Source organism: Delphinus delphis, chromosome 1, assembly GCF_949987515.2.
Source record: "Delphinus delphis chromosome 1, mDelDel1.2, whole genome shotgun sequence".
Taxonomy (NCBI): domain Eukaryota; kingdom Metazoa; phylum Chordata; class Mammalia; order Artiodactyla; family Delphinidae; genus Delphinus; species Delphinus delphis.
Genome location: NC_082683.1, coordinates 14162603 through 14302779, shown reverse-complemented (window position 1 = coordinate 14302779; position 140177 = coordinate 14162603). Strand labels below are relative to the sequence as shown.

Below are 140177 nucleotides of genomic sequence, written 5' to 3'. Positions count from 1 at the left end.
GTGAGCCTATTTTCAGAAGGGAGCAAGGAACTGGGGGGTTGAGGGAAGGAAACTGGGGAGGGTTTGCTCCTGTGACTAAACAGCCGACTAACGTCACAGCCACGACCTCACCCCAGAGTATGCCTGTGTCTCCTTTGTGTCTCTTCTGTCACTGAGAACCTCAAGCCATTGTCCCTGTGAGAAAGGGTACCTGCCCGCAAGCTTACACACAAAGAAATGGAACAAACACAAAAATTAATAACAAGACAAAAATTAAATTGCAATTCAAAAAATGCAGCCTGAAGAATGTGGAACATGCCACATATCTGGTTATGTGCACACAGTGCAAGCCGCAGGAGTTCAAAGGTACGGGTTACCTCCCCTCTGAGGTTTTTTTTTTTTAGACATCTTTATTGGAGTATAATGGCTTTACAATGGTGTGTTAGTTTCTGCTTTATAACAAAGTGAATCAGTTATACATATACATATGTTCCCATATCTCTTCCCTCTTGCATCTCCCTCACTCCCACCCTCCCTATCCCACCCCTCCAGGCGGTCACAAAGCACGGAGCTGAGCTCCCTGTGCTATGCGGCTGCTTCCCGCTAGCTATCTATTTTACATTTGGTAGTGTATGTATGTCCATGCCACTCTCTCATTTTGTCACAGTTTACCCTTCCTCCTCCCCACATCCTCAAGTCCATGCTCTAGTAGGTCTGTGTCTTTATTCCCATCTTACCCCTAGTTTCTTCATGACTTTTTTTTCCCCTTAGATTCCATATATATGTGTTAGCATACGGTATTTGTTTTTCTCTTTCTGACTTACTTCACGCTGTATGACTGACTCTAGGTCCATCTACTTCACTACAAATAGCTCAATTTCGTTTCTTTTTATGGCTGAGTAATATTCCATTGTATATATGTGCCACATCTTCTTTATCCATTCATCCGATGATGGACACTTAGGTTGCTTCCATGTCCTGGCTATTGTAAACAGAGCTGCAATGAACATTTTGGTACATGACTCTTTTTGAATTATGGTTTTCTCAGGGTATGTGCCCAGTAGTGGGATTGCTGGGTCATATGGTAGCTCTATTTTTAGTTTTTTAAGGAACCTCCATACTGTTCTCCATAGTGGCTGTACCAATTTACATTCCCACCAGCAGTGCAAGAGTGTTCCCCTTTCTCCACACCCTCTCCAGCATTTATTGTTTCTAGATTTTTTTGATGATGGCCCTCTGAGGTTTGTGGTGAGGATCCAACTGGGAAATGGACACGAGGCCAGCAGCATCGGTAGGCGGGTTAGAGCATGTGTTTGGGGATGGATCGCTCTTCCTCTGGTCTCAGCTGTAAAATCGGGATAACAACTATGGCACCTGACATATACTTAGCACTCAATAATGGGAACTACTATTAGCGTTCAAAAAATTACCATAGATGTTTGCAAACTGGTTTAAGAGACACCAGGACACTGGAGAACTTCGTCTTTACGGTGGTAAATATGAAAACAGATTTGAATGAATGAGTGAATGAATGAATGAATGCGTCCTCTGGTGGGCTCCGCCCTCTATACCTGTTCTGCCCTCAAGCTGCCCCCCAAGCAGTTCGATGGCCCGCTCTGGGGTCAGCTGCATCTCAGCATATGAGTGTGCCGTGGTGGGGAGGTGGTCATTCAGGGCGGGGGCGCGGCAGCAGCCCAGGCTGAGCTTGCGGGTGTCACATTCCGGGAGGGTCTTCGCTCAGTCTCCCCACTCCTGTCCCCACCATCCGTGCGGCACATCTTTGGACCCGAGGACCAGCGGGCTCGGCATTGCCCAGGCCAGTCTCGGGACGACGAGGCCCGCAGTTAGAGGCGGGGGCAAGCGGTAGAGGAGCGCTCCCGGGTCCACCGCGTGGGGGACCTGCCGCTGGAAACGCTGCCTTATCTTGGGAAGGTCGAACTAGGCCGCCCCAGGCTGGAGTGGGGGTGGGGTGCGGATACACCTTCGGAGGCTCTGGTCCCCCGGCTCTTCCAGGCCGAGGTCTCCCTCACCTCGTGGTAATCTGGGGCCGGGGAGTTGGGGTGGGGTGGAAGAGAAGCGGGGTCTCCTTGACAGAGGACGTGGGGGAGGGGACTTCCTAAAGGGGGAAACGAGCGCTGCCGTGGCTGCTTGTCCCTTTAAGAGGCCGGGCTGGCTCTGCGGCGGTTCCACCTAACCGCGTGCCTGGTGCAGCTCTGCGGTCTGTGTCCCCGGGCAAAGAATCCGAGCCCGGCTGGAGGGCTGGACCCGGCGCAGGGGAGGGAGTGGTCCAGCCCGGAGCTGGGCGGAGCCAAAGCTGCAGACAGCAAGTCCACCGAGCCGAGAAAACGGTGGAGCCCGGGAATGGGAGGAGCCACGGGGCCGTAGGCGGGGCCCGGCGCTGCGGGCCTCGGGGACCCTGCCTCCAGCTTTGGGAGCGCCGCAGAGGAGGGCGGGGTGGGCGGGGCGAGCTTGGGAGCGGGGCCTGTGTCTGCAGTGGGCGGGGCCCGCCGCAGAGGGGCAGTGCAGGCTGAGAGTCTTCTGCGCGCTAATACCGCGGAGCCTCCACAGCGTCTCTGACAGCCCCGGCGCCGGTACCAGCGATCCTCGATACCTCGCGCAAGCCGCCGCGGCCTCCACCACGACCGAAGTCCAGTCCCTCGCCTCGGCGCCCACATCCGGGGGCGGTCCGGCTCGCTGTCTCTGCGGAGGCCGCATCTGGCGCGCATCTGGAACCGACCGGCAGGTCGCGCTGGATCCTGCGCCCTCCCTGGCCCGGCCGCGCCGGGATCCCTGCCCGGAGCTGGAGCCGCACTTGGAGCCGCGGGCTCGGGTCCCTGAGCCGCGTAGCCGGCGCATGGTGAACTCGCTGATATTCGGGGAGATGGCCTTGGCCTCCGGCTGCCCGCCGAGCGGCTCCGGGGGGACCTGCCCTGGCGCGGGTGGCGGCGGCGGGGCCGGGCCAGGGCCATCGCCGGTGACGGCGGCGCTGCGGGACGACCTGGGCTCCAACATCCACCTACTGAAGGGGCTCAACGTGCGCTTCCGCTGCTTCCTGGCCAAAGTGCACGAGCTGGAGCGGCGCAACCGGCTGCTGGAGAAGCAGCTGGAGCAGCAGCAGAGCGAGCGCGAGCGGAGGCTGCGCTACAAGACCTTCTCCCGCGAGCAGGCCGTGCAGACCGGGCCCGAACTGCTGCAGCCACCCGCGCCCGGCGGCGGGCACGGCAGCGGCGCGGCGGCCGGAGCCAACGCCAACGCCGCGGCTCTGGGCGGCCTGCCCCCCGGCGGTGGCTCGCAGCCGCAGCACTACGGCCGCCTGCCCGGGACCATCTGGAGCTACACGCAGGTGCGGCGCACGGGCGGCGGCGGCGTGGAGACCGTGCAGGGCCCTGGCGTGTCGTGGGTGCACCCCGACGGCGTGGGCGTGCAGATCGACACCATCACGCCCGAGATCCGCGCGCTCTACAACGTGCTGGCCAAGGTGAAGCGCGAGCGCGACGAGTACAAGCGGAGGTGAGTGGGGCCCCGCTCCTGCCCCCGCACTCCCGGCCGGGGGGGGGGTCTTCCCTGTCTCCGCGGCCAAGGAATGTGTGCGTTCGGGAGGGGCCGGGGGCGGCAGCTGGTCCTGGCAGGTGGGCTGGAAGCTGTATTTGCAGAACGCCCTACACACGCTTGGAAAACTCAGTTATCTAGTTCCAAGAATGGGAGCGGGTGCTAACTATGGTGGGGGACACCTCCGCTCCGTCACTGGACCAGGCACATTGTTTTCTAGGTGACATAGTGACCATTGGTGTTTTCCGTGATCTCATCTAATCCTCATGGCAACGCAAAGTGTGGGGCATTCTTATCCTCATTTTGTAGATGAGAGAACCGAGGCACAGAGATGCAAGTGACTTGCCTAAGATGGCTTGGCTAATAGGTGGTGAAGCCAGGATGTGAACTACTACCTGGCTAGTCTGTCTTCCAGCTTAGGTATTTTCCCAAGGATGTAGGAGGTGGGCTCTCCTCTGTCAATGGATGAAAAGAAATAACTCTTAAGTAATCCACTGGCTTCTTGTTCCTTGAATTAAAAAGTCATGTGTTTAAGAATGGTCGGATCTGTCCACTGAGGCCAGGGTCTGCTGTCTTGCTCCAGCTCTGTAAGGTCCAGCTGGCTGGGCTGGATAACCAGACCTACATCAGACTGGCCACGAGCTTTTAGAAACAGCTACCTTCACCTCTCTTCTCCCCACCCCCAATTCTCATGGTTTTTTGGACCCCAACAAACTCAGCCCTAAAGGCCCACAGAAGGAGATAACCTTAGGCTGGAAGACTGGGCACCGAATGGACCCAGACCACTATCTCTGCTGGACTATGGCACAGACTGCCTGCTGAACTGGCTGGCACCTTCCTGCCCAGCCCAGATTCCCTAGCTGGGAAACTGACATTGCTTCCTGCCTGCAGCCTGGCTGACAGTATTGTCAAATCGGCCTTCTGATAAGAGTAGAGGGGTCTGTCTGGAGCATCTCAGGCCTGGATAGGGGCAGGGCCCTCTGCCATCCCAGGCATGGGCAGCTCTGCCTTGGGAGCTGTGGCTCTGAACTTCAGGGCTTGGAGGATGCACTGAGAAGCTTCTTTCCTCCATTCCTCGAGTCCTAGTGCTCACATGAGCACAGAGAGCTGGGCATGGGTCTCCTTCCTTTTCCTCTACTGGCAGGCTGGCCACTGGGCGGGATTCAAGTTCCAGCTCCATTAGCTGCCTGTGAGAACCACTGGCTGAACCACGTGGTCACGGAACCACTCGGAAGCCTGTTTACTTATCAGAGAAATGGGAATAATAAAATCCATCCACAGTTGCCCAAGGGGTAGGTAGGCTGGTGGTGCTTTTTGGAAGGTATACAGTAATCAACTTGACATTATTCAAGATGATTGGCTCTGTCAAGCTGTCAGGGAGCAGTTGCCTGGAGTCTCAGGTCTCTCATGCAGGGCCTGGCTTCCTGGAGGTAGGTCTTGGACCCTGCGGGGAGCAAGCTACTCTTCTGGGCTGGTTGTTTCTCCTGAGGACTTGAGAATGGCCTGGCGCCTCGCCATGCAGAGGCCACCTCTCTGCCCCTGGTGGGCAGCTTCCTCGGGGTGGGGCAGAGAAACAGGCGCTTGGTCTTGATGGTGAAACTTGGAGGGATGGGCCCTTCTGTCTGCCACTGTTGATTGTGTCGTCATGCCCCAGGCTTGCGCTGTGTTTGTTTTATTGTGTGTGTGCTTTGGGGATCTGGCTACTAAGGAGATGAAAAAACTGTGCCCAGTCTTAGAGGGAGATGGGTCGGCATTGAGCAATGCCCTGTTCAAGTTGCACCCAGGGTGTGGGGTGTGATGTCAGCTTCTGGCACTGGCCTGGAGTGACATGGGCGCTGCTGAGACAGGTGGAGTGTGGGTGTCTCTCTTCCCGCCCTTCTGGGGTGAGTGTGTACCTTCTCTTTCCCCATTTTTTTTCTTTTTTTTGTGAACTGGGGAGACGCATCTTTTCTGAAGTTGATTCAGGGCTCAAGTTGGATTTTTTCAAAGCAAGTTTACTCCCGTCTTTGAGCCTCAGTTTCCCTATCTGTAAAAGCGAGAGGAGGGTGGTCTAGAACTGTCCCTGAAGCCCCTGGCTGCCTCAGAGATACCTTAGGCAGTTCCTTGAATATTAAATAAAAGTTAGTATTTTAAAAATGTTAAAATGGTCATAAAAGTGTGCTCGGTCACTTTTAAGTTCTTACTGTTAACTCATGGAAGTCTACTTAACATTGATTTGTTAGTACTTGGCCTCAAGTTAGAGCCTTCCCCTGCCTTCTCTTTGTCAGAAGAGTACTCTGAGATTACAAAGCAAACTGCTTAAAGCTGGTCCCGTTTGTAGCTACTAATCTGTGTGAGTCAGGATTTTCTTAATACTCTGTAGCCAAAACCAGAGATAGAATTAAAGCGAAGGTGGACCTGTCATCCATAATCCCAGTTCTAAATGTTAATGGATCAAAATAGCCTCATCAACCTCATGGATTGAATTTAGAGTAGGTAACTGTTATATCATTGAGCCTACAATATAAATTTATACAAGTAACATTCTGTTTTTACTTGTTTCTGTATTTGGGTTTATCATAAGAATTTTCTTTTGGGAAGAGGGCAGGCGTATGATCAGCCTTTTGAAAAGCTTAAGAACCACTGGGTTAGATGATCTCAAAGGGTCTTCCCAGCCTTGACAATATGTAAATCTGAGTTTGAACTCCCTGCGCACTTCTGATCTCCTGTTCATAAGAGAATGAGACCAAGGTGTTTACCTGGGCTCTTGGCCACTGAAGGCTTCAGATCGTTCCAGGATGTCTAGCATGGAGCCCCAAGCAGTGGCCAACAGAAGGAGCCTGTGCCGGGAAAGGAAAGGTTCCAGGCTTTCCTCTGGTCCACCTGGAGGAACTCGCAGCCTTGGAGATGTTCATTCTGCGTCTCCAAAGGGCAACCTGGGTTGTGTAGCTCAGTGTTCTCCAAGCTGGGGACTTTTGGGGTTCCACCTCCATGAACTGTGGCCATATTCATGTACCACCATCCATATTATTTCTTACGTAAAATATTTTATATAGCCTTATGGGGTATAATTTACATATCATAAAATTCTCCCATTTTACGTGTACAATTCAATGATTTTTAGCCAGTCCACTGAGTTGTGCAACTGTCAGCACGATCCAGTTCTAGAACCCTTGCAACACTTCTGCCCTTTTGCAGTGAATCCCTGTTCCCACCCCAGACCAGGCACCACTGATATGCTTCCTATTTCTATAGATTTGCCTTTCCTGGGCATTTCGTATACATGGAGTCATACGGTATGTAGTCTTTTGTGTCTGGCTTCTTTCACTTAGATGATGCTTGTGCAGTCCATCCATGCTATAGCTTATATCAGCCGTACATTCCTTTATAATGCTGAATGATATTCCACTGTATGGGTAGACTACATTTTGTATATCCATTCACATACATAGTCAATAAAATGTAAATTTAACAAGTCACCTGTGTGCTACGTCACATCATCTTGTGTGCTGTCAGTGCTACAGGATCCGTGCTTTGGAAATACCAACCCAAACCAGAGCCCCTGGCCTGGGGGTGACTGGGCCCTGGCCCCGATCACTCCTGCTTTGGTTTCCTTTTGGTCCAATCAGCTCTGAGCTCTTTACCATGAGGGAAATGTGGTCACTGAAACTGTAGCCGACAAGGTTGTCAAGCATTGATTTGAAAACCAAAACAAACATCTCTACCCTGTCACCATGCAGTGCCACCAAAATACCCTGCTCTGAGTTTGCAAGCTGGGGGGCCTTTCCCTGGGAGATTCCTGCTGAAACTAGATAAACTTTAGACAGGCAGAGAGTTTTCTAAATGGGCATCCTAGAGACCCAGACTCCAGGTCTGGCTCTACCATTAGGCGCTGTGTGACTTCAGGCCAATTCCTGCCCTCTCTGAGCCTTAGGTCCCCTACCTATACACAACAGGTTTCCTTTAGGTGATCCCTGCCAGCTCGCTCTACATTTCGGTCTGTGATTTGGAGGGGCCCAGTTCAGGGCTGCTCTTTCTGCCTCCTGAGATGACAGTGTGGCCTTTCTCTGTTCCGGGCCTCCCCCTCTCCTGCCTCAGGCCCCGTGTGGTTTGGAACCAGCTGGTTTTGTGCCTCCCCTTGCGAGTTGCTGAGTGTCTGTGCCCCTGACTCCAGTCAGCCTGAAAGTCTTGGTTTAGTTTTCCCTGGAGATTTGTTTGAGAGCCAGGATGACCACAGTGATCATTTAGCCTAGTGGTTTGCAAGTGGACTCTTTGGAGCCCTGGAGTCTAGAAGAGGGTGATTCTGGGGACAGTCGGGGGGGCTGACCACCTAGGATTCGGCCAACAGCGAACACAGCAGCTCCACTTTCATGATTCTCAGATTAGTATTCTGAGGGAGATTCGATTGGAAACCAGGGTTTTACAGTTTAGAAGAAAAGAAAGCAAGAAATCGCTGATCCAGCTAAATACTTTCATTTTAGAGTTGGGGAAACTGAGGCCCAGAGGGAGCTGACCCACAAAGCCGAGCCAGGCAGAACTTCTGTCTGCCGTTGAGAGCTTTCTTCCCTGCCCTGAGGGGATGCCCGCATCATTTGCCTTCCACTGGGGCTTGGCAGAATTCTCTCCACCTTTTTATGTGTCTGCCTTTAAGCATTTTTTAAAAGCCACTTTCAGGGATAGGCGGGACTTTTGTCACAGCTATTTCTGATCATGAGCCGGAAGCGGCTGGGCCCGAATGGAGGGCTCCAAAAAGGGCTGGTGGGTGAGCCAGCTGGAGCGTCCCTTGCCTTTTCCCGTCATGTGCTGGGAGGCCCTTGAGCAGGTGGGTGCTGGCCCCTAAGTGCCCCAAAGCCACAAGACTGCCCCGGAAAGCTGGTCAGAGGGCTCCGTTCCCTGCCACTTCCATTGTTTCCGAAGCTGCTGATACGGATTCTTTATTTCCGATTTTCCTGGGAGGCAGGCTGGGATGGTGGAAAAAGGGATTGAATCCCGGTTCTGCCACTCTCTGTGGGACTATGGGCAATTGCTTGGCCTCTCTGAGCTGCCTGAGACACTGCTTTCTGTAAAAGAGGGAGAATAACTCCCCTAGGGATCGGAAAGGAGTAAATAAGCTCATGTGTTAAGGCACATGAAGCTCCCGGGACGTCCCCCATCCCAGAGCCCTCCCCCCGCCCCTGCAATATCTGTTCCCTTCATTTACAAGGATTTCTCAGCACAGCGCTGGACTGACACATCCATTTCAGGACCCGTCGTCGCTCTCTGTCCTGTGGAAGGCGCCAGAGATGGTGCCGGGGGCAGAGGGAGAAAGGGCTACTTCTTTGTCCAGCATCTAAGGAGGCTGTTCTTCCTACTCTTAGTGGTTGATTGGTGCCTCCGGGAATCTCTGGCCACCCTCTGCCCTTTCTCCCAACCTCCTTTAAAAGAAACACGCCCCCCCCCCCCCCCCCCGCCCCCAACCCCAACCCCGCCTTCATTTAGCTCCTCAGTATTCCAAGTCTCTTGGGTTAGGCTGGCAGACTCTTTGGGAACAAATTTGGGAGGGCTTTTCAGAGCCTCATGCTAGAAGGAGGGGAATGAGGTCCCAGAAAAGAAAAGGAAACAGGAAGCAGGAAACAGGGATACAGCTGACACTGAAGATTCCTTCTCCCAGGAATTTGAGGCGGGGCTTTTGCCTTGGCCACCGGATACAGGCCCCTGGGCCCCACCAGCTTACATACACACACACACACAGACACACACGCATACGCACACACGCACGCACGCACGCACAAGCGCGCTCTCAGGCTCTCTCTCCAAGCCCGTGGCTGCATCCCCACACGTGTCGGTATTTGAAAGACATAGAAGGGTAGACCCAGAACTTGCACACATCCTTTGCTGCTAGGAGATGCATGGACTTCCAACGGAGTTGATTTGAACCATGCCATGTGTCAGTGATACCGGAGGCTGCGGACTTTGCATGTGGAGTCCTGGCTTTCGATCACGTTGATGAGATTCAACCGGGTTGGTGCTCCGTTTATTTCCCAGGTCCTAGATGGCAGGAGGCCCACGGCAGGGAAGGAGGCAGTCCTATTGTAACCTCAGGGTCAGGATATGTTGCTCTCCCCTGACTTTCTTGCATCGGGCATTCCTGAGCACCCACTGCCTCCCCATCACAGGACCGTACACCCTGAATTGTAATTGCCTGGGATGTATCTGCCCCCTCCACTGACTGTAAGCTCTGTGGGGGCCGGCTCCGGGTCTGTCTTCTTCGCCGTGTACACAGAGAACCCATCCAGGGCCTGGGCAGAGTCCATGCTGAGCAAGTATTTGTGCAGTGAGGGGCGCTCTGTGCCCGGCTGCTGCGTGCCGGTAGGCCCCAGTGAGGCTGGGTTGACACAATAACTGACACGCATGGACTCTACATCCGGCGGACTCACAGCTTGTGGAGGGCAGGGTCTGGACCTGGAGTCAGGAGACACGCGCTCCAGTCCTGACTCATCAGTTCAGCAAGTTTGAATGAGTACCTGTCTCCTGGTGCCACATGCTGGGCCGCCGGTGCAGGAGTTAGAAGCCGAATGAGCCTGGGCTATCACTTTGCCTCTCTGAGCCTCAGTTTCCTCATCTGGAAAAGGGGGATGCTGAGCTCTGTGTCCCAACATTGTGAGAGCAGTAAATGGGCTCACAGAGCTACAGTACGTTGTAGGTGGTGAAGTTCCAAGAGTTACGCAGCCAGATTTCACAGGGCAGAAGGGGGGAGCCGTGCTGGCTTTGTGAGTTGGGCAGAAGTCAAGAACGGGGCTTGAACCTGGGGAGAGGGTAGTCCATGACCTTGCTGGCAGCATCTGGGGGTTGTGAAGCCTCTTGGCAGGACTGGTGCTTAGAAGATTCCAGGCCAGGTGGGAGGCTGGTGAATATTTCTGATGCTGCCGCCTGCCTGCCAGAGCAGTGCCCTCCCAACCCCAGTGGGCACCCATGCTTGGCTTCCTGGGCAGGATGTAGTTTCTTGCTCTAGTTCTTGGTACAAGAGTAGTTGTCACCCAATACTAAATCTGGCAAATGCCTCAGGTTCCCTTGAGGGCCTGTGGCCTGGCTGAGCCCCCTGGGGTGTAGCAGGGGCCAGTTAGAGCCCTGTGGAGTCCAGGTCGTGGTCCTGGCTTGCCTAGGGTGTTGCCCACCTGGGCGTGAGGACACTGGGAAGATGGGCTCGCCCAGTGCCCTAGGAACAGTGTTGTCTCTATAACTCTATTGGAGTGATCTGCATTCTGTGCATGCCGTTTAATCTCTTGCACCTTGATGTGTTGCTCTGTAAAGTGGGGATAAGTTTTCTTATGTGTTCTGCTCCCCAGTGTTGTTATAAGAATCAGTTGAGGGGCTTCCCTGGTGATGGAGTGGTTGAGAATCTGCCTGCCAGTGCAGGGGACACGGGTTCGATCCCTGGTCCGGGAAGATCCCACATGCCGCGGAGCAACTAAGCCCGTGCGCCACAACTACTGAGCCTGTGCTCTAGAGCCTGTGAGCCACAACTACTGAGCCCGTGTGCCTCAGCTACTGAAGCCCTGCGAGCCTAGAGCCCGTGCTCCACAACAAGAGAAGCCACCGTGATAACAAGCCTGCGCACCGTAATTAGGGAAAGCCCGTGCACAGCAACAAAGAAAGACCCAACACAGTCAAAAATAAATAATAAAATAAAATAAATTAATTAAAAAAATAATAAAATAAATCATAGTGAGTTCATAGCCACCATTAATTGAGTACCTACTACGTGCTAAGCTCTGTGATGAATTCTTTAAATAAGTGAGATTTAATTATTAGAGCAATTCCAAGAGGTAGGATTGATTCTGTTCATTTTACAGATGAGAGTTTCCGAAGGGTGAAGAACTCTGCCCCAGATCTCCCAGCGAGTCCAGCCTGGGTCTCCAGACCCCAAGTTCAGTGCCCTGCCTGGCAGAGGCGCAGGCTGGCTTCGTCTCATGCGGCCTGGAGGCTGGTGATGCTGGCACAGGGTGGAGGAAGCAGACGAGAGGCAGGCTGAGGTGTGGGTCTCCCCGGCACCTGTCACAATATTGCTGGGGCGGGTGGCGGAACAGGAGGCGGCCACCATGCAGGGAAGACTTCCTGCTGTGACTTTAGAGTACTTCTGGTGAAGCCAATGAATCACTGGCAACGCAGGCAGATGAGCCTCCTGGGCCGCCACAGAGGGCAGGCCAGCCCCCCTGATCTCTGAGGATTGAGCTCTGGGGAGGGGGAGTTCCTGGGTTGGCAAATCTAGGCTGGGAGACCTGGGGGTGAGGGTGGGGGAAGGGATGGCGAGCTAGGAACACTAATCGTTACCTGTCAGGCACTTTCCATGTGATCTGATTTAAACCTTGTGAAAACCCTGCACGATGGAAACCGAGGCTCAGAGAGGAAAATTAACTTGCCCCAAGTCACACAGCAAAGCCAGGACTGGATGTGGGTCTCAGACTCTAAGTTTCAATGCTCCTTTTCACGCCCAGCGCCTGAGCACTCCCAGGGCAGTGGTCAGGGGCTCACTGCCTGATGACGAGCAGGAGAGAGCAGTGGACATTCTGGTGGCCAGAGGGAAGCTGGGCTCCACCCTGGGCTCAGGTCTGACTTTTGCTTTCGGTTGGTGCTGTGAACTTTGCCAGGGTATAGGGAACTTGTTACAGTCATTCTGTGCCTCTTGTTGGGGAAGATGAGGTTGCTGGGTGTGGGTGTCTGAGAAACCAAGGTTCTGTTCTCTGGACAGTGGCTGGGCACCCACCGTGTGCCAGGCCCCATGCTGGGCACCGGGGTGAAGCAGACACAGCCCCTGCTCTCAGGAGCTCGGTGTCTGGGGACACAGACAAATGGGACAATGTCACGTGACAAGTACCTGCCCAAATAGTGCATATGCATACCAGAGGCACAATAAATAGTAATTAATTTTAAAAATATTTATATACCATGTACCCTTTGCCAGGCTCCATTCAAAGCAGTTTACAAATATTTAATTTATATGACCTCATAACAACTCTATGAGTTGGATACTATCATTAGCCCATTTTAGAGATGCTGAAACTGAGCCATAGAGACATTGAGGGAAGCCAGGCCGAGACAGGAAGTGGCGAGCCAAGATTCGAACCCAGGAAGTCAGGCTCCAGATCCAACCTTTTATCCTGTGTGGTACCCGGGAAGGGGCATGTGCATTGCAAGCAGCTTTCCTGCTCTGAGCCTCAGTTTTCCCTTCTGTGTAATGGGGGTAATAAATCTGGCCTCATGAGGCCGTTTGGAAAATTAAACGAAGTGATGCCTGTGGAAGCATCTTATAAACTGTTGAGTGCTGTGCCCATGGTGACTAAGTGATCGGAAGCCCTGGGCCACACCCACACTGCTGTTTCTTCTCCAACTTCTCATGCAACCTGGGGCTACTTGAAGTTCCATGAAAGGTCTTGTCCTCCCCTTGCCTTTATATCACATCTCCCCTAGATCCCAAGTCAAAGGACAAAAACCTTTGGAACTAAACAGCTCGGAGCAGAGCGTTTGTGTGGAACTTGGAAGCTGGGAAGAGAGGAGTCCAAGAGTGTTTCCACTGCTTATCAGCTCCGTGACCTTGAGAGAGTCGTTGCTTCCTTACCTGCAACATGGGGATGGATAGGCATGTTGCATGGGTGGCATGAGAAAGGGACTGAGGTGACGGCCCTCAGACACTGGCAGCTGCTGTGATGATTTTTAAATTAATTTTTATTGGAGTATAGTGGCTTTACAATGTTGTGTTAGTTGCTACTGTACAGCAGAGTGAATCAGCTATATGTACACATATATATCCCCTCTTTTTTGGATTTCCTTCCCATTTAGGTCACCACGGAGCCTTGAGTAGAGTCCCCTGAGCTATGCAGTAGGTTCTCATTAGTTATCTGTTTTATACGTAGTAGTGTGTATATGTGCCATGATGATTCCTCAGTGAGGCTGGGGGTCCTGGGGAGAGAAGCAAGGGGGCACTCCGGTGGCACTGGGGCCCTGGCCTGGGCTGTGCTGGGTCGGGGCCGTCTCCAGGGCGGCTCTGAGATGCTTGCTCAGCGCTCTCTGGCCTGCGTGCTCTGACTGCAAGATGTGCAGGCGCACACAGCCCCCTGCTCATCTGCTGCGCGACGGAGAGACGCCCCCACGGTGGAGACACTGCCTTCCACCCTCTTAATTGGCATTTTTATTACTTGGGTTATTTAAGGAGTTTCTTGGCTCGCTGCCACCTGTTTGCCGTCTAGGGGGAGGGGAAGAGCTGGGTCTAAGTGGACCTTGTGAAATTCCCCAGCAGACAGGCCTCTCTCTGGGCAGAGTCGGTACATCTTCCCGGGGCCCACTGGCGCCCCCGTTTTGTCCCCGCCTGCTGTGGTTAATGGGCAGAAGGCCATCCGGGGGCAGGGTGTGGGTGGAGACTGAGACGGGAATAGATGTGGGGAAAGCTTGTTGCAAAGTCAGAACACTGGACCAGAGAGAGAGCCTTGGAGCACTAGGCGGGACCCTGGTGGGACCCTGTAGTGCCTGAAATCCAGGGATTCTGGAAGACAGCTGAGCCAGCTTAGGGCCAGTCAAGGAAGGCTTCCTGGAGGAGATATCAGCTGAGTTGTGTTTTGAAGGTCCAGTAAGAGTGGAAGAGAAGGGGGAAGGGTGCTGCCGGTAGAGAGAACAGCTTGTGCAAAGACCTGTAGCTGAGATTGCCATGCTGGTGCACAGCCCAGGCCCGGGCTGGAGTCAGGACACAGCCAGAACCTGGCCTGCCTGCTCTTTCTTCTCCACCGTTCTGGCCTGCCTCCCTCCTCATGGCCTTCTTGGCTCTCTTTGCTCTGTTTTGCTGTCTCTCCTCCTCTCTCCTTTCCCTCTTTCCCTTCTTTCTTGTTTTGGTCTCTGTTCCCTATGGCTGGAGGCAGGGGAGGGCTGTGAGGGGTCTCTGTCCTCCACCCCCGCCCAATGCCAGGCCTTGGTGGGGGGCTTTTTGTTTGCTGCTGGGCGTTGTGAGCCCATGCGTGAGCCCATGGGTGTGCGCGTGTGTCTGTGAGTATGGGGCCGAGAGCCTCTTTCTACCCGCTGTGGACTTGGAGGACCTGGGGTCAGGACCCCACCTCTGTCCAAGGCAGACCCCTTGTACTATGGGCCTGGGGTCTTGACATCAGTTTGGGTGACAGGGGAGGTTGCCTGGTGAAAGGGATAGCTGCCAGGTTAGAGGTCAAAGCCGTCATGGGGGCCTCAGCCTCCCCCGCCCCTATCAAGGTCTAGGCCTGTGATTAGACACCGGTTGGGGAGTGAGCTGGGGAGGCTAGGCTGCTCACCTTACCTCTCCCGCCTGACTGCCCCACCTGCCCCTTCTCCCTCACACCTGTGCCTTCTTCATACCCTCTGGTGGGCCCAGAGGGTTTGAGGCTCTCTCTGAGGTCATTTAATCTATCCCCCTGCTTCTAGGAGACGTCGTTCCCCTGTCATCCCAGATGACTAAATGTGCCTGGTGTCTTTTGAAGAAGACCTTCTGAGAGTCCGTCCCTCAGTGTTTTATCTTTTTCTCTCTACCCCCACCCACATACCCATGACCATTTTACAGATGAGAAAACTGAGGCCCAGAGAAGGAGAGCAGCTCCCTTGAGGTCACACAGCACAGTAGGGGCTAGAACCCAGGTCCCCTAAACAGGGTTCCTTTGAAACCCTTGGGCTAAGGGATCCTTCTGGAGGCTGCTGGTCCTTTAAGGAGGGCTTTGGAAAACTTGCAGAGGCCAGAGAACGTAGAGTGAAGAGGCCTCAGAGCCTGTCAAAGTGGAGCCCACACAGACCGATCCGTGCCCCTTGACCAGACATCCGGGTCCTCAGTGCTGCAGATGAGGCTCCCTTGGCCTACAAAAGAGACACCTGAGGTCACCTTGGGTTTGTCTCCTCGTAACCAGAGGCAGTTTCCTGAGATAGGCCTGGCGTTGGCATCTTGGGGTGTTGACTGAGTGGCCGACTGACCTACTGTCCCTGTCTGCCAGCCGTGTGCTCAGCTGTGCATTTCTCTGTGCCTTGGTTTCCTCTTGTATAAAATGGGATGACGAGACCCACAGGGTTGTTGATGAGCCCGGCCCACTGAGGGCCATTCCCATCCCCTTTTCTCTGGGGTGAGCCCTGGAGTTGGAGGTCTGAGAACTTTGCCCACAGTGAGGAGTTGGGTGAACCACAAAGGCTGATCCCCCAGTCTTTACAAAGACCATGTTTCTTGAGTCCCCAGCCTGGGGCTGGGCCCTAACAAATAGTATGTTTGGATCTGTACACAGTTTTCTATGGAAAGTCTTGATATTACATTGCAACTGGTTTGACACTTGCCTTTAAAGAAAGTGTTGATGTTTAAAACATCAGGACTTACTCAAGTTGGGAAAACTGGGGTCAGAGCTCACCAGGCTACTGACAGAGCCACGATTAACCTGATGCTGAGTTCAGGGAAGCCCCAACGTGTAGGTTGTTCCTTTCTGGGCCTTAAGGCATAATACATCCATGGGGAATTAAAAAGAAATTATTTGTTCACTCTTCCTCGGCTGCATTGTCAGCCTGCGATCGGGGCCTTCACTTGGGTGGGAGCTCTGATCCTGGAGTGAGATCGCCTGGGTTCCCATCACCACCCCGGGGATGGGTGTAAAATGGGGATGACATCTGTAAAATGTCTGTAAAATGGGGATGACAGCCTTAGCTCACGGGTAGTAAAGAGGGTTCAGTGCGATGGTGCACGCTGAGGGCTAAGTGGGGTGCCGGCCCCTGAGTTGTTATTGCTCTGTCCCTTCTGTCCCAGCCTGGCCCTCACCAGCCCCCAAGGCCCCACACAGTGAGAACTGCCTCTTCCCTCCCCGTTCCAGCTGCAGAGTGGCCTTTGTGTTCAGAGCACTTCCTTTCCCCAGCAGAGCTGCCTGCTTGGCTGGCAACGAGGAGGTCACATCCCCTGTCCTCCCCAGCAGACTTGTCAGCGCAGGATCACCGGTAGGGCAAGACCTAGCATTCGAGGCTGTGGCCAGCACAGTGTGTCACCTGCAGCCTGTGGCTTCCAGTGGCCTTGCTGGAGAGCGGTCTTGAATGGGGAGTCTGTCTGTGTCCCTGCCTCCCTGGGGAGGGGCCCCCTGAGTCCCAGCATCCTTGTGCGGATACGGAGGCAGCCTTGGGACCCATCCCTGGCCTGAGGTCTCACTGTGAGGCCGGGGCAGAGCTGGGATTTGAACCTGAATCTGGTGGACTCTTGCAGAATAATTCCGGCCACACTCCCAGGCTCAGTCTTTCAGGTTGAGGAATGGGCTGCACGTTCCTGGCCCTGGCCCTTGGGCTGAGATACAGGAGTTCAAGTCCTATCTTACACCTCAGGGATCACCGGGGCAGCTCTTATTCCTGAAGGCCATGGGAATATGGCTCCCGGGTTCTTGTCCAGCCCACTGACTATCGCTGCAAGGCTTTGTGGGTGAAGCACCCGCTCCCAGACCTTGGCAGAGAGGTGATGGACGTTGAAGGCTGTCCTGGCATTGTTTTTCCAGAGTTGATGTCAAGGCAGCTGGTTTAGGGTTTCGCCTCTGAGACAAAGGCTGTTTTGTAGCTTCTGTTGGGTTTTAAGTCCAGGCATGTCACCCTCCCAAGGTGGGAAATGAGGTGGAAGGGATTGCAGAGAAACTCTGGGAGGCTTCACTCACCCTCACCTCCTCCAGGAAGGAAGCCAGGATCTCATAACCCCATTATACTCCTCTAGCCGTTCCCCGAGCACATCCCATGTGCCTGTTGCTGTTCAAAACTTCACGGATGTTTTGAACTGCACAAGACTCTTGAACCTCGCAAGACTCTTGAAGGGTAGCTGTGGTTAATGCCCACTGTACAGATGAGGACACAGTCTCGGCAGGTGAAATGACTTGTTACTTGTCATGGCCAGAAAGTGGCAGAGCTGGCATGTGAACTTGGGTCTTAAAAGATCGTCACTGGGGTTCCATTACTGTCCAGTCTCATTTCAAACCCAGCTTTGGGAGGGTGCTTCAGGAGGTTGAGGCGCCCCAGGGAAAGGCTGGAGCAGATAGCTGATGGGATCCATAGCTTCCCTTCTCAGGATGTTGGGTCACGGTGCTTGGAGCATGTGTTGCATATTTAAGAATGTGTGTGTGGATGTGAGCACAAGTTAGAGAAGGGGGCTGGACGCTGGAAGGTCTATAGTCATGGAAAGGTGATTCCAGGGAGCCCTTGAGGGCAAGTGTAAGGAATCATCCCAGGGGACACCTAGGACCTTCTGCTCTTCTTTTTCAGGAATTACTCCGCTTGATCATTCATTCATCCATCCATCCATCCATCCATCTATTCACTCATTCACCCATCCATCCACCCATCCATCCCTCATTTTTAGGGTGCTTGTGCTTGGCCCTATGCTTGGACCCTGGGGATAATGCTGCGTGGACTGGAAAGGCAGACTCCTATCCCTAGGCAGCTTGCCAAATGACTGTGAAATCAGACTTGCAAGAGTCCTTAGAGATGTTTGATTTCTCCCCCAGCACACACTTTTCAGAGGAGTAGTGACTTGCTAAAGGTTACACAGCAAGTTGGTGGAAAACCTAGGACTCACAGCCAGGTCTGTGGATCCCAGCCCCGTGTTCTTGCATCTCTGCTGTGCTGACAGACGGCTCCACTCCTGGCTGGCAGCCCTCTCACCTGGCCCTTCCTTCCTTGGCTATTTTGATGTGTTCTCGGGCTTTTCTGGAGTCCTCTGCAGCCTCTCTCCTGAGAGACATCCAGAGATCCTGGTTGGACCAGCGTACAGGCCCCAGGCTGGAGCTGGGCCTGGCTGTGCTGTACCCTGAGATGACACCGTTGTCCACTTGGAATGTCAGGTTGGCTGGGCACCCGAGTGCAGAGACTCTGAGGCCCTGCTTTGCTTGTGGACTCCAGCTTGCTGTCCCCAGAGGGTCTCCAGGGGTCATCTGTTCCTCCCTTGCCTTGAGGGTAGGACCTCTGCAAATCCCACTTAAAGGTTTTACTGCCTGGGAAGGACGTTCCAGGGCCTTCTAGCATCCTTGTAGGCTTTCCCATTGGGAAATGCTTCCTGGTCTCTAGCCATAATCCCATATGCTGCATTTCCCCTTGCTTAGCCTTCCATTGAGTAGGGAAATGGGTGGGCACTGGCTGGTGAAGACCCTTCCTGAGTTCTCCAGGCAGCATCCGTCCCCCACTGAATCTCAGAAGCTTACCTTCTTCCTGCCTGAAGTTCCTCTTGACTCATGCATGCTCTCGTTGGGACATGCTTTTTGTGTAGAAAGGATCTGGCTGGTCCCTCTAGGATTCCACAAGTTCCTGGGGGAGCTGGGGGCGGGGCACGGGGAGGAGGTACATGTCTTCTCCTGGAGTCATGGAGCCCTCTGAGCCGGAAGTGGCCCTGGAGCCCAGGGATCGCCCTGGCCCCACCTTTCCTGATGGGGAGACTGAGGCCCAGAGAGGTTGAGCAAGCATGTCTGCGGCCATTCAGACAGCCTTCACAGGGCAGTGCTGTTTCTGGGGTTTGGATCGGGGAGTGGGTTTTCCAGCCTGCTAAAGGTAGCTGGTGGCCTTCAGACCTGGCAGTCCCTGCCCCAGATGGGTGTCCTGGAAGCGAGGCAGCTGGCTTCACTGTGCTCCGCGGCCAGGAACCAGTACCCACCCCGCTCACTCTCTGGGTTGGCAGATTCCTGGCGGGCCAGGCCTCCCCTCAGAGCCGGGCAGTGGCACCTCCTCCACTCCCACATGCTCCGTGGTTCCCTCTCACCCCACTGCCTCGCTGACTCCCTTTTGGCCCCTGGGAGGCCTCTTACCTCCAAGGGTGGAGGGCAGGAGGCCTGAGTGTTACGACAGTAAGTAAGTTGCCAGGGGGATGCTAGCTCCCGTGCTGGGGCAGGAAGGGGTTAAGCAGCTCTGTGTGCTGGGGCAGGAGTCCCAGCTGGTGTCCTGGCCCCTCAGGCCAACCAGGCCATCTGGCTTGGCAGACGTCACACCGAGTTTCATCTCTCCCAAGGCAAAGTCACCAGGAGGAAGCCGCCTGCTCCCTTTGTGGGCCTGCTGGGGTGGGCGTGGACCAGCCGTCTGTCCCTAGGAGGCCAGGCAGGTTGGGAAAGGGCCCACCACTGGCAGGCTGCCCAGGGGGGTGGCTGGTGGAGGGAGAGTCTGAGCTCCCAGGGATGGTCAGAGCTTCCTTGTGCAGATGGGTCCCGGGACGGGCTGGAACGCAGGCAGAGCGGGACTTGCACCCGGGCCCTGCTAGCTGCTCCTCCCTGGGGCTTCAGCCCCCAAGCTCATCCGTTCGTCCAGTGCATAAATACCAGCTGAGGGCCTGCATGTGCTGGGTACTCGGTATCCAAGTCTACCAGACAGCGCCCCAGTCCCAGTGTGGGGGAGAGGGACGCAGAGAATGAAGCCTCTGAGGGGCAAAGCGGCATATCTCAGCCAAGCCCAGGACCCAGGACCCTGGACCCTGGACCCACCCCCTAGCCCCAGCAGCTGGAAGTGGGATCTGCTCACTAAGGTGAGCAAAGTACCATGAGATGCTCGGTACTCATGATCTTGTATAATCTTCACAACTCAGTGAGGTAGGTACTGTTATCCCATTTTACAGATGAGGAAGCTGAGACTCAGAGAGGTAAAGTCGCTTTTGCCAGGTCACCAGCTGGGGCATGGCCATGGCTGAGTCTCTCTCTCTGACTTACAAATCTTTTGAGATAAAGAGGCAGCAGTGGGGCCGTGGGAGTGGCCTCACCCCTTCCCCCAGGCTTCTCCTTCTCATCCCTCTGTCTTGGACCATCTCGTTTTTGGCTCTTGCTGAGTCCAGGCCAGGGGTTGTGTGGCTGGAGGACCAAGTCTCAGGGGGAGAGAGGCCCCGATTGGCTTTGAGTTGAGAAGGGAATCTGTGCTGGTCCCTTGGCGGGGCTGGGATTGGTGATCGTCTGCCTCCTCCCCCTGGGCTGGGCACCTGGCAGGATCCAGGCAGCCTGGGGACCTTTAGTGTCTGCAGGAAGCCCTGCCCATCCGAGGGTCCTCGGGGCTGGGCCAGGCCTAGGAGAACCTCACTTCGGCAACCCCTCTGTCGGGGCCTAGTGGGGCCCAGGGTAGGGCCTCTGGGCTTCGCTCTTACAGTTTGGAGGTGATGCCACTTGGGGTCTATTCTGACCCCCAGGAGACTGAGGTACATGCTCCCTGACCTTCTCCATCATGACGCCACCTGGCACAGAGAAAAGGAGCCTAGGCTTTGGGGTCAGAGAGACCCGTGTTCTACTGCAGCATCTGCTGCTGCATATGGAGAGCAGAGGCAGGCGAGTCTGGTGGTTATGAGTTTGGGCTCTGGAGCCAGACTGCCTGGCTTTAAGTCCTGGCTCCACCACTTCTGAGCTCTGTGACCTTGCGCACGTTGCTTCACTTCCCTGGGCCTCAGTTTCCTCATCTGTAAAATGGGCATAATAATAGCACCTGCCTCATAAGGCTGTTGTGAGGATTAAATGAGTTGATGGGGCCTATCACATCCTAACATTTCATATTGTTAACTGTTATGATTAGGGAACCTGGACAAGTTGCCTTACCTCTGTGAGCCTCAGTTTCCCCATTGGCAGAATGGGGGTGAGGAAACTAGAGGCTCCAATAAGGTGCTCTGCCAGGGGTGTTACTGTCGCAGAAGGTTCTCTGAGAGTCTGCTATTTTTGACCTCTCTCTCCTCTAGAGGTGTACCCCAGCCCTGTGGATGGATGGGAGGAGCGCTGTGTGTGTGTGTGTGTGTGTGTGTGTGTGTGTGTGTGAAGTGCCCTTCCCACTGGTTCACATCATGTTGAATGTCAGGGCTGCATGGTGGCAGGAGGCTGGTATTAAGTCATGAGTCCATCCCCTTGAGCTGTGTGTAGTCACTAATCCCGCTTGGTGCGGTGACCGCATTCTAATTACCTGTCCGGGCTGTGCCTGCAGCCTTCCCAGCCAGTGATGACACTGATGGCGCTCCACATGCAGGTGGTGGCGCCATGACCCATCCCTTGTTGCACCAGCTGCACATGTAATTGGTTCCTGGGGTCCTTGTCACTCTTCCCTCCTTCCTTCCTGGTGACTGCTCAGGGCTGTCCTCCTCCCTCAGCAGCAGCATGGCAGGACACATACAGGCTCTGGGTTGCAGTCCCTGCTCTGCCGCTGCCTGGCTGTGTGACCTTGGGCACGTCACTTCACCCCTCTGCGCTTCGGGCTTCTCATTTACAAATGGCCTGGGCTTCTGAGCATCCCCTTCTGAGGTCCTGAGGGCTCATGTTCTGTGATTTTTTTTCCCCCCATTACGCCTGGAGCCTGATGTACTTGCCAATCCTCATTTAATCCAAGAGGGGGGTCATTCTCCCCCATTTCACAGGTGAGGAGACTGAGGCACAGACAGGTGACCTGGGGAGGTTTAAACCCAGGATGAGGTGTGTGCCAACCCTTGCCTGGTGGGGTCTGCTTGGTTGCCGACCCCTCATTGGTCCAGGCGTGCTTAGCTCGGAGTGAGTGACAATGGCTGTGATGGGGAGATGGCGTCGAGCTGCAGACCCGCAGTGTCGTGCATTTACCTGCAGGACGGCACGGTCACTTGAAATAAACAACAGAGAGATCCAAAGTGCACATTAGGTTTCCAAAATAGCCTTGGGAGTTGCTGTTTTTCCTCAAAGCTATAAACATATCCTTGGGTGGGGCTCCCCCAGCCTCCTGGGCACAGAGCCCCTGGGCCTCCAGCTTCTTGGCCTGGTGTCCAGACCCCCTCCTGGCTTCTGGATTTGAACAAGAGATGGAGTCCCAGAGGCTGAGAGCTGCTGACACCAGGGATGGGGGTTGGGTGGAGGGTCCCTGGGGGCTCGGCCAGGCCTGGGCAGAGAGGCTGAGTCCTGGGGACGGAGAGCCGTGAGCACTAACCTGCCCATCGGGGGCCCCATGGGAGGCAGGCGCGGGTGTCAAGGTGAGGGAAGGAGATTGTTGGAGCAGATTAGAAGAGCTGGCAGGGACTGTGGAGGTTGTCTGGGAAACTGAGGCTGACAGGGAGGGGCGGGGTGGGCAGGGAGGTCATGTTCAAGGCCACACAGTGAGTTGGTGCTACACTGACTCCAGATAGGGTCTCCTAAGGAAGGCCCTGGAGGGGATATTCCATGAGCCCTTTATCCAGCGAACATTTATTTAGTTTCTACTGTGTACCAGGATCTATACTGCACTCTGGAGTTGCAGCTGGGAGCCAGAGATGGGTCTCATCTTACAAGGGCTGAGTTAAGTAGAGGAAACGAACAGGTGAACAGATAACCTCAGTAGCAAATGACCAGTGCCTTTGGAGTACAGAAGAGGGGCGTTTGACCCTGACTGAGGAGCCAGGGAAGGCTTCCTGGAGGAGGGGGTATACAAACTGAGGCCTGAAGTTGGCATAAGCTTCAGAAAAAGCTTCAGAGAAAGAAATGACAAAGTGGCATGTAGAGGGAGCCTTCCAGGCAGAGTATACAGCACAGGCAAAGGCTTGGAGGTGTGATGCAGCTTGTCCGGCCGGGCTGGAGGTGCCCTAGGGGACGCTGTTTTATCTTGCCCCACCCTAGCACGTGGCCACTTGCTCCGGGGCTCATCACACACCAGGTGGGAATGTCTGCCCTTTTGGAAGAGAGGTGACGGGGCCCATTTCTCATATAAGCCTGATCGCACAGCCCTTGCTCCTTGGAGAAGGCAGAGTGCCACCCAATGAGGAAGGACAGTATTTATGGTGGGGTCTTCCTCCACCCATGGGAGAGGCAGCCTTTTGACTAATGGGGAAACTGAGGCACAAAACAATGTTGCTGCTGAGCTGGAGTCAGGACCCAGGGACCCTGCTTTTCCTTGGCTCGCTGGGCGGCTGCTGAGCCCCACGAGAGTACAGCTTTGTCACATCCAGAGCTTTTGAGGTTCACAGAAGCCTCTTCCATGTCCATACCCTTGAGACAGCAACCCACTCCATGGAGGTAACTAGACAAATATGCAGATATGTGTGTACTAAGATCCTCTTACAGTGTTGATTAGATTGCCAGGACTTGGGAATGACACTGCAGGACCCGTTAGATCAGTGGTGCCACGGCCACCCGCTGTATCACCTGCTGGGAAGGGTGCTTGCTGTGTGTTGTTAAGTGGGAAAAGCACACTTGAAAATCGCACATGGTCTGATCCCACTTTCACTCTTAAAAGATCTCACACGAGAACAAAAAAATCTCATAAGAAAGCATTGGGAAGGATGTGCAGCCAGTGTTAATGGCGATTCTCTCAGGGATGGAGGACTGGGTGGGTTTTTCCATTCTTTTTTTGTTTGTTTGGCTTACCTGATTTTTTTTTTTTCTGTTTCTTGTGTAATCGTAAAATACTCAGGCAATTTAAAATAAGGGGAAAACGAATGGGTATTTTTGTCTTAATGGCTTTGGTTTTTTTGACTAGGAGATACATTACATGATTCGAAATTTAAATGATACGGAAGAAATTTGGATGCCTGCTACATACAACAGGGATGAACCTTGGGGACATTATGCTAAGTGCGATAAGCCGGTCACAAAAAGACGAGTACTGTATGATTTCACTTATAGGAGGAGCCCAGAGCAGTCAGATTTCTGGAGACAGAAAGTATATAGAATGGTGGTTTCCAGGGGCTGGCGGGGAGGGGGAATGGGAAGTTACTGTTTAACGGGGACAGAGTTTCAGCTTTGCAAGATGAAGAGTTCTGGAGTTGGGTGGGGTTTCCATAACAGTGTAAACGTACTTAATGCCACTGAATTGTACACTTAAAAATGGTTAAAATGACACATTTTATATTATGAGAATTTTACTACAATTTAGAAAATGGTACAGAAGGGGACAGAGTAACGAGTCTCCCTCCCACCCTGTCCTCAGCCACAAGGCTCTCCCTCTGGAGGCAACCACTGTTTTCAGTGTCCTGGTGGAGACTGCTTGCTTTCCTCCCTCCTGCCCTGGGTACCTTGGGCAGGGGCAACTCGGATGAGGCCCCTTCACTGATGAGCAGAGCAAAGATGCCTTCCACTCCAAGAGCCTGGGATGAGCACCCCCTCCCATCCCCACTTCCAGGGCACGAGGCAGCGGTGCCCAGAGCTTCTAGCCCTGTTGGGTTGGGGGATTGAGGACCGGAGGCTGGGAGGTGGGGCAGAGGTCCTGCCTGGGGAAAGCCCCGGCACTCGCTGTCCCTCTCGCAGTGGGAGGAGAGTGTTCTTAATTCAGTCCTGTGCTTCTAAGTGGGCACTTGGGAAATGTTTGTTGAATCTGTCGTGGGAGAAAGAAGATAGAATCTAAGCCCACAGCCAGAGGGGTTGGGCTGCGGTGGACGCTGAGGCTGCTGGGCTGGGCATCCCAGAAACACCCCACACTCACTTCCTGGGGCGTCCTCGGTGCTGGGTCTCATGCCAGCGCTGGAATGTGGCGCTGGATTGGACACGATGGGGGAGAGACATCCTCCTGAGGTGAGACAAGCCTCCAAAGACTTGTTTGACGGCCCCATGTGTCACCAGGCGTTGAGAGCAGGGAGTCTGGTTTGGTACCCGGGGATGCTGCCTGGTGCCTGGGGCCCTGACCGTCCACTCAGCAGAGCTGCCCCCCCAAGCTGAGCTGCCCATCCTCCATGGCAGGAGAGACAACATAAAGACCACGTTCCGTGGCTAACCGGTGTCCATCTACTGAGCGTTCCTAGGAGCTGAGCTCTGTGCTAAGCGCATAGCGGATGCTGACTCATTTAATACACCAGCCCCACAAGGCAGGTGCTTCCACTGGCCCCCACCTTAAAGATGGGAATCAGGAGCACAGGAGGTTCAGTGCTTTGCCGCAGCCACGTAGGGGTGGGACGGGTGGCAGGGCTGTGGGCAGGTGTGTCTTGGCCAGTGGAGGTGGAACGCTAGGGCGTTTCTCCACCTGGGTTCTGGGGCCCAGGAAGTGAGTAAACAGGCAAAGCAAATGCCTGGCTAAGCGGCTCTCTTCCAAGTCAGTGACTGTGATCCAGGGGTACACATCGGTGCTGACCCTGGCAGGGTAATTTGGGGGTGTTTCCTGAGCAGCGTACTGGGAGGCATGGTAGGCAGTGGGGTTTATGGAACCGATGAGATGCTCTGACTACTGCGAGGCTGCTCAGACATGGGAGTCAGATGGACCTGGGCCTGGAGCAAGTCATTTCGCCTGGGCCTCAGTTTTCTCACCCGTAAAGAGGGAAGGATAACGCCTGGTTCACAGAGCTATGGTCGGAGTAAAGTGACTAGACTAGCACAAAATAAGCAGTTTACAGTGAAAACAAGTCCTCCCTTTCTCCAGGAGAGCAGAGTGATGAGAGAGGCAGAGAAGTGAATATTTAACAGCACCTGAATGCCATGAGGAAGGCATGTGCTGGGGCTGGAAATACTAGGATGGGTGTAGTGACTCGTCCTGGGGAAGTCCTGAAGGGCTTCCTGGAGGAGGTGATGAAGGTGTCGCAAGCCTAGAAGAGGTTGGAAATGGTGCCCCAGAAACTTCACGGTGGCCTGCACTTTGGGACACAGATTCCTCCTCACCATGAGATACTCATTGAGCCACTTTCCTTCTCGGAGCGGCCTGCTTGGTGGGGGACAGTGCCCACTTGGGTGTGGTTTCTAGACAGACGCACTGGAAGGACAGCAACCTAACCCTCCCCCCTCCCCACCCAGAGTTCTGGGTTACCGGCATCCACGGAGCTGCTGGGTCTCCAAAGGGGCTTTCAATAAATGACCCCAAGGTGGGAGTGATGCTATGCACCTGGGCAGGTATGGACACTGGGTAACTGGAACGGAAGACTGGTGTAAACAGCTGGAACCTCGGATTGGCATTGGGACAGGCGACCAGGGGCACCTGTCGGCCAGGAGAATGGCCTTCAATGCCTTGTGCCTGCTGGGGTGGCCCCATGAGAACAGCTGGGCTCTGGCTGGAGGGACCCCTCCTGCCTCAGTCTCATCTGCTGTCATGGCAGCCCTTGTCAGGACAGACTTCAAAGCCTGAGCACGTGCCCATTCATTCTTGGGGCACGTGTGGGGCATGGCGGGCGGAAGCAGGACACTTGCTGGGTTTTGCTGGCAGTGGAATCGGGGGTGTCAGCATCTGGCTTCCTTGGCCACCCCCAGCCCCCTGTGCCCCTGGTCCCCCAGCCAGGTGATGGTGGCATCTAGATCTTTCCCCTCATCATCATCAACATGATGGTTTTGGCAGCATAGAGGCTGTGGGGTCAGCCAGTCCTGGGTTCAGGTCTGGCCCTGTCACTTGCAGTGTGGTCCAGGACCATCTGCCGTTGGGAGGTCACGGGGGTGAGAATGATGTCACTGACTGCACCTGTCATACACGAGTCCACTGACTCTTTGCAAAAACCCCTGTGAGATGGGTGGTCTTACCGAGGCTCAGAGAGGGTTGGCAGCTTGCACCAGGTCACAGAGCTGCAAGATGTACAGCTGGGGTTTGACCCCAGGACCTTGAGGCTCCAGAGCCCCTGCCCATCCCTCCACTACACACACTGGTTGGAACCCAAAGGCTGACGTCCCAGCTGGCTTTGGCACTCTGTGGTTTATCAGATAGCTTTGCCGTCAGCGTGGGGTGTTAATCAAACTGCTTATCCAGTTTGACACCATTGCATTAAGAATGGGAAAGTGATGCTAGAGGAGGGGAAGGGACTTGCCCGAGGTCGCACAGCAAGTTAGGGGCAGAGACAGGACCAGATACAGGGCTGCCTGCCCAGCGCAGGCTGCCTCGTTGCCTGAGGGGGTGTGGGTCTGGGGAATGCGGTCCAGGGACAGGCTTGCCGGTCTCTCCCTCCCTCCTCTCTCAAGGCCTGGTGGCTCCCCGCAGAGAGCCCCAGAGGCCAGCCAGCTGCCCTGTAAGGGGTACCCGTGGTCACTGAAACAGGTAGGGAGCGTGAGGATTACTCCACGCAGCTCAGCACCGCTGTCCATTGGCCAGACTTGCAATCGCCAGCTTGCTGGGAAAATTCATTTGCCACCTCTCTCAGTTGCTTCTAGATCCCCAGAGGGTCAGGGCAGGATGGAGAAGTGTCCCTGCTTAGGTGGTCCAGGCCTGACGCACCCACCTGTCCCTGCCTCCCCCAGACAGGCGTAGGCAGGGCAATGCCAGTGATGAGAATGGCCATCCAGCAAGGGCACCTGTGTACCTTTGCTCGAGCTCGTTTAATGTCCGTGAGCCCTACAGGGTAGGATTGCTACCCCCGTTTCACAGAGGAGGAAATTGAGGTTTCTAGCTAGTGGTAAGCAGGCCTTCCAGGGACCACACAGTGGCAGACGGCTTTCTCAGTTTCCTGCCCTTCTCAGTGGGGCTGGTAGAGACTCCCGTAGCCTTTGATTCTATCAGGCCCGAGCAGCTCGTGGCAAGTGCTGCAGAACCAATCATGGAATGAGTGAGTGGACAAACGTTGAATCAGTGCATGCTGCCATCCCACCCCCTGCTTGCTGGTCACTGGTGATGAGGGCAGGGGCCAGCGGCCTGATGCTGTTACCCAGGGTATCTCTGGATGGCGGTGACGTCCCTGAGGCTGTCTCCTCTTTCGGGCTCCAAGGAAGGGCCACATCCAGGGTCTGCACATCATATCCAGAGGGACTCTTAGAGATCATATTACAGATGGGGAGACTGAGGCCCACGTGGAGAAGGGTCTTGCTGGGGTCGTGCAGTGAATTAGCAACAGAGCCAGGACTTGAACCAGGATCTCCTGCCCCCTCGCCCAGAACCCTCTTCCCCACTGGGTACTTCCCCATGGACCCTAGACCCCCACCCACCCCGAGTATCCTTGCACAGACCTCTCCGCTGGGATCCCTGGAGGCGCCTGGTGTTTCAGGCTGAGAGCAAGTCCGTGTGCGCGCGCGCGTGTGTGTGTGTGTGTGTGTGTGTGTGTGTGCGCGCGGTGGCAGCATGCTGGGAGAGGTGCCCACCTGATATGGTGGCTGCTCAGCCCGGCCCATCACCAGCTCCCAGCCTGTGCTCTGGCCTGCCCGGGCTGTTACTGCCCGCCTGTAATTGAATCAGCTGGCCTGGTTAAGTGTTCACATTAAATTAATACCTCCTCTGCAGAGACAATCAGCTGACATTTAATTTGTGTTTCCTTCCGAGCAGCAGAGTACAGCTGGGCAGCTGGGCCTCGGATAGGCACGTCTGGGAGGAGTCCCTTCCCCGGATGAGGGGCTGGGTGCTTGTGGGAGCACCAGAGTCCACAGGGAGGGGGCCGGGAGGTACCCGTGAGGGCGGGGCTTGGGGGGATGGAGGGCCTCTCGGCTCACAGGCTGGGCGGCCCGGCCCTCTTTTTACTGGAGAGAGAAGATACAGCAAAGCAGATGAGAGGAGGCAGTCAGGAGATGAGGCTCCACGTGTTTCAGCATTGGGCTGCCCGGAAGGAGGATCTCCCTCAGAGAAAAGTGGGTTCTCACCGTGTATGCCTGGCTCCACCCCACTCCCACTGCCCTTTTGCTCATCTGTATTTTTTTTTTCTGCCACAGACATGAATTGTTTGTGATTTTCAACAAGGGTGGTGGCGTGGCATGAGGAAGTTGACCCAGTTGTGATTTTGAAGCTCTCTATGGGGGCTCAGCAGAAGCTAAGGGGTGGGGGCCCACCACGTGCCCACTCTGATCTGTTACCCATCGGCTTCTGCAAAGGGTCCCCCTGGTCTGCCTCATCCTCCAGCTCGGATGTAAGTCTAGAGAAGGACCTGCCAGTCAGGACCCCAGCTCAGCCCCAGCTCTGCAGCGAGGGTGGCTCAAGGCACATCCACGCGGGGAGGGGAAAGGCACCTCTGCACCTGGGTGGGCTCACACAAAAGCCAGGGGCAGCGCAGAGCCCTGGGGACAGGTGCGCGGAGTGGCTCCAGCACGCCCCCGGCAGCCTGCAGCCAGCTGTGCTGCTGTGGGGTGAGCGCCCCGTGCCCGGGTGAAAATTACCCTCTGCCCATCTGCCCTCCGCCAGAGGCAAGGCCCGTGCTTGGCCCAGAATGAAGTTTTCCACTGACAGCTCTGGCCTAGCCTCACCTGAGTTTGCTTTCCATCACCTGAGTGGGTCGGCCTGGGCGTGCCGGCGGCTGCCCTTCCTTGGAAGTGTGCGGGCCATCCCTGTGAGGGCCTCCCAGCTCTCTGTGGTCTGGCCACTGGAGCCAGCTGTGGGAGCATCAGTTGTCTGCTAGGTGCCAGAGGTGGGACTGGGTGTTTTCACCCACACCACCCCACTTCATGTAGTTCTCACAACCCACCCTCGAAAGGGGTGGTGTGCTTCCCATCTCACAGATGAGGCAACTGAGGCCCAGAGAGGGTAATTAATTGACTTTCTCAAAGTCACATAGCTGGGAAGCGGCAGGGACAGTATTCGAACCCAGTCTCTTGCTGCCCAGGAGTCTCTAGGACTTTCTTTTCAGAAGCCCCAGGGCTATCCCAGGAGCCTAAGTTGTTTTCCTGGGGCTGCACCCACTTTCCTCTGGAGCTAGAGCCCCGGAGCCTCTTTCTGTGAGTGCACAGGAAGTGCAAAATCTGTGAGTCAGTCCCGCTGCCAGTGACTTCAGCTTGGCTTTCCGCCCCTCAGTAGGCCAGGCTTTGTGGCCCCTTTCCGGTGGGTCTGTGTGTCATCCTGAGCTGATGGGGGAGGGGAGACACTGGCCCTGAGTGTCAGCTGGGGGTGGGGACTGGCATTGAAGCTGCCAATCCCCTCCCCCCAGTGGCTTGCTGAGACTTCCCGTCCATCACGTGGTCCAGCGGTGGTTCCTCAGGAATGCGGGGAGACCACATCTGGCTGAGGCGGGGCAGCTACCTCCCCCTCCTGGCCACCTCTCACACATGTGCTCCTTCTGCTAAGATGGTGGCTGAGCCCCGCCGAGATCTCAGCAGCGGTGTAGGGCTGGGGAGTCATTTCCTCTCCCCGCTCGTTGCCCTGACATCCCTGCTTTCCCATCCCGGGCCTGGAGCTGTGGGAAGTGGGAGAGGGAAGCTTTCTCCTTCTCTCTGCCCACTTCCTGCCCTGGCCCACCCTCCTGCTGGCCTGGCCTCTCCCAGGGGAAGCTCAGGAGCCAGTGGACGGAGCAGCCGAGTCCCCAAGCTGGGGCTGTGCAGATTGAGGATGTCCAAGGGGCCCTGGCTGGGGAGGGGCAAGCAGTGGGGCTGAGGAGTGATTGCGGCTGGGATCATTCATTCATTCAACAAATCCATTCAATAACTCTTTGACTCCTTACCAAGTGTGGGTGGGTTTAGGTGCAGGGAGAACAGCAGTGAGCACAGTTCTCCGGCTGGGGGAGTGGGCAGCCCCCCAGCTTTAGACCCGACTCCTCCGATGACTTGTATAGTGGCAGCCCTCCTGTGCCCCTTTTCCCACCTAGAACAGGTGTCTCCCCCATGATTCCTCTGTGCTCCAACAGGCCAGGGCACCTGGCCTGGGCACCAGGGTGCTACCTGTACCCACATTCACATTCCCGATTTGTGGGCTCCCCAGTCTGAGCCCCGGCCAGTCCTTTGCATTGGCACAGAGGCCCCCCAGGACTAACCCTCATCCAGCACTGCCGTGTTGTGGGTCACACCCAGTGGGTTTGGACACTGGTAAGCAGGGGGATTGGAGTGACTGAGTCCAGGGGCAGGAGGCTGGGCTGGGGCTGGGAGATGGGCCCTGGGGTCCAGTCCAGCCAGAACCAGCCCGTGACTGGGGGCCAGTCACATGACCGTCAGAGAGTGTGGGAACAGAGTGGCTTTTCTGGAGCGAGCCTGGGGTATGCTGGGCTCACACTGTGTCTCACTGACAGATGGAGAGATGGAGGCTCTGAGTGGGGGAGGCAGAGCTGGGGTCCAGACTCGTGTCCTTCCACCTCGCTCCTCATGAGCGCCGCTTGGGCTGGGGGAGGGGAGGGCACTCTGCTGTCCACTCCTTGGGCGACCTGCACCTCAGTGTCCTTATCTGTACACTCAGAGGCGTGGCCTAGGGGAACCCTGGTCCCCTTTCAGCCTCGGCTTCTGGAGCTTCTCTGAGTCTCTCGTTTCTGTAAAATAGAAACAACCCCCCCTTGCTGGCTGTGTGATTTGGGGGGAGGTGCTTCGTGCTTTTGGACTTTAGCTTCTTCATCAACGACACGGAGAAAATAATAACCCGACTTAGAGGTTACTGTGAAACGAAAATGAGGCTCTGCCTGTGAAGCCCCTGAGGACGGTGCCAGGCACATCGTAAGCACTCAGTCTGTGTGAGCTGCCCCATCACATCATCATCATCCTGAGCGTCAAGCAGCGTCAGTATCACCACCGCCATCATCCATCCCACCTGCTTCAGAGGCTGGCGTGAGCGTCCACAGCCTGAGAGCGTTTTGAGGAGCTGGCATGCCTACAAGGCTGTTGTTGAAGGGTGTCTGCAGATGGGGGGAGAGTGAGAGGATGCTGGGGGCGAGAGAAGGTCCCTGTGATGTGGTCGGGGCAGGAGCTAGATCTGGGGCCTGAGCACTCTCTGGAGGTGGAGAAGATGGAGGGTGGTCCATCGCGGTCCCTGGCATCGTGGGCCGGCTCTGGGTGAGAGCCATGCTTGATGACACGCCACAGCCAAGCCGCCTGGGAAAGATGGCCTCCTGAGGTCTGCTGCCTCAAGCCTGAGCTCAAGGAGGGAGAACAATGGAGGTGGCTGCGGAGGCTCCGGGAAGAGATGACATTTGAGACAAGCCTGGGAGAATGGATAGATTTCAGAAGGCTGAAGAGGAGGGAGGGAAAGGGGAATCGAGTTACCTCTGATTCTCTGTTTCCTCATCTGCAAAATGGGGACCATCCTTAGGGGAGGATTAAGTGATATTTTATCTTTTTTTATTATTAATTAATTAATTTATTTTTGGCTGCGTTGGGTCTTCGTTGCTGCGCATGGGCTTTCTCTAGTTGCGGCGAGCAGGGGCTACTCTTCGTTGTGGTGCGTGGGCTTCTCAATGCAGTGGCTTCCGTTTGTTGCGGAGCACCGGCTCTAGGTGCGTGGACTGCAGTAGTTGTGGCACACGGGTTCAGTAGTTGTGGTGCACGGGCTTTAGAGAGCAGCCTCAGTAGTTGTGGCACGTGGGCTCAGTATTTGTGGCTCGCGGGCTCTAGAGCGCAGGCTCAGTAGTTGTGGCGCATGGGCTTAGTTGCTCCGCGACATGTGGGATCTTCCCGGACCAGCAAACGAACCCATGTCCCCTGCATTGGCAGGCAGATTCTTAACCACTGCACCACCAGGGAAGTCCCTTATCTTTTATTATGTATATGAAGGCCCAACATGGTGTACACCACCAAGAAGGTGACCAATAAATGTCCCTCTCTCCACTCCCTTCGAGAGAAAAGAATCTGGGGACTTCCCTGGTGGCGCCCACCACCAGGGAAGCCCTCACACCACAATGAGGAGTAGCCCCCGCTTGCCACAACTAGAGAAAGCCCATGCACAGCAGCAAAGACCTAATGCAGCCAAAGATTAAAAAATAATAAAAATAAATTTAAAAAGAAAGAGAAAAGAATTTGGAAGTTTTATGAGCTGGTGGGTCAGGGCGGGCAGGGGTGGATCTAAGTGATTCAGGCTGTCTTGGCCTTGGCTAGAGTTTTCTGTGTGCACTGGGCCTTCATTTTCCCACCTGTAAAATGGGGAGGAGGTTTCTCTGCAGCTTCACAGCTCACTGTGTGAGCTCCTGTGCTCAGCCGTGGGCCACACATGAAAGTCAGGAGGGCAAAGGCTTAAATGACATGACGCCCACCAGCCCCTGACCCATAGTAGGTGTGTCCCCTCTTGGTGGCAGCTGGCTACTCCCTGGCCTTCCTGCTGGCCCGTCTTTGCTTATGTTGGTCCTGCTGCCTGAAACTTCCATCCTGCTGAAACCTTACTCCTGTGGGCAGATCCAGGTCAGGAGAGGGGGCTGTGCCTGGGAAGCAGGTTTTGGGATGTCAGAGCCCACAACTTGGTTGACCAGTTTTTGGTTAAGCTGCATGCTCCCTCTCTCTGGGCTGAGTTGCAGTAAATGCAGGGCATCTGGGGTGCCTTAAGAAATATCACTCAACCATCCTTTCACCCCAGTCAGCCAGAGCAGCTGAAGGGCAAAGCTTTTCTGCACTGTCAACATTGAGGCCGGCAAAGCCAAGCTTTCCCGCTGCGACCGGGAGGGGAGGTCAGCGTAGGCAGCAGGTTTGGTCTGTCAAGCCAGCTGCTGTCAGCACACAGGGGTCCTTCTTGCGTCTGCTGGGGGCAGGTGCACCGGCTGCCCACCTATCCAGCTCTGGTAATAAAAGGCCCATGAAGTCATTTGTGCAAGCTCAACTGGGGTGCAGCTTAGGCGAGGGGGCCACCGAAGTGCCTTCTGCAGGGGAGCTCATTAGAAATGAGCCCCACACCAGACCTGCTGGATCCGGGTCTGCACGTGAACAAGCTCCCTGGGTGATTCCCATGCATATCACAGTTGGAAACTGGATGCTTTAGAGCATGAGCTTGGCTTGAGTCCCATCCTTGCTTACTAGCTGTGTGACCCTGGACAAGTTACCTCACCTCTCTGAACCTCAGCTCTCTCATCTACAAAATGGGTTTGGGGAAAATTTCTTTACCCGAGAGTGTTAATAATTCTCATGAAAGCCGATGAGATGTGTACAAGGCACTGAGCCCAGTGCGTGGGACTCGGACTGTGCTTGCCAATCAGCGGCTGCTGCTACTACAGCTAATGTGTCTGGAGATCCAAAGACGTGGCTTAAGTTCTCGCTCTGAGTTGACTTGAGACAAGTTGCTTTCCTCTGCTGGGCCTCATTTTTCCCGTCTGTTCAATGGGTCTGTTGACCCCTGCCCCACCTTCCTCACAAGAAGTTTGCTTAAAGGAAAAGGGAGGAGGGGCTGGGCCTTATCCCCAAAAGCCTGTCTTGGAAATGAGTGTGTGTGGAGGAGAGATGTCCCCGGGTGCCCACATCTTCAACCCTCACTGCCCACTCCTCTGCTGCCCCTGGTGTTGCTGCAAGATGCAGTAGTGAGGCTGGCCTCAGGAGCCAGGCTGCAGCCAGTGCCACACCGGGCTCTCCCTTGTCCCTGCTCTGCTCAGCGGCTTTGGAATTGAGCCCCCTGCCCCCCTCAGGGCAGCGTGGCCAGTAGAGATGATTCAGCTTGGGACCTGTGGTCTGGGCCTTGGCCTCCCTCCCTTGAGGGGAGCCCCAGATGCCCCATGCTGCTGGGCGAGGTGAGGGCAGCCTTGAACTTCTCCCCACCTGGGATTCCTGTTCCCCACACTGGGCCTGGGGCTGGACTCAGTTTTCTGATTTGTACAACGAGGGTGTTCAGTGAGATGATCCCACCTGGGTTAGACCCTTAGATTCTCTTGCTGCCCCTCCTTAGCTTCCTCTGTGTTCCTCATCCCTGCCAGGACCCCTATCCCAGCCCCACTGCCCACTGGGTTCTGAACTCTGCAGCCCACAGAAGATCTAGGCCTGGCCACCACCACTGGGGGCTGGTAAAGACCGAGGGGAACGGGGGATGGGGGGTGAGTGGCGAGTGTGTCCTCTGGGAGCCCTGGCCGGGGCCGTTGTGTCTCATGTGGGAAAGAGGAGGAATTTTCCTCTGTGTGTGCAAACAGTATCCGTTTTCTCTTGTTTCCAAAAGCTGGTGACGTAACCCACTCTTCAGCCATCCCTCCCCTCTGGCCTATTTTTAGCTGGCCCCGACAGCATCCTAAAAGGCTTCCAGACCTGCCTGCTCTGAGGCCATGTAGGGAGGCAGCCGTAGGGTGAAAAAAGAGAGAAACTCCTGGTCGGTCTGTCCCAGGATGGGGGTGGGGGGAGAAGGACCTGTCCCTCTGGGGAAGGAGGGGCATCTGGGTGGGGAGTGGGTTAGGGCTCTGATGGGTCCTGGGTCTACAGGAAGCCTGGCAGGGTTACAAGCACTCAATCTGGAGTCTCCAGCCTGGGTTTGAGTCCTGGCCCCACCTGTCCTCACCCTGACCTTGGGTACCTGACTCTTCCTTGCATGCTTCCCCCGTAACGTGGGGATCATGGTGGCACCTAGGCTAGAGGGTTGTTTTGAGGATTGAATTACATCACGCAGAATGGTGCCTGGTACAAAGTAGGCACTCAGTTAAGGTGGGCTGGTATTGTTGTGGTAACTCTATTATCATCCTGTCCTGCCTCCGGTTAATGCTGGGGGTACACTCAGAGCCCCCATGTGCCTTCTCCCCTTTGTCCTTTCCTGTTCAACTTCAGCCCACATAGATACAAACGAGATGACGTATGTAACACCCCTGGAATAGAGCCTGGCACTTAATAAGCATTAAATAAGGGAGAGTTATATTTATTTTTTGTTTTAATGTAATGAAACAGACCTGGGTTTGAAGTCCAGCCCCACCCCCTAACTAGCTGTGTGTCTTTGGGCAAGGTATTTAACCTCTCTGAGCCTCAGTTTCCTCATCTGTAAGATAGGGATGATAACAGCTAGGTAGGAGATGTCTTTGTTGGTTAGGGTAGGTTGTAGGACAAATTGACTCCGAGATTGCGATGGTTGGCACAATCAGATTTGTTTCTTGTGGTTGCAAAGGAGAGCCTGAAGGTGGTGCTGGCTGCAGCCTTGACCCTGAGCGCAGCTTCAGTACCATGTCTTACAGGAATGGAAGGAGCAGTAGCATTTGTACAGTGCTTTACAGTTTGTGTGGGGGGCTGGCGGTCCCTCCTGCCGTCATCTCCCAGTGGTGCTGTGCTCATGCCCGGAGCCTGGCACCCGTCACCACCACCTGGTATCATGGGTCACCTGGCTGTCCCACACATCTAGCTCCCTAGACTGGGAGCTCCCGAGGGGCAGGCAAGGATAGAGTCGCTGCTGCACCTTCCTTGCCCAGCCCGGGGACGGGCCCAGGGTGGGTGCTGGCATTGTGTCTGAGGCTGGACTGGCCTGGGGAGGCCGCCCTCTGACCACCTGTCCCTCTTGTCTCTTGCAGATGGGAGGAGGAGCTCGCCAAGCGCATGAACCTGCAGACCATGGTGGACACGCTGCAGGAGGTGAGAGGTCCCGACCAGGAGAGGCTCACAGGAGAACCACGTGGCCAAGGGGCAAAGCCGGGGGCAGTTCCCAGCACAGCCTCTGTGCTCTGCTACCTCCTGCTGCCTCAGTCTCTCCTCGATGGAGCCGGAGGCCTCTCCCGCCTCCCCTCCTTGGGGCTGGGAAGGCACCAGCACAAGAGCTGCAGAAAAGCTTGGGCACGGGAATCCTGGTGCTGCCCCTGGCGTGCAGGAACAGACTCGGGGCTGAGTGCCCTGCAGAGGGCGGGTGGCCACATCATCAGGTGGGCTCCCAGCCCTGGCAGGTGCTCAGCAGCGGGCATGAGGACATTCTTCTGCTCTTCTGGCTCGGTGGCTCTGTGTTCTGGGTGGGCCTGCTTCTCACTCGCCTGCTGTGTACGCTGGGCAACAAACTTTACCTTCTCGGCCTCTGTTTTCCTCTCGGCCAAATGGGCACAAGAATGGCAACCCCATGAGAAGGCATGGAGAGCTCTTTAATTGCCTTCTGATATCTAAAGTGTTGATCCTCTGAATAAATAAATAATAACCAAAAAAAAAAGAAAGAAGAAAGAAAATAAACACTGACCTTCTAAGGAAGTTAGAGACAGACTAAAATAATGTCAATACGCGGAAGGAAAAGGATGAACGTCCCCCCACCCCGCTTTCTTTTATAAGAAAAGTACTTTTTGCTTTATACACATAACATGCTCATGGTCAAATACCTGGAAAATTCAGAAAAGCACAGAGAAGAAAATAAAACTCACCTCCAGTTCTCCCTGCTCCACTGTGGATAGATTGGTGTGTGACCTTCTGGTCTTTTCTGTGCGGACACACACAAGCCCGAGGGGCACATGCTCGGTTAGGGTGGCACGTGTGACGTTGCCATTCTGGAGATCGGAGATGGTCAGATGTTTTGGCATTTTCACATGAATTGACCTACTACTGGGATCCCTTTTACATCCACTTTTTCTCTTAACGTCTGCCATGGATTTTTCCATACAATAAATAATCCTTGGAGAAGTGTTTTAGGCTGAGCGATGCCCTGTGCTGAGTGAGGGCTGAGCGGGGACCCAGGCTGGGATGAGGTCCTTGGCACCCCTTCCTTCCCTGGCACAAAGGCACCCGGCTTGGTTGGATGTCAGGTGTCCGGGGCTCTGGACCCAGGTGTCCATCCCCTCCCCTCCAACAGGGAGACCAGCCCCCCTAAAACCTCCCCCATCTTCATCCCCCGTAGGCAGCGCAGGAAGCAGAAGCCATCCAGGAGGAGATGAATGAGAAGATTGAGCGTCTCAAGGCCGAGCTGGTGGTGTTTAAGGGGCTCATGAGTGACGTAAGTGCCACCGACCACCACCCCCAGGCATCATGACTTCCCCCCACAGCCATCATGCAAAACGCTTCATTCACTCCGAGGCTCCAGAGCTCGGCTTCTAGTTAGAATCCTGGCTGGCTGCGTTTGACCCGTGAGGATGACGGATGCATCGGAGACCAGGCCCCCCTCCCTGTCCCCTCCCCACTTCTGCTTCCCTTGGTCTGAGTAGAGATGCATTAATCCGCTGCTTTAACCCATCCCGCCCTCCCTGGGGCTCTTCTGATGGTCTGTGTGTGTTTGCTTCATCTCCTGCCAGCTCACCACGGTGAGGGCGGGTGGTGGCCATGGGCCTCTGTGTCTGGGCACAGTGGCGGCCAATGGCAGGTTGAAGGAGACCCCGGGTCTGATCTGCGCCGGCCTGAGAGGCTCCCCGGGCCAGCGGCCTTCAGCAGGGTTTGCTTTGTAAAGTCGGGACAGGCCAGTGTGCACATCCTTGGGACGATCGGAGCCCCTCTGAGTAACCGTGGGCAGGGGCAGCTGGTGGCAGCAAGGACCTTCTTCCTACTGGGGACCTGGTTTCCTGCCACCTTCAAGCAGTGGCTAGTATGTAGAGAGAGTCTCCACAAAGGAGAAGGAGCCCAGTCCAGGTGACTCAGCCTGGAGCAGTTCTGGTCCCGAGAGGCGTGGAGCTGGGGTGGCTGGAAGAGGCCATGTGGCTTCCCCTCACCGGGGTCCAGTGGACCCCCCATCCTAGGCAGCCCCAACCATCAGCCATGGGAGGAATCTCTTTTGTGGGGTACAGCAGGCCCGGTGGGAAAGTTGGGGGGTCTTTCAGCAGTGGGACTTGTCTTTCTTTTTTCTCTGCTCTGACAAAATAAACACTGACGCTGTATCTGCTGAGAGGATGCCTTCCAGCCCTTAGGGTGACCAGCAAACACACTGTCCACTCGGCGCCGAAGCCCTAGGCTCCCACAGTCCCTCCGCCCCCTGCCCTGAACCCGAGCAGCTGGCCCGACCCTTCAAGTCCAGAAAAGGCTCAAGGACCCCCTCGGACCGCGGGGCCTCCCGCCCGACACCTGGGGGTCTCCCCACCCCTCTGTCCAGTCGGAGCCTGGGAGTGCCTCCCCACCCCCATGCTTGCTCCATCCCTCGCTCACGTAACCCCCTGCTGTCCTCCCTGCAGCCCATGACAGACCTGGACACAAAGATCCAAGAAAAGGCCATGAAGGTGGACATGGACATCTGCCGCCGAATCGATATCACGGCCAAGCTGTGCGATGTCGCGCAGCAGCGGAACTCGGAAGACGTGTCCAAGATCTTCCAGGTGACTAGGGCTGCCCTGCTCACCAGCTGCCACTTCCAGCCGCCCACCGCCCTCCGCCCCTGCCTGGCCGCCCAACCCCCGTTTTCCTCGCACCCTGCCCACGCCCCTTCCCCCCGAGGTAGCGTTTGCCCAGCCCTCTGGCCTCCCCAGGAAGACGTAGAATCAGGGACGCATAGACTCATAGGCACGTCTGACTCCATCATCAAGGCTGACCGCTTCATCCTATGGCTGAGGACGCCGCTCCCCCGGGCGGGTGGTGGGCGTGACAGGCTCCAGGACGGACATGGCAGAGCTGGGAGTAGGACTCAGGTCTCTGGACCCTCCAGGGCTCAGTCCATCCGTCCACCCTGTGTCCACTGTCCTGCTTCCTGCCTCTTCCTCTGGGAGCCGGAGCTGGCTACAAATGCCATGGTCGGGGAGCCCTGGCCAGGCTATGGGAGCACTGGGTGAGCTGGCCTGAGCCCTGGTCCACGAGCCTCAGAATTCAGAAGAGGAGCTGTTGACTGTTGACTCTTTCAGTCCCACATTGAGACTCACTCCGTACCGTCCCCCCCACCCCACCTCCAACCGGCAAGGGACTGGGTGTGTCCCAAGCGAAGGCGATGGGTTAGCACTGGCAAATGTCCTCCAGGGAGGGCTTGGGGGCCGGTCCAGCTGCCCAAAGGGCGTGCGTCATTCTCTGAAGGCTGCTGCTTGAGTTTTGGGTTGTGGTTTGGCTTTTGCTTGAGCCCAGGGCAGTATGGCGTGTTGTCGCTTTAAGTATGTGACTTTGGATGTAGTGGGGTGAGGTCTGGGCTTCCCTGGGGCCCGTTGTCCACCTCGTGCCTTCTTGCCGCCCCTTTGTGGGGAAGCAAGGGACCATTTCAGCCTTCGTCTGGTTTGTCGTGTCTTGTCTGCTTGGAGTGGAGGGAGCTTGTTGAACCTGGGGCTGCCTGCCTGTCAACTTTGCATGTGAACAGGAGGGCTCTGGGAAGCGCAGAGCCATCTGCGCCTCTGTAAGGGCTTCTCCGTCTCTCTGGCTGCCTCTGAGACATACCAGGCGACTCAGTGCCCCAGTCTGGCCTGCTTTTCACCCCAAATGATGGGGCTGCCTCTCTGGTGAAGGGGTGAGCTGAGCTAGCCCAACCGCCAGGCCTCCCAGGGCAGGGAAGGGTCCAGGCCATCTGCCCCTCCATCCTGCATGTCTCCCCACCTCACGCTTCCTGCGAACGCCGCCCGCTTCTTAGAGGACCCGGCATCAAGCAGTGGCCGCACCAGCCATGCTCCATCCATCCTATGGGACGCCGGTTCCCTTCCCAGTCCACCCCGCCCTCCATCCCAGCAGAGCCTCCCAGTGACCTTGATCTTTTCCTTTCCGGGTCAGGTGGTCCCCAAAAAGAAAGAGCGTAAGGTGGCTTCGGATGATGACATCTCTGAGCAGGACGGGGAGGTGAACCGTTTCTCAGATGACGAGGTCGGCTCCATGAACATCACAGACGAGATGAAACGCATGTTTAACCAGCTGTGAGTATCCCTGCTGCCTGGGGCCTCCTCTCCGTTTCCCCAGGTTGGGCAGGGCAGGGGTGGCAAACCGGAAGTAGCCTGCAGATGTTTTCTTTGGCCAGCACGTGCTCTGAAAGAATTTGGATTCGGAGTTTCACGTTTTCAGAAAGGGTCAGATTGGCAATGGTGGTCCTATTTGTGGGCAGTTCTTTTCTTTTTTTTTGTATTGAGATAATATGACGGACGTGTAACATTCTGTTAGTTTCAGATATGCAACATCATGTTTTGGTATTTGTATATGTTGTAAAATGCTCACCACAATAAGTCTAGTTAACATCCATCACCATACAGAGTTACAATTTTGTTTTCCCTTGGGATGAGCTGCTGCCTGGGTTAGTGGCAGAGTTGGGCTGGGTATGGTCAGTGTGGGCTGGAGCTGGCTTGTGCCAGCTTGTAAAAGCTGATTGTGTGCATGTCTGCCCACTCCAGGTTTAGCGATTGCATATTAGTAGCTTAACATTTGCCACGATGGGAAATGGTCAGGGGCTACCAGTCTGGGCAGCCCTCTCCCACCCCTGTGGACAGCTGACTTACTAGAACCTGGCTGCGTACGGTCATCCGGGGCAGGGATGCATTGTAGCCTTGGTGTCCCCAGTGCTATACTTGCAATCGTGATCCATCTTTGGCTCTAATCCGTAGAGGATCCCGGTGTGGGCTTGGGGAGGGTAGGGGTGCAGCTGTGGGCATTGGCTGACTCACCTAAGGGCCTTGAGTCAGAGAGCAGGCTGGGACTGGGTCTCTGGAGTCCACCTTTCCCCCTGCCCCACTGGCCTGCTCTTGCCTGCTCTCTCCCCTGAGCCCTGGGAACTCAGCTTTTGCCCAGGACTGGAGTCCTCCCTCCCCACCCCTACCTCCCCCACCCCTTGCGTCTGAGTCTCAGGGCCCAGCACACTTTCTGGCCTGATGTCCGTTCTCTGGAGTCCTGAGCTTCCAGCCGCGGGGCTGGCTGGATTCGAGTGCTTGCCTCTGATGGCCATCACCGACCTTCCAGGCCCCTCCAGGAGGGCCCCTCCTCTCAGCAGGCGCTCCTGCCATCGTACTTATTTCCAAAGCCAGGGGCACAGGCCTCTCCTAATGCTTCCTGCAATGCTGGGGGCTGGCCTAGCATGGTAGAGTCCCAAGATCACTCTGCCCAGCCCCTTCATTGCACAGATGAGGCTCAGAGAGGGCCGGGCAAGTCAGGACAGAGCCGGGCCCCTGACTCCCGGTCCAGCACTGTCTTCGTGCTCGGAAGAGATTTCCTCTTCTGTTTCCTTGCCACACCTTCCCCACCCTGGTGACTTGTCAGGAAGACGGGAATCGGACCTGGGTGGGATGGGTTTGCCCAGCACTTACCTATACTTGCTGTTCCCTTGAAACAACATGGAGATGGGGCTGTGTTTGGGGCTTTGCTGTTTTGAGGGTGACAAGGAGATTCCTAGACCCTCGATTCATCTTTCACCATCTCCCCCCACACCCAGTTCTCATAGTCTCATCTTTCGCTGATGAGAGGGGCTTTGGAAGAGAACCCTTGGTCGGGTCTAGGTTTTCTGAACGTTGCTGTGGGCATTTCTGAGTGTAGGGCAGGGCTGTATGCCCCAGAGACCCAGGCTGGGTTCATTTGGTTGAATTAAAGGGCTGCTTTGAAGAAAGTGTTGTCCCTGGTTTTCATAAAGTCACCAGGAATCCATAGACTGCCCAGGAAGTGGCGTGAGCTAAAAAGCGGTGCTCCCAGGTGTATGAAAGAGCTTTCTTTCCAATGCTGCTAAAATGGGCACCTGAGCGTTGACAGGTCTGAACTGGGTTCAGTATCCAATTAGGTTGATCTGGTTGTAAAGTTGCCTAGTTCAAAAAAAAAAAAAAAAAAACGGCCAACCTCTGATCACCCCTCCACCCTTGTAGTTCTAGCCAATGCCACGCAGAAGGCACCAGGGCAGGGCCCTGGCCCCCTCCCGCTGACATCTCCACGGGCTGCGGGCTGAGACCCAAGCTAGAGCCCCCACTGCCCCGGGCCGGCTCCTCTGAGCTCCTTGAATAATGAATGCACCCGTGTCAGGGCTGTTTTGTTTTGATCAAAATCAGTTGCTTGGGCTTCAGGCCCAGGAGAAGGGGAGAAATTTGCTACTTTCTCTGCACTGTGGCCGGCCTTCCTGCTCAGCCCCGCCCTCCAGATCTGGGGGGAGGGGGGCGCCTCTTCCCAGCCCTCTCTCTTGTGCAGGCAGCTTCCTATCCTTTCTAGTTCCCCATTACTCAGCTGGGGTTTCCTTCTTGTCCCAGCTGCTGGGAAGGAAGTGAGGTCAGCAGTCTAGTATGTGAGGTGGCGATGGGTCGACGACGCTCGACCCAGGGGCTCGCCCCAAGCTGTCTTGCTGTGGGGGGCGGGGTGTGGGCAGCGCCTCACCCTGCAGCCCTGCCCCAGCTCTGGTCCTTGGCTGCAGGGAGCCACCTGCAGGCTCCCGCAGGAACCGCTTCTTGGTGGGGAACCTGGCTCCCGGGGGTGCTCTTGGGCTCTGCCCGGTGGCTCCAGCCTGGTCCATTGTCAGCAGGTTGGGAGCAGTGCCCTGTAGGATCCAGAAAGTAGTTGAAGGAGTGAGCGTAGGCAGTGGGGAGAGCCCTGGGATGGGAATCAGGACTTGGGACCCACATCTTCCTCTGCAGCTGATTCACCAGGTCGAGCAATTTAACTCCTGCAGGCCTCAGCCTTCCCATCTGGATAATGGGCATATTGGGCTGAATGATTTTTACAGTCCCCTCCAGTTGGGGTAACCAGTACACCTCCAGAACCCCTTCAGTCCCAGGCACACCTGTATGGTCCATCACCCTACTTCCAGTTCTAGTGAATAGGGAAGGCCAGAAATTGCTCAGGCTTTGCATTCAAGTCTGATTTCCAGCATGTATTATTCTAGAAGTCCACCTAATCCCTCTGAGCCTCAATTTCCTTCCCTGTAAAATGGGACTAACAGTCATGCTCACCTCACAGGATTGTTGTGAGGATGGAATGAATTGCATTTTAATACATGCATGGTGGCCTGTCCCGTGCCCAGCACATGATAGGTGCTTGGTGATGTTTTGATGGGCAGGAAGAAGCCGTAGGAAACAGAAAGATCTGGCTTTCAGCCCTAGGTTCCTTTTTTTTGTTTAATTTTTTATCAGAGTATAGTTGATTTACAATGTTGTGTTAGTTTCAGGGACACAGCAAAGTGAATCTGTTATACATATATCCACTCTTTTAGATTCTTTTCCCATGTAGGCCATTGCGAAGTACTGAATAGAGTTCCCTGTGCTATACAGTAGGTTCTTATTAATTATCTATTTTATATATAGTAGTGTGTATATGTCAATCCCAATCTTCCAATTTATCTCTCCCTCCCTTACCCCCGGTAACCATAGTTTGTTTTCTACATCTGTGACTCTATTTCTGTTTTGTAGAGAAGTCCATTTGTACCTTTTTTATAGATTCCACATATAAGTGATATCACAGGATATTTGTCTTTCTCTGACTTACTTCACTCAGTATGACAATCTCTAGGTCCATCCATGTTGCTACAAATGGCATTATTTTGTTCTTTTTTATCAGCCCTAGTTTCTGGTACAGCCTAGCTTAGTGTGGCTTTGGACAAGGGAATTATTCTTTCTGAGCTGCAGTTTCCTCCTCTGTAAAATGGGAATAATAATAATACCCACCTTTTCAAGTTGCAGAAAAGGTTATATGAATCACCTCAGGCAGAGCAGGGGCTCCAGGAATGAGTTATTAAATGAAAGGAAAACAGTCACAAGATTGAACTTGGGAGGAAAATATCTTTAGTCTCCATTAATGAAAGCCTGGCATCTTTAGGAATATACATTTTAAATTGTATAAATAATATGTAAATACACTCTGCATTTGAAAAGAGTTAAACTCCAAGGAGAAGGCATGCGTCCCCTTTGGCCACCGCCCCTGCCTTTTTGGATGGCCACCTGGCAGGAGCCCAGTCATCAGGGCAGTGTCCCTTGCTCTCCCCTGTCCAGGCCTCTGGAGCCTGGCTTTGTTCACTCATGCCCTCCTGTGTCCCCCCCAACAGGCGGGAGACCTTTGATTTCGATGATGACTGTGACAGCCTGACGTGGGAGGAGAACGAAGATACGCTTCTGCTCTGGGAGGACTTCACTAACTGCAATCCGAGCATTGACCTGCAGGGCGAGGTGAGCCGGGCATGGCTTCTTAGAGGCTGGGAGGTAGGCATTGGGAGCACTTCCTTTCCACGATCCCGCATCCCCCACTCTTTCCCTGCAGCCCTTACCACCCAGCTAAGTTGTCCCCTCTGTTCTGTTTCCCCAGCAAGAGGAAAACCTGGGCAACTTGATCCATGAGACTGAATCCTTCTTCAAGACGAGAGACAAGGAGTACCAGGAGACCATAGGCCAGATCGAGGTGAGGCCTTAGCTGGTTCACATCACCCGGTTGTGACCCCCGAGACTCACGGTGATTAGGTGCCCGTGTGGACAGGGGCTGGGAGAGCGAGGCAGATGCAGGATCGGAAGTCAGGACATCTGCTGATTCTCTGCCTAGTGTTGGGCAAGTCACACCCCTCTTAGGGCCTCAGTTTCCTAATCTGTGAAATGGGGGTGGTGATCCATGTTGGCCCCAGAGAGGTTTTTTTTTTTAAGTTATTGACTGAGATGATGATCTCAAAATAATGAGAACTGACATTTGAGTGACATCAAGCGACACTGGGCACTCAGCCCTTTAAAAATACACCCTCCCTGGTATCTGCATACCTTATGTATGTACCTAGAGGGACCTGGGTGCCTCCACGCTATGCAGTGGGTACTGTGTGCCCCACTTTACAGAGGAGGAGTTGAGGTTAAAAGAGACCAAGTGACTTGCCCAAGGCCCCCAGCCAGGAAGCAGCCTGAAAGCCCAGTTCTCCCAGCTCTGGAGCCTGTGTGCATCTGTCAGTGAGAGTCACTGCTGTTGTCACGCTGGAGAAAGAGAAGGCCAGCTCCTTTCCTGGGGGATGTATCACTTGGTAGAGGAGAAGGGTCAGAAACACGAGAGGCTTCAGAACTTTTCTAATCCAGTCCACAGAAAGGACTGCAGGGATGCTGGACAGGGTGGAGTTGCTAGGGCTGCCCCAGTAGTTGCTAAGCAACCATTCACCTTCCACCAGAAGTGGTTCTAGGGGCCCTGCACCAGTATGTAGAGAGCAGAGAGCGGAGGGAGGGCCCTGAGGGCGTGGTGTCCTGGGGTGGCCCCGATGCTGCCACCACCACGGAGGACGGGAGGTTGCTGAGTGGTCTGCTAGGAGGGAGGATGACTTGGCCTCCCCTTTATGCCACGTTGGTTCCTCTCAGCTGGAGCTGGCCACGGCCAAGAGCGACATGAACCGACACTTGCATGAGTACATGGAGATGTGCAGCATGAAGCGGGGCCTGGACGTGCAGATGGAGACCTGCCGCCGGCTCATCAAAGGCTCTGCAGACAGGTACCTGGCCTTGTCCTCCCTGGCAATGCAGTGGTGGCATCCTTGGGGTGGGTGGCGGGATTTGTGGGGCTGCAACTTATAGCCTGGTGTTTTCATCTGCCCAGGCCATTGGTCCATCCGTCCGTCCACCTGTCCATGCATCCGATGACTATTAGCCTCCTACTATGTGTCAATGCCTCACACATCTAATCTCACGTGACCACTCACAACAACCCTGCCCCCATTGATTCAACAGCTACTGTTGAAGGCTGGCTCTGTGCAAAGCCATGGGGATACAGTGATGAGCAGAACATTCGCAGCCCTGGCCCTCCTGGAGCCCACGCCCCACTTCCTGCTGAGCTGGTGGGTGGAGGTGGTGGCCGGGGCTCACATGTGTCCTTAGGAAGCCATTTTCCTTCCTTTCCCATCTTCCAACCCGGGAGACTGACATGCATCAGGCCTCTTTTATTTGCTAGGGGACACCAGAACCAAGACAGAGCCCCTGCCCTCAAGGAACACGCAGCCTTTCGGGGAAGACAGACATGCTAATAATAAAATGAGATAATACACATAAAATGCTTGGCATCGAGCACAGATATATTAATTATAATTGTTCTCTTATCAAGACGACATTCTTGCAGGCCGTTGTTTGGGCTGTAAGAGAGGGAGAGGCAGGGGGAGGTTGCGTGTGTGTGGCCCTGGGCTTATTAGCATGTCACCTTTAGCTCATTGATTCCCAGAAGCCACTGTTGTTATTTCCATTGTTGGGATGGAAGAGCGCCCCGTAGGCAGGGAAAATAGCTTGCACCAGGCCCCCCAGCTCAGCAGTGATAGAGTGAGGATTCAAAACCAGTGCTATTAACCACTGTCCTGTGTGGCCTCCCTTTGGGCTCTGAGTTAATTGTCCAGACGTGTGTTAGGTGATGGGAGTGTAAAAACTGAGCTTGACCCGTGGTTTCTGCTCCCAAGGAGCTCTCGGGACCAAGCAATTACAGAGGCGGGTGCAGGGCGTCCCAATAGGTCTCTATAGCCATGTTCAGCTCCTGGGCTTTGAAGATTCTAAGGCAAGTGGTGCAAGGGCGGGCCTCGGGGCAGGATTCCCCTCTGAGGCTAGGTTTTCTAGGAATGGCTGCTCCATCTTTCCAGCTCTTTGAATCCCTTCAGCGGTCCTCAGCCTGCCCTCTGATGTCCCCCATTCTCTTGTGCCTTCCAGGAATTCACCGTCGCCTAGCTCCATGGCCAGCAGCGACTCAGGAAGTACAGACGAGATCCAGGATGAGTTTGAGCGGGAGGCGGATGTGGAGCCCATGGTCAGCTGATGACTGAGGTCCCCCAGCCCGTGCCTGGTGGTCTTGGTGATGGGGCCTCTGCCCGCCTCTCCCCACGGGGCCAGGAAGTGGGGCTCCAGCCCTCGCCACGCAGACTTCCTATGCCCTCCCTTCTCTGGAGGCCCCAAGGGACCGCTGCTTCCTTCCTTCCTTCTGCCCACCACCAACCAGTGCCCCTCCTCCATCCACCCACCCAAGGAATGGTGCTGTCAATTTCTATTGTTCTCCACATTACAGATACAGACTTCTGTCCGGACGATGCAGTGTTAACTGTGCCTTTTCCCTTAAGCTGAGCCACTTTGAGCTCCAAAGAATTATTCCTAGCAGGTGTTTTTATACAAAACTCTAAGGTGAGGGCGGGGGGGGCCCCTGGAGTGGTACAATGCCGTTTTCTACCCTCCCACCTGCTCCTCTGATTGGCCAGAAGCTCTGCCCTCCCTCCTCTGCTGGAGTTGGACTTGGGATGGCCCACCTACCCCCAGGAAGGAGCTGTTGGCCTTTGCGAGCTCTCCAGGCCTGGGAGCTGAAAGAGAGAAAAGATGGAAGGAGGGAGGGAAGACAAATTTTTCTTTTCTTTCTGGATCGAGTGGCAAAGCAGAGGGACAAGGCACTGTGGGGGAAGGCGGAACCTCACTGTGTTTAAACTACTATGCAAAAAACAAAACAAAACAAAAAAAAGCAGCTTGCCTTATACCATTGTGGAAGGTAGGCCCTCTCCTAGATCCCTGGTTTTCCCCTGGAGCTGGGAGGGAGGAAGCTAGGGCGATCTCTCTCGCAACCTCTGGGGGTGAGCACTGACTTGGGAGGGAGTTTGGTCAAGGTCGTTAGTGAGGCCTGGGCCCCGTAAGGCCCTCGGCCACCTGACTGCTTGCTTTCTTGGGACCTCTGTGGGTTGGGGTTGGGGAGCGGGTCTCTTATTGCCCTGATGACTTGATGTTTTTCCCAGGCAACAGTAAGGGGTTATCGATCTGTAATTTCTCTGTGAGAAAGTCTGGAGGGGGCCAGGCCTGGTATCTAGCCCCTCCACCTCGGAGCTGGGTCGGTACCGTCCGCCGCCATCTTGCTTCTCCACGGTGCCCGCAGTGGCCCACTCTTTGGCCACTGGCAGGCATTGGGAAGGGAAGGGGAGGGAGCTAGCGGGGGCTGCTGGCAGAGGAGGTGGTGAGAGGAGGAGCTCGAGTGAGAGCTGTCCTTGTTCTGCTCATGGACATAAGCTCACCTTTTTCCATAATTCACTGATTGACCAGTTGGGGAGTTCAGCTGAGCCATATCTCCCCAGACTTGAGAGGGCCTGAGTCAAAGGGCACTGTGTGGCGGCCACCCCCAGATCTCAGCTTGGGGCCAGCAGAGCCAGCTTTGCTCGTTTTTTAAATTTCTTTTTGGACCCACTACTGTGGGTGTGATTGCTGATTTTTGTTTTTGTTGGCCCAGGAGCTCCCCCTGGAGGTCAGAGGAGCAAAATGTGCCCAAGGACCAGAGCTCCTTGCTACCCACTGCTTGTGTCTGCAGGCAGAGGGGGAAATCTGGCCTTGTGTAGATCAGGCCCGCTGTCTTTTCTCTCCCAGGGTACCAGTGATCTGTAAGGACTTCCTCTCTCTTCCGTTTTCCCCCACCTGTTTTTCAGTCTTAAAATCGTTGTACATAATATTCATATTATATAAATATATATATATGGAGAGAGAGGAGATTGTTAGTGATTGTGTATAATTTTATTTATCAGAACTTGGTGGCCTTTATTGTGAGTTTTTTCCTTTTTTGTTGTTGTTGTTGTGGAGGAACCTCCTGCTCTTTCCCTGTGAAAGTCTGGCTGAAAGTCTTCCATTCCCAGAATCTCTTATTAGCCAAATAGTCCCTTGTTGGGTACGTGGAGGGACGAGGTTTCGGAGGAGAGATCACCCCTTCCCCTCCTCCTCACTGACACTTGTTCTCAAGGTTACAGGGTTCAAACATATCAGATTATTATTGTCATTATTGTTATTGTTGTTTTAGTTTTAGTTTTAGTTTAACCAAAGGTTATCAGAGCCAGTTGGGCTTGGACCTCAGCTGCTGAAAAGATTTTCCGTTTCTGGGAGGCTGGGAAACTGGCCGCCTCTCAGGCCTCCTCTGCCCAGGGTGAGGGAGGCATTGAATTCCAAGGACAGGTAGGCAGAGTGGAGGCCTGCCCCGGGTTTTTCCTCAAGGTGGTGGGAGGGTGACAGACCTATCTTTAGAGTTAAGACAGTTAGGCAACAATGTAAGTATTGGGGGGGTAACTAAGGTTACCATGGTGATTGCTGTCCAATGGTATTATTTTTGCTTTCCCCCTTGGATACATAGGATATTTGTCTTTGGGGACTAGCGTACTCTGAATTTATCTGGGGAGTATGGAAATGGCAGGAGCCAGAGTCAGATGTTGGCCAGAAAGATCCATCTTGCTGGTTTTCAATAGCTGTTCTCGCTGGGGAGCAAGGACTTGGGGCTGGTGGATGGGGGGACAACAAGAGTGTTAGTGACCTGCCTTCAGGGTGCGATCCTGGTTTTGGCCTGGCTGCCTCCCTCCCCACCAAGTTCTTTTTTGAGTTAGTTGCCAGTGGGCCCCGCTTGTACCCTTGCCATGGGCCCACAGCTTGCCGAGAAAGACCCCAACGCTCGCTGGGGCAGCACCAGGTCCAGTTGGGATGAACTGGTCCATCCTTTGTAAAGATGTAAATACGTAATTTTGGTTTTCTATTTCTCAGCCCAGTGTCATATTGACATTGGTATTTTAGAATTGGTCTCAGATGGGCTCTCCTGTGCTGCCCTCTCTCACTCTCCTATTTTGGGGGGTTTTATAAAAAGAGAGGATTGGGGAGGGACAGGGAGAGTAGCTTCCTTTGGGCTCCCTGGTTGTGGAGCACACACACACACACACACATACACATACTTCTCTGAGACTCTGAACAGGGAAAAAAATGATTTGCAAGTAAACACATTTTGTTTTCTTGTGGCAGTATGTCTAGAGGTGTCTGACGGGCCTGTCCATCATGGATTTAGCTCTGTGGATGTAGCTCATATGACCTGTGGGGAATCAGACCACTTTGGCTTGGGATGGGGGAGAGGGTGTGGGGCAGGGGATCATATAAGGTGTAACTTAAGCTAAATGTAATCTATTTATAAAGGAAGAGACTCTCATCTATTTTTATGAACATTTTTTTTAAAATCTAGGGTAGGCAGTTATGGTAGCCCAGCATTTTTCTGTGGACAAGATGCATGTTGCTGCTGGATTTAATATAATCAGTACCCCTCACCTGTCTCCGCATCATCACCACCTACTCATCCACACCCACGAGTGGCTTCAGCAGAGTGTAGGTCACCCCTCACCTCATTTCCTTCTCCCTTGATCCCCCAGCTCCTTGGTCCTTGGAAGTCCAGGGGGCTGGGCACTTGTGGGAGTGGGTGGACAGTGGGGAATTCAGAACGGAGGTGGGTGGTGGGAGGGAAGGGGGGCACTAGGTAGGGGACAAGCTCTGCTTCAGAAGGTGGGCTCCGATTAGTTGCTCAAACTCTGGTCTGCCAAGATCCATTGCCAGGTCGGCTGTATTTGGAGAGAGCTGAGAAGCAGTAGGGTGTGGGTGGCAATGGGCTGTTGGTTCACGGAGCCCACAGCTTCCTTGGGGCCTGGGCCTCCGTGGGTCCAAGGTTGTCAGGCAGCTGGAGCAGGAGTGCAAATGCCATGAGATGCCTACAGCCCAGCCCTGGCTGTGCCAACCCCAGGCCAAGGCCTGGGATGCAGTCCTTGCTGTGCTCTTCCAGGGACCTGGATGAGGAACTAGGGTGCTGGGAGCTTCCTGGGTCCTCCACCTTGAGACACCAAGCTCTGGTTCTAGAGGGCACTCTCCTAGAGTGGGGAGTCTGGAAGCAGCCAGGTGGGTGTCAGTAAAGGCAGATTCTCTCTGGAAGGGAATTTTCCATGAGTGGAAGATTTCCAGGCTCTGGGTGGGCTGCTTGTTAGTCTCAGGCTAAATCCCTCACCATTCCCTCTGCCAAGCCCTCAAAGAGATGAGGCAAAGGCAACCCCACCCACAGACCCCTTCGTGGACATTTTAGCATCTACCTGATTTTTAGCCCCATCCAGGGAGACTTTCTATCCTGAAGTCCCATCCTACCCCACTGTTGCTGTTTGTCTGCCAGCTGGGTCTAGCGTCAAGGGGAACGGGGGGTTTATATTCATTGAAAGACTACTGATCCTACCGGAAACCAACCTGTTTACTGTACTGTTGTAAATATCATGCCCTTTATATCCTGTATATTGGCTTCTTTTAAATAAAGTGAAATGTCTTAGAATTGATGGTGCCTTTTTTTTTTTAAATTAAGGATAAAAAAAATTAAGGATAAAGAGGTGATGGGGAGGGGCAAGAGGATGGTGGGCCACATAACCACTAAAGTAATTAGCTGATTAGTGATCAAATAGGGAAGTTTCACATCACCTGTTATATTTGCATCTCACAATAAAATCTTCACAAGTAGTTAAAGCAGAAATTATTATACATATTTTACAGAAGGGGAAGAGAGCCAGAGAGATCACAGACTGAATAACTGGCATAGCCTGGTTTGGAGTTGAGGTCCTGTTAATCAATCGACCCCATTTCATAAACCTCCTCACAGTGCCCTTGAAAGGCTACCTCCTAGGCTCTGGATTTGACACTGTCCAATATTCTAGTTTCTTTCTGTTAATGGCTGAATTCAGGGAGACATTGACCTGTGTGAACTGGGCCCATGACTAGGGTTTTCTTCAAGGATGAAGAAAAACAGCCACTGCCAATTCCAATTAACTTTTTACCATCTCTAAGACTTGTGCTTAATGTACAAATGGCTCTCCAAACCTGCAAGTTTCTCATCCTTGGAGAGGGAAGGCTGACTGTACTGTGCCACCTTATGTAAGAGACGTGAGCATCGTGAATTTGGTATCTGCGGGGGCTCCTGGAACCAAGGCCCCACCAAGACCGAGAGACGACTGTAGTTTCCTTTCCCACTCCCCATTCTGTTTAAATTCTCCAAAGTGCCTTAAAGAGTGTGCCCTCCTGGAGAAAGGAGTAGCATGAAATAATGAGGGCGTTCTAAGGTGGGTATTATTATCCCCACTTTACAGGCTTGGAAACTGAAGCCCAGGAAAAATTACGTATTTCGCCCTTGTCATAGGGAGAAACCATGATCAGCAACTGAACTCTGACTCCTAAGCAAGTTCTCGGTACACGCTGCTAGAGGAAATATAAACAGATATATTAGAAGGGAGCGTTAGAAAAGCTGTAACAGTACTTTAGGAATCGAATGGGTCCCTAAGATTCCATCCTCTGGAAGACTTCAGAAACCGAGTTTTAAATAACGTTCACGTGTTCATCAGGCAGAAAACTTCCCCGAAAATTCAAATTTTGGTGCGGGGCGCAAAAATAAAGCACAGGAGCAACTGGTTCCGCGTCCATAGGCTTTGAAGGAAAGCCTGAGCATAGACTGGCTCCGGCTTTATCTTTTATTGATCGTAATCTGCAAAGAAGCAGGCTGATTTATCTAAGCGCTAGGCCTCAGGAAGCTGGGTGGCCTCGCGCCAGGCCGGGAGGTGGAGGGCGGCTGAGTCCCAACCAGGAGGCTAGAGCCAGGGGCAGCAGGCTCATTCCAGGGGCTGCAGCCCCCGAGTTGAGGTGGGGGGCTGGCCGCTATGCAGCCCTGCACGGTCGAATAGTCTAGCAGCCACTGGCCAAAGACAGCGAGAGTGGTAGGGCTGGGACTCTAGCTGTCCCTGACTGGCAGACCCGCTGTCCTTCCGCGCCGCCTCACACGTGCCCTATTCCCGCTCTCTTATTGGCTGCTTCAGCCCCTCTATCCCGGCCTAAGGAGACTGCTACATGACCGCCCCTCTGATTGGTCCAGGAGCTTCCATGTATCATTCTGATTGGTCGATGGAGCTCACTCCCTTTTGCCCTCGGCCCCCTTTGGAGGGCGACTGGGTCATACCATAAAGAGAGGAGGGGGAAGTGTGTACATTTCAAGGCTTCTCTTTCGGGCAATTTTGCCCTATGTCACATAACGTCCTTTATCATGCCCTAAAAAGGTAATTATTTTATTAGCAGAAGGTAAATACAGAGGCGTTTCGGTTGAGCCTGGCTTGGAGGACGGATGGGGTGACGTGTTCCCCCCGCCAGCCGAGGTGGTACGCTCAGGGCGGGGCAGCGCAGTAGAGCCGCTCTGGGGGCGAACGGTCCAGCAAACAGCAGTGCCGAAAGCTCAAGATGCTGCTGCTGTCGCCGCCCGCGCTCCGCCGCGCCCTGCTGACTCGCCCGTGGAGGGCTGCCGGGTGAGTGAGTACCAGGCCTGGGGAGGCCCCTCGCGGCGCCTGCTGCCCCGGGGTCCCGGGAGTCGTTGGGCGCTTCTTCGCCCCCGAGCCGGACTCCCTCCCTGCCAGACCCTCGCCGGGTTTCCTAGGGGCTCCCCTCCGCCGGGGGTCACTTCCTCTGATGCCGCCCGACCCCCACGCAGGCCTTCCTCCCATTGCTATACCCTCGTCTCCCAAAGTTCTTCCTTCAGCTAGGGGGACCCCCTTCCCGAATCCTGCTGCGGGGTGGGGGGTGCCTCGGTGCCCTGTTGGCTCCCACGCTTAGAAATTAGCCGCTTAATCACTTCTCCTTCTCCTGATGCTGGATCTTCGAAATTTGCCCACCGCCGGAGTGCAGTGCCTTCCTCCCAGGGCACCTCTATTTTTAGCACACCCCGCTTCTCACCTCCCCACCCTCGGTCTCACATTCAGGACCCTCCCTGGGTCTTCCCTCTCTTCTGTCTACCGGCATTTCTATTTCTCTCTTTTCTCCTTCCCCTTTTTAAAAGTTGTGTTGGGCAGAGAAAAGGACCCCTTTCTTCTGATAGGTGGAATAATAATACTTACGGAGTGCGTAGAACGTGCCAAACCTGTGCTACGCACTTGGGGTATGTGCCTTATTGTGATGATTAAATAAGTTGCTACATGTAAAGTGCGTTGAACAGTGCCTGGCACATAGGCAGTGCCCAGTTACTATTAATCATGACCATCATTATCACGCTTATTTAAACTTCTCCCGGGGGTAGCTGTTATTCCAAATTACAGATGAAGACACCAAGGTGCAGTTTCAGAGCGGAGCTGCCCTGCAAACCCAGATTTGCAAACCCCCGCACTGTGGAGTTGGGTTCCTGGACCCTTGCCCACTCAGCGACAAATGTTCTCAGAGCCCCTTTCTGCCTCTGGGCTTGGTGGAGAAGGTAGGTAGCACACAGATCCTGCCCCAGAGGGGCTCACAGTCTGGTGAGGCTGCACCCCTATGGACCCGTGTTTCTGTCCATCTCCCTTTCAGAGCTGGGCAGCCCCTGCCCCCAGTGTTTGCCTGACCTCTAGGACTCACCAGTTACGTCTCGCCTGCTGAGCTATGCCCTTTCTGAGTTAATCAGTGTCCTAAGGGATGGTGCAGGGGTGCCCTGGGCATGGATGAGTCCCAGCGCTGCTGTGTATTCTCTGTGGGGGAGTGGGACAGGGAAGAGGACATGGCCAGGAAGGGCTCTTTTTCCAAACTGAGGACGGGGGCCATGCTCACTACACCCTCAGCGTGGTCCTGTTTGCAGGCCTCTCCCTGCACTCTGAGACTATCCCTCTCAGACCCTAGATGGAAGCCACATAGATTTACCTGTTTACTGAGTACCTGCCGTGTGCACGTGCTTTGCTAAACGCTGCGGGCCGGCGGGGGGGTGGGGGTGGGGGTGGGGGGGTGTACCCAGGGGATTTACACGTGGATGGGAGCCTTCCAAGAGTTTTCAGTGTAATGGGGAAGAAAGCCTTAAACATTAAAAAAACACAAAAACCCCTCTAATATCTGGTAGAAAGAAATCCCTATTCTGAAAAAAAAAAAAAAGCTCATAACAGCAATAGCTATCAAGCAATCAAGTACCATAGGCCTGATTGTGCAGATAAGCCCTGTATTATTACCATTTTACAGATGGGAAACTTATCTGCCTGTTCAGACAAATGTGAGACTAAAATCGCAGTCAGTCTGACTCCAGACTCATGCTCTTAATTACAAAGCCTCCTGAGCGGAGAAAAAGCATTTTGCAATCCGAGAAAGCGTTTTGCAACCAGATCTGCCAGTTCAGGTTACTTCTTCAGATACAGCAGCTGGCCCGCTGCCCCAGACCGGGTTTCCCACCTCGGCAGTATTAACATTTGAGTCTGATAATGCTTTGCTGTGGGAGCTGCCCTATGCATTGCAGGGTGTTTAGCAGCGTCTCTGGCCTCCACCCACCAGATGCCAGGGCATCCCCCAGTCGTGACAACAAAATAATGTCTCCAGACATTGCCAGCTGTCACCTGGGGGGCAAAATCACTCCTAGTTGAGAGCCATGGTTCTAGAAGAACAGTTTCGGTGTTTGGTCACTTGTTCATTTAGTCGACAGATACTTAGAACACTCCTGTGGCATGCCGTGTCTGCATGCACGGAGAGACAGCTTCAGGACATGTTTAGTGATATCTCTCAGTGTCCTGTACATGAAGCTGAGAAAAACCATCTCTTGGGGAACTGGGATGGGTGCTGTTCTCTAGTGTTTCCCTTTCTGCCTGGAGTGCCAGGAATCTCAACCAATTTTTAAACATACTCTTGATTGTACATTTTCTTTTTATTGAATTAGTAGGTGTCCATTGTACAAAGTACAGATAAAGCAAAAAAGGGTTACAAAAAATTGCCTGGCAGCTCACCGCACAGAGGTAACCACTGCTGTCACTTTGATTACTAGCCTTTTAATATTCCAGGAGTATATATGCTTTAGAAAAATAACATAAAAATGGGCTCCCCTGCAAATCCATTTTTGTAGCTTGCTTTTTCACTTGAGACTTCTCTACCTTATTATATGTCCCCAGGGCCTAGAACTGTGGCTGCCACCTGGTAACCCTCAGCAAACGTTTGGTGAATGAAAGAACGATCACGTGATTCCTTACTTGCCAACAGAGATTTATCACAACCAGTCTGGGAGACAATCATGACAAACACCTGGCCTTTACGGATGGCCCAGGAGTGGCCACTACGGGCTACCATTTACCTTTTACGTGGATGATGCTACTTAGCTCCTCAGCAACCTATGATGTGGGTGTTACTATCCCCACTTCACGGATTAAACGGCTGAGGCCTGTGGAAGTTAAGGAAAACTTGTCCAAGGCCTTAAGCTGGTAAACACCAGACCTCCCAATTGATTGCCTTTTGTCTCCTTTGGCCCTGACCTGCCTGCCCTTTTCTCTATTTCATTAACTTTTTCATGGGTGTCCTCTGCAAATTCTCTTTGGAAACAGCCAAGATGCACATTTATATATAAATTTAATAAATAAAAGAACTAACCCGGGGGGCTTCCCTGGTGGCGCAGTGGTTGAGAGAGTCCGCCTGCCGATGCAGGGGACACAGGTTCGTGCCCCGGTCCGGGAAGATCCCACATGCCACGGAGCGGCTGGGCCCGTGAGCCATGGCCGCTGAGCCTGCACTTCCGGAGGCTGTGCTCTGCAACGGGAGAGGCCACAACAGCGAGAGGCCTGCGTACTGCAAAAAAAAAAAGAACTAACCCGGGCTCATAGGAAGCTTACAATAAATGTTAATTTTTGTCCCTTACATACTCTTGTATCAGACCTCGCTGGGTGCCGGGGTCCAGAGGTGACTCCAGTTCAGCACCCCCCCCCAGTGTCAGGGGGCTTGCGGGCTGGAATTCCCCTGCAGAAATCCTGGTAACTTTGGACCCCTCTCAGCCCACCAGCCTGTCTAATTTTCCCCATTTCAAAACCCCCCAGTGCTTGTCCCAGCCTGCCCGCCCCTGGGATGGGCAGAGGCTGTGCAGGGCGGGGGCCTGGTACCTCCCACCATTCCCTGGACAGACTCTGCCCTTTCACTCCTCCAAGCGGTGGCCAGGGCAGTGCCTCTTGCCTGGAATGTCCTCCCCTGGTGAGCGCATGCTCACCCAGCACTTTGTGGCCGTGCCAAGGCAGCTCTCCTTTGGCCCTTCAATGCCCTGTCTGTAAAATGGGAATAATCCTATTAACAGGCATGGAGCACAAGGGTTAGAGATGACGTGACAAGTGGCTTGGTGGGGGACTGGGACTCTGTGCGCTCTGTGAATAAGTTGAGTAAAAGAATAAGTAGAACCTACAATGATCATACTACTTGCTTCTAAAGGTGTCAAAATCCCCACTGAGGCAGCAGTCGGCACCAGCACACGGACCCTGGGGAACTTGGCTTCCGGTGCCCAGCACCTGGTTCGGCACACAGCAGGTGCCGAACAGTTGCTGTTGGAATGGCCCACAGGACAGCCCGGGGTGGATCCTGGCTCTACCTCTTAGCAGCTGTGTGGCCCTGGGCAGGTTGCTCGACCTCTCTGTGCTGCCTCTTGTTCCCGCGTGGAAAAGAAAGATAATAGTGGAATGGTCTTGGAGAATAAACGAATTCATATGCGAAAACCACTTTGAAGAGTGGCCAGCACCTAGAACATGTAATGTGTTGCTTCAAGCATTATTTTGATCCCTTCCCCCACTAGCGGACATTGTTATGCAGTGAAAGCCCTGAGCTTCCCTCCCCATCTCAGGGTGGCCTCTTTGCTCCAACGGGAAGAGAGGAGGTGCCAGCTGGGCGGTTAGGAGGATGAACCTGTCCCATCAGCAGGCCAGAGGTGTCTGAGATGCTCCCCATGCTCTGCCAAAGCGTGTCTCCTAAGTGAGGGAACCTGGCTTCCGATCCTGCACCGTCACTCCACCAGCTGTGACCATGAGCCCTTAATCTCTGAACCTCAGCGTCCTCCCTGTACAATAGGTGTAATAAGAGTTTGCAGGGTAATATATTTGTAGGGTGGATTCAATGCGCTCATCACTTAGCACTATGCCAGAGGCATGCCGTAAATGCTTCAGAAAAGTTCTTTGAAGTTTTCCTCAGCCTGGGCTTCAGGCCCCTCCCTTCTGGCCCTGCCCTGGGCTCTGTACTTTCTCTCAGCTCACCTCCATCACTGGTGCCTTATCTCAGTGATAAGGAGAATTGGTCTTATCAGGTCCCAGATAACAGCCTGGAAGCTGAATGAAGCAAAGGCAATTTCCTTTCTAGTCCTCTCCTTGGCCTTGGCTGCCCTGACCCCAGCCACTGGGGACCTGCATCCAGCAAAAGAACATTGCCTGGGAGTCCCGTCCGTCCTGGGGGCCTGGTGTCCACTTGTGTGTTAATTGTTTTAAAGGTATTTTTCATATGCTTACTGTGGTCTGGGCAGTGTGGGAGCACAGACAATCAGAGCTCTGTAATGAGGGTTGTCACCTGTGAGATGATCTGATAGGGGTCCCATCCAGGCAGGGTGAGGCTGGTATCCCCTGCAGAGGGAGATGGGGGTGGGGTGGAGTGGGGAGACCAGGGTGGCAGGATTGCAGCAGATGAGGTGGGAGGGGGTGGGGGGTGATGGGAAATGAGTCTGGAGGCCTCAGTAAGGATTCTGATTCTTTTCTTTTTTTGGCCGTGCCACGTGGCATGCGGGATCTTAGTTCCCGGACTAGGGATTGAACCTGTGCCCCCTGCAGTGGAAGCACGGGGTCCTAACCACGGGACCGCCAGGGAAGTCCCAGGATTCTGATTCTTTATTGTAGAAGAAAATGGGAAGTCACTAAGTTACGAGCCGAGCACTTACCCTCCATCTCTCTGAGTTGATCATGTTTTCATGTTAAGACTATGAAAACCAGTAGCTGCTACCTTTTGACCTTCTGCCCTGGGTGGGACGCAGGACTAAGTTTATTCCAGCAGTTTTGAGAGGAGCTTGGAGTCAGTGGAGCCGGAATGACTGTTGTAGTTGTCCAGGCAAAAGCTGATGGTGCCTTGGACCAAGGTGGAGGCCGAGGGGTGGCCTGGGAGCTCAGCCCCTGGCAGCAGCCCCCTCAGTTTTCCCCTTTGTAAATTTCAGAGCTTGCAGGCTCTAAATTTCACCCACTGCAGGCTATGTTTTGGTGTTGCAGCCTACGTTTTGGTGTTGCAGCCTTTTTAGCTCAGATCCTGGTACCTGCCGAGGGTGAGGAGGGGCAGCTGGGGTCTCAGGCCCAGGCCGTGAAGTCCTCAGGTGAGCAGAAGGGGCACCCCGGGTTGTTAGGGGAAACTGAGTCAAATTCAGACTCTGCCGTATGCTTCTTTCCTGAAGCGGGAGGGCTGAGAGCTGCCCTAAGAAGGTTGGATTGGATTCACCTCTGTGTCCCAGAGCCAGGCACCTGCCAGGTGTGATGAACACATGGTTTGGGTGAGCTGTTTGACCTCATCTGAGCTATCTCTGCATCCTTGCCATGGGGGATAGATCTGTGCTGACTGACTGAACGAATGAATGAATGGGAATACAGTCCTGCCTAGAAGGGCCTCGCAGATCCTTGTAGAGGCCCCAAGTCCTGCAAGTGGTTCACGCTGCCTTTCCCTGAGCCAGTGGAAGGGTGCTCATGTTATCCCAAAGGGCACATGAGCCAAAAAAAAAAAAAGTTTGTCAGGCATCCTTGGATTATTTTTGGCTCTAGTTGACTCAGGCTGATCTTTGAACTAGTCTCTGTTCCCTAAGCTACGTTCAGACTGATGGACAGTGGGGCCGGGGCCTGGAGACTTTCCAGGCAGAGAGAAAGCCACGGGGGCATGTGATCCTGAGGTCACAGTGGACCTCTGCCCTGGGGAAGGTCGGGGGAGACCTGTAGGATTTCTGGTTCTGACGTTGCTTGGGAGGGAACAGGGAGAGGAGGGCTGGTAGCTGCTACCTTTTGAACTTCTGCCCTGGTGGGACACGGGGCTACGTTTATTCCAGCAGTGTTTGCTGAGCCCCCAGGCCAGCCCCTGATCCTCGGGGGGTGTCTGGGAACCATTTTGCCTTTGAAAGCCTGGCCTGGTGGAGTAAACATTCTGGAAGACCTTTACAGTTTCTTAGGAAAACCTAAGAGCAGGAAGGGTGAGGAGAGGCAAGGCTTGTCATCCTTACAGTGACCCTGTGCGGAACATGGTGTCACCCATTCTTCAGGTGAGGAAACAGAGGCCTGCGGAGTTTGTAATAATGTGCTGAGGTCTCGAGCAGGTGTGGGGGTCCATCCGGGCTCTGTCTGCTTCCAGAGCCTTTGCTTTTCACACCCGCCAGGACTTGGGGTCAAGAGGGGGCTTGGGTGGCCCCGCTTCTGGCTCCCAGCCCAGCACGCAGCGGCTCTCTCCTGGCTTGAAGAGGACCAGGTGATTCACTGCTTTGTGGTGGTGCGCTGCTACTGAGGCCCAGAGAGAGGCATCTGGAACCTTCCAGGTGGTGGGGGGTGGAGGAGTAGACGCCACCCTCCCCTTTCCTGCCGGGCTGTTGAGACCTGTGGCCGCTGACATTTTCTGGCCTCTGCATTCTTCCCCAGCGCAGTAGGTGGAAGGGGGCCGTGTGGATTTTCAGGTTTGGGGCACACGTGTAGCTTTGCATTATTATTTCTTCAGATCTCCAGAATAACCCCAGGAGATGGGTGTCTCCGTGTTATACCGAGGAATCCAGCTGAAGGTCACACAGCTCCACAGAGGGCGAAGGAGCCTCACATTTCTTCCTCTGTTTGGGGAAGGGTGGGGCCTGAGGCTTGCTGGCTTCTTTGGGTGTGGTGGGTAGGGCTGGGGTGGACCTGGAGGGAGGGGCAGGAGAAAGCCCCAAGGCTCAGTTTGCCCTCCTGGGCGCCCGGCCCCGCCACCCACCCCCCCAGTCTGTTCCCTCCCCTTCTGCCGCACAGGCCCCTTTCTGCTCTTCCTGACTCATGCTCCCTGTTCTGGGCCTTTTCCCTTGCTTGTCCCTCTGTCTGGAACGCTCTTTCCAGCTCTTTTCAGACCTTCTTCAGGTCTCTGACAGAGGTCGTCTCCTCCGAGAGGCCCTCCCTGACCACCCCCGCTGAAGCAGCCCTGCCCTTCCCGTTCCTCATTTTCCTGTCCCCTTGGTCACCGCTGTGTTCCTTTCTTACCCGCATCCCCCACTGGAGGTCAGCTGCATGCAACCACAGGCCTTGCTGTCTTGGTCACCGCTGTTGTCTCCAGAGACGGAGCAGGTGCCCAGTAGTAACCTTGTAGAATCAATGAAGGATCTGCCCTCACGGCCCCTGGTTTTGTGTCCTTCCTCCTGGCCTCCCAGGCTGGGTCTTTGAGCCCCCAGACCCGGTCTCAGTGAGTAAGAAAAAAAAGTGCCCAGTACTCGTCGTAGCCGTTGTGTTTGGATCTCTTGGGCATAAACAACCTCGCAGAAACCCAGCCTCAGACAAGGTCACCGGAGGCCATGATGAAGTGGACAGAACAGGCCCTCTATAGTTTTGTCTAAGCACAGAGGTCACCATGCCACCCCCAAAGTACCAGGCATCCCCCCCTCGCCAAGTGAGGAACTGCTACTCTTTCACCCCACTGTAGAATTGCCGAGCTTCCTGATCCAGAGCCAGCCCCAGCTTCCTTAACCCTCCCCAAATTACCCCTCTATAACCCAAATCCTATGACAGGTTCTTTCCAACACCTTCATCTCTGGAGGTCCTATGGTCCCCCAGGTGTGTGTCCTCCCTACCTCGGCGACCAGTTATCCGACTTGTCCACCCACGGGTGCTGCCCGTGGGGTGTTGACACCAGGGGAGATAGATCTGGGTTTTTCTGGATTCAAATCCAGGTTTCTCTTGATCTTGATCTAGTCTTACTTATAGGATCAAAATTACCCGATTTCTATCACCGTGCCACTGGCGAGGCCCTTGGGATGCCACGATGGTGTTATCAAATCTCATGTGCCCCCTGTGCCCTAGGTGGCCTTTGTCCTCACTGTTGTCCTCATTTACAGATGGGGAAACTGAGGCCTGGAGGGGAAGTCCCACCACTGGGGTTCCTCCAGCTCTGGAATGCCTGACTCTTTTGTTTTGTTTTTGAAAAATTTTAAGGCTGTACTTACAACTCTTTTCATTTAAGTGTATGTTATTTGTTTATATACCATTTTCACCAGTATTAAGACAATAGAATACTGTGTGGCTTATTTGGGACCACTTGTGAACAATAATTCTTCATGAACAAAAAAATTTTTTAATTGAAGTATTGTTGATTTAGAGCGTTGTGTTAATTTCTGCTGTACAGCAAAGTGATTCAGTTATACATATATATACTTTCTTTTCTTAAATATTCTTTTCCATTATGGTTTATCACGGGATATTGAATATAGTTCCCTGTGCTCTACAGTAGGACCTTGCTATTGTTTATCCGTATATCCGTACGGTAGCTCACATCTACTCCCAACCTCCCACTGCATCCCTCCCTCAACCCCCTCCCCCCTTGGCAACCACAGTCTGTTCTCTACCTCCGTGAGTGGAATGACTGATTCTTACCCACCTGTCCTCCCACCCTGGGACCTGCAGACACATTAGGGGTGGAGGCCACTGCTGGGCACTAATCAGTGAGGTCATACAGGTTAAGGTTGAATGGCGTCTGCAGAACAAGTTCTTGGAGCTCAGTACCCAGGAATCAGAGCCCATACCCCAACAGCAGCTCTCCCTGTGTCTGTGAACCGAGCTCAGAGTACTCCTCCAAGTTCACGGCCCACCTCTTGGCGCTTCTTGCCCACCCGGAGCTCAGCTCTTTGTGCCAAGGGAGTCTCAGCTGTTTCACATTCTGATGAGACCGAGCTCTGGAATGCTCTGACTTGCCTGCTGAGAGAAAGAAGTAACTCGGGTCTGTTTGGAAGAAAGTCTGCATTGTGGGGAAATACAGGGAGAATAAGACTTCTCTATGTGCAAAACGCTAAGCCATGGTTTTGCACCTATGAACTTAAACTTCAGGCAACCAGGGACTTCTCTGGCGGTCCAGTGGTTAGGACTCTGCGCTTCCATTGCAGGGGGCACAGGTTCAACCCCGGGTCTCAGAACTAAGATCCCACGTGATGGGCAGTGCGGCCGGGAAACAAAACAAAACAAAAGAAAAGAAAACAAAAAAAACTTCAGGCAACCGTGTGAGTTTCTATGATGATTCTCACTTGATAGGTGGAGAAATAGGCTCAGAGGAGGCAGGTCACATGCCCGAGGACACAAAGTGACAGGATCTGGACTTGAACTTGGGTTTTGGATCCCAAGGCTGGTTCTTGTCCCCCAGTTCTATAGTTGCCCTGGATTTCAAGATGCTGGGCCAACCTAGGACCCCCTGTCAGAGACAGAAGGGCTGGGGCTGGTGGTGGCCGCTGCTGACCTGTCCACCTCTGTCCCCCACCCTCGCTCCCCAGGCTGTGTTGGAAGCACGTCTCCTCCCTGAAGGTGGCCAATGAGCCCGTCTTGGCATTCACGCAGGGCAGCCCTGAGCGAGAGGCACTGCAGAAGGTAATGGGAGGGTGGGGGGCACCCAGTGGTGTAGGGCCGGGGCAGAGACGGCCTTCAGCAGCCCCCATGATACCTCTCCGTGCCGACAGCCACCCACGCCCTCCTGCCTCTGCTCCCAGCCACGGGAGGAAACTGGGAATCTGGGGAGAGCTGTGCATCTGGAGGGGGGTGGGGGACCTAGGAGCAGCAGGGTGGCAACCTGGGTCTCTTTGGGGTGCCAGGTCAGGGGTCATAAGTCCACAGATATTTTATGCTTAAACACATTTTCCCGGGAATTCCCTGGCAGTCCAGTGGTTAGGACTCTGCGCCTTCACTGATGAGGGCATGTGTTCAGTCCCTGGTCGGGGAGCTAAGATCCCACAAGCCGCAAAGCCGCAAGGTGTGGCCAAAAAAAAAAAAAAGCTCCCGTTAATTGCCAGTGTTCTAAAATTGTGAGATTTCAGACACGGGTTTTTAAATCTTTTCTCTAATGGGAAAACCTGGCAACACTGGCCTTACCTTCCTGCAGGACAGGAAGTGACAGTGTGGGAGCCGAGTCTGCCCCCGCCCCTGGGGAGCAATCACAGCGTCTCTGACCACAGACCCCGCCCAGCCCCCTCCTCATTTCCATTCCTTCCTGGGCATCTGCCTTGGCAGACTCTGCATCGGTGTTTTAGGCGGGGAGTAGAGGCGAAGGAAGTGCTCATCTGACCTCTCCTCCTCTCCCCAGGCCTTGAAGGAGCTGAAGGGCCGGACGGAAGCCATCCCGTGCGTGGTGGGGGACGAGGAGGTGTGGACTTCGGACGTGCGGTACCAGGTGTCTGTAAGTCCAGTGGGCGGGCAGGGCTCAGCCTCTCCCCTGAATCTGGGGTCTCTCTTGGGCAGCACATAAGCATGCAACATGGGGTCTCTGCCTCCAAAAGGACTTAGAGTCCCTGCAAGATTTTGAATTCCGTGCACCGGTATAAAACTTCCAAAGGCAGTCTTAGGGGACTCTCGTAAAAGGTGCCAACATTGCACCTGCCAAGAAGTTAAAAACAGCAGCTGTCCCCAGCTTTGCCATCGCTTTGGAAAAGTTGACCCGCTCACCAGCCTAGGGAGTAGGAAGCAAGGGTAGAATGTCAGAATCAAAGAGAATCCTTCCGTCAACAGGTACACACTACTATATATACAGTAGATAAGCAGCAAGGATTCACTGTCTAACACAGGGAACAATATTCGATACCTTGTAATAGCCTGTAATGGAAAATAACCTGAAAAAAAAATGTATAACTGAATCACTTTGCTGTACACCTGAAACTAACACAATATTGTAAATCAACTATACTTAAAAAAAAAAAAAAAAAGATAATCCTTCCAAAGAAAGACAGTCACCAAAGTCCTGGTCTGTATTTGGGAACCAGTGGTCTAGCTGACAATGAGCTCAGCAAAGGTAAGCACCCAGGGCGTGGCCAGGTGTCACCTCCTCCTAGAAGCCCTCCTGTTGGAGCCCAGACTCCAACCACAGACACATCTGTTGAGACCCTGTCCCCTCTGCACAAGCTCCTCCCTCAGTCCCTGCCAACCCCCTTGGAGGCTGGAAGAGCAGGAGGTTAGCTGCCCATTTTGCAGATCAGGGGAGAAGCTCAGAGACAATCAGTGACCCTCCTGGGGTGGCACAGTTAGATACGGAACAGGGATGATGGATGCAGTTTCCCCAGAACCATATCCCCTTGATTTTGATTCAAGTGAATTCATTCACACCCTGACTTTGTCTAAAGGGGATTTCAAAGCAGAGTGTTAATTAGTATATGGCAGCAAGATAATATTCTTGCTGTGACCTGCTGGTCACAAAATCCTGAGGCCCTAGGCACTTGCTGGAGATGGCCACAGACTTGCCTTTAGGCCTCCTGGTCTCCAGTGGAGAGGAAAACACATCATTTGCCCTAGTCAGAGTGTTCCTGAAATAAATCCCCCACTGTGTGGTTGGAGAAGCACAGCCATTTCTGCTGCTGGGCCCAGAGGGAAATTCCTCCTGAAAGTGTCAGAAGGACACAGTGACGTGACAGATCCCCGCAAGAGTCACATGTCTCACGCACGGATGTTTCGTGGGGCTGCTTCTCACACACTGTCGTGTGGGCTGAGGATGTCACCAAAGCCCAGTGCCTGAGGATGCCCAGAGGTCGCCCTGCAGGCCCCATGGCCACTGCTGGGGTGGGCTTTCCATCCAGAGCTCAGGCTGCAAATCGATAGCTGGTAGCTTTGTTTCCAAAACCTAAACATGGGGCGATTTCATGTACAAATTCAAATGTCTGGCTTCTCTTGAGAGAAGGAAGATGTGGCCACACAAGTGGCCTTCCTCTGAGCCCGCATGTGGGGTGACCCTCTAGCGGCTCCAGTCCCCAGCCCAGCCCTCTCCACTCATCCCTCTTGCCTCTCTGGCCCTGGCAGGCCTCTCAGAGCCCCGGCCAGAGCAGTAGCTGGTCTGCGTGTCCCTCCTGCATTCTCCTTAAGTCTTTCTCTCCGTGGGGATTTTGCTGGATAATGGGACAGCGATAAGACAGCCTGCCTTTCCTAGCAAGTCGCTGGGAGGCATCTAGTCTGGCTTGACAGTTAAGAAATGGCACGCATACTGCTGCCAGTCTGTTCAAGAGTGAGAGTGACGTTCTTTGGTGACAGTTGGGGATCTTGACCAGGACTCACGGCTGAATGGAAGTCTGCGGTGCTTCCCTACAAGGTGGCCTGAGGGTGAACCCCTGGGTCTGCTCCAACCCCAGGCAGAGGCACCACCCCATCCCTTTTTATCCCTTGTTATGGTCATGACAGTTTTAGCCCAGAAAGGCTTAAAGCAAATATGCACCTTGGCTATGAACAAAAGGGAAGTGTGTATTTGTCTTTGTGTACACATATATATGTTTTTTTTTTTAATTTATTTATTTTATTTATTTATTTTTGACTGTGTTGGGTCTTTGTTGCTGCACACAGGCTTCCTCTAGTTGCAGCGAGCAGGGGCTACTCTTCTTTGCGGTGCAGTCTTCTCACTGCATTGGCTTCTCTTGTTGCGGAGCATGGGCTCTAGGCACGCGGGCTCAGTAGTTGTGTCTCACGGGCTCTAGAGCACAGGCTCAGTAGTTGTGGCTCATGGGCTTAGCTGCTCCACGGCATGTGGGATCTTCCCAGACCAGGGATCGAACCCGTGTCCCCTGTATTGGCAGGCGGATTCTCAGCCACTGGGCCGCCAGAGAAGCCCTATATATACGTTTTGATGTTATGGATACATAGGGAGTTTCCAGCTTTGTGCAAATGGAACCAGTTGCAAAATAAATGCCGCGGTATGTAAACGAAGTGGTTTACTCTGTGGCATTATTAGCTAGAAACCTGTTTGAAGTTGGAAAACAGTTTCCAAAAGGCTGACTTTAGCTCTTTCTAGGAGGGGTACTTGTAAATCATGATAATAAAACCCACCCATCCATCCATTCATCCATCCAAGCCTCCTCAGCCCCAGACCTAGGGCTGGGACACAGCGGTGAGCATGGCACATGGCTCTGCCCTCATGGTGCTGACCTAGGGGAGAGTGAGATTGGTGTACATGTCAGCAAAGAAACAAACAATTCCAGATGTGAGAGGGGCTGTGGAAGGCACAGGTGATGGGCTGGAGATGCGAGGCCACGTAAGACGAGGTGGTCCACAGGCCTCTCTGAGGAGGTGACATCTGAGTTGAACCCCAGGGATGAAGATGGGCTGGGGACTCATCGCCAGCAGAGGGGTCTGTGGGTGCAGAGTCAGGAGGGGGCTGGGTGAGCTGCAGACAGAGAGGAAGCCGGTGGGGCCAGAGGGTTCGGGTGTGGTTCTTTTATTTATTTATTTATGTGTTTATTTTTGGCTGCGTCAGTGAGTCAGTGAGCGGGGGCTACTCTGTTGCAGTGCGCGGGCTTCTCACTGTGGTGGCTTCTCTTGTTGCAGAGCACGGGCTCTAGGCTCGCGGGCTTCAGTAGTTGCAGTGCGTGGGCTTCAGTAGTTGCAGCATGCAGGCTCAGTAGTTGTGGCTTGCGGGCTCCAGAGCGCAGGCTCAGTAGTTGTGGCGCACGGGCTTAGTTGCTCCACGGCATGTGGGATCTTCCCGGACCAGGGCCCGAACTCATGTCCCCGGCATTGGCAGGCGGATTCTTAACCACTGTGCTACCAGGGACGTCCCACGTGTGGTTCTTGTTGGCTGTGGTTAAGAGCCTCTTCCAAGAGCCCAGGGAGCCATTGGAGGGGGTTAAGGAGGGTGAAACTTTCTGGAAAAGCCCATTGCTCGCTGGAATGCTTTCTGATTTCAGGACAGAGGAGGGATTAGGAGTATGGGCTTGACAGAAGAAGTGAGTCTGAACATAGATGTTTGGAGGGCCTGGTTCCCCTGGGCAGCCAGGGAGCTGGGATGGGAAGGTGGGTGGAGGGCCACGATGAGGAGCCCACAGCAGGTGGGTGGCCTGGGAGGCCGGGGAACAGCTTGGAACAAAGCACTGAGGGTTCCATGCGAGGTAGAGAGGCGCAGTGGGCGTCTGGGGGGGCCATGTCTGCTCAAATTGATGAGCTCCTCGCCTGCCCCCATGCAGTGAGCCAGGGCAGCCTTTGAAGTCGTGTGGTGCTGCTACCTGAGGGATGCTGGGTCCAGGGATGGGCACCTGACCCCAGCTGGGCCAGTCGGAATTACCTGCCCTGGAAACTTGGAACCAGCCACAAGCATCTTTCTTTGTGGGGCTGGGAGCTGTGGGGAGGGCATTGAACACCTCCCCACAGAGGATGAGAGAAACTAAGGAAGCGGGTCTGTTGAAAGATGCAGGACACCAACTCTCAGAGGAGCAGAGGCAAAGGAGAAGGAGCCCCAGGGTTTTCAGGCTGGGCCTCTCGGATCTTCCTAAGACCCAGCTGCATCCCACCCTAGTCACCGTGAGGAGGCCCCTTTCTGCCCACTTGCTGGTTATGTATCTTGGAGCTGCTTGACCTTTCTGTGCCTCAGCTTTCTCATATGTAAAATGGGGCAACAATCACGCCACGGAGGGATGTCGTCAGGGTTCAATGGATTAATCCGTGTCAAACACTTGGTGCCTCTGCGTGCGGGAAACTGACTAATGTTAGCTTTGACAGTAACTATCAGTGTTCCTTAACCAGGGGCCTGCAGCTAGTTCATGTAAAAAAGAGCTAGTTAAGGGCTTCCCTGGTGGCGCAGTGGTTGAGAGTCCGCCTGCCGATGCAGGGGACATAGATTCGTGCCCCGGTCTGGGAAGATCCCACATGCCGCGGAGCGGCTGGGCCCGTGAGCCATGGCCGCTGAGCCTTCTCAACGGGAGAGGCCACAACGGTGAGAGGCCCGCATACCGCAAAAAAAAAAAAAAAGAGCTAGTTAAAAAGAAGTGAGAGGCAGAACTGTTCTTAACCACTGGAAGTTGTTCACTACCTTGTCAAGAGACTTTCTGCTAACCCACCCCAGTTCTCACGCAGGTGCCATGTAGGGTTTTGTGATATCACTGAGTCCTGTCCGCAGGCAGGAAAGATCCTGAGGGGTCCACACAGCATCTTCCGTTATTCCTGATGGATTTCTCCACAAAGCGGTTTAGGGGCTAACGGTGGGCTAGGGTGGGAAGGTGGGCTCCAAGCCCCATGATGACGTTGGCCTAAGAAACCCACCTGTTTGGAGTTTATGAAGCCAGGAACTGGCATGTGCTTTGGACGGATCAGGAAACTCACAGGTCTCTGATTTAGGGGAGTGAAGGGCTGGCCCTTTTGCAAATGGGCTGAGCACACATCTGTCCAGATGGAGCCCTGAGCAGCATGTTCAGGGTTAAGGGGGCGGGCCCAGGGCCCCTACTCTGACGGTTCCGAAGATGGCCTGGGGCAGGGGTCACCCACAGAGGCATCCTAGAGCCCCTGCAGCTGGATCCGCAACCAGAGGGCCCACACTTGGAGTGTCAGCACAGCCTGGGGTCTGCAGGCTCTGCAGGTCTGCACGGGTGTGTGCCAGGTGTCAGCCCAGAGCGGCTCCCACGGTCTCGCTCACCTGATCTCTGTAACCGCCCAGAGCCCGACCTCACCTGCAGCTCTGCCGGCCTCCATGGCCACTGCAGCACCTGAGTATTTTTCCAGACACTGGGATTTTGATAACCCCCCGGTGGGCACTTCCGGTTTTCGTTTCCCATACCACCTCACTGACCTGGCCACGTGTCATCCTTGCAGCCCTGGCATTTGGGGCCGTGGCGGCGTGAGGGCAGGAGCTCTGTTACCGGGATGTATTGCTGACTTGGGGTGTCCGCAGTCCACTGGGATTGGATGTGCTGAATAGAAGGGCCCGGGTCCCCAGCTTCTCGGCCCCTGAGGCTCACAGGCCAATCTCAGGTATAGACAGGGTACAGGTGACCATGCCGGGGAGGCCACTTTGCACTCCGACCAGACCAGTGCTGCCCAGTAGAACGTTCTGAGATGATGGTGGAAATGTTCTGAATCTGCTCTGTCCTCTTCGGCAGCCACCGGCCCCACGTGGTTATTGACCACATGAAACCTGGCTTGTGCCACGTGAGTTGAAGTTCCAGTAGGCATGTGTGACTAGCGGCTGCCTTATTAGATAGGAAGGCCCTAAACAGTCCATTGGAAGACTTATAGGTGGCGAAAGTGCTGATAATTATGGTGTAAAAAATAGGTTGGGAAAGAAGTGGTGTTTCCCCCGCCTTGTTGCCCAGGCTGACATTCAGCACTGCCGGGTTGTTTGTAAACGTCTGTTGGGGTTTCATCCCTTTTAGACGAGTTAATCTGGGTCCCAAGCACGGGCCTCGAGAAGCAGTTGCTCTGTTCCTTTAGGGCCTTGGGGGGTGGCAGAAATCCTGAGTGTTTCACAACGCAGTGCATCGCCTAGGGCCTCCCGTGGTGACAGCCCACCACCGAGCCTCACGCCAGACCCAGGTGTAAGGGCAGGAGCTATGTTGGAGGACTTTTCCCCTGTGACCCCATTGGGTCCTCCTCTCCGTGCTTTCCCTGATGGGGAGACTTGGAGAAGGAAAGTCAGCTTACAGAAAGCTGCACAGCTAGTAGGGGGCAGAGCTGGGATTCGAACCTATGTCTGACCCAAACGTCCATGCTTTCCCTCAAAGACTGTTCTGTTCATACCTTTCTCCTGCACCGTGAACCTTCCAGAGCTCATCAAACAGCAGGTGCCCCTGTAACTCTCAAGGTGGAGAGGTCAGCGTGGGCCTGGGCGATTGGAGAAGGCATCATGGGGATTGGAGGGCAGAGAGCAAGTGGCCTGGAATTCCAGCTCTGAGCCCAGCTCCATCCCCACCTGCCCTGGCACCTCCCTCCTGGACAGCGACCTCACTCTTCTCTCTTCTTTCAGCCCTTTAACCATGGACACAAGGTGGCCAAGTTCTGCTATGCAGACAAGGTGAGTCCCTGGTGACTTTGGGGTTGGGGTGCTACCCCGTCTTGTCCGGTTAGTTGCTGCCATGGCGGTAGAGGTCAGTCACTGCTCCCCTCTCGGGCCATGGAGGGTGGGGGCGTCCGGGGGGCGGCTGCCACTGAGGGCGTCCCCGGGCATGTGTCTTTGACTGGGCCAGGCGTGCCGGGGTTACCTTGCGCCTAATGAGAGCTGCCTTGGCCAGGGCTGGGACATCCGTGCACATGCCCCTTGTGAGACTACCCTGATTTAGGGAGGGGGAGGGCGTTCTGGAAGGCTGAGTCAGGGAAATTGGAGGCATCGTGGATGGGAAGCCAGGCAGAGAATTGGCATCAGGGAGGGCCAGTGAGAGGCCACGGGGTCAAGGCGCTGGTGTCACGTGGTGATGAGGGCAGTTGGCAGCTGGGATGCCAGCGGCAGGTGTCTGTCTCTGGCTGCAGTTCTGGCCTGGCAAGGGCAAGGTCAGGCCCGGACCTCAAGGGCTGGAGGCTCTGGACAGCGGGTTCAGGAGCACCAGGCCCCAGGAGTAAGAGGAGGCCCTGATGAAACCACGAGAGAGAATGGAGCAAGTCCTTGGCATGTTGCCCTACCTGGCAGGCCCCTCGGACTCCTCCAGACTGTAGCAGGGCAGGCTCGGAGCCTGGGGCAGCCCAGCTGGCCATGGGACATGGCGTCTGCCGCTGTAGGGGGAGGGGACTGAGGGCCGAGGGAGCCAGGGGTCTTCCCTGGGTGAAGAGTGACCTCCAGATCTCTCCTCCCTCCCTCGCTCCTCTGGGACCCTTCCTGCTGCAGGAGGAAGCCCCCAACCTTTCCCTCTTCATCAGGCCCTGCTTCACAGAGCCATCGAGGCCGCCTTGGCCGCCAGGAAAGAGTGGGACCTGAAGCCTGTTGCAGACCGGGCCCAGGTCTTCCTAAAGGCAGCAGATATGCTCAGCGGGCCGCGCAGGGCAGAGGTCCTGGCCAAGACCATGGTGGGACAGGTGAGATGCCCACTGGCACAACTGGGGATGTAGGGGAGTCAGTCGTACCCCATCCAATTCAGCAGGCATCAGCTGAGTGACTTCTGGGTGTCCAGACCTGCTCTGCGTGCAGGAGCCCAGGAGGTGTCCTTGAGGGACCAGGCCTCGGAGAGGGGACAGACCTATATACTTTGTAGACAAGGTGGATTGAACTATGCTTTGCGTGTCCTACTCTGGAAACGGCCCCTCCCATCCACTTCTGTCCCCGCCCTGGGCCAGGCCCTTGTCGTGCTTTGCCTGGACTGACAGTTGCCCTACGCGGTCCTCCAGGCTCCATCAGACCTCTGCAGCCCTCAGAGCGGTTTCTGTGACACCTCGAGCAGGTCACTCTAGCCTTATGAACCACCGAGATCTCTCTCTGGCTGAGGGTCACGTCCCAAGTCCTGAGCCAGCCCCCAGAGCCCTTCCATTCCCACCTCTGTCCAGCTCACCAGCCGCTCTGCCCTTTCCTGCCAGGCCATCCCGCCCATGATGTCACCAGCCTGGACCTAGCAAGGCTCCTGGACACCTCAAGCATCCCATCTCCTGCCTCTGCCCCGGGTCCCCTGCCTGCAATGCTCCCTGTCTTCTCTGCCTCATGAACTCTTAACTGTCAAGGTCTAGCCCAGATAGCGCCTCCTCTGTGAGGCTTCTAGAACCTTCTTAGTTCATAACGATCTGTCCTACCTCTGTGCCCGCCCCCCTTCCCCAACATGCTGTTCCTCTGTCGGTTATAGCTCAGATTCCATTGGGGTGTAATGACTTACTTTGTGTTTGTTTCCCCTTTACAAGTTTTTTGGGCATTGTAATCACATGCTAGTGTTCTCTGTCTTTCTGCGTCTTGCACCGTGTCTTCCTGGAGTCACAGAAGAGCCTGATAGATGTTTTTTGAGTTGAATGCATGTTGAGCCAGGGAGTGGCATTAGCAGTTGAGAGAGGGTTAATTTCGCCTTAGGGGGTTTGGGTGACCCCAGCGCTCTTCCGGTTCGCCATCACGTAGTGAGAGCGCCCTCTGCTGCACGGAGCTGGTATGACAGCTCCACACCCGGCTAAGTGTCTCCTGATTTAGCAGAGCCCCTGGGGTGGGTGTCGGGCTCCAGAGTGTCCCAGGTGAGCCACAGCTGGGCAGAAAGAGGCGCACACACTCCAAGACCAGGTGAAGGTGCCTCTTTATTTGATTTAAGACTCAGGAGCTTGTAGGACGCATGGTGGCCACGCAGAGCAAGAGGCAGTGTGTCTTAGCTCAGCTTCCCCTGCTGTGCGTCCTGAGCAGGGTTAGCAGCTGCCAGTGACCCAAGGAGGGGCCCCCCGACCCGAGAAAGCCCGATTCTTGCTGCCCAGAGTCCTTTCCTCACGGCTCACGTTCGCTGTCAGGAGAAACAGACAGTCTAAGGAAATGTTTACAGTCCTCAGGTCTCCTGGTTCTTGGCCCAAATGCACCTGCAACCCAGTGTCACCATGGGCTCAGGGTCCAGTGAGTGTCAGAAGAGGGCTATTGGGAGGCACGTCCTCCACCACTGACCCCCCGGCCCTCCCGCCTCACAGGGGAAGACGGTGATCCAAGCAGAGATCGATGCCGCGGCCGAACTCATTGACTTCTTCCGATTCAACGCCAAGTTTGCCGTGGAGCTGGAGGGGGAGCAGCCCATCAGTGTGCCGCCCAGCACCAACAGCGTGGTGTACCGGGGGCTGGAGGTACCCCCAGGTGGTGGAGCGGGGGTTGGGGGCTGCTGGAAGCCCTGGGCTTGGCCTCACCACCTCCTCCCTCCCCAGGGCTTCGTGGCAGCCATCTCCCCCTTTAACTTCACTGCGATCGGCGGCAACCTGGCGGGGGCGCCGGCCTTGATGGTGAGCTGTGGGCAGCAGGCGGGCGTGGCAGGAACAGGTCATCACTCCCTGTCAACAGACAGGAGGCCACGTCAGAGCCCATGGGGTCCCAGCCCTCATCGCGGGGAGAAGCACAGAAAGTGGAGGCAGCTGGGGACTGTGGAAAAGACTTGGGGGTCAGAGGCTGGTCTGGGTCCCAGCTTTGCCCCACTCTGTCTGGGTGACCCCAGGCAAGTCCCCGCCCTCCTCTGAGGCAGTTTCCTCACCTACAAAGTGGAAGTAAAAGAAAAGCTTACATTACAGGGTCATGAGGAGCAAAGGAGGCCACGCTTGTGACGCATCTAACGCCAGGCAGGTCTGGCCCGGCGCGGGCTTAGCGTTATACAGGGGCAGCTACTAATGATGATACTTACAGCCCACCTTTGAGTGCCCGCTCTGTGCCTGGCGACTAATTTGTCAAGGTGGCAAGGCTAGCAAATGACGGAACGGGTACGGATCTGGGCTTGGTCTGTCTCTGGGCAGGTGGTCTCGAAGTTGGTGGGCTCCACTGTCGTTATCAGGGTGAAGGTGGCCATCGGCTCCCAATCGATGGGGCAGATGCAGCCCTACCCACGGAGGTCCTGGGTGGCTCGGGGCACAGCAGGAGGAGGGCTGACAGCTGTCGGGCAGCTGGGTGATCTGGAAGCGTGCTCGTGCACAGGGCCATCCTCGTGCATCTGCACTCAGACGCACACACACCCGGCACCCACGGGCCCTCGTCCAGGACACGTGCAGACAGAGCCCTGTGAGCACTTGCCCAGCCTCGCCCCGTGAGCACCCAGCGAGTTGAAAACACCCAGAACAGACCTGCCCAAGGGGTGCTGGCAGGACCAGTGGGCACAGGCTTCCGGAGGAAGGGAGGCTTTCGTAACCAGAGTGTGGGAGCAGACAGGGCAGGGTGCGAGCTCACTGACAAGGGCTTCTAGGGCCTGGTGTGCAGCACCTGGGCACCTGTAGGAATGGGGCTGGGTAGGGGATAGCCTGGCCTGCATGGGGTCCTGGTGGCTCCAGGTGAGGGATGACCATGCTTCAGGGTAGGGTGGGAGTCGGGGCTGGCGGCCCCTGACCTCATGAGTCATCACTGTGCCTCCCGGGCAGGGCAACGTGGTCCTGTGGAAGCCCAGTGACACTGCCATGCTGGCCAGCTATGCCGTCTACCGCATCCTCCGGGAGGCCGGTCTGCCCCCCAACATCATCCAGTTTGTGCCAGCTGACGGGCCCACGTTTGGGGACACTGTCACCAGCTCGGAGCACCTGTGTGGCATCAACTTCACAGGCAGCGTGCCGTAAGTCCCTGAGGTGCGGTGGGCAGGGTGGCCTGGGGACGCTTACCAGACCTCGTGACCTCTGTCCGGGAGCTGGGGCTGTGAGCCCAGAGGTCAGGTGCTGTGTGGCCCTGGGTGAGCCACTTCACCTTCCTGAGCCTGTTTCTTCACCTGTATGACAGTAGTCATGATTCTTACCTTGCAGAGTAATCGTGAAGGCCAAACTAGTTAATGGACAGGAAGGAGTGTGACAGGCTGGAAGCGGCCTACAGTTGTTTAGTGATATGGATTTCGATGCCACTATCATCCCTGGAAAGGTCACAAGGGAGCTTGGGATAAACTGGAGGAGGAGAGGCAGGAAGGCTTCCTGGAGGAGGTGGCATCTAAGCAGATGAGTAGGCCAGGCAGAGGTGGAGGAGAGCGTTCTAGGAGGGGGAACAGCATATGCAGAGGCATAAGGCTGAAGCTGTTGGGCTCTGGGCTGTGGACGTGGTCCCGTGGGGCTGGAGTGTGGAGCTGGGGGCCGAGGGTCAGAGGGTGGGGGCAGGATATGGTTCGATCACAACTGCTCATTCACTCACTCACTCACTCAGCTGGTGTTGATCGAGCCCCCATGTATACCAGGCTCTGCCGGTGCTAAGACTGGGCAGTGAACACGTGGAGTGGGCAAGGGCCTACCTCTTGGGGGATTTAGTCTTGTGACTATAAGGCCCCATGAGCCTGCTAAGGTGTCTGGACTTTATCCTGAAGAGGATGGCAGCCACGGAAAGTTACATGCAGGGGGCGTGGCTTAATCAGACTTCTTTTGTTTCAAACAGGGATTGCAGATGGTAGCTCTCCAGTTGGCCCTGGCAAGTGGCTCTGTGTTCTTTGACTCCTAATAGGGATGGACCAACCTTGTACCATTGGGACAGTTTCATGTAAAAATCCAAATACTGGGCCTCTCTTAAGAACCTGGTCCCACTGGGCCTGCATTTCCATGTGGCACCATTGGCTGGAGGCGGGTGGGAGGTCTCTGGTTCCCCCCGTCCTGACAGGCCCTGGGCCTCTGCCTACCTGGACGGCCTCGCTCATTCTCTGTCCGGCCCCTCCGGGCCCCTGCGTGTGCAGCCTCTGATCTAGATGATCGCTCTGGCTACTCTGAGCACAAGTCTCCAGTGGGTAGAAGCAGGAGACGGGTTAGGAGGCGTCCACGTCCGGGGAGGGATGGTGGGCGCCTAAACTCGGGTGGAGTCGTGGGAACGGGGTGAGGTGGGCTGATTCAAGTGAGGAAGTATCAGGGAGACTCGATCACCTGTCTGTGGGGTCAAGGTTGGGGGTGTTCAGTGGGAACATCCAGGCTCGGGGCAGGAGGTGGGCATCGTTCACCAAGGTGGGCAACCCAGACGGCTGGGCACCTGGGAGCCTAGGGAAGAAGATGAATCACATGGTGGTCACTTTGAGTTTGAGGTCCCCATGGGCCATCTGGGTGGAGATGTTGGGGTCTGCACTCCGGGCCTTCCAGGTATCCTAGGGACACCTGCGGTGGCTTCTCGCCCTCTCTGCCTGGCCTCAGGCTCCCTTGCAACAACAACCCCTGCTAAGGTTTGCCGGGTGGCGGTGGCAGCGTTAGAATTGCTGAGGAGGGCTGTTTTCCAAAAGGCCCGCTCTGCCAGCCACGGGCCCCATGGGTCTCTGCCTATTAGCGGGTGGAGCGGGCCTGGCCCCCATTTGCCATGCTCTGATGAGCAGCGGGCTTAAAGGTAGGAAAGTCATAAATTAGTATTAGCTACTGTGTCGCCAGCTCCCTGGTGATTAGCATTTTTATTGTTTTGTGGTGCTGAGGTTGGTCACACTTGGAGCCCAGGGAGGAGGTAGGGGCCTGAGCTGCCTCTCCCAGGACCCTCTTTGGTTCTCTGGAGCCTGGGCGTGAGCTCGTGGTGCCCCTCGCAGACCACGGTGGTGCCTGTCCCCCATCAGGCACCCATAGCATAGCCAGCACTGGCCCAAGCACTTGACTCACATTAGAGCCATCGCAAAACAGCCCTGCCAGGTGGAATTGTTCTTTCCAGTTCCCAGACGTGGCACGGAATTTGAGGCTCACAGAGGTTAAGCGATGGTCGCACGATCACACAACCGTGTATGCCTGAGTCAGGACTCAAGCCCGGCATCCCCTGGCCTCAAAGCCTGGCCCTTCTCTGCACTATCTTGCTGCCAGGCCTCCCCTTGCTCCCTCCTTGTAAGCCCAGAATGCAGTCCATTTCCAGCTGCTACCACCTGCTCGCTTCCCCATCCCCATCCCCATCACCACCACCGCTGTGACCCCTGCCCGCCTCCTGTGGGGCTGCTGCCCCTAGCGCTCCTCCCTGGGCTTTCCAGCCTCTTCCTCCGCTAGGGCCTACTCCCTGCCCCCCAGGCCTCTCACCCTCTCAGGTGCCTGAGCCCGGCTCCCTAGTCACTGCCCTGTCCTCTGGTTTTAGCACCTTCAAACACCTGTGGAAGCAGGTGGCCCAGAACCTGGACCGGTTCCACACCTTCCCGCGCCTGGCCGGAGGTAAGGGCCCTTCTCCCTGTGCCCTGCCCTACAGCCCTAGGGACCCCTCCCTGCCCTGGCCGCCATGCAAGAGAAGGAGGCGGAGGTGATGCCCCCAGAGGTGGGGCGGCCCTGCAGACGCAGAGAACTCCTTCAGGGTGGAGCCCCTGCTCTGGCACTTATACAGAGCATGTATGCCTCAGAGTGTGCAGTTTTTCTTCCATTCATCCATCCATCATTCAGCAAGTAAATTATTAAGTATGTTCACAGGCACTTTTTGGACACTGGGGATGCAAAAGATGATGAGACCCAGAGACCCAGCCGTTACGAACCTCTATTCCAACAGCGGGAGGCAGACAGTAAACAACTAGATAAATGATGTCAGGGAGTGAGAAGGGCTGTGGATAATTAAAGGAGGGCAAAGACGTGACAGGCAGGGACCCTCAAGGGCTGGGCGTGGTGGGACTGTGACTTAGGGTGGCTGGTGGGGTGGGAGGCCTCTTCAGGGAGGGAACATTTGATATGAAACCTGAGCAATGGAAAGAAACCAGCTTCGCAAAGGTCCGGAGGATGGGCCATCATGGGCACCCGCACTGTCTGCTAGAACTTTCTGCAGTAATGGACATGGGCTATATCTGTGCTGTCCAATAGCATAGCCACTCGCCACGTGTGGCTGCAGGGCACTTGAAACGTGGCTGGCATGGCAGAGGAAGTGAAAGTTTTGTTTCATTTAATTTTAATTAATTTGAACTTAAATAGCCACGTGTGGCTGGTGGCTACCCTGTTGCACAGCCCAGATCTAGGCCAAGGAAATGGCAAATGCAGAGACCATGAGGTGGGAATGAGCTTGTGTTTGAAGAAACAAGGCCAGTGTAGCTGGGGAAGGGAGGGAGGGCGGGTGGCAGGAGATGGGGCTGAGAGGTCAGCAGGGCCAGGTCTTGTCAAAATAATAATTTTCCCACAAAGAAACAGTTTCATGGTCAAGGACATTTGGCGTGCACCGTGTTTAAAGTAAAACGGATTCCTCACCTGCAGGACTTCTCAGAGCCTTTAATGCACTAATATATGCATTGCTTATCTTCAAGAGCAAAGGCTGATGTGCAATGTTTCCCAAACTCTTTGGACTACACAACCCTGTTTTGACAGAGGACCCCCTGGACCATGTTTTTCATGGAACACACTCCGGGAAGATGCTGAGACCTCTCGAGAGGGAGGGCTGTCCAGGCTCACACAGTGCAGTAATGGCAGAGCTGGATCTGGTGGTTCAGCATTCTTGCTCCTGGGGGTGAAGTGGGGGGTCACAGGGAGACAGGACCCCACGCCTGAGCGAGTGGGAACTTTGTAAAATTTTATTGAAGTATAGTTGATTTTATAATACTGGGTTAATTTCCACTGTACAGCAAAGTGATTCAGTTATACATATATATATATTCTTTTTCATATTCTTTTCTTTATGGTTTATCACAGGATATTGAATCTAGTTCCTTGTGCTATACAGTAGGACCTTATTGTTTATCCATCCTATATATAATAGTTTGCCTCTTAAGCTGGTGGGAGCTGTGATGGGGGTGTCAGGGCAGGTGACCCTCCTCAGGGCCAGCTGTTGCATCTCCAATTTCCAGTTCCCCAGTGTGCCCCAGTCCAGCCTTCACGAGATGGGGGACAGTGAGTCCCTTGTGTGAGCTGTCCATGGTTTTCTGTTCTGTCTCCTTCCCACCATCTCCCTGAGGGAGAGAGACCGCTACTTACTCTACCGCTCCCCCCCTTGAGTATGAGACTTTAATCTCTCTGTGCCTCAGTTTTCTTGTCTTTAAAATGGGATAATAATACGAGGTTGCTGTGAGGCTTCAGCGAGACGGAGCTCGAAGTGCTTTGACCCGAGTCTGACAGTTAGTGCTTTGTAACGAGCTGCTATTAGCTGATGTTTAACCGAGTGAGGAAACCGAGGCCCGGAGGGTGGAGTGATCTGCCGAGGCTCCGTCATGCCAAGGAGATCGAGGAGGGGTGTCCCCACCGTGGATCAGGCAGAGGGGCCAGCCCTGGCCGTGGACCTGGGGTGGCCCCCTCTCCTCTCGCTGGGTGGGGGTCAGGGGAAGGCTCAAAGGAAGCCACGCCCACTGCAGGGAGTGGACCAGCTTTGGGGAGCCTTGGGTTCTGGTCCTTCCTCTGCCTTTATGTTGGGCAGCAGCCCCAGGGCTCAGTTTTCTCATCTGTGAGTTGGGGGAGCTGGTCCTGATGCCCCCTGGTGCCCTTCGCCCTTGCCTGGGCCTCCGTTTTCTCATCCCTAGGGTGGGAGGACAGGCCTGGCTGATCAGTTTCTGGGAGGTTGTCGGGCTCCGACTCTGCCTTCTCGTGCCCTTGTCCTGCCAGTACTGGGGCTGGTCGCAGGGCCAGTGTAGCTGCGGACGGGTGTGGGCAGTGCGTCGGGCCCCTCGCTGGCCTGGGGAGCCCACCCCCTCCTCATGCTCCTCCACCGCCCCGCCCCACCCCTGAAGAGTGTGGCGGGAAGAACTTCCACTTTGTGCACCGCTCGGCCGACGTGGACAGCGTGGTGAGCGGGACCCTGCGCTCAGCCTTCGAGTACGGTGGCCAGAAGTGCTCGGCCTGCTCCCGCCTCTACGTGCCCCGCTCGCTGTGGTCGCAGATCAAAGGGCGGTTGCTGGAGGAGCGCAGCAGGATCAAAGTGGGCAACGTGAGTGGCGCCGGCCTCCCTGCCACGGCCCAGCGGGGGGCTGATGGGATTGGAGGCTGGTGGGGGGGTGCGGGGAGGGCGCTCCCTTTGTCTCTGACTCTGTCTCCTCCCATGTCTCCCTTGCCTCCAGCCTGCAGAGGATTTTGGGAGCTTCCTCTCCGCCGTGATTGATGCCAAGGTATGAGCAGGAAGCAGGCCGTTCCCGGGGTCCCGTGCCTGGACTGGGTGGGAGGGGAAGGAACAGCTATAGGGGCGACCCAGACCTGCTGCTTCGAGCAGGGCAGCCTGATAGCCACGCATACACCCGCACCACCCCTGCCAGCTCTGAAAAGGGTGGAGGCATCCGTACCCAGAGGGCAACTCGCCTCCCGCACACCCTGCCCCAGGCTCGACAAGACCCCTTTAAGTGCCTGTGTTCATACGCACACGTGCAAATAGGCCTGCGCACCGCATGCATCAACCCGGACGCGCGCGTACGTGCACAGCCGCGAGCACGTTCCTTTCGATCTCTGAGCGGGAGCATCGCCTGTGGATTCACCCACGTGCACACGCCCGCCCGCGTGCACACGTATCCTACACAGAAGCATTCGTGTGCAGGTTCCCATGTGTATATAGGCGCCCTTGTGGGTCTGCACGCACAAACACATACACATAACGAACACATCCATGTAACGCAGGCATACGTGTGCCGACGTACGGAAACCTACAAGTTCATGGCCATACGTGTATATGTGTGCTTGTGATGTTTGTAGTTGTGACACACACATACACACACACAAGCGTGCACATCTGCCCTTGTCTCTGCCCTGGTTCAGCCAGGCCCCGACTTTTGCTGTCAGGCCTCCCCTCACTTCAGAATTTGGGCCCTTCAGGGGCAGGTGTTTGGGGTGAGCGTCAGGGGGCTGCTGCTGGGAATGGCCTCCAGCCAGCCCTTGATGCCCCCTACCCCACCCCACCCCCACAGTCCTTCAGCCGCATCAGGAAGTGGCTGGAGCACGCCCACTCCTCGCCCAGCCTCACCGTCCTGGCCGGGGGCCAGTGTGACGACTCCGTGGGCTACTTCGTGGAGCCCTGCATCATCGAGAGCAAGGACCCCCAGGATCCCATCATGAAGGAGGTGATGGGACGGGCGGCCCGGGGCCGGGAGGAGGCAGCCTCTCCCCCGAGCATGGCACACGCACAGGGCCCTGGTGCTTCACGGGGCGTCATCCCATCTCACAGATGTGGAAAGCGAGGCCCTACGAGGGGACCGTCTCACACGCGGTGAGAGCAGAGCCAGGCCCTGAGCCAGGGCCTCCTGACCCCACATCCAGTGCTCTGTCTTCGGCACTGCTGACCCGGGCTGGTGTCATGGCGCTTGCGCTGTCCGCAGCCACCGAGGTCCCTGCGGCCGTCTCAGTGGCTGACACTTGTAGACTCTTAAGTGTGGGCCGGGCATTTGACAGAGATGAGGTGGGCATATCGTTCCCATTTTACAGATGAGAAACTGAGTCTCCGAGAGGTCGGGGGGGTCAGGAGGACAGTGCAGGGGTGGGGGTCTTCCCCCAGCCCCTCGATGGCAGAGGGGACGGTGATACCATCGGGCAGTTCCTGGGCCGGCTGTTGCCAGAAGTCTCTCCTTTCCAAGGGCCTGGGCCCTTGGCTCTGGGTGTGGGTCTGGCTGGCAGGGAGGCCAGAGATCCTTGGATCTTCTGCCAGGTTGGGGTGGGCTGGGCCGGGTGGAAGCCAACCCCGAGGGAACCCAGCGGGAGGCAGCGCCTGGCCCTTCCTGCAGGGGCTGAGGAGGGGGATGGGGAGAGGCGGAGGCCAGAGCAGGGAGACGGGAGGCCTCGGGGTGTTGGTCCAGGTGGGGCCTGACCCTGGGGCTTCTCTCCCAGGAGATCTTCGGGCCTGTGCTGACCGTGTACGTCTACCCGGATGACAAGTACAAAGAGACGCTGAGGCTGGTCGACAGCACCACGAGCTATGGCCTCACGGGGGCAGTATTTGCCCAGGATAAGTGAGTGGCCACAGCCCTCCACTCTAGTCCTGGTGTCCTGTCCCCACAGGACCCTGCTGTCCCCGGAGACTGCCTCCTGGGTGCTGATCCTAGTAATAATGCTGCCCTTGCTTCTCTCCGTTCTCCTCACCTCTGCCCTGACCGGCAGGTAGACACAGGCAGTGGGCTCTTTGTTAAAATGCAGATTCCGGGGCCCCACTCTTGGCTGCTGAATGTAGGTGTCTAGGGGTGGGGCTGGGGAATCAGTGCCTTTGACCTGCTCGCCGGGTCTGATGGGGCTGCAGAGTGGACGACAGAGGCTCGGGCCCAGGTGCACTGCTTGGCTGGCAGAGGCAGGATTCCAACTTGAGCACCGGGACACTAAACCCCAGGCTTTGCCCTTTCCTTTCTCCGTGTCTGCTTGTCTCCCCGTGTCTGCCTTTAAGAGTGGAGGCGGGGGCTTCCCTGGTGGCGCAGTGGTTAAGAATCCGCCCACCAATGCGAGGGACACAGGTTCAAGCCCTGGTCCGGGAAGATCCTACATGCCGCGGAGCAGCTAAGCCCATGTGCCACAACTACTGAGCCTGCGCTCTAGAGCCCGCAAGCCACAACTACTGAGCCCGCGTGCCACAACTACCAAAGCCCGTGTGCCTAGAGCCTGTGCTCCGCAACGAGAGAAGCCACCGCAATGAGAAGCCCGCGCACTGCAACGAAGAGTAGCCCCTGCTCGACGCAACTAGAGAAAGCCCACGCGCAGCAATGAAGACCCAGCGCAGCCAAAAATAAATAAATAAAATAAATTTTAAAAAAAGAGAGAAAAAAGAAAACATTGAATTGTTTAAAAAAAGAAAAAAAAAAGAGTGGAAGCGGGATTGGAACCTGAGGGGCAGGCTGGGGGTCTGGAGGTTCCCCAGCTCCCAAAGGCAGGAAAACTGGACCGAGATGGGCCACTCCCTCGAGTACGTACAGCCTGAGCCTCGTCCAGCCCTCACAGATGCCCTGCGAGGGAGGCGTGCTAACCCCCTTTTCAGAGGAGGAGGCTGAGGCTCAGAGGCTCCTGGGAGCCTGTCAAGGGCCCATAGCTGGCGGCTGGCCTCATGCTCACCAGGGTGGCCCATGTGGGCTGGGACGGGGGTGTTGGAGGTTGTCCCTGGGTCTGGAACGAGGGTGAGCTGGCCGCCCTCTTACCGCTGCCCTGCCTTGTAGGGATGTTGTCCGGGAGGCCACAGAGATGCTGAGGAACGCTGCCGGCAACTTCTACATCAACGACAAGTCCACTGGCTCGGTGGTGGGCCAGCAGCCCTTCGGGGGGGCCCGAACCTCTGGTGAGTGGGGCCCCCTTTCCAGAGGGGGGCCGAGTTTCCAGCGGGAGACCCTCGGTCCTTCATCTCAAGGGTGTTAAGAGGAACAGCAGTAGCACCATTTACTGAGCACCGTGGGCCGGGCCCTGTGCTAACTCAGTCCTGCCAGCAGCCTCCTAAGCCCAGGTGCTGCCGTTCTTCTTCCCATTTTATGGAGGAGGAAACTGAGGCCCAGGGAAGTGAAGTGACTTGCCTAAGGGCACATGGCTGGAGAGTGGTGGCGCCGGGATTTGGGTCCCAGCGCCCACACCTGTTACTGTCATACTCCAGGCTACCAAAGTCCATCCCCCTCCTATTTACAAATAGGGAAACTGAGGGTCGGCGAGGGGCGGTGACTTGCCAGAGTTCCCAAGGGCCGAAAACCAGGTCTCCCGACTCCCAGTCCAGTGCCCTCCACGGTGTCCCCCTGCCTCCCAGACACCTCTTGCAGGTGAGGTGCAGGGACCTGGGGAGCACGGGCGTCCTGCCTGCTCGCCAGCTCCTGCCTTGCCCAACCTCTGGCTGAGTGCCCTCCGCACAGATGCGCTCGGGAAACCCTGGCCGCTGTGACTGTGTTAGGGTTACTTTGGCAATTTGCTGCCCGTGCTGTTGCCCCATTTATTCCTCCTCCCCACTCCTTTTCCCTCTGCCCATGGTGCCCCATTTATTCCTCCTCCCCACTCCTTTTCCCTCTGCCCAGAGCCGTTGTATCTTTTTGGAGATAAACAGAGCTGTCTTTTCCACAGGGACTAATGACAAGCCAGGAGGGCCCCACTACATCCTGCGGTGGACGTCACCCCAGGTCATCAAGGAGACCCACAAGCCTCTGGGGGATTGGCGCTACCCATACATGCAGTGAGCCCCACTCGGCGCCTCTGCCGTCCACCTGTCTGTCTCTCCAAACGACTGACCTCAGTGCACTGACCCCACCCCAGGCCCTCCACCCGCTCCCCACAGGACGACCCTCTTTCTAGGGTTGAGGCCTGTCCCCTGCCCCCCACTGGCCTGGCCTGTCCCACCCTTGGAGTCAGGTGCCGGGCTCTGGTTTGAGATTACGCAGTGGGGAGAACAGGGCCGCCACCCTTGACCCCATCGGCTGTCCTAGAAATTCCATCTGGTAGGTGTGACCTTGGTGCCCGGCTGGTTCTCCATCTGTCCCCTTCCCTTTCCTCTACACTGTGGCCCAGTGGCTCAGGGACCTGAGGAATGGTGGTAGAGTAGCTCACGGATCCGTGGAGGAAAAGGAGGCAGCGGGGGCCCCTGGCAAACCTCACCACCCACAGAGGCTCCTGGCCTTGGCCCCGGCTTCTCCGGGTGTGCAGGGTCGCGTGTGGCCACAGTGGCCTACAGGGCTGGCAAGTCGTGGCTGCAGGGCATGGGAGCACCAGCTGGCCTTGCCCTCTGTAGTCCGGGCGGCTCACTAGCTCTTTGCCCAGGTGCGCCTGTACCAGCAGGTACCTGTGCCCAACCAAATGCCTTAGACCCCGTGTGCCTTGCTCTAGAGTGCCTGAGCTCACCTGAGACCCACGGATTCCTGGCTATCTCCGTTTGGGGGTCTGGGGGGACTGCTGCAGGCCACCTGCCAAGATGTGGGATGTGCTGGTCCTTCCTGTTTGGGCTGTGAGATTGGCAGACTTTGGGGGGCCCTTCCTGCTGCTTCCCTTAGCTCTCGGGTCCTGCCTCTAGAGCCTGGGGTTTCCTGCAGGAGCTCAGCACCCGCTGGCTGTGGTTGAACAGGCCCGGGTACATGTTGCTCCCACCTTCCCCAGCACCCTAAGACCTCTCCTTGGGTCCCCGTCCAGCCCGGGCTGAGGCTTGCCTCTAGAATTATCCCTCCTTTGCACGTTAGTGGCTCTGTGTGGACTGGCCCCTACGAGGCTTGTTCCTTGACGCAGCCAATCGGTGGACACTTGCAAATGCATCCTGAGTAGATTCTGGGTGGCCAGGGACTGAGAAGTGGTGACTTTGGAGGACAGCTTTTAGGGGGCCCCGAAAGGGCTGGACCCTCCTCAAGCACAGCTGGCAGGGGGCCCCCGCGGGGCTGGAGTGGCCGTTCCCCAAGTGCACGGTTACACACCTTGGCCCCCGGCCAGGGGTGGGTCCTGATGCTGCCCGGGTTGTTTCCCACAAGGGGCCAGGTCAGGCGGCGGGGGGCTGGAGGTGTTCCTGCTTCTACTGGTTCTACACTGTGAGGTGGCAATAGGAGCTGCCTGATGCCACCTAATAAAATGCCTCTTACTTAACCAAGTCGGTGGTCTTTCTGGTGGGGTTGGTGGGGACTGGTCACCTTCTACATCCGACGGAGTTGCCAGTGTGTCATTAGGTGTCAGGAGGGCAGTGCCCTTGGCGTGATGGAAGGAAGGGTGAGCTCTGATGCCGGGAATCCCTGCTGTGGGTGGCAGGAACGCTGGCCCCGGAGGGCCTGGGTTCAAATCCCGGCTCCAAAAAGTTGTGCAAGCTCTCTGACCCTCTGCCTCTTCATGTCTTAGATGGAAATAACCACACACACACACACACACACACACACACGCACGTGTGTGCACTCACGTGCACACAGGTTGTCTTGAGAATTCAATGAGTTAATGCGTATAAGTGCTCAGATAGGTAATGATTCAACAATGTAACCCATTTATCCATGGTTATAACAACCACTGTTATGTACTGTGATAGTTAAGTTTATGGGTCAACTTGGCTGGGCTATGGTGCCCAGATATCTACGTAAGCATTATTCTGGATGTTTCCATGGAGGTGTTGTTTTGGATGAGAATAACATTTAAATCAGTGGACTTTGAGGAAAGCAGATTACCCTCTATAATGTGAGTAGGCCACATCCAATCAGTTGAAGGCCTTAACAGAACAGAGACTGGTCTCCCCCAAGCAAGAAGGAATTCTGCCAGTGGCTGCTTTTGGACTCAACTGCAACTTCCTGCGTCTCTGGCCTGCTGGCCGGCACTACAAATTCTGAACTTACCAGCCTCCATGATCACGTGAGCTACTTCCTTACAATAAATCTCTCTCCCTGTGTCTGTCTCTCTACGCCTCATAGAGGTTCTGCTTCTCTTCAGAACGCTGAGTCATACACGTGCCAAAGACTATGCATGTTTTCTTCACTCACAAGTCTTACGAAGTGCTGCTGTGCTCCCATGTTGCAGATGAGGATACTGGGGTGTAGAAAGGTGAAGGGACTTGCTGAGGGTATGCTATCAGTGGGGTGGAAACCCAGGTCTGTCTGATTCCAAAACCCATTCTCTCTCTTCCACCCAGATGTCCACACATGGCTCGCAAAGATCGGCTCAGTTGGCCAGGTGACATGGCAGGGAGCAACCGTGGCCAGTTAGCTTGAGCCTAGAATCCGTGGGTCTAAACCCACCTGGGCCAGCTGACTTGGAGGGGAAGACACGTGTGTCCTGACCTGTCTCCAACCACAGGTAATGTAAACAGAGCTGGTCCTGAACCACACAGACGCCACCCTGTCCGAGGGTCCATTGGTTAGGGCTGTTGGCTGGAGGCTCTCAGAGCTGTGGGGAGGGAAGGGGACTCAACCCCGGGCAGAACCCCTGCCCTGGCTCACCCAGGGGCTGCTACTGATTTGTGCCAAAGGGGGCTTGAGTCAGGGACAAAGGGCAGCCCCCAGAGTGCTCTGGCTGGAGCTCACGGAAGGGAAGGGAGGCAACTGCCTTTTGTCGTCGGGGGATACATAGGCCTTGTTAACATTGCTGAATGGAGTGACTTATTCAAGGTCACACTGAGACAGCTGCAGAGTTGGCTGATGACTGGTAGTGTTTTACCTACCTAGTCTCAGAGCCTTGACATTGACCTAGGTAACTATTACAGCATTCTATGGAAGGGCTATGGAGTTCAGAGGTAGAATGACAAGCCCAAGGTCACATAGCTGGTTAGTAAAGGGCTGGGTTAGAACCCAGGGCTATGGGTGCCACAGCCCATGGTCCTTGCCACCTGCTCCATCAGGTCCCCGACTCCCAGGGACCTATGCCTCCCAGGAGCTATGCCTCTACCAGTGTCATTTTATCCTGGTGCCTCTGACTCCACTGAACGAGGTCAGGGGGTGGCTCAAAGCTATCTTTCACTCCGTTCTGTCTGCCCTCCCTTGAGCCCCAGACTTGGGGCTGGTGGCTTCCAAAGGCCCAGTGCCCACCCGGGTGCCCGAGGCCTCTTTGCATGGTCACTGCAGTAAGTCCCCATGTCCACGGTGGCCCAAGGAGCCTCTTCATTTCCCTGCTGTGGCCGGGGGCCCAGCCACAGGCCTGGGCTGGAGCGTGAACCATTTGACTGTGGCTGGATGTCCCTGCCACCGTGGTGCCGCCAGTGGGGCGTGCATGCTAAGGAAATGAGGGGCCACCAGTGCCCCGGTCGCCAGGCAGACCTGGAGCTCCTGGGGGGCAAGAGGAAGCAGCAGGGTGCAGACCCACACTCTTCACAGAGTCACGCCTTCATTTTCATTAATTCCCCTACCGACACATTCGTTATCACGGTTCCTGTAGGTCCTCTGTCTAGAGGCGGCGTAGGAAATAGGAAGAGTCGCCATTGCTTGAACGCAGGCTGTGTGCCGGGCGTCGCGCTAAATGCGTTAGACACCACAGCCTGGATCGTCATCGCAACCCCTGGAGGTACATTCCGTTAGTCCCATTTTACAGATGAGGAGACTGAGGCACGCATGGGTGAAGTAACCAGTGCACCAGTAGGAGATGACTGCCTGGGTTTCTGTTCCTCGTGTCTGCCTGCCTGGGCACTGAGCACAGCCCTGATGTCCTGCCTTAACCCCTCTTACCTGTGCCTTGGCCTCCCCAATCTCAGAGTTGACGTTTCTGTGGGAGCTGAGGATCGAATGACATGTTTTAGAACAAAATGCCAGGTCCCGTGCCCCGCACAGAGTGAGATGCTCAGTGAATGAGAACTTAACCTTCACCCACCCTCTCAATACCCTCATCCTGGATGTCTGTGCCCAGGAAGGAGATGAAGCTGGGCTTCCCTGAGCACCTGTCCATGGGTACGTGCTCCTGCTAATTAGCTTGGACCACACCAGCCTGGGAGGGAGGGAGTAGTAGTTTGGCCCCATTTCACAGATGAGGAAACTGAGGCTTAGGGAGCCTCAGGGAGACTTGTTCAGTAAGGGGCAGGTACAGGGGCAAGAGCTGGCTCTACAAGCACCCCCTTGTCCTGGTCCCTCGAAGGAATGCAGCAGCTTCTGGGAGGGAGCCATCCAGCAGGTGGATGGGGGTCGGTGTGGCTGACACTGGCTCCAGACATAGCCAGCCTTGTCCCCCTCCCCCGGGTTGTTGACAGCCACCCTGGATGGTGGAGCAGGTACCCTATGACCCTAGGTGCCGGGGTACATGAGCATTCTGTTCTGGGGCTCTGCCATGCCCTCCCTCCAGGCCCCAGGTGCCTGGCAGGTACCCCTCAGCCTCGTGAGCATGTGGCGCACAGAGGCCGGGGCGAAACGAGGGAGCTGATGTTCTACCGGGCACCTGCTTGGTGAGGTGCGTCCGGGCAGGTGTTGTCGGAAGGAGAGTGAGGCTTGTGGAGAGATCTGAGTCGTAGGAAGGAGAGTCATACAGAATCACAGACCCTAGCCCTTTACTGGGCCCAGAACCGAGGGTGCCATGCCAGTTCCGTACTAGGACAAAAGCCATCAACGCTGTGACGTCATATTCACTATCACGTATGAGGCAGGTGCTTGATGTATTCATCCCACTTAATCACCCTTGTTTGAGGTGCGCATTTCACAGGCGAGGAAGCTGAGCGGAGTCAGGGCCTGCTGGTCGGCCCCTGTCCAGAGCCCCACAGAACAGGACCAGCCCCCTTCCCCATCCCAGCCCTTTACGCTCCCTTTAGCGACTATCACCTTTTGGGCTCTTATTGGGCTTGTGGTCGTTTGGAATCTTCAGATCTTTTTCTGAATGAGACAAAGCTGGCTTGCGTGGATCTCTGGACTCGAGAAGGTGTCCCAACCACAGCAGAGTCCCTCCTTCAGGCCTTAGCTGACCCCCAGGTCCCCAGCTTCTAGGGGTCACCCTACCCATTACACTTTTGACATCTCAGAGGGGTGACCAATGAGGCTGGGTCCTCTGGTAACCAGCTCTGAGGCCTATCCTGTGCCCTCTTCCAAGGTGTCTCTGAACCAAGCCAACCGGCTCAGGGGCTGTGCAGCTCCCAGACCCTCCTTGGGGAAGCCCTGCCTGCCTACCCCTGCTCTACCCTCAGCTGGATTGGAGCTAGGTTTCCAGCTGCCCAATTTTGTCCTGGAGGAGGCAGTACTGGTAGGAAAGAGACAGGGGAAATGGTGGGTGGGGGGTGGGGGGTGGGACACAGAAGCAAACAGGATGTACAAAGGTGGGGTAGGGGAGAGGAGCCGATGCAGCCCCCAGTCCCTGGGGTCATGCCACTTTTGGGGGCTCCCCCCTGCGCTCTAGGCCCTTCCAACTACCATGGCAGGGGGAGGAAGGAAGTTCAGGGCGGCCCCCTCCAGCCCAAAGCAAACATGGCCAGTTCCTTTCTGTAAGCACCCAGGGAAGCAGATGTAAGGCAAATGGGCAGCATCTCCCGGGCCCCTATTTCCATGGCTCGCCCCTGCCCCATAAACTTTGCATAAGTCTGTCATGGTTCTCCATCACCTTGGCAACCAGTAGCCCCACAGGGGTGATCATGGGGACCTCGGGCGCTGGACTGGGCCTTGAGGATGGCAGTGTGTTCAGCCTGGGCCACCGTGGGGCATGTGCTCTGGGTGCAGCCCTGAAGGAGAACTGCAGGGCCTTGGTGTTCCTGGACATTTGTTCTCAGGGCAGCCAGTGCCCTAGCCTCACCCACTTGCCCTTCTTAGGTGATGTCAAGGCTAGAGGGGACCGCGGAGATCATCCAGCCCAGGGCACCTCAAGGGTCACAGACTGAGCCTTGTGTCATCCTGGATCTGGGCGCACGGCTGCATTTGTCGGTGTGTGTATTAGTGTCCAGGGTTTTCATCAGAATCTCGAAAGGATCCTTGCCCCTGAAATGTTAAGAAGCACCGAGTCCATTTTACAGGTGGGGAGACTGAGGCCCAGAGAATGGAAGCCACTTGTGTGAGGGCAGCCTTCAGGTTGGGGCAGAGCTGAACCAGAAGCCAAGCCTTCTGACTTTCTATCCAGAGCTCCTTCTTCAGATTTTAGTCTTCAGAGAAGATCATCCATCTGGACTAATAGCCCCCCTAAGCAGGGGGACCCCATCATTCCTTCCTCACTGGAGCGCCTTGGTCAACACCATTCCCATGAGCCCCCATTAGGGTCTTGGATTCCTCCAATCCACATACTTGCCATGTGGCTTTGAATAAGTTACTGTCCCTCTCTGAACCTCAGTCTCCTCATCTGAAAAATGGAGAGATGATAACAGCACCTCAAAAGGTAGTGAGAATAAAATGGGACGGCAGCCTGGCGTAGAATGAGCCCTGCAAACGTGTTAATGATAGAAATAACTTGTGCTCATTATCTCCATCCTCCTCCCATTCTTCGTGGCACAGACGCTGCCTCCCCCATGGAGCTCTTGGCTGGCCCACGCCTTCCCTCCTCCTTACCCCTTCTTGGCAGCCAGCACAGCGTGGGTCATCATAGAGCTGTCCTGACATACTTTTGACTTGATTGGAGTCCAGGGGAAATCCACCTGCTTTTCCGGCCCTTTGGCGACTGGCCCTCTCTGGGCCTCAGTTTCCCCATCTGTATAATCAGTAGGTTTGTGGAGCTCTGCAGACCCTCTCAGCTCTGATACAATATGCCACACTATGGATGGCCCTGGTGCCCCTGGCATCTTCCAGCATGTGCTGCCTTCACGAGCACATGGCCCTGATTTCTGTCTCCAGACCGCAAGCCGTATCCCTTGTGTGTCCTGGCTGTGTCCCTTGTGCCCCACCCAGCCCTGGCACATAGTGGGCTCTGCTAGTGCCCTCTGGATGCATGGCTTTCTCAGCCACTCTTGTCCTCCACAACGCCACACCCAGGGGGCTCCAGTTAACTTAGATGCTCTTTTTCTCTACCAACCCCTTACCCCCAAGCTTTGCTAAATAATCTGACTTGACTGGGAGTCTCCAGAACATTCCAGGACCACCCAGCAACTGGCATCTTTATTCTCCGTCTTCAAACTGACGCACACACTCATCGTGCCTGGAACTGGTCCTTCACCAACACCTTGGCCTTGAGGTGGGACCTGCACTGGGAGAGGGCAGCACCAGTCCCCACCCCCGTGGTGGGTGTAGCGGTGACAGCTCCTGAGGGCAGAACACACCCAAATCACACAGTACAGGGTTGAGAGCTTGGCAGCCTGGGTCTAAATTCTAGTGTCATTGGGAATTCCCTGGCGGTCCAGCGGTTAGGACCCGGTGCTTTCACTGCTGTGGGCCCGGGTTCAGTCCCTCGACCGGGAAGTAAGATGCCGCAAGCTGTGTGGTGCGGCCAAAAAAATTAAAATAAATAAATAAATAAATTCTAGCGTCACTCCCTATCAAATGTGTGCTTTTCGGCAAGTTGCTTAACTGTTCAGCTTCAGTTTCTTCACTTTAAAAATGAGAGTAATAGGGCTTCCCTGGTGGCGCAGTGGTTGGGAGTCCGCCTACCGATGCAGGGGACACGGGTTTGTGCCCCGGTCCGGGAAGATCCCACATGCCGCGGAGCAGCTAGGCCCGTGAGCCATGGCTGCTGAGCCTGTGGGTCCGGAGCCTGTGCTCTGCAACGGGAGAGGCCACAACAGTGAGAGGCCCGCGTACTGCAAAAAAAAAAAAAAAAAAAAAAAAAAAAGGAGTAATAATGGCTGCTTTGCAGGGTAGCTAAACGATATGATGCATAAAAAGTGCTTGGCACTGTGCCTGGCATATAATACATCCCAGAAAAGTGCCATTTAGTTATTGCCTTCACGACTCCCTAAGTATCTGGCAGGGCAGAGGACAGTGGTCTCGGGGGCTCCTAGAACGCCACCAGGGACCACGTTCCAAGGAGGCCAATGTGGCTGTAGTTCGGGGCACACAGCGCAGGAGAGAGCAGGCGGGGAAGGATGGGTGAGCTGGGGCCAAGCTGGGGAGGCCTTGAAAGCCAAGGCCGGGAGCTCGGCTGTGATCCTGCAGCAATGTGGAGTCCCAGGGGGTGTTAGAGCCGAGGTGTGATAGACTCAGAGCTGTCCTTCAGGGATTTAAACTGTCAACCTGAGGCAGACGGGGAGGTCCAGACAGGAAGTTATAAGGGCCTGAGCTTGGGGTGTGGCAGAAGGGGGAGGAGTCTGGAGAGGACCGGTAGACACTGTGAATTAGTGCTGGGGCTTTTGACCTGCTGACACGGAGAGTGAATAAGGTCCAGAGAGGACCTCCCCATTGTACAGATGAGGAAACTGAGGTCAGGAGAGGGGATAGCTAGGACCAGAACCCACACCTCCAGACACCCCATGCAGGGCTCTTCCTTTCATTCTATGGATTGGATCTCCCCACCCCACACTGGTTTACATACACCCAGAGAGGGCCAGGGCCAGGCCCCAAATCCTGCATCTTTCCACAGCACCCAGAGGCCTCTCTCTGTTGTTTTCAATGTCTGTGGGTTGACTCCACCCCAGGGGAGGTCAGGGGCGAGGGAGGGGGTGCTCCCTCTGGAGTTGCTAAAGACACAGCCAGTATCTTTCAGGGTAACTTCGAGAAGATTTGGGCTCTTTCAGCTGGGCTCAGAGCCCGGGGTGCCCCCCGGGGTGCTTCATTTCATTATAAGAAAGGACAATCTCGCACTCTGGCAAATTCACCTTTCTCCAGGGTCTGCCCTGCACCCCACCGTTCGCACATGCCTTTTTATTTAATCCCCACACCGATCTCATGAGGCTAGAATTATTATTCCTATTTCAGTAGCAAACAGAGGCTCAGAGAGGTTAAGTAACCTGCCCATTCTCACACAGCACACAGAGCTGATGTCCAGTCCAGGCCGGCTGGAGTCATGCTGCCTCAATGTTCCTCGAGTGTAGACACACACGTCAGCAGGAGCTGGTCAATGATGTAGGTCTGTTACCAGGGGCGCAGTGCTGATACAGATGGAAGAGTCACTGCAGCGCAGAGCAGAAGTGTTCCCGTGAACTGGCACCAGGAAAGGGTTCTAGGAGGAGGTGAGGCTCCAACTGGCCCTTGGAGGAGGATCAGGGTTTGGCAGGGGTGGGCAGGGGGACAGTACTGAGTTTCCAATCCCCTTATTGTCCCTTGGAGCCTCCTCCCACCATGAGCCTGGGCCCCAGGAGCAGCATTCAAGCCTGTGACATATCCACCTGGGCTGGGCGTTTTATAGCAGGCCCCCAAGGCTCCTGCTAGGCCATATTGTTGGGGCAGGAAAGGACCAAAACAGCGTTCTGTGGACAAGGGTCTTTGCTTAAAACAGGTCCCTGATTTGCTGGAGCCGTCTCCCTCCATTGCACTCCTTGGGGGCAGTCACCTTCAACGCTAGGATTTTTCAACTTTCCTTTCTGCCAACACCCCTGCCCCTGGGTCCTGCATCCAAGGGGGGACACCTAGAGGGGGCTCCCTCTGCAGAGGTGATGGTGGATTATTGGGCTGACAGATGGCCCGCCTCCCCCACTCCCACTTCCCAATCTCTTTGCCGCTGTTCCGCTACTTTTACCAAAAGCAAGGTGCTCGCGACATAATATGGCGTGGAGGTTAAGAGCCAGGCCCTGAGGTCTGGCTGTGTGATTTGAATCGCAGCTCTGCTGGTTGTGCAACCGACACTGAGTTTCTTAACTTCTCTGTGCCTCAGTTTCCTCACCTGTGAAATGGGGTTAGTAATAGTCCTAGTTACTGTGAGTGTTAAATGAGATGGTGAGTGACAAGCACTCAGCGTGATGCCTGGTTCTTAGAATCAGTGGCTGCTGTTGTGGGACAACTACTATGGGTCAGGGGCGGGACACATGACCACGTGCCAGCCCCAACTTGGTCAGGCTCTGGAGTGTGGGCTCCTTTTGCCCCCCTACTCTGTCTCCTGATGGGAGCATCTATGTCCTTTACTGCCAAATGCTTGAAACATCAGGGAGATGTGACCTGACCTCATCTAAATGGCAGAAGGTGTAGGTGTGGCCAGGTTAGCAGGACATGCTCTGTCTACCGCCAGATGGGGTTCTATTGGACCACCCAGGCTCTGCTGTGCCCTAAGAAGGGATCATCCTCATTCCAGCCTCCTCCCCTTCCTTCAGAGCCCTCAAACCTCTCTACCTGTCCCAGGTGCTTTCCTGCTCCTTGGACAGTGACAGGACCCATATGTAAATGTCTGCGCAAATCCCCTGGGGTTAGGTTGCCAGCTCTCCAGGGAGGCAAAGCCACCTCTGGGACCTCCACTTCCCAGCCATGGGAACCCAGGGCAGGGTGGTCTGCTCCCTGATCTTCCTGCTGCGGGCCCTGGCTGAGCTGACTGAAAACTCGGAGTTCTACTTGTTTGAGGATTACCTCCTGGGTGGCCTCTTCACCCTCCATGCCAACGTGAAGGGCACTGTCCACCTCAACTACCTGCAGGTGCCCAAGTGCAATGAGTGAGTCTCCAGTGTGAGGCTGGAAGTGATGGTGGGGGCGGGGTGGGAGCCGAGGCTGGTCCTGTGGCCCTGGGGAGGCCAAGCCAAGACCAACGGGTCAGAATGCGTCTCCTCATTCATTGCCAAACCCCCATCCTGGATGCACCCCACTGGCTCTCAGGGAGGCCCGGCACAGTCCGCGTTATTAAAATCTATGGCGACTATATCCTGAAATTTTGAAACCTGGTGTCTCAATGTCACGTCTCTTACTAAAGAGTTATGGGATGTTTGAGCCTAGAGGGGTCTTAGAGACCATCAAAACCAACCCCCTTCCCTCTGGCAGCAGCGGGACTCCCAATGAGTCCGTGCCAAGGCCCGGCTGTCATACCTTTGGGAGGCAGGTTCTCGGACTGGAAGGAAGGTTTGTATTTCCCCAGGGCTGTGGTTGGGTGGGCAGGGGTGCTTCCAGGACTGGGGGGGCTTTCCTCTGCACTCCATCCCCTGTGAACCCACTGGGGTGGCAGCGTCATTCAGAGATTGAGCGGGCCACCTTCAGGCAGGCATGAAGGCTGGGATACTGGAGCCAGCCTGGGATTATAAAATAGTGATCTTGTGCAGAGAGGGCGAGGCATTCTGAGAAAGAGAGAAGGGAAGGAAGGAGAGTGCAAAGATGATTAAAGACTGACTATAAGAAATGAACCATTTATAAGACGTTGGGGAAGATTATATGCTGGCTTGAGAATGGTGAGGGTGATGGTACTAAGCATGATGTTGTATATTTTGATGCTTCTGATGATGGTGGAGAGTCTAGTGAAATGATGGTGGTGATAGAAGTGATGGTGATGTTGATAATGTTGGTAGTAGTAATACTGGTGATAAGGAAAATGGAGTACAGTAATGATGGTGGCGGCAATGGTGATGGTGATTGTGGTGGTGGTGGTGATAGTGAAGGTGGTGGTGGTGATGGTGACAGTGATGGTGGTGGTGATGGTGAGAGTGATGGTGGTGATTGTGATAGTGATAGTGGTGATGGTGGTGATTGTGATAGTGATGGTGGTGGTGGTGATGGTGAGAGTGATGGTGGTGATGGTGATGGTGACAGTGATAGTGATGGAGGTGATGGTGATGATGACGGTAGTGGTGGTGGTGATAATGGTAGTGGTATTGATAACGATGGTCACAGACATGGGGTGACTGTGATGGCAGTGGTGATGATACCCATAATAGGAATAGTAGGTGTTGATGGTCACAGTGACGATAGTGATGATGGAGGCTATGGTGGGTAATGGTGGTCACATTGGTGGACATTGATAGAGTGATGACGGAGGTCATAGGGACGGTAGTACTGGTGGCAGTGGTAGTGACTGATGGTGGCCACAGAGATCATAGCGTCAGAGGTGGTCATAGGAACGTTGGTGATCTCAGAGCTGTGGGATGGTGAAAATGATGTAATGCCAGAACCCTCTGGAGTGGTTCCTTCTTGGGCAATGCCTTGGCTTTCCTACTGCAGGCAGGAGGGACAGGCTGGCTCTCCCCTCCACTCCCCTCCCCTCACCTCCTCACTGTGGACCCGTTGCCCACTCCACCCTACTGCGGCCTCTCCAGGTACGAGATGAAGGTGCTGGGCTACAACCTCATGCAGGCCATGTGCTTTGCGGCAGAGGAAATCAACAACGACAGCAGCCTGCTGCCCAGTGTGCTGCTGGGCTACGAGATGGTGGACACCTGCTACATGTCCAACAACATCCATCCTGTGCTCTACTTCCTGTCACAGGATGACTATTTCCTGCCCATCTAGGAAGACTACAGCCACTACATACCCCGCGTGGTGGCCATCACCGGCCCTGACACCTCCGAGTGCCCTGTGACCGTGGCCCACTTCCTCTCCCTCTTTCTCCTTCCACAGGTGAGGCCCCTGGGCCCTGGGAGAAGGGGCTGGGAAGGAGGGTAGCCGAGCGCTTTTCCTGAGGGCTCACCACCCCCACCCATCCCGGGGGTGTGGGATCGGGAAGCAGAAGCAAGGTCAGGACATCCACCCCAGCCCTGGCAAGGTAGCCAGCCTAGTGGTTAAGAGCTCAGGCTTTGGAGGCAGAGAGACCTCGGTGTGCATCTTGCCTCTGAGTCTTGGCCAGTGTGAGGCCTTGAGCCAACCTCTTAACTTTCCCAAGCCTCAGTTTCCCCATCTCTAAAGTGGGATGATAAGAGTCCTATCCTTGGACTGTCTGAAGATTAAAGCGTTCAATTTAGAATTTCTAGTGCACAATAGGTAGTCAATAATGTTACTGTTGTTACGTGAAGCATCTTGCGCGAGGATAAAAACTCAGAAAGCGCTCAATATTATCCTATATAATTGCCTAGCACAGAATCTGCGTCACAGCAGGTCCTCAAAAAAGTGCTATAGAATTACTACTGCTATTCGAACTATTTTCACCATCATGAACAAAAAGGCGTGGTCCAGAACTGGCATAAGAGCAGCTAGCACAAGACTTGGCCCGCAGTGGGTAGTTACAAATACTGTGATTTTTTTTTTTTTTTTTTTGCGGTACACGGGCCTCTCACTGTTGTGGCCTCTCCCGTTGCGGAGCACAGGCTCCGGACGCGCAGGCTCAGCGGCCATGGCTCACGGGCCCAGCCGCTCCGCGGCATGTGGGATCTTCCCGGACCGGGGCACGAACCCGCATCCCCCGCATCGGCAGGCGGACTCTCAACCACTGCGCCACCAGGGAAGCCCCAAATACTGTAATTTTTGCTGTTGTTTTTATTATATCAAGCACCAAGGATCTGACTCAGAGTAGGTGCTCAATCAGTGTTAATATTCTTACGTGAAGAATCTAGTCCGGGACTGAAGTCATTGTTTCATTCATTTAACAAATATTTATGGAGCACCGACTGTGCCAGGTCTTGCTGTAGGTGTTGGGGATGCAGCTGGGGAAATGCACAGAAATTTGCCCTCATAGAGTTTATCTTCCAGTGGGGAGAGACAGACGATCGATGTAAATAAGTATGTGATATAGGATGATAGGAAGTGAGAAGTGAAATGGATAAAAGGAAAAGTCAAGGTTAAGGGAGGTGGGGCACGTCGGCGGGCAGGCGGAGGGGTACAGGGAGATTGGATGGAGGCTTGAAGGGGGTGAAGGAGGAAGAACAGCCTCCACGACAAGGGGTCAGCAGATGCAGAGGCTGGGAGGTGCCTGGTGTGTCCATGGAACTGGGTGAGCAGAGCTGGGACGAGCAGGAGAGAAGGAGATGAAATCAGAGCGGTGAGCGCTGGGGTCAATGATGGAGCCCCTTGGGGACCACTGACGGACTCTGGCTTTTCCTGAGTGGCATTAGGAACTGTTGGAGGGTCTTGAATATGTGACTGATGTGTGTGTGAGGAGGGTCACCCTGGAGCCACGCTCAGTGTAGATTGTAGAGGGGAGAGGGGAGAGGATATCGGGGTAACTCATAGCAGGAATGATGGTGGCTGGACTAGGATGGTGTGGGGAGGTGTAGGCACTGAATGGACACACTTTGAAGGCAGATCCGATGGGATGTGCGGATGGCTTGAAGGTGGCATGTTTGAGAGAGACAAGCCAGTGAGGACTCTACGGTTTTGGCCTGAGTAACTGGAAGGATGGATTCACCATCTGGGGAGATGGGGAGATTGTAGGTGAAGCAGGTTCAGGGGAGACAGCAGTTCAGTTCTGGCTACGTTAAGTTTGAAATGTCAAGGAGGCAGTTGCAGGTATGAGTCTGAAATTTAGTAGACAGGTCCGGGGCAGGGCTGTTGGGAGTTGTCAGCATGGATATGGTATTTAAAGCCAGGAGCCTGGATGAGATCACCAAGGGAAGGGGAGCAGATGGAGAAGACACAAGGACTAAAGACTGAGCCCTGGGGTCCTCCAGGGTCAAGAGGTCATAGAGAAGAGGAGAAGAAGCAGCCAGTGAAAGGGGAAGAAAACCGAGACTGTGCCATCCCAGAGGCTGCGGAAGGAAATGTGACTAATCTGAGGAGGAGGATGGTGAGGAGGAAAGCTTTATGCTCAGGGGCACACAGTAGGCACTCAATAAATGTTACTAGATCATGAGAATGATAATGACGGAAATCACCTAGCCTAGGGCCTGGCACACAGTAGGTGGTCAACAGCGTTGCTAAAGGCTGAGGTGGGGCTGACGTCGATGAGAAGCATCTTGCCCAGGGCCTGGCATGTGGTGGGTGCCCACTAAAGGCTACCAGGCTGATGACCATCGTGAGATGGTGTACATCACTTAGCCCAGGGCATGGCACACAGTAGGTGCTTGGTAAGTGTTACTACAAGGGTAATCATGATGATGTTAACGTAAAGCACCTAGCCTAGGGCCAGGCACAGGATAGATTCTTGTGAAATGTTATTTCAGTGATGACCATGGTGACGATGGAGTAAACCACCTAGTTCAGGGTCCAACACATAGTAGGTCCTCGTTCATTGTCATTACTGTGATGTCCATGATGACGGTGGAGTAAACCACTTAGCCCTGGGCGTGGCTGGCGCTATGTCCTCCTCAAATGCCATAAGGATGACGGCGGTGGGTGGAACCCCCCTGGGGGGGGGACCCTGTGAGGCCCTCGCTAATACCTGCTGGACCCTCCCCTCCGGCAGATCACCTACGGTACCATCAATGACCAGCTGCATTTCCCAGCGGTGCTGCGCACGGCGCCAGGTGTGCATCACCAAATGGAGGCCATGGTGCCGCTCATGCGGCACTTCCGCTGGAATTGGATCCTTGTGTTGACAAGCAGCGATGACTATGGCCGCGGCAGCAGCCAGCTGCTCAGCGAGTGCCTGGCCCACCGTGACATCTGCATCGCCTTCCGGGAGACGCTGCCGAGGCCGCAGCCCAACCGGACAATGACGCAGCAGGAGCGTGAGCGCCTGGAGGCCATCATGAGCAAGCTGCAGCAGAGCATGGCGCGTGTTGTGGCCGTGTCCTCGCCAGACCTGGCCCTGTTCAACTTCTTCCGCGAGGTTCTGCGCCAGAACTCCACGGGCGCAGTGTGGGTCGCCTCCGAACCCTGGGCCATCGAGCCGGTCCTGCACCACCTCACCCAGCTGCAGCGCACAGGCACCTTCCTGGGCTTCACCACCCTGGGCATCACCACCCAGAGCAGAGCGTGCCCATCCCGGGCTTCAGCGAGTTCCGCGTGCACCGCTCCCAGGTGAGCCGGCCCGCGCTCAACAGGAGCAGCCCGGGGGCCACCTGCAACCAGGAGTGTGACACCTGTATGGACACCTCTGAGTCCTTCAACACCATCCTCACGCTCTCTGGTGAACGCGTGGTCTACAGTGTGTACTCTGCCGTCTACGCCGTGGCTCACGCGCTGCAGAGCCTCCTGGGCTGCAACCAGACCGGCTGCCACACGGAGGTGGTCTACCCTTGGCAGGTGAGGTCTGGCCTGTGGAAAGCCAGGGCCCCACGGAGCAGGTGCAGAGTCCGTGGTTGCCATGGAGACCGCAGAGCTGCCCACTGCTCTGCTCTATCTTCCCCTTCCCTTGGTGGGTTCTGGGCAAACGGGTGGGAGAGGCCATGGACCACGCCCTGCCTCCAGACACACAGGAGTCCTTCGTGGTGACAAAACAAAATTCCTTTAAAAAAACAAATTAACTTAATCATCACCACCCATGATAGTCTGTCCTTGGAGATTTGGGTGAAATTCCCTAGAATGAAGCCCCGCAGGCTGGAGCCCCAGTTCTCCCCGCAGCCTCTCCAGGGTGGAGGCCCTGGGGATGAGCTCGTGTACTCCCGTCAGCTCTCAGGTTCACGGTCCCAGTTCGGCATCACCTAGATTCAGGCCTGGAACTTAAAGCTGTGTTTTCCTGGTTTTAGGCACAGGCACACACACACCCTACCTCGGGCCTGTGGAAGGTGTAGAAGGTTTTACTGAGGATCCAGAGGAGAAGAGGAGATACACACCAGAGATATACGCTTTCTACTCAGCATTAGACATCTCTGCTTAAACAGTTCACTGACTTTCCCATAGTTTGGAACCAGCTGCCTACTCTATCGCTCAGCCACCCCGCATCCCCATCTTTATCCTCCCCTGATACCCGTCAGGCATCTCTGATACAGCCCATCTGTTAGGAGGCAGGTGGTGATGATCTGAGCAGAGCTTTGGAATCAGGCAGCCTGGGTTCAAGTCCCAGTTCTGCCACCACTAGCTGTGCCACTTTGGGCAAGTTATTTAACATCTCTGAGCCTCGGCTTTCTCATGTATTAAACAGAAGGAGTAATGTGTATGCTGCTGAGTTATTATGAGGATTAATAATAATGTATGTACATTACCTGGTGCAGAGTAGAAGCCGAGTGTCTCCTCCTCTGTTTCTGACACCAGTGTCTGGCCTTAGGAGAGAGGCTGGGCTTGGGGGTAGAGCCACTGCTGGGGTTGGAGGTGGGGCTAGGTGAGGAAGGGGAAGCAAGGCTCAGACCCAGAAGGGGAGCCCGGAGAGACCCAGGCCCCTGCCAGTAATAGGCCCTGCCCTGCCTACTCAGGAGAATTACAGGGAAATGCTTTCTGGCCCCACGTATTGGACCCCTGGAATCCAGGTTCCTCAGCCCAGCTTGGCCAGCAGATGGTTTATCCCAGGATATGATCTGGGGGAACAGGAGGCTGGGGAGTATTTAACAGGGAAAGAGTCAGTATAAGGGGATGTTCTCAAGCTGGGTGCTGCTGGGAGCCACGGGATCTCAGTCTTACCTGGACCTTCTCAGAAGTCACTTTAGAGCAGTCCGCGAGGGTGGGAAGAAGATGGCACTGATCCATTGGCTCCGTATCTCCCAGTGGTCAAGGGTTGTGCCCGGGGGTATGAATTCCCTGGCGTTTCCAGGTTGCGCTCGTGTGATACCCAGCAGCTCCCTGCGGGCGTCTCACCCTGCAGCCCCTGGGCAGAGAGCGGCCAGGTTGGTCTCTGCACGAGGGGAGTCGAGTGAACCCAGCCACGGGCCCTGCTGCTGCCCTGGGCCCCGGGTGGACCTGATTCAACCTCTCTTTCTGCCACCGTCCATTCTGGATTCCTTCACCCTCAGCCATGGGCTGCTCTAGGTCATTGGCATGTGGGGTGATCCAGACATTCATCCCCAAGGTGTCAGAGGCTGTGTCACCTTGTCCGGGCTGGCTCGTGGTCTGGTGGCTGTCTAGTAGCAGTCATCACTGGGCTAGAAACACCAAGTGCCACCTTGGGGAATCGCCTGGATCCCAGTCCTACGCCTTCCTACCCCTAGCGGCACTCCTAGCCCCTCCTGCTAATCCAGGTCATTTACCTCTCCTTTCTTGGCTTTCTCGTTTGCTGGCATGAGACCCCCTAAATGACCAGGTGGTAACCATAGAGCCCTATTGTGTCTGCTGGTGGGAGTATTCCCCCTTTGGAGACCATGCTTTATTCTAGCAGAATCTAAGGTTCTGGAGATGAGAAGCCCTGATTCTACAATGGACCTCTGCAAAGAATGGTGAGTGTGGCCAATCCTTTTTCCACCCTGTGGTTGCTGGACCCACGTCTTCTAGAGTGATCAAGTTCCTTGTGGAGTCTGTCATGACAGACAGTAGCAGAGTACACAACTCTGCAACAAGGTAGTGAATGTGATTTGAGGTCTTTCTTTTTAAATGTGGGCATTGACAGCTAGACACTTCCCTCTAAGTACTGCTTTCATTGTATTTCATAAGTTTTGTTACTTGAAAAAATTATCTTTAACTATGGTAAAAAAAACCCATAAATGTTACCATCTTAAAAGATTTTTCCCAATGTTTTAATTGTGGTAAAATACACATAACATAAACTTTACCGTCTTAACCATTTTTAAGTTGACCGTTGAGTAACATTAAGTACATTTATACTGTTGTACAACCATCAAGGCCATTCATCTCTAGAATACTTTCATCTGGCAACATTGAAACTCTATGCCCATTAAACAGTAACTCCTCCTTCATTCCTCTCCTCCAGCCCCTAGAAAGCACCATTCTACTTTCTATCTCTGAATTTGACCACAATAGATACCTCATATAAGTGGAATCATACAGTATTTGTCTTTTTTATTACTGGTTTATTTCACTTAGCATAAGGTCCTCAACATTCATCCAAAGTTCAAAGTTCATCCAAAGTTGTAACATGCATCATAATTTCCTTCCTTTTTAAGACTGAATAATATTCCATTTTATGGATATATAATATTTTGCTCATTCATAAATGGACACTTGGGTTGCTTCCATATTTTAGCTATTGTGAAATTAATACTGTTATGAATAGGAGTATAGAAATATCTCTTCAAGACTGCTTTCATTTCTTTTGAGTATATACCCAGAAACGTAATTGCTGGATCATAGGTTAATTCTATTGTTAATTTTTTGAGGGACTACCATGTTCTCCACAGTGGCTGTACCATTTTACATTTCCAGCAGTGAACAAAAGCTCACTGTTCCAATTCCTCTACATACTCACCAACACTTGTTATTTTCTGTCTTTTTGATAGCAGCCATCTTAATGGGTGTGAAGTGGTCTCTCATCGTGGTTTAGATTCTTACTTTCCTAATAATTACTGATATTGGGTATCTTCTCATGTGCTTATTATCCATTTGTATATCTTCTTTGAAGAAATGTTTGTTCAAGTCTATTTTTTTCTTTTTCTTTTTTGGCGGTACGCGGGCCTCTCACTGTTGCGGCCTCTCCCGTTGTGGAGCACAGGCTCTGGACGTGCAGGCTCAGCGGCCATGGCCCACGGGCCCAGCCGCTCCGTGGCATGTGGGATCCTCCCGGACTGGGGCACGAACCCGTGTCCCCTGCATTGGCAGGTGGACTTCAACCACTGCGCCACCAGGGAAGACCCTATTTTTTTCATTTTTTAATCAGGTTGGTTTTTTGGTTGTTGTTGAGTTTTAGGAGTTCTCTGTATTCTGCGTATTAATACCTTGTATACCTTATTTGCAAATATTTTATCCCACTCTATAGGTTGTCTTTTTACTTGGTTGATAGTATCTTTTGATGCGTAAATTTAAAATTTTTCATTAAGTCCAATTTGATCACTTTTTTTCTTTTGTTGCCTGTGCCTTTGGTGTCATCTCCAAGAAACCATTGCCAAAGTCAGTGTCGTGAAACTTTTGCCCTGTGTTTTCTTCTAAGAGTTTTTATAGTTTTAGATCTTCCATTTAGGTCATGGATCTGTTTTCAGTTAATTTTTATATATGGTGTTAAGTACAGGCCACTTCATTCTCTTGCCTCTGGGTATCCAGTTTTCCCAGAATCATTGGCTTAAAACACTATCTTTTCCCCATTGAATGGCCTAGAAACCTTTGTCAAAATCATTTGACCAGGGCTTCCCTGGTGGTGCAGTGGTTGCGAGTCCACCTGCCGATGCAGGGGACATGGGTTCATGCCCCGGTCCAGGAAGATCCCACATGCCGCGGAGCGGCTGGGCCCGTGAGCCATGGCCGCTGAGCCTGTGCATCCGGAGCCTGTGCTCCGCAACGGGAGAGGCCACAACAGTGAGAGGCCTGCGTAGCGCAAAAAAAAAAAAAAAAAAATCATTTGACCATATATGTGAGGTTTTATTTTTGGACTTTATTTTATTCCATTTGTCTGTGTGTCTCTTTAGTCTGGTACCACACTGTTTGATTACTGTCACTTTGTAGAAAGTTTTGAAATCAGGAAATGTGATTTCTCCAGCTTTGCTCTTTTTCAAGATTGTTTTGGCTATTCAGGGTCCCTTGAGATTCCATATGAATTTCAGTTTTTGTATTTCTGCAAAAAAACCTCATTGGAATTTTGATAAGAACTACATTAAATCTGTAGATTGCTTTGGGTAGTATTGACATCAAAACAATATTAAGTCTGCCAATCCGTAAACATGGGATGTCTTTCCATTTATTTATGTCTTCTTTAATTTCTTTTAGAAATGTTTTGTAGTGTTCATTGTACAAGTCTTTCCCTCCTTGGTTAATTCCTAAGTATTTTATTCTTTGTGATGCTATTGTAAATAGAATTATTTTCTTAATTTCCTTTTTGAATTATTCATTGTTAGTGTGTAGAAAACAACTGATTTTTGTGTGTTGACTTTGTGTCTTGATACTTTGCAGAGTTCACTTATTGGTCCTAACAATTTTTTTGCAGAATCTTTAGGATATTTTACATATAAGATATCATCTGTGAGCAGGTAATTTTATTGATTACTTTCCAATTTAGATGACTTTTTTTTTCTTGCCTAATTGCTCTGGCTAGGACCTCCAGTAGTGTGTTAATAGAAGGGGTGAAACTGCACATCTTTGCCTTGTTCCTGATTTTAGAGGAAGAGCTTTCAGTCCTTCTCCATTGAATATGATATTCACTGTTGGCTTTTCACATAGAGCTTTTATTATGTTGAGGTAGTTTTCCTCTACTTCTTGTTTGTTGAGTGTTTTTCTACCATGAAAGAGTCAAATACTTTTCCTTCATCAATTGAGATGATCATGTGTTTTATTAAATTTATTTATTTTTGATTGAAGTATACTTGATGTACAATATTATATAAGTTACAGGGGCACAATATAGTGATTCACAATTTTTAAAGATTATACTCCATTTATAGTTATTATAAAATATTGGCTATATTCCCTATGTTGTACAATGTTTCCTTGTAGCTTATTTTATACATAGTAGTTTGTACCTCTTAATCCCCTACCCCTATATTGACCCTCTTCTCTTCCCCTTTTCCCGTTGGTAACCACTAGTCTGTCCTCTATATCTGTGAGTCTGTTTCTTTTTTGTTATATTCACTAGCTTGTTGTATTCTTTAGATTTCACATATAAGTGATACTATACAGTATTTGTCTTTGTCTGACTTATTTCACTAGCATAACATCATCCAAGTCCATCAGTGTTGTTGCAAATTTCATTCTTTCTTATGACTGAGGAACATGTGTTTTTCTCCCTTCATTTTGTTAATGTGGTGTATTACATTGATTGATTTTCGTATGTTGAACTATCTTTGTATTACAGGAATAAATCCCATGTGATCATGGTGTATAATCCTTTTAGTATGCTGCTGAATTCAGTCTGCTAGTATTTTGTTGAGAATTTTTGCATCGATATTCATAAGGGATATTGGTTTGTAATTTTCTTTTCTTGAAGTCTTTTTGACTGGCTTTGTTATCAGATTGATGCTGGCCTCATAGAATGAGTTAAGGAGAGTTCCTTCCTCTTTAGTTTTTGGTAGAATTCACCAGTGAAGCCATCAGATCCAGGACTTTTCTTTGTGGGGGGATTTTTTGATTACTGATTCAATCTCCTCATTAGTTATAGGTCTATTCAGATTTTCTATTTCTTCATGATTTAGTATTAGTAGATTTTGTGTTTCTAGGAATTTGTTTCATCTAGTTTATCCAATTTGTTGGTGTATAATTGCTTATAGTACTCTCTTATAGTTGTTTTTATTTCTGTAGAATCAGTGGGAATGTCCTCACTTTCATTTCTGATTTTAGTAATTTGAATCCTCTCTTTTTTTCTTAGCCATTTTAGCTAGAGGTTTGTCAATTTTGCTGATCTTTTCAAAGAACCAACTTTTGGCTTAATCGATTTTCTCTAATATTTTTCTATTTTTTAATTTGTTTCACTCTGCTTTAATCTTTATTATTTCCTTCCTTCTGCTAGTTTCAGGTTTAGTTTGATCTTCTTTTTCTAGTTCCTTAAGCTGTAAAGTTAGGTTGTTGTTTTGAGATCTTTCTTGTTTTCCAATGTAAGTGTTTATAGCTTTAAATTCCCCCCTTAGCACTGCTTTGCTGTATCCCGTTTTGTTCATTGTGTTTTCATTTTCATTCATCTTTAAGTATTTTCTAATCCCATTTGTGAGTTCTTTGATTCGTTGGTTGTGTAAGAGCATTGTTTAATTTTCACAAATTTTCCAGTTTTCATTCTGTTATTGATTTTTAACTTCATCCTATTGTGGTCAGAGAAGATACTTTGTGTGATATCTATCTTTTTAAAATTTATTTTTATTTATTATTATATTTATTTATTTATTTTTGCGGTATGCGGGCCTCTCACTGTTGTGGCCCCCCCTGCTGCGGAGCACAGGCTCCGGACGCGCAGGCTCAGCGGCCATGGCCCAGCCGCTCCACGGCATGCGGGACCCCCCCCCGGACCGGGGCATGAACCCGCGTCCCTTGTATTGGCAGCTGAACTCTCAACCACTGCGCCACCAGGGAAGCCTGATATCTATTTTTTAAAATTTATTCACACTTAATTCATGGTTTAACATAAGGTCTGTCCTTGTCCGGAAAATGTCCCAGGTGCACTTGGGAAGATGTATATTCTGTTTTTGTTGGGTAGAATGTCCTATGTATATCTGTTAAATCCAGTTGGTTTATTGTGTTGTTCAAGTCCTCTGTTTCCTTACTTATTTTCTGTCTGGTCGTTCTATCCATTATTGAGAGTGAGGTATGGAAGTCTTCAATTATTACTGGGGAATATTATGTGTTGAATTGTCTTTTCTCCCTTTAATTCTGATGGTCTTTGCTCCATGTATTTTGTGGCTCTCTAGTTAGGTGCATATCTGTTTATAATTATTATATCTTCTTGATCTTTTTTTTTTTTAATTTATTTATTTTTGGCTGCATTGGGTCTTCGTTGCTGCACACGGGCTTTTCTCTAGTTGCAGCGAGGAGGGGCCACTCTTCCCCGCGGTGCACGGGCTTACTGCTGTGGCTTCTCTCGTGGAGAATGGGCTCCAGGCACACGGGCTTCAGTAGTTGTGGCTCGCGGGCTCCAGAGCACAAGCTCAGTAGTTGTGGCTCACGGACTCAGTTGCTCTGCAGCATGTGGGATCTTCCCGGACCAGGTCTCGAACTCCTGTCTCCTGCATTGGCAGGCGGATTCTCAACCACTGCGCCACCAGGGAAGCCCTCTTCTTCTTGATCTTTTGACCCTTTTATTGTCATAAAGGTCCTTCTTTTTCCCTAGTAAACGTTTTTGTTGGTATTCCGCCTGCCCCACCGGCTTCCTTTGAGACTTTATCTTTTTTTTTTTTTTTTTACATTTTGAATATTGTATACCTAAGAGTAGTTTTTTAAAAGTATTTATCCCACTTGGTGTTCTCTGAACTTTCTGGATCTGTGATTTGGCATCTGTCATTAATAATTATAAAATTCTCAGCCTATATTCCTTCAAATATTTCTCTGTTCCTTTCTTTCTTCTCCTTTGAGTATTCTCATTATATGTATGTTACATATTTTGCAATTGTTCTATAGCTCTTAGATATTCTGTTCTCTTTTTTTCACTTTTTTTTTTCGCTTTGCTTTTCACTTTGGGATGTTTCTATAGATATATCTTCAAGCTCACTGACTTTTTCCTCAGCTATGTCCAGTCTACTGATGAGCCCATCAAAGACATTCTTTATTTCTGTTACCATAGGTTTTTTCAAAATGTGTTGCATTTCCTTTTGGTTCTTTCTTTCAGTTTCCAGTTCTCTGCTTACATTACCCATCTTTTCTTGAATGTTGTTCACTTTTTCAGTTACAGCTCTTAGCGTATTAATCATAGTTATTTTAAACTTCCTGTCTGATAATTGGAAAATCTCTACCATATGTGAGTCTCATTCTGATGCTTGTTTTGTCTCTTACTTTTTTTTTTGTATTTTAACATGCCTTGTAATTTTTTGTTGAAAGCCAGACATGATGTGTTTGTTAAAGGAACTGAGGTAAAAAAATTTTAGCATGAGGTTTTATGTTTATTTGGGTAGGAATGAGGCTATGTTTACTCTTTGCCATAGCTGTGGTGTCAGAGGCTAAAATTTCCTCTAATGTCTCCCTCTTTTGGTCTTCCCTGCTGGCTTTGGGTTTTCCTAGAGACTCCTTCTTAAACAGAATTTGAGCCTTGCAGTTCTTTTGGTTGTAATCCCCTGTTATTATATAGGAGCCTGAATGATGTGGTGGTAAGATGTGGGAGGAGGGGAAGAATTCTGGAATCATCTGTGACCAGGTTTTATTCTTTTGGTAAGCCTGTGCCCTGGGCTGTGCCCTTCACAAGTGCCTCTCAGCTCTCCCCACCTTCGGTGAGACAGGAAGGCCAGAGGGGGGCTGCAGTTGGGTACTTCCTTTCCCCTGTCAATTCAGCTGTGGTAAAATAGTTTCCCTTGAGGGCAGGCCTTTGTTAAGGAGAACAGAATGCTCTGGGTGTATTTCAGAATGGTTGCTTTTTCCTCTCCCCTTGCTGGAGAGCAGTCTTTACCCTGAGAAGCTGGTGGGGCTCCTGAGGTTGAGGATGCACCCCTAGAGCCCTCTCTCAAGCTAGTCTGAGCTCAGTCCCAGCAACTGGTCATTTGCTCTCTAGCTGCTCCTACCAGTTGCTGCCTCCAGCAGCATTTCCTGCTCCTGCTAAGCTGTGACTCTTTGTGTGCACCTGTCTCCCCGGTTTTGGGATCTGTAGTTTGCCCCATGACCCCAATTCTCTGATGGACCTAAGAAGGGTTGTTGATTTTTAGCTTGTTCAGCCTTTTCCTCGTTGTGAGGATGGAGGTGGTGACTTCCAAGCTCCTTACATGCCAGACCAGAAACCAGAAGTTCCCCATTCTCTCCTGAATCTACACCAGCAAGGCTTTCCACCACATCACTCTTCTGAAACTGCTTTTGTGAAGGTCACTGATGTCTAGATATTGCCAATCCAACCATCATCATTGTAGTCAACCTGTGAACAGATGTGACACAGCTGATTACTTCCTCTCTTTGGAAACAATATCTTTACTCGAATTCTGGGCCAGTCTCTCTCTTGGTTCCCCTACAGCTATGACTACTCCTTCTAGGTCTCCTTTCCTGGTCCCTCCTTATCCCCTTGACCTTTAAACCCTGGAGGGTACAAGAGGTCAGCCAATGGACTTATTCTCTTCTCTGTCTACAGGGCTGGAAATATGATCCATAGGTTTATAACTTCCAATTTTATATCTTCAGACTGGACTTCTCCCCTCAACTTTAAGTCAAATATTCACCTGCTTATGCAAAGTTGCTCCCCCACGGTCTTCCCATTCCAGTAAAAGGCAACACCATCTTTCTGTTGTTTGACCAAAAGCATTGAGTCATCCTTGACTCCTTTCTTTCTCATCCAACCCAGCAGTAAATCTTGTCCAGCCTACTTTCAAAACACATCCAGAATCTGACCACTTCCCACCTCTTCCACGGCTCTCTCTTTAGTCAGAGCCGCCACCATTTCTCAGCTGGGCTATTACAATAACACCCTACCTGGTCTCCTGTTGTGCCATTACCCCTCATGATCTATATTCAGACAGGGCAATCCTGTTAAAATGAAGGTCAGATCCTGTCACTCCTCTGCTTGGGATCCTCCAGTAGCTTCTCATTTCATTCAGAGTAAAAGCCAAAGTATTTTGACTCCAACTCTTTTTTTTTTTTGCGGTACACGGGCCTCTCACTGTTGTGGCCTCTCCTGTTGCGGAGCACAGGCTCCGGACGCGCAGGCTCAGCGGCCGTGGCTCACAGCCCCAGCCGCCCCGCGGCATGTGGGATCTTCCCGGACCAGGACACAAACCCTCATCCCCTGCATCGGCAGGCGGACTCTCAACCACTGCGCCACCAGGGAAGCCCGACTCCAACTCTTTGAACAGATCCACTGTTCTTCCTCTTGCTCATTCTGCTAGAGCCACGCTGGCCTTGCTGCTCCTCGACTAAGCCAAGTCTCCCAACCGCAGGACCTTTGCACATGCTGTCCCTGCTGCCTAAACAGATATCTTCATGACCTGCTCCCTCCCAGCCTTTACATCTTTACTCCAATGTCACCTGCTGGATGAGGCCTTCCTTCCCCTCTCACCCAATGTGAAAGTGAAATCAGCTCCTCCATCATTCTCCATATCCCTTGCATGGCTTTATTTTCCTTCACAATATTTATCACCATCTGTTGTATCACAGATTTATATGTGTGTTCTCTCTTCCCCATGAAAATATTCATTTCATAAGAACAGAGACTTTGTCTCATTTGGTTCACAGCTATATTTCCAGTGCCTGGCATCAGTATGTACTCAATACCTTTTTGAATGAATGAATGTGTGAATATCAGGTTGAGACTCCATGGGTAAGAGGTAGGATTAATTTGGTTACTTAGGGGCTCAGAGTTAGTGTAGAGATGAATTTGGAGGAGGCGGGGAGTACATGGCAAGGGAGTGGTGGGGTGTAGGTCTGGATAAGGTGTGTGCGTGTGCGTGTGTGTGTGTGTGTGTGTGTGTGTGTGTTGGTGGGCATAGGCCTGCACATGTGTGTGGTCCCACAGGAGGCAGAAAAGACCACAGAGGGAAGGCTGGCAGGGGATCAGACTTAACTTGGCTGATGGAGAGCCTCTTCCATGAGGTTTCAGGGAGTGAACAAGACATCCAGAAACATCACCTGATGCATGTGCAAGAGAGACTAGAGGGGCGGAACGGGAAAGCAGGTGATCTCTGAGAGGCCAGAAGAGAAGGGCTCTGAGGTCGAGTGGTCCTACCATGGCTCCTCTTGTCTGGCCCTTGGTCCTTTATCTGTGTACTCTTGCAACACCCTCCTCATTGGTTGTCAGAATGATTTCTATACAACCCGAATCTAATCAGGCCACTCCCCACTCAAGAGCCATGGCTGCTTCCCACCACCCCTACATTTTTAGTGTCATAGTTCAGTCTTCCACCCTCTCCCACCCTCTCCCCATGCAGCCTGACTTCAGCCAGGCTCGGACACACCCTCTTCCCAAAAATGCCATCCCCATCCTCTCTTCCACCTCATTGCTCTTACAGTTTCCTCTGCTTGTAATTCATTCATTCATTTAATAAACAATCATTGGAGGCCTCCTCTTTGCTGGGCACGCTTCTAGTTTCTAGAAATATAGCAGGGACTTCCCTGGTGACACAATAGTTAAGAATCTGCCTGCCAATGCAAGGGGCATGGGTTCGATCCCTGGTCTGGGAAGATCCCACATGCTGTGGAGCAACTACTACTACTACTACATGTGCCACAACTACTGAGCCTGCACTCTAGAGCCCGCGAGCCGCAACTACTGAGCCCACGTGCCACAACTACTGAAGCCCGCGTGCCGCAATTACTGAAGCCCGCACGCTTAGAGCCCATGCTCCGCAACAAGAGCAGCCACTGCAATGAGAAGCCTGTGCACCGCAATGAAGAGTAGCCCCTGCTCAACGCAGCCAAAAATAAATAAGTAAATTTATTTTTTAAAAAAGAAATATAGCAGTAAAAACAGTAGACATGGCCACTGCCTACCTGCTCTTGCTCACCTGAAAACCCCTGCCCCTCCATAAAAGATGTGTTAATTAGGACTCTTGGTGGTAAGCGACAGAAAGCAATGTAACCAAAAAGTTAGTTTATTGCCTCACATCATTGAAAATTCCAGGAGTTGACCTGAAGGGGAAGCTTCAGGCAAGGCTGGATCCAGGGTCTCACTCTCTCCATCTCCCAGATCCTTCCTCAGGCATGTTCTCCCCCTGGAAACCAGCGGGCTGCTAGCAGCTCCAGAGTTATATCCTATTCACTCAGCAGCCTCAGAAAGTCTCCGTCTCAACAGCTGGGTGCTGTTACCCGAAGAAGGTGGATTAGGTCTTTGCTGGGTGAAACTAAGAAGGTGCCTACAGAGGTCCAGTTCTAATGGCAATCCCAGCACCCCTCCCCCTCCCAGACAGAAGCCAGTTCCCCTCCCCTGAGCATCCTGCTGGGGATGAGTTAGAGAGGGTAAGGGAGCCCCCAGAGAGTGGGAAAGAGGACTCAGGGTCTTTTGCTCTCCTCCCTCCAGATCGCTGTGTCTATGTGTTCCAAGGACTGCCATCCTGGGCAAAAGAAGAAGCCAGCTGGCATCGACCCGGGCTGCTTCAAGTATATTGACTGCCTCTCTGGCACCTTCCTCAACCGAGCTGCAGGTATGATTCCTGGGCCCACATGCTTGCCTTGCCACTGCCCTGCCCTGGGAGGGGGGTGGTCTCCAGGGCCCTTCACCTTTGGCAGGGTCTCTGGGGTCTCCCCCATGGTATGTAAGTGTCCAAAGGCCAAGAATTATGTCTTTCCCACCAGAGGGTGAGGTCTTGGGAGGAAGGAATTATAGTTATTAGACTCTGAGTCAAGGAGTCCTCGGTTCAAATCCTGCCTCTATAACTTCCTGGCTTTGTGACTTTACCTGGCTGAGCCTCAGTTTCCTCATCTGTGAAATGGGGTTGCTGTGAGGAGTTGATGAGTCGGGGGTGTAAGGGACTCAGTGAGCATTGGTCGCCCTTAGCTCTCTCTCTCTCTCTCTCTCTCCTGCCGTGGCCTGGCCCAATGCAGGCCCAGTGGATGTAGATGCTGAGAAGGCAGGTTCGGCTGTTGGGAGTTGCTGTGGGCTCTTGCAGGTGAATTCGGCTGCCAGCCCTGCCCAAGTTACGAGTGGTCCCGCAGGAAGGACACCTCCTGCTTCAAGCGGCAGCTGGCCTTCCTTGAATGGCGTGAGGCACCCACCATCACTGTGGTCGTGCTGGCTGCCCTGGGCTTCCTCGGCACCCTGGCCATCTCGATAATCTTCTGGAGGCAGTTTCAGACGCCCATGGTTCGCTCGGCTGGGGGCCCGTGTGCTTCCTGATACTGCAGCTGATGGCATACATGGTGGTCCCCGTGTATGTAGGGCCGCCCATGGTCTCCACGTGCCTCTGCCTCCAGGCCTTCCTCACGCTCTGCTTCACCGTCTGCATCTCCTGCGTCACCGTGCGCTCTTTCCAGATCATCTGCATCTTCAAGATGGCCAGACGCCTCCCACGGGCCTACGGCTTCTGGGTCTGCTACCATGGGCCCTACGTCTTCGTGGCATTCATCACGGTGCTCAAGACAGTCATCGTGGGGAGCAGTATACTGGTCGTGACCACCAACCCCACTGCCCGCGCTGACCCCGATGACCCCAAGGTCACGACCCTGTCCTGCAACCCCAGCTACCACCGGGGGCTGCTGATCAACACCAGCCTGGACTGCTCGCCTCCGTGCTGGGCTTTGGCTTCGCCCACATAGGCAAGGAGCTGCCCACCAACTACTACGAGGCCAAGTTCATCACCTTCTGCATGACCTTCTACTTCACCTCCTCCGTCTTCCTCTGCATCTTCGTGTCTGTCTACGAGGGGGTGCTGGTCACCATCCTGGGCCTCTTGGTCACTGTGCTCTACCTCCTGGGCATCACCCTGGGCTACTTCGGCCCCAAGTGCTACATGATCCTCTTCTACCTGGAGCGCCACACGCCAGCCTACGTCAACAGCATGATTCAGGGCTACACCGTGGGGAGGGGATAACACTCCTATCATCTGCCCATTGGGATGAGGGCCTCAGCGTTGGGAGATGGAGGCCGGGGGCTTGCTTGTTCAACTCCAGATGTCTGCAAGGAAGCCACCCCCAACGATTACCACCATGCCCTGGTATCTGATTTGGCGTTCCTCCGAGGTTCTCTGCATCCTGGCCATTTTTACCCACCTAGCGATGGATGCCTAGAAACATTTGCCCTTCGTTCCTTTCCCTCGAGCTGTTTAGCTTGCCAGGCAATGCCACCCCATTCTAGAAAAACAACCTAAGCTGACCTATTGGTCTCCAAGGACGGAGTCCAGTTTGGCAGCCTACAGCCGCCATCTGGTGGTCACTGTGGGTACCTGCAGGTTCACGGTGAAGGGACACCTGCTGGAGGGCTGGGCTGGGGTTAGAGGATGTGAGCTCAAATAATGCTGCCCTGCCTCATTCACTAGCTGCCCGTGTGTCCGCGTCTCATCCCCGAGATTCCCCCAGAGCACGAATCCCCGGCTTCTCTGTTGTCTCTGAGTACGGCTGAGCCCATAAATGCTCGGGAATAAACCTCGCTTGGGTGAAACGAATGAGTTTCCTTCTTGTTTTCCGGAGGTCCCCTAAGAAGATGTGGAATCGGAGACCTCGGTTTCAATCCCAGCATTGCCACTTCTGAGCTGTGTACCTTGGGCCAATTATTTACTGCCCCTGAGCCTACACTTCCGCGTCCCTAAAATGGGAACATTGAAGGATCAGAGATAAGGGGTGCAAAGTGCGTATATTAAGTACTCAGTAAATGCCAACCGTTGCAAATCCACATGTCCCTGGAACCATCAGGGGCAAAATAAGACTGTTTCCTTTTTACACCCTGATGTCCATGGTATATCTTCTAGCCCATGGTACTAGCCTCTGTTGGAAACTGGCCCCCACCCAGTAAATACTGCGTGTTGTTATGGGGTGCTCGAGCCTCTCACGTGCTCCAGAGCCACTGTGTACCATGGCACTGCCAAACCCGGGAGAGGCTGCTCTGCTGGGTGTGGCCATGTGCATGTCAACCACCCCCGATGGTGGGCTCCAGCTGCAGGAGGGGCCCTGTCTTCCCTGTTCAGGGGTCAGACCTGGCCTCTGACAGCTCACCAGGGAGCCACAACTTCCATACTGAGGCCTCCAAACTGCTGCCTGCCCAGAGAGGTTGAGTGACCGGCTCAGGTGCACCCAGCTCCAAGTTGGGAGAGGGAGTGTCAGAGCCTCAGTGCACTCAGGCAGGGAGATGGGGGCCCTGAAGAATCCATAACTGCGGTGACATGGTGGCCTTCTCAGAAATCCCCGGGAGTGATTGAGAGCTTGGCCAGCCCCAACCCTGGCAGGAACAACTTCCCTAAGCTTATTTGCGGCTGGGAGGGCAGGACTGAGTCCTTGTCCTGAATTTACCTCTTTCATGCTTCAGGGTGGTGGGTGGCAGGATCTTGGCTTGAACCATCTGGGATTTGGGCCGCTTCTCCGTGGACGGTCCCTGTTTCTCTTCCCTAAGCCTCTTTCTGGAGCCTGGCACAGAGCAGGTGCTCCGTGGATACTGACGAACCGCTAAGTCACTGTCGGCTTCCTCCACCATCTCCTCCACCGCCCACTGCCCCTTCCCCAAACCATCACATCATTCATTCAGTTCATTCTTCATGGCCTGGGGTACTGGAAGGACGCTACAAATATTTGTACTTATAATTGATGAGGACAACAGCTAACGTTTATTACCTTCCCTAAGAACTGTACTGTAATTTTATCCATTTATTCCTCACCAAACTCTATGAGTTGGGTGCTGTTAGGGTCCTTATCTTACAGATGGGGAAAAAAAGAGACTCAAAAGGGTTATGAAATGTCCCCAGCCCCACACAGCTCACCCCAGGAACCACGGCCCTCTGTGGAGTGAGACCCAGACAGCCCTGCCTGGAAAGCTGGTGCAGGGGAATGGCAATCACGGCTGGGTGGACAGGGTGCAGTGTCCCCGCCAGGGCCCTGTGGTGTGCTGGGGGGCTTCAGATTTTAGAGAGATCGCTGGTGGATGCAGTGACCAGGGAAGACTTTGGGGGAAGCTGGCATTTGAAAAGAGCCTTGAAGGACAGAGAAGTTTGGGAAGGCAGGAAGTATGAGTGTTTGGGGAGGAGCGGGGGTTGGGGAGGGGCGGGGTGGGTGGGACAGGCAGCAGAGCAAAGGCAGAGTGGAGGGAGGCCCCAGGAGCAGGTGGCTGAGGGTGGCTGGGTAGTAGAACCGAGCGTGGAAGGATAGCTGGGGCTACATGTGGGGGACCCTGACCTAGGTATCTAGACCTTGTCTTCCCTGGTGGCCACTGTCGGCGTCCCCCGCACAGACTGGCTGGCCCTGCTCCTGGGGTTGCCTGAGGTGCTGTCCCTGGATGTCCCTGACCTCTGTGACCAGCCTCCTCTCTGGCTCCATCCTCTTCCCACAGTCTTGGGTGTTGGCCTGGTGTGCTGGAGACTTGCTGGGACGAGACCCCAAGGACGGACTCTTGGTGTGACCATCCCTTTTCTGTCCCCTCCGCTTGCCTCGCAGGGGAGCCCAGAGCCTCGGCTGAGACCCCATCCAGCCCTGAGTTTCTGGGGAGCAGCTCTGTGCAGTCTGTTCCTGGATGTGCCTGTGTTCCGTGCCCCCCGCCCTTGGGACCAGCTTGTCAGAGGCTCAGGGAGTTTTAAGCTCTTAATTCTCTTTTCTTGCAAGCTTCTGATGCCTTGGTTTAAACATCTTTTTTTTAAGAGATAATGACCTCATTTTCCTGGTTCTGCCTCACAGACCACCATTAGAGAGAGAATCCAGGAATCCCACTGACCTCAGAGGCATCTGCTCCGCACCGCCTTCTATAGCCACCCTGAGCTGAGCGCTTAATCCCTTCTTGTTCCCCTCCAGTGACAGGAGGCTCACTGAGGACAATGCCAGTTACCATGTTGATAAAATTCTTCTTAGCTTGAATCAAAACCTAACTCCCCGGGGTTCTGAAACATCTGTGGCCACTAGTTTTATTTTTGGGGACCACAAATTAAATCTCATTCCTCTTTCTCATGAAGGTCTTTTATATGTAATAACAAAAAGCACAGTGCCTTTGAAGGAGCACCTACTGTGTGCCATCTGCTTCACATACATGATCTCTAATCCCCATGATGACCCTGCCTGATGGGTACCTGTGACCCTCGGTGGCCACGTGCTGATACCTCCCAGCATCCCCTTCCTCCCTCCCTCCCTGGCAGCCCCTGGTCTCCCGAGGGAGATCTATGTGGTTATAGGGAAGCTGCCTCCCGTGTCCTGGCTCCAGGGGATGGAGCAGGTGACCCAGGCCAAGCCAATCCACAGACACCCTTCCTTTGGCTGCAGTGATTGGCTCAGGGGTGGGCACATGACCTGGGTTGGTCCAATCAGAGCGACTTTCAGGATGCTTGCTGGGATAGCTTCTTTCTGAGGAACCAGCAAGGCTGTTGACCCAGGAGCTGGGGGCAGCTCTTGCAGGACCACAAGGCAAGTCAGCCTTAGAGGCAAAGTGGAAGGATGGAAAAACTGGGTCCTTGGAAACCTTTGAGATGATGGATCTTCGGGGCAGGCAGCCCCACCTCTGAAATCTCCCGTTTCACGAGTCCATTAACGTCCACTATTGCCCCAGACAGTTTGACTTGGATTTTCTGCCGCTTGCAACCCAATGCATCCTTACCCTAGGGAAGAGGAAACTGAAGCTCAGAGATGCTGATTAACTTGCCCAGGGTCACCAGCTCATAAGTGATGGAGCTAGGATTTGAGTTCAAGGGGTAATTGGGGTGGGGTTCAGCTATTGTGCTCTCCTCGGATCATTTGTTTTTTTGGTCTAAAGGTTCTCAGTTGCTCTTAGGACCTGATTGTGACCACCGACCCGGAGCTCTCCTTTGGTCCTCTCCTTACTCTCTGACCCGTAACCATCTCTCCTAGAGCACCTCTCCAGCCTTCCTCTCCAGGGCCCCTGTCATCCTGCCCAAATCCACACTCTGGCCAGCTGATTGACGTCCCCTTATTCCAATCACAGTCACGGGTCTCCCCTGCTCAGAAACCTTCTGTGGCTCCCCAGGGCCTACACGATCCTGCCCCACCCCCTTCGTGTGCCAATCAGATCCTTCAAAACCTCGACCCTGCTCGTCTCTCCAGCTTCATCTCCAGCAGCCCCCCAGCTAGTCCCCAGACACACTGCTCGGTTTCACACCTTTGCTCAGGCCCTTCTGTCTTTTCCCCAGTGGACTTACATTTGTCCCCTAAGGCCCAGTTCAAATGCCTCCTCCCCTGGGAAGACTTCCCTGCCTTAGGCCGAGGGCTTCCTTCGTGCTCCCATAGCTGCTTGGGCTTAACCTCTGTTGGTCCAGCACTTGTGACATGGCCGCTGCCTTTCTGGTCTGCTACCGCCTGCGGGGGAGGGCAGGAACTGTTCTCTGTGCAGCCTTTTTCTCCCCTGTGGTCCCATCTCCAATGCTTTCCTCGCTCAAGGCATTGTTGCCTGAGCAGTGAGATGCCCGGGGCCTTACTCAGGGCTGGAGTGGACCTGGTGGGAGCTGGCTGTGATCTGGGGCCGGGCCGGGAGAGAGGTGTTGCTTTCCCCGGTGGCAGGGGCTGCGGGGGGAACGGAGAGGGTGAGAGAGGGGAGCCAGCAAGCTGGGACTGAGCCTCCCAGGCCAGCACAAGTCTCTAGTGCTTCCTGGTCTCCAACAGTTTACTTACCTCAGGTATACTTTATAGAACTCTTAACTTGGAAAGAGAAAATCCCAAAGACTAAATTCCATTGTTTTAAGAAAGAAAAAGCAAATATCTGTTCCAGTTTCACCAGGTAACCGTTTTACTTGGGAAATCTCATAGAAACAGTAGGATATCTTTCTCTAAATCTCACTTTTTGAAGAAAAAAACAAATATGGCAGCCTCTCCATCACTCGAACCAGAACCCTCTGCATCATCTCGACTTCTCTTTATCTCTCATCCTACATCCTATCTGTCAGCAAAACTATTGGCTCTACCTTCAAGCTATATCCTGGTTTAAACCTACGTTCCAGCAGCAGCCTCCTAATGGCTTCTGCCCTCGTCCCCATAGTGCCCAAAATGGTTCTCTTAAAACCTAAGTCAGTTCATTGCCTTCCTCTGCTCAGTACCCCGTGGCTCCCCAGCACCCTCAGAGGAAGAGCCAAGGTCCTTATGTGGGCGTGTGTCAGACCCACAGGGCTCCCCGTCACCTCCCTCCTACACTCCTCTGCAGCCACAGTGCCCTCCTCACCATCCCCCAGACATGTCATGTTTCTGCCTCAGGGCCTTTGCACTGGCCGTTCCCTCCTCTTTATTTTTTATTTTACTTTGATTTTATATTTTTGGCCGCGCCGTGCAGCATGCAGGATCTTAGTTCCCCGACCAGGGATCGAATCTGGGCCCCCTGCATTGGAAGAGCAGAGTCTTAACCACTGGACCTCCCAGGAAGTCCCTATTCCCTCTTCTTGAAATGTCCTTCCTGATAGTCCCATGGTTTGTTGTCTCATGCATTTTGTCTTCCTGTTTACGTTTTTCTCTTTAACACTGGCCACTAACACACTATATATTTTACTTCTTTGTCTTGTTCATTGTGTTTCTTCCCCAATAGACTATACATTGCACAAGGGCAGGGAGTTTTGTCTGTTTTGTTAACGGACGTATCTCAAGCATCTGGGTAAGTGTCTGGTACAGAATAGGTGCCCAACAAATGCTGGTTGAATGATTGAGTGAAAGAAACAGAACTATAATGGGTTGTGAGGTCAGAAGCCAGAGAAGCAGGGGCAGGTGGGGAAGTGTGGACGGTGATGGTCAGGCTGAGCAGTTCAGGTCTGTGAGTGAGGTGCATTCATTCGTGCACCCCTTCTCTCACTCCCTCGTTCATTTATTCACTCCACAAATGCTTACAAAACACCACTAGGGTCAGGCACTGTGCGGCCCCGAGGAGACACCACCCCAGACATCAGTCCCTGCTCCCAGGCACTCATGTTCCAGTGGGGGACCCAGGACTCCATGTGACACTGTGTGAGGGGCGGGCTCCAGGTGCTGCAGGGGCACCCAGAGTAGATGCCTTGCCTTGGGAAAGGGGGGAAGGTGCCCTGAGAAGGTGACATTGGGCCAAGACCTGAGGGGTGTGCAGCCGTCGGCCCTGTGAGGGGGGCTCGGAGGGCGCACCAGGCAGGGGCCAGCCTGAGCAGAGGAGGACCCGGTAGGTCCAGAAAACAGAGAGAGGGTGTGGAGCTGAGCTTGGGAGTGAGGGTGAGTTGTGGAGGGGGGAAGGGAGAGGAGGTGGGAGGGAGGTGGAGAACGAGAGAGAGGGAGAGGAAACTAAGAGGATAGAAGAAAGGAAGGGAGGAAGGGAGAGAGGGAAGGAGAGAGAGAGACAGAGACAGACAGAGACAGAGAGACAGAGACAGAGGGGCAGAGAGAGAGAGAGAGAGAGAGAGAGCGCGCACACACCTATCCAGCTGTGTGGCCTGGGAGAGTGAACTCACCCCTCTGCGTTGCAGTTCCCTCTTCTGTGAAATGGGGGTGGTCACAGGACCGCTGTGAGGATGACATGAGCTGCCCTTGTGAAGAACTCAGCAGGCTTCCTGGCACAGAGTGAGTGCCCGGCAGGGGTAAGCCACTTGGTCCTAAGAGGGAAGTTTGAAGGCTTTCTGAAGGGAGAAAGCAGGCCGTGTGGTGTGAGACAGGAGGCGGGGAGACCCCTTGGGCATCAGGTCCAGGTGAGTGAGTACACAGGTGTGGACCTGCGGCGGCCGTGGACGTGGGGTGGCCGTGGACCTGGGGACAGCTTGGCCCTGGAAGGAGGAGGGGGCTCCTGATTTGGGCAGCCTCTGGCTGGGGAAGCTGTCAGGTGGGTGGGTCCGGCCCACTTAAGAGTCAGAAGGGACCCCAGAGGGCATTCACACCACCCCCTTGCTTCTGGGCAGGCCTGGGGCTCAGCCTGGTGGCCAGCGCTGACCCGCTTTATAAAGGTCTCCTGGGCAGGCTTAGAGCACTATATGCAGAGAACTGGCAGAAAGAAGCTTGTGATATCCGGGCACTTGGGACCACTTGGGTGGGTCCCCATCCTGGCTCACTGCATAACCAGAAGCAATATTTCCTCCATCTCTCTGGGAGCAGGAGATGAGGCGGATTCTCCTTGGGCCTTAGATCTCCCCCATAAGACCCCCAAAGGAGGCCCTCAGAGCACCGACCATGGGGGATGTCCAGGGTGGGCCGGGCCCCTCCTGCCCCTTCTGCAGGGAAGATGGGAGTGTGGGGTTTTCCATACAATAACGCATAGGCCCATCTGCTTCCAGTTAGCAGCTCCGGGGGAGCCTAATTGGCAGATCAAACCATTCGATGTTCCACATTAGATAAGTAGTTAGAAGAGCCCCAGCAGAGTCTGATGCTTTTTGGACAGAGCCCAAGCCCTGTGTTGACCACCATGGGGCCTGGGGTGCTAACGCAAACCAGATCCTCGTGCACAGAAGTGGCAGGATATTAACAAGTGTCAAAAGGCTTTGAAGAGCCTGGGCAGATGCGGCTGTGCCTCTGCCCCTGTGCTGAGGAGGGGCGCCTGGGCTCCTGAAACTTAAGCTTGAACTTCAAGGGGGAGGGAAGGGCTCTTGGAGAGTGGCGTCCTGACCCTGGCTGTGGCAGGGATGTCCGAGAGCCAGTGGGTCCTGCCCTGGCAAAGACACATGGTGGCAGGCTACAGGCTCAAAGAGGGGAGACCTTGGTTCTCATTCCCTGCGTGACTTGCTGTGGGCCACATGACCTAAATGGACTGGCTCTAGCTGTGTGACTTTGGGCAGGTTGTGTCACCTCTCAGAGCCTCAGCTTCCCCATCTGTAAAATGGGAGAAAACCGTCTAGGCTTATTCAAGGTGGATGGATTCCATTCAGATCCCAGCTTTGCTCGTTACTACCTTGGACATGATACTTAACCTCTCAGAGCTTTACTACCCTCATCTGTAAAACAGGGTTTAATAACTAGAACCATCTTATCAGGGTTGCTGTGAGGGTCAAATGAGATTTACACATGTAAAGTACTCAGACTTCGCCTGGCCCATGGTAACTGCTGTATAAATGTTAGCTGTTGTATCAGTCAGTGTGTGCTAGGTTATGCTAGCGTGACAAACATCCCCTGGATCTCAATGGTTTACAGAAGCAAAGATTTCTTTCTTTCTTGTGTGGGCTCTCTGCAGCGCTTCTCCGTGTGTCTTCTTTCCAGGATCCAGGCTGAAGGAGCTGGCCTGCCTGGAAACACCCTGCTCTCACAGCAGAGGGAACAGAGCGGTGGTAAAGGCATCTCACGCCTCTGAGGCTTCTCCTTGGGGTGTCATGTCACTTGTGCTCACATTTCATGGGCCAAAGCAAGTCACATGACCTGGCTTGACGTTGATGGGCAGGGAGAGAAATCCTCTCCGGGGGTGGGGCAGTGAAAGTGAGGACAGGCAATGTGACGGATCACGGTCGTGACTATGGTTAATTCAGGGGCCATGGGGATGTGGAGGCGGGGATTGTCGTTACCCAGATGTTTTATCTCAGTTTGACTTGGATTGTGGCAAAATGGTGAGTTTTTCAAACTTTATTGTTAGCGTGCCTCCCTTCCCTTGTTGGTACCCACACCCAACCTGTCTGATCCCTCTTGCTGAAGGGAAAACCTCACAGAATAAATTCACAAAAGGTGAAAGTCAGTATTCATCTGAGAGGAACACTGAGGGCGATGCTTGGCATGGTGGAATTAGGCATCAGCCAGAAGGAGGATAGTTTTGCCAAGGAGGTCTCTCAGCACATGGGCAGAAGAACAAGCCTGGAGAGGATTGATCGGGCCTGGTTACACCAGGCATCTGGCCTTGGAGCTGAGCCATCAGTAACAGTGAGGCCTGATTGGAAGTGTCACCCCCTTGATTTTGCTTTGAACCATGAGCCAGACTGTCCCAACCAGAGACCTTTAAGACCTGCCATTAGGGGGACCTCTGAAATGCACCTGTGTGTTCTGTAGCTCCTTTCCCTATGGCTGGAATCTCGGGCTCCAGGGGAGGGGCAGACTTGCCCACCCGTGGGCTCTGGACTGTGTTAGTCCTACCTGGTGCCTGATCCGAGCCCTGGGGCTCCTGCCCAGCTGTGATGTCGGGGCAGGTTCCTTGAGCATGAGTCATGAGCCCCCACAAGTGGGGGTGTCTTGCATCCCGCCCAGCACATTTCCAGCCCCAGGGAGGATCTGGTTCATGGCTTTCTCGTGCTGGTGAACTGAAGGTGTTTGATGAAGGTAAATGGCAACCATCATGGTGACAACAGGTACCATTTATGGTGTTTCCTGTGACCCGAGAGCTGTGTGGAGCATTTTACACCCATCATCCCATTTCATCCTCATAGCCACTACCTGAGGGTTGTTATTAGTCCCATTTTACAGATGGGAGAGCTGAGGCTCAAGCGAGTCTTGAGTCATTCATTTGATAAAGGATGGAGTTGGGATTGGGATCCAGGTCTTCTGACTGTAAAGTAGAAGTGGAAGTGACGCTTCTAGTGGGTAGGGTGGCGATAACATTGTAGTGGGCTTTGTAATGATGCTGTGTTAACAGGTAATATAAGAGCAGTACAAATCACCACCGAGGAGACAGCTCTGGATGCAGAGCTGGTGGGGAGGTGTGGAGGAGGGCAAATCTTGTATGTTAATACATGGGGTTCCTTCACACATACATCATTTTGTTTCATCCTTATGACACCCTTGCAATGTATACAAAATTATATATTATAAATTACATACTTTCTGAAGAGGAAATTGAGGTCCAGAAGGGTATAGAGACATGTCCAAGGTCTTAGAGCAAGTGGGCAGCAGAGCCAGGGTTGAACCTGGAGTTGAACTTGGTGTTGGTGATGGTGGACACAGTGGTTATACTGTTGTCAGAATGGTAATGTAGGTGGTTGTTACTCAATTGGGGTAAACGAGAGTAGGCTACCACAAAGAGACCCCCTGAATGCTTATACATGGCAGAAGTTGCTTCTCTGCCATGTAACAATCTGGAAGTGTGCGGGTGAGAACTGGTGGGCAACTCTGCCACACTCCACATGTGGATCCAACTCTGGGCCCAGCATGGCTGCTCCAGCTCCCACCATCACATCTGCATCGCAGCCAGTGAGAAGGTAAGTGGGAAGAGGATTACGTGCTCATTCCTTTTCAGGCACAACCTGAAAGTGGCAGACATAATTTTCTCTTACATGACATTGGTCAGAATTTAGCCATCTAGCCACACCCTGCTACAAGGGAGGGTGGGAATGTGGTATTTAGTGGCATCTTTGGTGGACACGGAATGCATCACCCAGATCCCCTTTCAGGACTGAAGAACTTCTTCCCCCCGCTTCTGGGAGGGCTACTGGTTGGTAGTCCTCAGTCCTCCCTAGAAATGGCTCTTGGCTGGAGAGAGCTGTCTCGCCTAAAGTTACATCCCCATCCAGTGGGGAGCTTACAGGCAACAACTGTAGGCTGTGGGAATCTCGAGGAATGTCAAGGCCAGTCTCTCAACTGTAGAAAACCATCCAATCTTCAGAGGTCCTTGTGGGATCAGCGGAGGCCTTTGCTGAGCTGCCTCTGCATCCAGCTTCTGCCTCTGCCCACTCCCATTTCTTTTGCTTCCTTTCCACAGGTGTCAACCTCGAGGGCACTCCCCAGTAAACCTGCCCACTAATCTCAGAGTCTGCTTCTGGGAGAACCCAACCTGCATCCGTCAAACATACTTGGGAGCGCAGTTGTAAGGGAAGTAGGGGAGAAGGTCTACTGATGGGCAGCAGAAATCTGCTTTGGGAATGGTGGCGTCATGGCGGGGCTAATTGTGGGGATGTGAGAGTGTCGATAGCTATGATGGTGTCATTCATGAGGCTTGTTGCCATGGTGATGGAGGTCATGGCCATGATAGAGAGTGGGAAGCCATGGTGTTACAACGTTGATATTCATTCACATGGGGGTAGGCTTACCTGCCTGCTGGACTCCAACTCTGAGAAGCTGCTCCCCCCTGGCCTTCACCTCACGAGCGGGCTCCTGTAGGGGCCGCTCTCTTCCTCTCTCTGGCGTTCCATGTAGATGACGGTCAACCTGCTTCCTGGCTCGTCAGACTCCCTAGTCCCTCTTTCTTCTAGCCAGCCTGCCCTGCCCTGGGTGGGGCCCTGTCTCCTGCTTCTCATCTCCCGTCCCAACTCTAGGTCCCTCCAGTCCTCCCAGCTCTGCTTCCCTGGTGACTAACTGAACCGTTTGGCCCTCTCTGGGGGCTGAGACAGCCTCACTCTCTTCAGCTAGATTTCTGAGTTCAGTGTCAGCTGCAGGGGATCCCCTTTCTTCCCTGGGGTAACCCAACCTAGATCTGGCTCAGTGGTGATGGTAGAAAGGTTGGCGAGGTGTGGAAGGTAGTGATGGTGATGATGGTGGTGGTAATGACAGTGAGGGCAGTGATAATGTTGGCGGTGGCGCTCTTGGTGGTGATGGTGTTGACGGTGGTAGTTATGGTGATGGTGATGGTTTGCTTATGATGGTGTTGTTGTTGGTGGTGGTAGTGATGGTGTTGGTTGTATTGGTGATGCTGGTGATGGTGAAGGTAGTGAAGGTGGTGGTGGTGATGGTGGTGGTGGTGACAGTGATAAGGATGTTAATTCTGGTCCTTTCCTTTCCAGCTGAATGCCTTCATTAAGTCTCTTTTTTTGGGGGGGGGGTACACGGGCCTCTCACTGTTGTGGCCTCTCCCGTTGCGGAGCACAGGCTCCGGATGCGCAGGCTCAGCGGCCATGGCTCACGGGCCCAGCCCCTCCGCGTCATGTGGGATCCTCCCGGACCGGGGCACGAACCCGCGTCTCCTGCATCGGCAGGCGGACTCTCAACCACTGCGCCACCAGGGAAGCCCAAGTCTCTTTTTTTCGAGGCCAAAAGCCAAGATCACTTGTCCTTGCTTACACCAGCAATACGTAGACCTCTCTCTTTGGCAGATCTGGGTCATTAGGGGATCCATCCAGATTCTGGCTGAAGTGGAGCAGACCATGGGCTAGAATAGAGTGGGGATGGAGTCTGGAAGGTAGAGCTATTTTCCTCTTCAGCCCCTCATCGTCCACCCCCTTCTCTAGAAGAGGGTGGGCGGGTCTGACCAGGCCCCTGACCCTCTGTCACCACAGTCCTAAGGGGCAGGCCTTGGGCTTGTTACACAATATAGAGAGAGCACTGGACAGGGAGTCAGGAGACTGGGTCCGGTTCTGACTCCCTGAGTCACTGCAACTGAGTTTGCTGCTCTGAGCCTCAGTTTCCCCACTTGCATAATGAGGGGGTTGAACAGGAGCTGAGAGTTTCAGCTGTTCTTACAGTGGCACAAGGACTGCTTCTGGGGCCTCAGTGAAGCAGGATGTCCACACCGGGGTCCCTTAGTGACCCGGCCTGGGTGGGTCCAGCTGGCCCCTCACCCTGTGTGCAGTTTGATCACCCAGGGGACCAGGTGCGAGAGCATGAATGGTTTGGTGTAGCTGACTCCTTTACAGCTGAGGGTGGGTTCGCTCACAGCGTCACGTGTGTGTGTGTGTGTGTGTGTGTGTGTGTGTGTGTGTGTGTCTATCTTCAAAACAGATCACAAATATGACCTCTTCCGGCCTGACACACCCTGATCTTACCCTGGGCTCCTGGGAAGCCCCTCCCTGGTCTCCGACCATCTGCCCACGCCGCCTCTGCGGCTTATTAACTACATATTGTCCAAAGTGCCCTTCAAAACTTAAGTAAGATCTTGCCACTTCCCTGCTCAAAACGACTCCCATCCCATCAGAGGGAAAGCCACAGTCCTGCCAGGGACCCACATGGCCCTGCCCGGTCTCCTTGTTCCCTCCCTGACCTCCCCCCTCCCCCCTCCCCCTCTGCTCCCTCTGCCCCAGCCACACCGGCCACCTCACTGTTTCTCCAACACATTAACCTGCATGGTCCCACCTCAGGGCCTTTGCACAGACTACTGGCTCGGCCTGGAAGACACATCCATGTACCCGGTTCCCTCACCTCCTTCAGGTCTCCGCTCAAACATTCCCTCTCAGTTACACCCCCCAAGCCTCCTTCTGTTCCTAGCCGCACCCTCCATCCCATACACACACGCTCCCTATCCTGCCTCTGTGCTCTCTTTCTCTCCACAGCCTGTACTGAAATCTGGTGAGATGTGTCTTTTGCTAATTCACCTTATTTATCTGTTTCCTCAGTAAAAGGGAGTTTTTTTGTTTTATTCTCTGCTGTATCTTCAGCATTTGGGATGATGCTTGGCCTATAGTAAGTGCTCAGTAAATACTTGGTAATGAACTCCTGGGTGTTTTCGGATCCGTGTTGCTGTGGGCCGTCAACACTGCTGAATGGATTCAAGATGCAAACACTGCCCTGGCCAGTATCTGGTAGTGGGGGCAGAGGAGAGGGGCTTGGGCTGGGGGCCACTGTCCCAGGGGTGAGACCTGGGGCAGTCGCTTGGGGGTGATGTGAAGTTGGGCAAATTAGGGCACTAAGCTGAGCCTTGTTTTCCTCATCCGTAGATGGGATAAGAAGGATCCATCCTGCAGGAGGATGGCCCCAAGCTCCTTAATGAACTGTTAATAGGGGCTTCCCTGGTGGTCAAGTGGTTAAGACTCCACGTTTCTACAGCAGGGGGCACGGGTTCAATCCCTGATTGGGGAGCTAAGATCCCACATGCTGTGTGGCGTGGCCAAAAAACCCCAGAGAAAACCATAATTCAAAAAGACACACTAGGGACTTCCCTGGTGGCGCAGTGGTTAAAAATCCACCAGGCAATTCAGGGCACATGGGTTCGAGCCCTGGTCTGGGAAGATCCCACATGCCACGGAGCAACTAAGCCCATGCACCACAGCTACTGAGCCTGCGCTCTAGAGACCGTGAGCCACAACTACTGAGCCCGTGCCTAGAGCCCGTGCTCCACAAGAGAAGCCACCGCAATGAGAAGCCTGCACACCGCAACGAAGAGTAGCCCCCGCTCGCTACAACTAGAGAAAGCCTGCACAGCAACGAAGAACGAACGCAGCCAAAAAAATAGTAATAACTAATTTTAAAAAAGACACACGCACCCCAATGTTCATTGCAGCACTATTTACAATAGCCAGGACATGGAAGCAACCTAAATGTCCATCAACAGAGGAATGGATAAAGAAGATGTGGTGCATATATACAATGGAATATTACTCAGCCATAAAAAGTAAAGAAATTGGGTCATTTGTAGAGACGTGGATGGACCTAGAGAGTGTCATACAGAGTGAAGTAAGTCAGAAAGAGAAAAACAAATATGACATATTAACACATACATGTGGAATCTAGAAACATGCTATTGCTGATCTTATTTGCAAAGCAGAAATAGAGACACAGACGCAGAGAACAAATGTATGGATACCAAGAAGGAAAGCGGGGAGGGTGGGATGAATGGGGAGATTGGGACTGACATATATACACTATTGATACTATGTATAAAATAGATAACTAATGAAAACATACTGTATAGCACGGGCAACTCTAGTCAGTGCTCTATGGTGACCTAAATGGGAAGGAAGTCCAGAAAAGAGGGGATATGTATATATGTATAGCTGATTCATCTTGCCGTACAGCAGAAACTAACACGACATTGTAAAGCAACTATACTCCAATAAAAATTAATTAAAAGAAATAAAATCTACCTCACTGCAAAAAAAAATAAACAGTAGCTACTAGGATCTGACCATTACTATTATGAAGATCTATGACGTCCATCACTTAAAAGGAGGGAGGCAGGGGTAGGGGTTGGCCTAGGGCTTGGCTAAGGAACCTGGTAGAAGCCACCTTGTCCCAGGCCTCCTGCGCCTCCTGCACTGCCCTCTGCTCTGGGAGGAAGGCCTGACGGACCCTTTCAAGGCCTAACTCAGCCACATCCACCAGGGATGTGAAAAGAGCCCCCCACCTTAGAAAGGGTAATTCTGGGCCCAAGGGGATGAAGGAGCCGGCCACGGGGAAGACAGGAGTGCTGGGGTGGGACACAGAGGACCTGGAGCAATTCCTAGTTGGCCATTGGCTCCTGTGACCTCGGGGATCCCTCCTCCCTCTGGGCCTCAGTCTCCCCATCTGTAAAATCGTGGACAGGTCACCTCCACTCTGAGGCTGCTTCCCTCCTGCATTCAGCAGGTGTCCGCACGGTGGGATAGGAGCATCGTGCCAGAGCCAGCCAGGGCCACCTTCCCAGCCACCTGTGGTCTCCCTCAAGCTCTCATCCCTTTGCGGTTTCTTGCCTGGGTCTCCCCGCCTCTGCAGCCCCCTTTCACAGGGGGTCAGGTGTGGGCACTCGTGTGGGAGAACACGTGATCTGTACAGTGGGCCTTCCCATCCTGGGCAGGACTCAATGTGTCTCCCATTGCTTCACCCCAAGAATTTGAGAAAAACACTCCATTTGTGACATGGCTGTGCCCCTCTTCCTGGGGCGACAAGTGGATCTCATCACTCCCTGACCTGGGGCGCCAACTTGGGTACCAACCTTCCCAGGAGGTTCTGACCAGGAGCCCCATTCTGGACCACAGGACTGGGGTGTCCCTGTAGTCTCAGCTTGTTCTCAGGATCTCAGGTCCTTCGGGAAAGCCAGCTGAGGGCCAGGCACGCTCTCTGCGGGGCAGTTCCAGAAACCGGCGGCAGGTGGTGCTGTTGACCCCGTTACTGGGCAAGGGGAGGGCCGGGAGTCTCCCGAGCTCCCAGCTCCAGGGCCTGGCAGTGCTGCTGGGGCCTGGGGTCCCCTCTCCTAGGAGGCCGGACTCTCGGGCACACCCTCCATGGCCCATCACTTGCCCTGGGGAAGCGCAGACTCACATAGACACATGCGCACACCAGACACACAGAGGCACACACAGGCTGTTCACCTCTGTCTGCCTGGCACCAAATGCCCAGCCTGGCTGTCTTCACGGATCACACGTGTGCTTCCGTGTAGCCCACGTGGCTGGGGGGCCTGCCTGGCTGGGGGTGTGTGAGGGGAGGGGGATGCTTGTGTGGGCTCGTGTGGGTCAGCGTGAGTGCACGAGAGCGCGTGTCTGTGGTCTGTGTGTCTGCACGTGCACACGTGAAAGGTGTAGCATGTGGGTGTGGGTGCACACGTGTGTGAGTGGGTGTTGTGTGTGTGTAAGCCCCCCAGAGCCCTGTCCCTCTGGGCACGACTGTTCAGCTGTGTGTGGGGAGGCGTGTGCGTCTACAGCTGCCCATACAGGTGTCTGTGCACACGTGTTTGGCTGTGTGTGTGCTTGTGTGGGCGAATCTCAAACTCCTGGCAACCTCTGGGCTGGGCTGATGGATGAGAAGGAATAATAAGTGGTTTGAGGAATAGAGAGGGTATAGACAGACAGGCTGCAAAGACGAATTGACCTCTTTGTTGGTGCCCAGAGACCCTGACCCGGCGGGGAGTGAGCCAGTGGTTCTCAGGCTGGGAGCAGGCAGCGCTGCCACCATGATTAAGTGCACAGAGTTATGTGTGACGAGGTGCCAGGCTCTTTCACACACGGCCTCACCTAACACCCTCCTGATGCCCCCCTTTTACAGATGAAGAAACTGAGGATCAGCGAGGTAGAGGAATTTGCCTGTGGTCAGACAGGCCTGGTGGAGCTGGGTCTTGAGCAAAAGTCCAGCCCTAAGACTTGTCACTAAATCTCCTCTACGCCAAGTAGGCCTGGGTGATGGGCTGTGACGCTGATGAGTGTCAGGCCCCAAGCCTGGGATGGGACGGGAGGACATTTTCAGGGTCAAGGGCGAGATGAAGGAAAAGAGCCATGACTCCTGACGTCAAAGGAGGCAACTCAGACAGTGGAAAATCCCCAGCTCTGTGGCAAGAGTGGCCTGGGAGCGTTGGCCTCGGCCTGCAGCGAGGGGTCAGCCTCTGGGAGCCTCAGTTTCCCTGCGTGCTGAGCTCCGACCTGGTGCAAGAAGCCTTGTTGGGTACTGCCCGCCCCCATTCATTCAGCAAAAGTTTATTGAGTACCTGCTATGTGCCACGCGGGGTTCTAGATGCTGGAGACACAGCTAGGAACGGGAAAGACATGGTCCCTGCGCTCATGCCACGAGAGACAGGAAAAAAAAAACAGCCTAAACGAGACCTGTTCAGACCGAGGTAAGTGCCGGGAAGAATGGAACTGGCAACGTGACAAGCAGTGGCTGGCCGCTCTGCTTTGCACAGTGTTGTCAGGGAGGGTCTCCAGGGGACGGCCCTGGGGCTGAGGCGGGGGAGGGGCCAGGAGGGGCTGAGCCGAGGCAGCAGCAGGTGCTTGACAGGGGCTGTTGGGATGGTGGCCGGAGGATGGAGCAGGCCTCGCAGGCCATGGCGAGCACTTGAGATTTTATTCTCAGGGCAACGGGGAAGCCGTGGAGGGGTTTAAGCAGGAGAGATCTGATTTGCCCTTTAAAGCTGGTCTGGATGCCATGCAGAGAATGTTCCATGGCGGCTGATGATTCTGCAGAATGGGACCTGCACAGGTGCGGCAGAGACTCCCTAACCCCTTCCCTGGGCCCTCAGGTTTGGAACACAGGAGGCCTGGGAAGTTGTGGTTTGAAATTTGTATCCTGGAGCAAGCCCTCCTCCTGCTCTCTTCCTTCCCATAGGTCCTGTGTGTCCTGTGACTTCCAGCTCTTTCCCTGAGCTGGGAATTTTCTTATGCCTGGAGATGTTTTCTTCGCCACTGTGGACCCTGGGAGTGAGGTCTCCAGGTGCAGACTCTCTATCCTGCACAGAGGTCAAATGCCAGCTCGTTTCTGATTGGCAGGATGACTTTGGCCAAGTTACTTCTATGAAAGCCTCAGTCTCCTTGTCTGTAAAATGGGGATGATGATGCTTCTTAGAGTATCAGACAGTGCTGAGGCTTAGATGTGATGGAGCACGCAAAGGGTTCAGTACCGGGCCAGGCACGTGGCCGTCAGAGCTCCGTTAGTGTTCGCTGTTGCTATGGTGGTGATTACTTAGTTACCTGAATGCCTGGCGTGGGCCCCTTAACACTCTGAACTGCAGTTTCTCCACCTGTAGAATCAGACCCACTTTGAAGGTATAGCCAGTAATTCAAATGAGATGTGGGAAAGTGCATGGTAGACTAGGTACTTGGAAATGTGGCTTTGAGGTGCTGCCCAAGCTGGCCCAGCCTTCTTTGGGGGGCAGGCACCTGGCCAACTCTGCACAGAGGTGGCTTCCGGGGACAGGGGCACAGCCAGGAGGGCTCCACGGGCCCTCCTCTGACTCACCTGGGCTCTTCCTCTATCTGCCCTCCCTCCAGCCCCCTCCTTCATCCTCTAGTGTGTCCCCGGGAGTGAGCCTTCGGCAGTCTCCCTGAGTCCCTTGCCTTCCCCCAATTTGCATGTTTAAAATATATCTGCAGACACATCTTGCAACTAAGGCCCAGCCTCCCTCCCTTCCTCCCTGCCGTGTCTCTGGGAGCTGAGCTATCTGCGTGCACAAGAGCCCAGAAGAGCATATCCACTTGCCTCTCCATGTCAGCATCTTCTGAGATGCCCTGCTTTTATTTGGGGGTGTCAGGTTTTCTTTAATCTCCCCATCTTTGCCTGCACCCGTGGGCCGTGCTCACTCATTGGCTGCTGGGTGATGCTTTCAGATCACAGGCTTGACATTTCAGTGTTTGTGTCTCTGCGCTAGGCAGGCACAAGCCCGAGCAATCGATTCTCCCTGCATAATCGCCAAGCACTGTCCATAACACTTCATCAGCCCCCATCAGCCCTTTGGGCTGCTTCCTCTGGGCCTCCCGCTGGGTTGCCCATGCACTGTCTGCTGTGACTGGGTGCTCTCTTTCCAAATTCCAGAAAGAACCACCCCCCTGCTGCCTACTCCATCCTCCTTCTACTCCCCATGAGGCAAGTAGGGGTGCCTCAATTTCTGGTCACCTCCACCTTCCTCTGTGTCATCTTGCACCAGCCACATTGTGTTCCCTTTAATTCCTCTAAGAGAAGGTGCCATCCCACCTCAGGGCCTTTGCACATGCTGTGCCCTTCACCAGAACTCCTTCCCAGTAGCCTCAACACAATCTCCTTTCTACCTAGCTCACTGCCACTTGGCATTCAGGTCTCAGCTTAACTGTTACTTCCTTCAGGAAGCCCTCTTGGATTTCCCAGCCTAGGTTAGGTTATTCCATTCCACTCCTTTTTACACTCAGCCCGTTTCTTTCGTGCTCTGTCCCTCCTGTAATGATTAATTTGACATCTGTCCTCCTCACTCCATTTGAGGGGGCCTTGCCTCTGTTTTGTTTGCTTGTGTATCCCTTTGGCTCACATGGTGGTGCTCAATAAATGCTGATTGAATTGAATGAATGATTGAATGAATGCTTATTGAATGCAGTCTAACAAAGGCCTGAATTTTGGGCCAAGAAAAATTTCCTTCCATAATCATGGGGCAGATGCTCCTCTGCAGGCCATCCTTCATATAATGAGGCGGCAAGCCTGGGGCAGGAAGAAGTGGTCCTGATGATGCATGTGATCCTGGCTCCCAGGGCTTACTCCTCTGTCTTAGGCTAATGTTCCCTGAGCTGAATCTAAAAATGGTGATGTGGCTGGTGGTGATGGTGGAGTCAGCGATGGGGAGGTCAATGGCAATAGCTCTTGGCAGTGATGGTGCTGGCAATGGCAGTAACGATAAGACCCACGCTGCTTTTGGTTACTTTTTTGGTGGTGAAAACAATGACAATTTTGCTGTGGTTTTGGGGTGGTGATACAAAGCATGTTTAAGAAGATGGACTTTGAAGTCAGACAAACCTGGATTCCTCCCTTATCTCTATCACTTTAGAGATTCAAGAAACCCTTCAGTGTCTTGGTTTCCTCATCTGTTAAATGGGTGCAACAAGAGTACCTACCCCATGGGTGCAGGGCTGGTACTAGGGTCGTCATGAGGATTAATTGAGGGGATTGCATGGAAAACTCTTAGCACAGAGCTTGGCCCACGTGAGGTTTTGGGTAAACATGTGTGGAAGGAAATCACGGGGACGATAGCTCTGTGGTGACGGCCTCTGGACTGTTGCTGTTGCTGACGATGACGATGGTAGCATTTGTGACAAAGGTGATGAAGACGGCAGCGTTGGTGCCTTTCCTGCTGCCGGTGTAGTTGATGGTGGTGAGGTGATGGTGCTGATGGTGACAGAGGGGATTACGATGTATTCATTCAACCTGTCAGTTAAAGAAACAGCGGTGTGTTCAGTGCCAGCACATTTTGGGGAAAAAATTAAATAGAAGCCTTGATTTTCAGGCATCATCAATAAAGTAGCAACTATACACACACACACACACACACGCACACACACGCACGCACACACACACCATGGTATAAAACATGTGGCCAGATGTCAAGTGGATGTTTTGCATCAGAGGAAAGCCAGGGGATGGAAGATCAGAGAAGGCACGAAGCAGGAGGTGGTTTCAGGGCAGGAAAGGTGTGGCGCTCAGAGACTCAGGGGACAGTGAGAGGCAGGGAGGAGAGGGAGTGGAGATGGAGAAAGAGAGAGGGCTGGAGAGATAAGAGCCATGGCCAAGTGTGAAGGGTGACAGTGCCTTGTGTCCCCACGACATGCCAAGTGCCACGTGAGAACCCCAGTCTCTAGTCTGGAGCCCTGGTTCCAATCCCAGCTGTGCCGTGATCCTCTGTGTGCTCCTGGGCCAGCTCTCTCCCTCGAAATAGGCCCTGGGCTCCCTGTGACTCCTAGGGGGACTTAGCTCCCATTTTAAAGATGTACACACGAGGTGCGTTTGGACTCTTGGTGTAGAAGGCAGGTGGTGACCTTGCAGAAGGCACCCTTGGGGTATCAGGACCACACGTTTCGTGGCAGCGTTGAGTCAATTTGTGAGGAATGTCTGAGCATCCATCCCTTCCCCCCATTTGCATGTATGAAGTGTATCTGCAGAGGCATCTTGGGCTGCCAGCCCCCCTCCCCGCTCTGCCTGCCCCTCTGGGTGCGGACCTTTCTGCACACACACTTCGCTCCCCCGCACCAGCGCCTCCCATTCTGATGTTCGCGTCCAAGGTGTGAGTCACAACCAGAGAGGGCAGTGTCTTGCCCAATGTCACACAGCTAGGGGAGGCAGAACAGTGGCTTAAGGGGCACAGGTGAAAGCCATTGTGTGACTCCCACCTTACCCAGGGCTCTCCCCACACTGGATTGACCACAAGGGTGGGGGGCAGGTGAGGAATGGGGAAATAGGGACGAGGGGAACTAACCGTTATCTACCAGACACTGTAGTGTAATTAAGCCTGTGGACTTTGGAGCCAGAAAGGCCTGGGTTTGAATCCCAGCTTTGAATCCCATGGACTAGCTGTGTGACAATCCACTCAGACGCTCTGTGCCTCAGTTTCCTTGTCTGTAAAATGGAGGTGATGACGATGGGACCTACCTATCTCTGAGGATTCCTGTGAGGGTTAAATAAGTTTGCACATAGCCCCTAGGACGGGGCTGCCCGGTGGTGACGGTGGCTGGCGTTGTGTGCCCTGTACTTCCTAGATTCACACCTGCCTCTTTGGATGTCCCCTTCTTTGACTACCCTCGTCTCCACTTTACAAGTGAGAAAATCGAGGCTCCGAGAAGGGAGGTGGGAGACTCGCCTGGCCAGGATTCATGCCCGGGCCTGACTGGCTCCACACCCCCTGAGCTGCCTTGGCAGAGGGGCATGCAGGGGTGGGTCTGGAGAGCTGGTGGCGGGTGGAGGGGTCTAGAGAGGAGAGTGGGAAGCATTGAGCCTGACATAAGGCCCTCAAGAATGTAATCCACTTCCTCTGGGGTCCCTGGGAGCCTGGTAATCCTGGGGCGGCTGGGATGTGGGGAAACAGCTGTGCTGGGTAGGGTGGAGGGGGGGAAGCTCGAGGACCGTGGGCCCCGCTTCTCCGCTTTTCCTGCAGGGGTGGAGGCTACGGGACAATTTCCTCTGGTAGAGCTAGAGCCAGGAGGTGGGAGAGGAAGCAGGGAGAGGAAGGCTTGAGGTGGTGGGGGAATCAGCCAGGTCTGAACTAGGCCAGTGGTGAGCTCACCCCGGGGAAGCCTGGTCCCAGGTGTGGCCAGCTGGCCCTCCCGGGGAGGCGCTGGGAGACCGAACTTCTGAGCGTGACAAAGGAGGAGGGGAACAGGCTTTTAAGAGTGTCTCAGCTGGAAGGGCCATTGGGAGTCCTCTAGCCCAATCCCCTTGCTTTACTGAAGGGGAAACTGAGGCCCAGAGAGGGACAGCAACTGGCTTAAGGTCACACAGGAGTCAGTGACTGAGCTGGGAATAGGCCCAGGGCCTCCTGGCTCCTAGCTGAGAAATTCTCTGCTGCCCAAGTGGCACCCTATCCCTCCAACCTGCCGCGGGGCAGGAGGTTAACTGGACGGTGGACGCAGAATCTTTGGATTCACCTGAGCTACACCGAGGGTGCCTCCTGCAGGGTCACGTGTCCACCACACTGAGCTGAGTCTAGACGGAGGGAAACGTGTGGTCCCGCGGAAGTGGGCAGGGAGGGGATTTCTGGCAGGAGGCTAGGTGAGCTCGGGCAGGGAGGCAGGGAAGGGTAGTCATGACGGTACTGAAAGTATTTTGTTGCTTTTTGATCTTATACATGGTTTCTAGTTTTTCTAGTTTCTATTTTACTGTATTTTCTAGTTGAGCAAGCCCTTCACATCCTTTGTCTCATACAGCCCTCGCCACACTCCGTGTGAGCAGACGTTCTCACTCCCATTTTACAGGTGTGGACACTGAGCTTCAGAACGGAAGTGCTTTACTCAGTCACACGGCGACTGATAATAGCAGTGAGCCTTTATAGACACTTGCTGAACACAGGCTCCCTCCTGCGAACTCGTCCACAGACCCCGTGGCTCCTGCGGGCCGTGGGCATTTGTCCTCCGTCTTCCCTTCCCTGCGCCCTCACACCCCATCCAGCAGCCAGGGGATGGTGCCTCCTGCACGTTTCCCAAATCTTGGCCCCGTCTCGTTAGTGCCGCCGCATCCTTTCCCCTGGATGACAGCTATGCCCCCCTTGCTGGTCTCTGCCTCTATTCTTGCCCCCTGCGGTCCATCCTCCACAAAGCAGCCAGGGGCAGCTTGCCAGAGTGGGAATTCGATCCTGTCACTCACCCCCCGCTCCTGCTACAGCCCTTCAGGACTTCCCATCCTCTTAGAAGAAACTCCATTTCCTGAACACGGTCCCCAGTGCGGCCCTGCTTCCCGCTGTTCTGATCTCTGACCTCATCTCCCAGGGTTCTCCCCTTCACTCTCGTCACCCGCTCCTTGCTTCAGACTCAGCGTCCTCCTTCCTCTTCCTTGAACCCGCCAAGGTTGTTCCCACCACAGGACCTTTGCACATGCTCGTCCTCCTGCCTGAACTGCTTTGCCCACATCCAAACATGGTTGTCTCCTTGTCAGTTCAGCCGGCCTTTGCTCACTACCCTGGCTAATGCTGATCTCCAATAGCCTCACTAGGCTTGACTTTCCTAATAGCACTTTCCAGCATCTGAAATCATCTGGCTTGTTTCTAGGTTTATGATCTGTTTCCCTGACTTAGAATGTAAATATTCTGAGAGCAGGGACTTCATCTGTTCTGTTCACTGCTGTAACCCTGCTCCCTAGAGTAAAGCCAGCACACAGTATAGGTGCTTGATAAATCCGTGATAATTGACTGACTAGGTGACCAGGGTTGTTGGGACCTGAAATGTAAGACATGTCCTCTCTATCAGCCTATCTGGCTTTCTGACCCTGATTCACTGTTGCTGTCAGAGAGCAGAGGACACTCTGGGCCCAAACCCTGGTGCACTGGGACTCATGCTTCTTTATGTAATATTCAAATTATGGACCCCTTGTTATGCACCGGGTGGCCTGCGAGGCTCAGAGGCAAAAAAGGCAAACAAAAAATAAGACCCTGGGGCTTCCCTGGTGGCGCAGTGGTTGAGAGTCCGCCTGCCGATGCAGGGGACGCGGGTTCGTGACCTGGTCCGGGAAGATACCACATGCCGCGGAGCGGCTGGGCCCGTGAGCCATGGCTGCTGACCCTGCGCGTCCGGAGCCTGTGCTCCACAGCGGGAGAGGCCACAACAGTGAGAGGCCCGCGTACCGCAAAAAAAAAAAAGACCCTCCCTTCAGGGAGCTTAAAACGTAAAGCATAAGATAAGAGAGGTGGACAAAGGATTCTAGCAAGCTGGAGGCCTTTAGTGAGCACGTACTATGTGGTAGGTACATTGCAAACCTTGTTACATTGAATCCTCACGGAATGAATAACTGTTCGAGGGAGGATGGGATAAATCCTCACAAAATCCCAGCACAGTGGGGACTCGCCTCCGGTGACAGCCGGGGAAGGGGAGGTATGCTGAGGATGGTGACTCGCCCGAAGTCACTCAGCTGGCGAGCGGCAGAGCTGGATTCAAATTCAACTCTACTGAAATCTACTCTGAAACCTATATCTACCAGAGAGCAGTAGGTCAAGCCTGATTGGAATGGGGAGGATGCAATTGAGCGGAGTCTAGGAGGGGAAGGTGTGGGCCAGGGGAAGTGGGCAGGCAGGGGATTTCAGGCAGGGGGCCCAGGAACTGCGGTGGGGAGGCACGGAAGAGCAGGACAGTCATAGCAAAGGGAGTGGCTTTTCTGGGGGCATTCAGGGGAGGAAGGAAGGGAGATGAGGGGGGAAGGTGGCCTGGCCAGACCCTTGTCGTTTGTCTTAGCATCATGGTGGCACCGTGGGGTGACAAAGGGAGTGCAGGGTAGAAGTCGAACCCCAGCAAATTGGTCCTGAGGGTCAGATGCTGGTGTGTTGGCGGGATGTCTCCTCTAAACTCAGCTCCACTCCAGGGGTTTGGGGGGATGGGGAGGACAGGAGAGGCCAATGAGAAAACGATGTGATCGGGAGAGAATTTGAGGCTTGGATCTGTAAGGCTGGGAAGCAGTAGCCTAGCTTGGTGCTTTGAACAAGAGGTGGTGGGCGCTCTGGCTTTTGGAGTTGCCAGGCCTGAGTTCTGATCCTGCCATTTCTGGACTGTGGTCTTCGTGTGCCAGACGGTCCTGAGTCTGGAATCTTCATCAAGAGAATAACAGGAATTCCCATTGCCATGAGGACTGAAGATCTTAACAAACGTAATGTGCCCAGAACAATGGCTGGAGCAGCGTTTAAACACTCAATAAAGATTAGTTTCTAAGCCCACCCCCCATCCCCTCCCCTGCCCCACGGGAAACCCTAAAGGGGTTGCAAATGGACTGACTTGCCTGAGGAGGCCAGGTTGCTCCTGTAAAGGGGCAAAATGGTTGGGTGGGGCTCTATGTAGCCTGAACATTTTTTTCAAGAGAGGCTAGAAATATGGATTTTAAACCTCCCACAGCTACAGTGAGAAAACCCCCTCACCTCCCGAAATAAAACACCCATGGTCCCCGAGGCTGCCAGTCTGCAAACCCTCTCTGAGCACCTGGCTGAAGAGACTTGGGGGCACCTTCTGTGATTGGGGTGGGGAGCACGGGGGGTGGAGGCTGGATCAGTCCAGGGTGTTTGAGGCATAGAGGACTGTTAACTGATGACTTAATGAGGGAGAAAAGCTTCACTGACCTGGTCAAGATCACAGTCAGAGCAAGTCACATAGTGAGATTGGGACTGAAAGATGATGAGGTCTGGGAGCAGAAAGCAGGAATCTGGCCTTGGCTCTGGACAAGATTGCTGTGTGACCTTGGGCAAGCCCCTTGCCCTCTCTGAGCTTCTGTGACATGAGCGAAGAGGCT

At 54.0% G+C, this 140177-nt stretch overlaps 3 protein-coding genes across 4 annotated transcripts; all 3 read left to right on the top strand.

Moving 5' to 3' along the window:
- Window positions 1-2573: 2573 nt before the first annotated feature.
- IFFO2 (intermediate filament family orphan 2) lies at window positions 2574-47989 on the top strand. Its single transcript, XM_060015359.1, has 9 exons — window positions 2574-3489; window positions 36368-36428; window positions 37663-37758; window positions 38921-39061; window positions 40425-40564; window positions 44644-44764; window positions 44901-44993; window positions 45917-46047; window positions 47240-47989. The coding sequence occupies exons 1-9, from the start codon at window positions 2834-2836 to the stop codon at window positions 47343-47345; spliced, it is 1545 nt and encodes a 514-aa protein (XP_059871342.1). The 5' UTR covers window positions 2574-2833; the 3' UTR covers window positions 47346-47989.
- Window positions 47990-53560: 5571 nt separating this feature from the next.
- Window positions 53561-87160, top strand: ALDH4A1 (aldehyde dehydrogenase 4 family member A1). Of its 2 annotated transcripts, XR_009519955.1 has the most exons (16): window positions 53561-53661; window positions 63588-63681; window positions 64391-64483; window positions 71006-71053; window positions 71890-72045; window positions 73609-73758; window positions 73837-73911; window positions 75028-75215; window positions 77654-77727; window positions 80202-80398; window positions 80529-80576; window positions 81363-81515; window positions 82276-82397; window positions 83583-83701; window positions 84463-86892; window positions 86981-87114. XR_009519955.1 is itself a non-coding variant. In XM_060015354.1 (15 exons), exons 1-15 carry the CDS (start codon window positions 53597-53599, stop codon window positions 84573-84575), a joined length of 1695 nt encoding a protein of 564 aa, XP_059871337.1. In that variant the 5' UTR covers window positions 53561-53596; the 3' UTR covers window positions 84576-87160. The 2 variants fall into 2 exon arrangements, 1 of the variants encoding a protein (XP_059871337.1); XM_060015354.1 differs by having other exon boundaries at window positions 84463-87160.
- Window positions 87161-90070: 2910 nt separating this feature from the next.
- TAS1R2 (taste 1 receptor member 2) lies at window positions 90071-115032 on the top strand. The gene is given in 8 exon segments (XM_060025479.1): window positions 90071-95239; window positions 96824-97124; window positions 99841-100344; window positions 100347-100807; window positions 112914-113089; window positions 113555-113767; window positions 113770-114159; window positions 114162-115032. Coding segments are annotated over 8 exon segments (2541 nt in total). The 5' UTR covers window positions 90071-95057; the 3' UTR covers window positions 114476-115032.
- The last annotated feature ends 25145 nt before the right edge of the window (window positions 115033-140177 follow it).

Coding starts and splice junctions, on each gene's coding strand:
- ALDH4A1 (XM_060015354.1), top strand. CDS start 53,597: ATGCTGCTGCTGTCGCCGCCCGCGCTCCGCCGCGCCCTGCTGACTCGC. Junction 73,759..73,836: donor TGGTGTACCGGGGGCTGGAG/GTACCCCCAGGT, acceptor CTCCCTCCCCAG/GGCTTCGTGGCAGCCATCTC. Junction 80,577..81,362: donor CCGCCGTGATTGATGCCAAG/GTATGAGCAGGA, acceptor CCACCCCCACAG/TCCTTCAGCCGCATCAGGAA.
- IFFO2 (XM_060015359.1), top strand. CDS start 2,834: ATGGTGAACTCGCTGATATTCGGGGAGATGGCCTTGGCCTCCGGCTGC. Junction 3,490..36,367: donor CGCGACGAGTACAAGCGGAG/GTGAGTGGGGCC, acceptor TGTCTCTTGCAG/ATGGGAGGAGGAGCTCGCCA. Junction 36,429..37,662: donor TGGTGGACACGCTGCAGGAG/GTGAGAGGTCCC, acceptor CATCCCCCGTAG/GCAGCGCAGGAAGCAGAAGC.